We start from the raw sequence: 144179 nt of genomic DNA, 5'->3' as shown, positions 1-144179 counted from the left end.
GAGGCAACAGGCTAAACTTTTCTGCAGTCGCTCTCACGCCGCAAAAAATACGCGCCAATTGTTTTTAACTGTAATATTGCTTGTGACAACATTTAGTTCGTTAATAGATATATATGTTTAAAAAAAAATAACACTAAGAGATGGTAGATCTACAAGTGGTTTCCTAAACATCATTTACAAAAAGTACTGTAATGTCCAAAACACAACGTTATCACAACGTTAATTTGCAACGTTGTTGTAACGTTGTCACAGATATACGCAATTACGTTCTCGAAATATTAGTATTAAGAGATAAAAAATTCAAATGCCGAATATATAGAAAGGTAATGCATTACTAACTTGGTTTTCTGACAAATTCATGTTGATTTTGATAAAGCAGTTCTATTCCTTCTATTCTATTCTATCGAGAAGCAAACTCAATAACGTTTCACCGACGTTTCAGAAACGTAGTTACAAAACGTTGTGTGATGTCCAATGCACAACGTTTTCACAACGTGAATGTGCAACGTTGTTATTACGTTGTGAAATAACGTTGCAGGTCGACGTTAAAATAACGTTGTTACAACGTTATATCACGACGTTACCAATCCACAACCTTTCAACAACGATGGAAGTGCGAATCATGCATGTATGGCGAAAATGTTATTGTCATTGTTTGTTGTTTAATTGCCTCTTACGACAAGCACGGGTTGCTGAAAAGTGAAAACCAAATCTAACATTATTGTAATTTTCTGCCAAAATGTAGTTTATTTCGAGTAAACACCTTTGTTTTTACGCTTTTCGCGATGAAGACTATTTGACGTCGCACCAACGTATGAGAAACGTTGTCATCATAACGTTGCATGGCGCCCGATGCACAACGTTTCCACAACGTAATTTTGCTACGTTGTGATTACGTTGTCACATAACGTTGGAGTGACGTGATAATAAGGTGTTTACACAGACTTTAGTTTATTTACGAGATGGAAATCCTGATTCCGAAGATATAGGTAAATAATGAATTACTGCCTTGTTTTTGGCAGAAATTGTGTCGATTAGTATGTAAAACTTTTGTTCATACAATTTTCGTTAAGGCGACAGTTGACGTCGCACCAACGTTTCAGGAACGATGTAACAAGACGTTGGGAAATATTCGATGAACAACGTTTTCACAACGTAAAAATGTAACGTTGTTATTACGTTGTGAAACGACGTTGCACAGTGACGTAATAATAACGTTGTGACAACGTTGTATCACTACGTTACCAATTCACAACTTTACCACAACGTTGTGAAAACGTAGTGTGTTAGCTGGGAAGGCACATTAGATCCTGATATAGGTAAATTACGTAAGCCATGACATTTTGTTTCTGGCTAAGGTTTCAGGGCTACAGGTGAAAGATGAAGTTATTATCCATAAAAAGGTGTGATGTATTCCTGTTCTTGCAACTTCTAAATGCCTCTGAAACACTTGTGCTTGCTGTACTTGACACAGGGCATGATTGACATATGGAAGACCATGGACATGTTAGAAAGCTGCTGTTTGTCCAAGGACTTGGAGAACAGGTGAGATAATCAAAGATCATTAATAATAATCGCAAGAATTCTAATGCTCTCAGGTGAAGGAATATAATCGGCTTGACAAGGAAAATAGATTACATAATACATATTGTTTGTCGTATTTTGGTTTCTAAGGTACCTTTGACAGATCTTGATGGATCTTAACAAAACTTTCTGTACTGTATGGTTAGTCCCTAGTTAGACACTGATCAAGTGTGATCACCATCCAACTTGGTTAATATTTAGAATGTCAAACGTTACATGATATGTCTAGAATTCATGTGTTACCAGTTTCCGGATGAAAACATGTTCAGGTTGTTACCAGAATCAATAACACTGTATACATTAAGATTGATGGCAATCAAAGTTGGTCAGTATTTAGATGGTCAGATGCTATGTCTGGAAGCATCTCTGTGAGAGTTGGGAAGATGGTGTGGACACATCCTTACAATTAGGCCTAGCTGGTTCTAACACTGTCACGAATATGGAATAAAGCTTTGCTCGTCCAGTGACTATTTGGAAGCATTGCTGGAAATAGTATGGTTTTGGAGAAGTTGTGGAAGCATCTTAAAAAATGTAATTATATTTTCAAGACCCTTTTGAGATGGTATATTCTGTTTGTAGAGACATTTCAATGCATCTTTTCGAGACGTTTTTGTTTGTAAGGGTGTAAATACTCACTGACAAAAGAAACGCGATTACGATACATGTTGGTTAATATATGAAGAATTACTCATATTCAAGAGATATTAGATTGGTTGGACGCACAAACAAACAAACAAACATCATGAACACATCACATGTGACGTCATGGATCCATGACTCGAGACCATTTGTCTCGTGCAGGATTAGCGTGCAAAGTTTGGAAATCATGTGCAGCATATTGTGATAAGAATAGAGACACTGTGGTAACACCTGACTGATTTTTTGTTTTGTCATTAATTGGTATACATTGAAACAAATGTACATACTTCTCTCTATGTTTCTATGGTTTGCGTTTCTTTGGCGGCGAGTATATTCACAAATTATGAGCACAAATGAGAAGAGATTCCTGGTTTATCTGAAACGATGTTGCCCTGTGACTGCTGTAGATCCGGATGTCTGCTGGGTGTGGGTCTGGCTGTGAGTGGGTTGTGTGAGGAGGGGAAGACCGAGTCAAGGGCCCACGTGTCTGCAGTGCACGACAAGCTGACCATGTTGATGGAGGAAACGCCATCCACAGACTCCTCATATCAGGTGACATTTGATTTATAGGAGGATCATAAAACAATTGTTTTACCACTTTGAGTAAATCTGGAGAGTCTTGTGTGACACACTATACCTGGAACTGAGGCAGGGTCATGAAAAACATGACACAAATTATGGGAATGGGAAGTCATGATGAAGTCATTTTGCTGTCAGCATATTGTGATTTTCATTTGGATAAAATAGTCCAGTAATTTAATGTCAGGGAGAGTAATAAAAACTGACAATCAATGGACTGAGGATAATGTTTTTATTGTAATCATGGATCAAATTCTTGTCTTCCCCTGATGATGTTGCATGGTTTCGGGTTGCTGACAATGTCTGTATTTCAGGCCGTCTGTGTCGCAGTCTCCTGCATCAGTGGCCGAGCATTCTCCGCCAACATCCTCCAGATTGAGAGAGTCGGTGCTGTGGTGGACAGTCTCACTCGGGCACATGCACAGAACCCAGAGGTAAAGATATGTCTCGTATACCACAACATGTCTATATGTAACATTTTCACAATGAATATGAGTTATGCATGGTCTATGTAACGTGGATGATTTCCTCCACAATAATAACCAGTTCTGTCCGCAGGTAACAAAGTGATGTGGTATACATGGTCTATATATCCTGGATGATTTCCTCCACAATAATAACCAGTACTGTCTGCAGGTAACAAAGTGCTGTGGTATACATGGTCTATATACCCTGGATGATTTCATCCACAATAATAACCAACACTGTCTGCAGGTAACAAAGTGCTGTGGTATACATGGTCTATATACCCTGGATGATTTCCTCCACAATAATAACCAGTACTGTCTGCAGGTAACAAAGTGATGTGGTTTTCATGGTCTATATATCCTGGATGATTTCCTCCACAATAATAACCAACACTGTCTGCAGGTAACAAAGTGATGTGGTATACATGGTCTATATACCTTGGATGATTTCCTCCACAATAATAACCAACACTGTCTGCAGGTAACAAAGTGATGTGGTATACATGGTCTATATACCCTGGATGATTTCCTCCACAATAATAACTAATACTGTCTGCAGGTAACAAAGTGATGTGGTATACATGGTCTATATACCTTGGATGATTTCCTCCACAATAATAACCAGTACTGTCTGCAGGTAACAAAGTGATGTGGTTTTCATGGTCTATATATCCTGGATGATTTCCTCCACAATAATAACCAACACTGTCTGCAGGTAACAAAGTGATGTGGTATACATGGTCTATATACCTTGGATGATTTCCTCCACAATAATAACCAACACTGTCTGCAGGTAACAAAGTGATGTGGTATACATGGTCTATATACCCTGGATGATTTCCTCCACAATAATAACTAATACTGTCTGCAGGTAACAAAGTGATGTGGTATACATGGTCTATATACCTTGGATGATTTCCTCCACAATAATAACTAATACTGTCTGCAGGTAACAAAGTGATGTGGTATACATGGTCTATATACCCTGGATGATTTCCTCCTCAATAATAACCAGTACTGTCTGCAGGTAACAGGTGTCTGTCTGGCACTGGGGGCCTTGTGTTACAACCTCAGTAAAGTGGGACATCCAACTATTGGTCAGCTGCGGACAAAGCTGGTTCATGATTGGCTGAAAGGTCTTGCATCAGAGGTAGGGTGAAGTGTTCATTGTTTCTACTACTTGGTGGCTGGTTAACAGTTTTTAGAGGAAGATGTGGATGTTTGAATTTCTTTGGATGTATTTTGCAATGACTTTGGTGAATTAGAGGATTCAACTCAAAATAATTTTTAAATGTGAAGTTTTACCCGATACATGTTGGACACATGAATGCGAAAACTGACGTTCATAAGTGTATGAACGTCATATTTGACGTAATGCATTTTTCATGAGACTGTATTCTTGAGATGTGGTAAACACTGATGGACAACTTCCACATTCCTGGGGAAACCCCTGGGAATTCCCTAGCACAAATAGATACAGAAGGCTATTTTCCAATCATTTTGACCTTATTATCTTGAACTTAGTGGTTTAGCATGGGATAAGTCAGAGGGCTTGACTGAAAGCCCGTTCAAGAATATCCTCACTTCAACCCATCCTAATGAACAAAATGAAGAAATGATCAAGTCAAACTATGCACTTGATCTGTGTCTGACACACAAGTGACAGCCCACAACAAAATCTATAAAGTTACCTAAGTACTTATTTGACACATTTTTATAATTACCTTTTAATGATCAGCCAATTAATCAATGATGTCTTACACTTGTAATCGCCACAGGTTAAGGAACAACTTCAGAAATATCTCCCGTCATGTTTATCATGTCCCCCATACTAACGTCCCATACTTCATCTAGATGTATTACTACCTGCTGTCACTGTGACTGACTTACTGAGGTAGTTCTTGAGAGATTTTTCTCACCTAATGATGATATATTTTTTTTCCCATACTACAAAAGATGTTCCTGTAGAGCAAGTTGAGCATACATATGCTCATGTTGCCTCTCCTTTCGATGAACTATTTTATTCTGTGTTACGGCTGGTTATAGTAAAGCTGTCAGTGTAAACATGAAGTCACATATGCTAAATGAAATTGTGTAATACATACCTCGATGTGTAGAATAGTGATATAAAAATAATAAGAATTGAACTTCACTTTGTGTGAGTTCATTGTGTTGCAAGCCCCGACGTTCATACGGTTTGGCCCTCACTCTGTGAAGGTTCATATTTCACTAAACTCACACAAAGTGAAAGTCAATTCTTGAATAATATGCATCTAATTCAAGTTATTGCATCACAACAGAAATATTTCTTTTCAATCCTGATTTCTTCTGGCATTAAATATTATAGGTCACAAAATGTAGACTCCACAAAGCCATCTTAGCGCTAAGGTGATGGTAACTCCCATACTTTAACACTGGCTTACGATAGTCGCAGCTCTAAGATCACTTTGTGGAACGGTGCCAAGGTTGTAGAATGTTCATTGTGTGACAACTTTTGATGCAGAAAACATATTTTAGAGTGTTTTATGAACACATACAAGATGGTTTGAAATTGAACACGTCTCTATCATGGACTATGATGTCAGATGTTAGTAGTAGATTTGATGGTGCTAAAATTAACATTTGAAACCTCAGTCAAGCTCTGTATTTTCCACCAATAACAATAAAGTTCTGTTGTGTACAGGAAACCCCGCCAAGACAGAAGGTGTCCACACTGAATGGTTTGATGGCTCTGATTGGCTCCGAGAGGACATTGGTGTCAGTAAGTATATAGAGAGGACATTGGTGTCAGTAATTATATACAGAGGACATTGGTGTCAGTAAGTATATACAGAGGACATTGGTGTCAGTAAGTATATACAGCCACTGTGGTATCTAAGTTCTCCGAGAGGACATTGGTGTCAGTGAGTATATACAGCCACTGTGGTATCTAAGTTCTCCGAGAGGACATTGGTGTCAGTGAGTATATACAGAGGACATTGGTGTCAGTAAGTATATAGAGAGGACATTGGTGTCAGTAAGTATACACAGCCACTGCGGTATCTAAGTGCAGTGATTCCTTGATATGCTGCTGTCATTGGGATCCGACAATTTAATCGGTAAATCATGTCTTGTGATGTTTTACTTCAAATTTCACATTTGTATTGACTAAGTTCATTTATTATCAACTGTTCGTTTACCTGAATTTACTGAAGGGGTGCGACTGGGAATTAAATCTCAACAGTTTACTTGTCACTTTATCTGCATTAACACGCATTTTAGGGAAATTCTTCATGAAGTTTGGGGAGCCAAGGTTTACCCCGCGAACCCTGTCTTCAGTACATTGATCAATCGGAAGGGTTGAAGGATTGTTCACTAGCCAATATATAGCAGCAAATATTGCCGTGGGCGCTTATTAGAACAGGGCGCTTATTACGTCAAATACAGTTGTTTAGTTCTTGCTTTTCCAAGACAACAAGGTTTGTTTCTGGAAACATAACTCATAGACTTTTCTGAATATTCTTGGTGAAACTGTGTATGTTAGGAGGCAATGAAGTAATAGTGCACATTAAAAACAATGTTAATTTTTATTTAATCAGTGGTTTGAAACTTCACAGTCCTGTTTTTTAAGACAGTTAAGGTATTCCATGATCATGTCGCTCTCTCATCTGAGGTCCATCAAAATTAAGAATGGGACAGTTGAACAAACGTCGCCCCCTGAGTGTATGCTCATTATCAGCCCTCATCTCAGTGACTGATGGTGAATGACTGGTTATACCGCTTCAGACAGCATTCCAGCAATACAGGCTACTGGTGGACACAGAGGATGGGCTTCAATAAGGGTCAAGTTTGAAGCATGAAGGGCCAGGGTTTTAACACCCCATCTTCCCAAGGCAAGAGAGTGAACTGATTCTAAAAGTCAAGTTTCCACCCTTGCTGAACTAGGCTCGAATTTCTGGGCTTGATTCTAGCACCACCAGTGGATGTTTAGCATTATTTCCCTTCTACGTCCCTCCTATTGACCAATCAGATTCCACTTCTCACTTGCATTTTCTTCAAACAATAGTCACCAGTCACAACATTCTCATCAATAATAAATATCCTATTGTAATTAAAAAAGTAAGTTTACCATGCGAAGAACTTCAAATCAGTCGAGCACTTTGATAAAAAACGTGAAAAGATTTGGAAAATATCTGTCAATGTCCTGTTGACAGTACACATGCTCTTCAAATCCTGCAATCAAATTTGGCACGGCAGTTGTCATGTTGTTTGTGAACATGATGTCGATTTCATTACGGGATTTTGATTGGACTATGCAAAGACTTGTTAGTCCAGCCAAAATATAACTCAATAATTCCAACCTAGTTCGGCAAGGGTGGAAACTGGACTTCTACAGTCAGTTAACTCCATTGCCTCGGAAAAAAGTAACCCCTAGATTTTCCCCGTCAAGATGGACCAGCACAGCCAATCCTGGTGTTAATATCAACTGTCATGCACAGGTTCAGGGCAGTGGGACATCTCTCCTTGGAACTGATGTTGATGCAGATAGTGTCATCAAGATGGCTACTTCAGTCGTTGCTAAGTCCAGTGACCTTGGCATTCAGAGTAACAGTGCTTGGATGCTGGGACATCTCTATCTGTCTGCGTGTGCCATCACGGAGACCCGAGCTAGCGGTAGGTCAACCTGCAAATACACACTGACTATTGAGTGGGAGGTTTAATATCACGCAAATACATACTGAATATTGAGTGGGAGGTTTAATATCACAAAAATACACACTGACTATTGAGTTGGAGGTTTAATATCACGCAAATACATACTGAATATTGCTACAGGGAGGTTATTAGGCAAATATACTTTTGTAGTTTGTTTCATATTGTCAAGCTCACCTGTCTGAAAGTCGAGTGCCAATAGGCCTTGTGCATTGCTGCATTGTTACTTAATGAACATGCTGTAAGGATTCTGTTTAGTAGATACTTCTGTCACATATTTTGCTAATCCTCTTTCACCTTTTCCTTTCTGATATATTATAGTACAGAGCCCTGTGGCTCTATTCTTCTGGCTCATTAGATGTATGACTCTGATCAATACCTTTCATCATCATTGTGCACAGTATACAGAAAAGGAAAAATATTAAACTAAAGAAAATAAACGTTTACAGATGTTCAAAATAGATTCATGACTAAATATGTGTGTGAGTTGTAAGAAGTGACAGTGCTGTATCATGTCCACTGTGCATGTATTTCTGGACAGTCCCACCGAGCTATGCTTACCTGCCCGAGAGCAGCATCCTGCGGGCCCTGGTGGATCTCCTCATCGAGGCTGGGAAGAGAGGTAACCTCCAGGCCTTGCTCCATAACGCTGCATTATTAATTGGGTTTTAGTTTTAAGGTAGGATAATAACACGTCCCAGGTACAGACTACAGCAAGAATTTCCATTACTTTCAGAACATATGATTTTTCATGTACTGTTTCAAATTGATCAAATATAATTGAATGATCATTTAGTTTCATGATCAACTAAACTTAAAGTTTAAGAAGTGTATCAGTCTTGCAATTAACAATTCCATCAATACAAAGTGGCAATTCCTCCGTTTCATACCAACGACTCTCTTGATTATGATCATATGATGTCATGACCTTAAGTTTGAACATGGGATCTTATTACTGAATCTAGCATAGTAATACATTACCGTATATCAGTGCATGGGTGAGTGAGTTACGTCGCTTTGTACAGTATTCTAGTTATATCACAGCTTAATGTGGAGGACAGATTGAACTGATGCAGGTCTTTGCGTTTACCGCTTTAGTGAAACCTGTGAGCACGGGTATGGTGCTGACAACCTAGAAACATAAACAGGGCAAATTTTGGGTTCAAACTAGAAATCATGGGTTTCTGGCATGCCAAAAGGGATGCAACTCTGCACGGCATATTGTGGTACCTGGGACAACCATTCCCCTATATTTTCTATGTTATGAACACTGTATACTGTCTACTAAACATAATTGCAGGACCTGAGGTTATCCCACCAGAATATGTCAAGGTGGCTTTGACTGCCGTCCAGGAGGATGTCAAACAAGTGCTGCCACCTGTAAACTGGGCAGGAGTTCTCTCCCCTTTCATGAGAGTCAACTTTGGTATGTAAAATTTGTATCATTTAACATTTGTGAAAACATTTTGAATTTTGCAAAATGTTTGTTTTCATGTTATACCGTGTATACTGGCTCTAATACCTTAGTTTTGTTCAGGGACAAGTGTGAGGTGTCTGTGTTTCAAGATGGCCGTCTCTCAGAGTCTGTCAGCTCCAACAGCAGCCATGTTCATCTCATCGTGGCTTACACCGCCACTTTTCAACTCTCTGGAGGTGGGTATCCTTGTCATGATCACACTGACAAATTGTACTCACTGAGCTTTGGCAGCCTTCATTGTTTATAGTCACCAGTTGTAGTCTCTATAGTCACCAGTGTATAATCTCTATAGTCACCAGTGTATAATGACTATAATCTCTATAGTCACCAGTGTATAATCTCTATAGTCACCAGTGTATAATCTCTATAGTCACCAGTGTATAATCTCTATAGTCACCAGTGTATAATCTCTATAGTCACCAGTGCATAATCTCTATAGTCACCAGTGTATAATCTCTATAGTCACCAGTGTATAATCTCTATAGTCACCAGTGTATAATCTCTATAGTCACCAGTGTATAATCTCTATAGTCACCAGTGTATAATGACTATAATCTCTATAGTCACCAGTGTATAATCTCTATAGTCACCAGTGTATAATCTCTATAGTCACCAGTGTATAATCTCTATAGTCACCAGTGTATAATGACTATAATCTCTATAGTCACCAGTGTATAATCTCTATAGTCACCAGTGTATAATCTCTAAAGTCACCAGTGTATAATGACTATAATCTCTATAGTCACAAGTGTATAATCTCTATAGTCACCCGTGTATAATGACTATAATCTCTATAGTCACCAGTGTATAATCTCTATAGTCACCAGTGTATAATCTCTATAGTCACCCGTGTATAATCTCTATAGTCACCAGTGTATAATGACTATAATCTCTATAGTCACCAGTGTATAATCTCTATAGTCACCAGTGTATAATGACTATAATCTCTATAGTCACCAGTGTATAATCTCTATAGTCACCAGTGTATAATCTCTATAGTCACCAGTGTATAATGACTATAATCTCTATAGTCACCAGTGTATAATCTCTATAGTCACCAGTGTATAATCTCTATAGTCACCAGTGTATAATCTCTATAGTCACCAGTGTATAATGACTATAATCTCTATAGTCACCAGTGTATAATCTCTATAGTCACCAGTGTATATATAATCTCTATAGTCACCAGTGTATAATCTCTTTAGTCACCAGTGTATAATCTCTATAGTCACCAGTGTATAATGACTATAATCTCTTTAGTCACCAGTGTATAAGTTTTATAGTCACCAGTGTATATATAATCTCTATAGTCACCAGTGTATAATCTCTTTAGTCACCAGTGTATAAGTTTTATAGTCACCAGTGTATATATAATCTATATAGTCACCAGTGTATAATGACTATAATCTCTATAGTCACCAGTGTATAATCTCTTTAGTCACCAGTGTATAAGTTTTATAGTCACCAGTGTATATATAATCTCTATAACAGATGGAATGCAAGGAGTTCCTGTACCAGTCCCTGCCCTACCTCATCAAGTCTGTGGGCCCTGCTATACTGCAGACATTCCTGGAGCGCGGATGTATGGATCCTTTCACTGACAACGACATGCCAATGTGTGTGTGTGTACTTCGAGGCTTGAACCTTGCCCTGCAGGTCCAGGACCCACCTGAATCTGTCACCAAGATCCTCTACTCTGCCACCCAAGTCATCTACAAGGCTATGACGCCTACCCTGCAGGTACTGTGTATATTTACAGGACTGGGAAAGGAATGTCGCTTTTGTGTATTACATTAGACCAAATTCAGAGTCCATTTTGTATCATCTTGCAGAGTGAGACATGGCTGCCCAGGGGTTTAAGGGGCCACAATTCACTGTGCAGATTTGCATGACAGGGTCAGCAAACATTTGTTCAAATCCCTGATCATTGGTTTGTCTGTACCTAATCCCTACTTTTGGTTTTTTATCGTTGTTGTAAACAGCTAAAACTTGTATTGAATTGGGCCTTCCTCCCTCATTAAGGTGCAATGCTCTGACATGACTGAAATTTCAATTCAGTTGACTTAGTCATCTTGCACAATCAATGCTAAATGTAGTAACATTGTGTCTGAAATTGTGTGAGTCATAGTTTGGAACAACCGTTGTTGATTATCTTTACTTCTGTTTTTGTTCTGTAAGCAACAATGCAAGTATGTATGTTACGAGTAATCTTGTTAGTTCGAACGTGAACTCTTACTTTCTCGCCCTACTTCCCTTTCAACACTAGAAACATCACATAATTTTGAGTTATTTCCAGTGAATATTATGTTTTCAAATCCTTTCTCAAACTTAAGGAAAACAGTGATTATACGTATTCAGTAAATGCCGTGTTGTCACCAGGTGGCGCTGTACTGCCAGATGTCGGAGTGTTTGTCCAACCTCCCGGATGAGATCCTGGATGAGGTAACACTGGAGGATTTCAGTGAAGTCCGGACATTCGTGAAAGGCACTTTTGTCAGATGTTACCTCATTGCAAATGGCCGCCAGCCTGTAGCGCTACTGAACAGTTGCATCGACGCAATCATTCACAGTCAACACTCGTGAGTTCAACCTTTTATAGAATTTCTTGAACACTTTTCTCACTGCACTCAAAGTCTATGTGGGACCCCATGTGCACTTGATTCATCAGATGTATGACCCCATGTCGATGTGCACTTGATTCATCAGATGTAGGACCCCATGTCGATGTGCACTTGATCCATCAGATGTAGGACCCGATGTCGATGTGTACTTACGGTAATCCATCAGATGTGGGCATATATGGGGGCCCCAATTGTCTAAATTTGTAAATTCACTGCAGGATTGTGTAATTTAGCTACCACGACCTGCTGGACGTGAGTTTGAATGCCTGATTCTGTGTCTAGGGAGAAGACAGTGTTGCTGCACCTGCTGGCTCACTGCTTCCAGCAGATGGCGGGCTGTTCCACCGACTACACCAGACCCGTCAACCGCACACAGTGGCTTCTGGAACTGCTTGGTCACATTCGCAACATCGCCATTGGCAACACAACCTTGCCAGACCAGGCACCCCCACACATAGAGGTCAGATCCTAATCTGGCATTCCTTCTACAAATCTTAGAACTGTGCCTTTTGTATGGCCATCTTAAAAATATGGGACTAACAACACACAAAGGACAAAGATCAGTCGATGGAATAAGGCCCAAAGGAAATAATTTGTAAATTAGTGTCCCACATTCAATCTGAAACACTGATAGTGATACTGCTATGATGCAACCACGTTTATTGTATATTTCACCTCTTGGTTATGGTCTCCGTCATGAAATAGGAAGGGTATATAAGAATAGGTAGTGTCTGTCCATGCGTGCGTCTATCACTTTTCGTTTTCGGAGCATGACTCGGAAACCATTTAATATTTTATTAAGAAACTTTGCATATGTATCAAACACATGCTGATCTTGTGCCTTTTGGTGTTTTGGTATTTCTAAGAAATTATGTTTGTTGTTTCCATGGCAACAAACTGGAATAGACTCAAATATGTGTAACGTTTGTTACTGGAGCATAACTAGGAAACCGTTTACTATTTTATTATGAAACTTTTGATATGTGCCGAACACATGCTGAACTGGTGCTTTTTGATGTTTTGGTATTTCTAAAAATAATACTTTTTTCTGTTTTCTTGGCAATAAAGTGGACTCAAATACAAGTAGCATTTGATTCCAGAGCATAACTCAGAAACAGTTTAATTTTTTATTATGAAACTTTGCATATGTATGAAACACATGCTGAACTAGTGCCTTTTTCCTTGGCAACAAGTTAGACTAAACCCAAATACAGGTTACTTTCATTCCCAGAGAGTAACTTAAGAACTAGATGGTTTGTAGTGTTCTTTTCTGGATCATATTTCCATATTATCCATAACAGAGTACTGAAATTGCTATTTCTTGGATTTTCTACAAAAAGATCTATGTAGGGTTGTCTGAGAACCATAATTACATAATTGAGATGTATAACACTTGGCAAAGGAACTTGTACTAGGTATATTGTGAAAAATAACACAAACCACAATTTACAAGTGGCACCTGAACCAGCCTACTTCACAGTGGATTTTATCATTTTTTTAGTGCTTGCAATTAAGCCATTCACAAGGCGTTCCAGTGAACTTCGACTGATGCCGTAATGTTTTTGTTCTGGAGTTTCTGTCCTTTCTCCATGTATCTTCTACTATATGAACAAACAAAATTCTCATTTGCCATGTGGTGGGGGATAATAATAATAATGCTGTTTTCTTGTTTGTGGATTATTTCTGTATTCTGTTGGTCAAACAAAACGGAGCCTCAATACAATACTTGACAACTCTGACCTTGTTGACCTGTTTGTCCAGGTCATGCAGTGTGCTGTGGAAGTGGTTGCCAGGGCGATATGTCTGTGGACAAACTCCGCAGCAGGAGCCATCTCTGGTGTGGAGCCATCACTTTTCAGACTCACCACTGGGGATGAAACACTAGGGGGAGACAACTGGGTGGCTGACTATGCAAAAATGTTGCCAGACTGTCTTGATTTTTTGCCTGGATGCATAGCTAGGCTGGAGCGAGAGCCCTGGGATCAAATCATGTCCAAGGTATGTAATTGTTAGTCCGACATCATAATGTCTGATCACAGATGTTGCATTCAACAGTATTCCAGCTCTGTCATGGCAGGCAGTAAATATATTAATCTAAGCAATGCAAACTTATGGTTGATAGTAGTGAAACAATCCAGGCAGGTTGGTGTATGATGACACCATCAGGTTACACTTTGTAACAACTTGATCTTCTTTCTGGACAGCCCAGTGTGTGTGCGTGTGTGTGTGTGTGTGTGTGTGTGTGTGTGCGTGTGTGTGTGTGTGTGATCTGTACCCATTCTATCTAGAAAATGAGTGAGTGAGTGATTTTTGTTTTTCGCTTTTAGCAATATTCCAGCTATATCAAGGCAGGGGTCACCAGAAATGGGCTTCACACATTGTACCCATGTTGGGAACTCGGTCTTCGGCGTGACGAGCCAATTTTTTAACCACAAGGCTTACCCTACCTAGACAGAATTAAACATGTATTGTTATGGTCAAAATATATAGACAGCCATTTACTGTTTATCGTCAATGCTCATGTCGACCGAAAATAGCTGATGGGACAGTTAGCAGCCTTTCATTCATTCTCGATCCAACTCACATTTCATCTAATCAAAGATGATTGAAATAAAAATTTAGAAATATAATGTGAATTGTCTTTTAATTATTGCACTGTACAGACCACTGTCTTTGAACATGTATTTTCTTTGCCCTACTGACAATGAATAATGTCTTCAACCTTAAGGCAATTGACTGGTTGCTGACGCTGTCTGAGAGCTCCACAGAAGTTGTCTCCCCTGTCTCCAGGAAACAAACCAGAGGTCAGTACTGTGATTACATTAGTTTGGTTGAGATCATGAAGAAGTATTGCCACAAAAAGATTCAAAGTGTCGATGAAGCAATATTTGAAGCAATGAAACAATAATTAGCAATACTAATAACAAACTACTTTATGAGTTTCACAGATCGAGTCATGTCATTCACATCCTTCATGACAAGAGATTTGATAATGACACTGAAAAAAATAACTTTTCATTTATGTCTGAATTATATTTAGTTAATTCATTACTTTCAGGTCTTTTTTGCTGATGAAAGTGTAAGTTTGGTTAAGTTTACTTTGGGCAATATTCCGATAATATGATTGACCAGAAATGAGATTTGTATATACATGTGGATCTTTGGTAGATTCGACACATGGCCACCCCATCTTCATCACATTGATGCAAGAGGCTCTGTTTCCATGGTACCGTATTTTGCCCTTATAAAATTGAGTAACCTCCATTTCAGAGTCGCTGTATATGCTCCGACACTGCAAGGACTTCAGGAAGGCGGTGGTGTGGTCACGAGTCTTCAGCCCAGACGTCAGTGCTAGTGGCTGATAAGTCTTGCAAAGCCTGGAACTGTGTTCATTAGACATCTTCCCTTGTAGTCTTATGGCAGACTGCGTTATGATGAACAACATATCCATTCACAGTAATGCACTATTTCCAAGCAGTAATGTTTCATGTTCCAAGCCTTAGAATCTACATCTTTTAGAGCATTGTTCAAGACATTTCTCATTTTAACCAAATGACTAAATTTTATCAGACTTTCAAATGTAGTGAAATGAAATAATATGTTAATGTGATAATGAATTATTGTTGTATACTACAGTTTACCTGTTTAATGGGTTGTAGATGATGTAAATCATGCAACTCTCATCATCAGGATAAAATGTAATAAAATACTATTTTGCCTATATGCATATCTTGTAGAATTCATCATATTCATATGTGGATATGATGTTCTATCGTAATAACATGCTACAAATTACAGCATTTGTCTAACTCGAATGTCCAACCCTAGACAGAAGGTGCCAACCCCCTTTTGGTACAACGGATGCCGAGCCCTGTAAGTGATATTCTGGATGCTGCAGTACATGTGGCAATAGAGCTGGGACGAGTCAAAATTTACTGCCCGGGTACCCACCCCCCTATTAGCTGACCCTACCTGGGTACCCGACCCCTTACCATCTGACCCTACGGGCTACCCACTGTAGGTCTCAAGAGATGGGTACAAACTGTCCGATTGGGAATAGTTTGACTAGCCCTGGCGAAATGTATTTAGATACACAGATAAAAGGATCTGGTCATGCATACACTGAAGTTGACTGAAGTTTAATCTTTATTCAAAACAAAACGTCAGAAGGAATGGGTGTAAGAAAGAAATGCTAACATTAAGGACTTGTTGTGTTTCCATAGAGTTTCAGATCATTTTTGTCATTAAACAATATATCATGTGACTAACCATGGGTCTGGGTAGTCCTGTGGGTACACAGCTGCTACTCAGGACCCACCTGACCAGAGTACCAGAGTATCAGAGTACCCAAGTCAATCATCCCAGCTCTAGGTGCCAATATTTCAGTGTTGAATACAGAGTGGCAGATCAATAAGAGAGTTAACCTTAGCTTTAAGCATACATGGTCCTGCACTCTATGTGAAAATCCAAGGCTAATTCTTATGTACCAGCTGTTTACACTGTTATGACTCAAGAGTTCTTAAATTGGATGCCAAAACAAATTAAGTGGTGAGAGAGATGGGAGGGAGGGTTGGCACTCTCTAGACAGTGTCCTGGTTTTTGAAGTGTTCCCTTTGACTACTGTGGTGTACGTATGACATCCACTACAGTGCCAAGCTTTGTTGTCAGCCCTGCACTAGTTGAGAATAAACAACATGAAACCCAGTACATGTTAAGTTTTATTATGATCCGGTGGAGACGACTTAATCCGAGAGATTATTCAACAGATGACCCTGAATATCCTGGGTATTATAAACCTCTGGCTGGCTTGAAGCATGGGGCTTGACAGTGAGTTTGTATTCATAGCAAGAGAAGAATGAACTGCTGGGCAAAAGAAAGTATACACCCATATCATTGTTGTGTTGTGGACCTTACATTTTCAGCCTTTTCATAACATTTATAATTTTTTTTGTCAAATCCAATTTTCAAGTCTATACCTTCTTTTGTCCAGCAGTTTATATATAGTAAATACAAAATTTGAAACAGAATATTGATCAGTGCTGAGAAAAATGTGAAGTTTAGATTTCATTGAGTTTTAATATGGAGGGTGAATGTTAACTAATTAAATAATTATTTTTTAAGTCGTTTCATTTTAAAATCCATCTGAATTAAGATTGTAGTACATCTGTTCTCTAGGAAAAAAGGTGTTCAGGTAATTACCATAGCGATAGGGTGAGGCAGACATTCAGTATCCCATAATTCTTAATGTCTATCATGTAAACAACCTGCTGTGTCCCTGTTCCTATTAATCTCGATAAGGTATGTCGTTTTCATGCATATCTCAAGTAATTTGACTTACATATCACTCTTAAACTACAGTGATCCCTCGCTACCTTCGGGGTCCAAACAATTGCTGAGCGTTATAGATGATCAGCGGTTTAACCAAGGTGGAGTTGTAGAGGGTAGATGACCAGTGTTACATGCTCTAGGTGATCAGTTGATAATGGTTTTTGAGATGGGGAAAAACATTGTCAGTGTTAAACTTGACTTCACTAAAAAATGTAAGTAAATTTTGGGAGCCATGCGGTCCCGCACGCTATAACCGAGTTACCCCTGAAGTCACAATACTGAGGGAACACTGTACTATGACTCTCGACAGAAACTAAGGAAACAGCACATTTTATTGTTTTCTTCATTTCCCAAGTTTCTGATTATTTGGGCAGTCAATCCTATCTCGATACCATGTACCGTATTCGACGTAATAAGCGCCCCGCTCTAATAAGCGCCCACGGCGATATTTGCTAATATATTGGCAAGTGAACAATCCCAATCAGCACCCCTTCCGATTGATCAATGTACACAAGACTTATTTATTCGTGTATAATACGCACTCGTGTTTTATATCACCCTTCAATATGGGCAATTAAATTCTTGAAAAATATATCTGTCGTATGTAAACATTTCAGGCTGTTAGCATAAACCACGAAATTTACGATCTTTCAACTCAAAATAATATTCTAATAAGCGCCCCCTATTTCTAATTTTGAGAGCGCCCTGGGCGCTTATTACGTTGAATACAGTATTTGTTTCTTACATCTGTCTTATAGTGAGGGATTATGCAGTGGTTAGGACATTACCTACCCTTTCACTTTCCCTCATGTCTTATCTTCATGATGAAGTGATATTCAAACTCTTCCATAAATGATAATAAAGTTCCCATCTCCTTGCAGTGTGTTTACAAGGACCAGTTCCCAAGCACACTGAGTGAGTGAGTTGGGTTTAACATTGCCTTGAGCAGTATCTCACCAATATCACGGCATCCCTGTCAGTTTGATGTTGAAAGGAAGCACCTAGTATGCAGGTCTTGGATATTTATATCACTTGGCTGAAACCCATGAGCAGCGATAGAAACTAACAGTTTTAGCCCACTAGTCCTCATAATGATAACATAAAGCAAAACCCTTAAAAAGGGCAAATTGCTGCTTGTCCTTGATAACTTAACTATTGGGCAGTTTGGCAAGGACCATAGGACTAGTGCCAATTTCTAACACTGATGGGCATGGTGCTCACACCATGGACAATAATCAGGTCAATCTGGGATTTGAACAAACAAATAGGATTCTGGTATGCGCCAAGAGATGCGACTCAGCGAATTGTGTGATCACATTATGACAAATGTACTCCATGTGTACTCATGATGTGCATCAATATGCATGTGTCAATAACACATGGAGGATTATCACCCAACCAGAACATTCACAGCCAGAAGCATGCCCTTACTTTCTGTGAGTAGTCTCACACTGCCAGCCAGGGGGAAGCACATTTGCCATCACTAAAGGGTGAATTGCTGTTTAACAAGCTTAAACAACAAAATTCAACAATGAAAGAATCACAGTAATAACTTTGATTATAAATATATACTGACCTCTAAAGAAAACCTGACTCGCATTAAAACCACATCCATCATGCAGACATGAAGATTTTCATCACAATCACGAAAACCCAAAACAAGATCAAGCATCATTATTACAGTTGCTCTACAATCTGTACACAATGAGAGATATCATGTGATACCTGCAACTTGTCTTCACTCGATAATCAGAGCAAGACATACGCATATCCATTACAGCTTCCAAGAGTGAGTGAGTGAGTTGGGTTTAACACAGTACAGTACTTCTCTCACTGTGTAGCAGCCAATTCGAGAGGTAAGACAAACTTGATCCTGGTTGTAGACATTTACCAAGGATCATGATCAGCTAATCTGGGATTTGATTCAATGGCCAACAGATCCTAGCTCAGGTAAGGGACACAACTCTGCACAGTCAAGCACAAAGACTTTCTGACTATCATATACATTGTAAATGGTATCGTCACATCAGTATGAGTATGTACATAATACCATAGCAACAAGTTGTAATCTCCTAATCTTAATTTTTTTGATCAAAGTACAAGATCTGTTCCTGTGGCCTGTTTTTCCTTACATATTTTGATAGATAAATATTTTGCCTACATAGTCGACCTCAAAGTGTACAATTTATTCCAGTCAAGAAGGGATATCCCTCTTATTAGTGTGAGATAATCTTCTCACTGTTCTGAATGAGCACTATTTTACATTTATTTCCCACATTCATGATGTTGAACAGAACTTGGATCATAACATGTTCAAATACAAACTCTAAAAAATGACCTTGAACCACATAGCATGAGTATCAAGACAAGTATAGAAGATCAAGCAACAAGCTTGAAACACAAAGAAACAATATGTCCTGAGGGTTCTGGGGCTGGGTCCCCACGACCTAGATAAGGTCACATGGTCACATACCGTCACAATGGTACAGAGTATGAACAGGAGAGGGATGTTCACAATATCGACCACTGATAAGTCTGCTGCTGACTCACAGGTACCCACAGGCTTCCAGGACAACGCTACAATGTGCTATTACTCATAATAATTGCAAATTCATTATTTTTTATTTAGAAAGTCTTTCAATGGTTATCAGTCCACGAACATCACACAACCTTCAATCTGTCTGACTAGTTGCAAACCAATATCGGCTATATGTAGACATCAAGGGGATGAGAGGAGAAGCAATGTTGAAATCATATGCAAGATGTCCTATAACAATTTAAAGATCATAGATATAAAATAATTATGTTGTTTCATACACATAACATGTTGATATTCTCATGTTCCTATCACATGCATACATTTAGGTCTTGAAAAAACAATCATGTTCAACCTGATTTATTGATGAAATTTAGAATGTAAGCAGATACCGATGCATATTTTATGAGACATTTTCAAGCCCCAAAAGAATATAGATGATTACAGACTACACATCACCGACATTAAAAATATGAGTAGAAATAATTCCAACATTGCAAAATTTAGTAAATACATGGAAAATAAATTAAACAGCATACAAGAGAAAGACATTCATCATCTGCATACTCCGTCATCTATCCAAAGATTGTGCATTTTCTATGACTTGCTTTAATCTGTTTCTTGATCGCCAAATCTTGATGGTGTGGTCATCACTCACAGTCACAAAGTATTCCTCATCTCGAGGACTAAATCCAACAGAGTTGACAACACCTGGCCCATGTCCAAACACACCAAGACAACACTGATAATGGCGGTCCCAGAGGTAAGCTTGTGTGTCCTCACTCCCGCTGTTGACAGAAACAAAAAATACCATGTCATCTCTTTCTTAAACTATGTTAAATTTTGCTTTGTTTGTTTGTTTGTTGTTTAATACAGCACTCAGCAATATTCCAACTAAATGATGGCGGTTTGAAAATAATCGAGTCTGGACCAGAAAATCCAGTGATTTCCATCATGAGCATCGATCTATGCAATAGACATATGATGACATGCATCAACCAAGTCAGCGAGCCTGACCACCCGATCCCGTTAGTGGCCTCTTTCGACAAGCATAGTCGCCTTTTACGGCAAGCATGGGTTGCTGAAGACCTATTCTACCCCGGATATTCACTGATCCACTATGACTAGCCTCAATCAAATTTTCAAAACATCCAATACTACATTTACAGTAAATAAATAATACCACAATAATTCCCTATCACGCCTAACATACAGCAGTTTGATAGGCATTACTTAGCAGTATACATGTTTGATAGGCATTACTTGGCAGTATACATCTTTGATAGACATTACTTAGCAGTATACATGTTTGATAGGCATTACTAAGCAGTATACATGTTTGATAGGCATTACTTGGCAGTATACATCTTTGATAGGCATTACTAAGCAGTATACATGTTTGATAGGCATTATGTGGCAGTATACATCTTTGATAGGCATTACTTAGCAGTATACATGTTTGATAGGCATTACTTGGCAGTATACATGTTTGATAGGCATTACTAAGCAGTATACATGTTTGATAGGCATTACTTGGCAGTATACATCTTTGATAGGCATTACTAAGCAGTATACATCTTTGATAGACATTACTTGGCAGTATACATCTTTGATAGACATTACTAAGCAGTATACATGTTTGATAGGCATTACTTGGCAGTATACATGTTTGATAGGCATTACTAAGCAGTATACATGTTTGATAGGCATTACTTGGCAGTATACATGTTTGATAGGCATTACTAAGCAGTATACATGTTTGATAGGCATTACTTGGCAGTATACATCTTTGATAGACATTACTAAGCAGTATACATGTTTGATAGGCATTACTTGGCAGTATACATCTTTGATAGGCATTACTTGGCAGTATACATCTTTGATAGACATTACTAAGCAGTATACATGTTTGATAGGCATTACTTGGCAGTATACATGTTTGATAGGCATTACTTAGCAGTATACATGTTTGATAGGCATTACTAAGCAGTATACATGTTTGATAGGCATTACTTAGCAGTATACATGTTTGATAGGCATTACTAAGCAGTATACATGTTTGCTAGGCATTACTTAGCAGTATACATGTTTTACATTTTTTTATTTGGGTACATTAGTTGTAAGATAAAGAATCTCTGAAAACTCCAACCCTTTTATTTTATTTTTTAATGAGTGTATTGTGCCATTCTATGCTATCCGAAATATGTTTTTGGCGGAATACTGTATTAATCTCCAACTCTCCAACTCTCCAACTCTGTGAACAATAAAAAAAAACTGAAATTTACCAACCCAATGTTGTCATACAAAACCACTTTTACAGTAATTACATAAAACTACAGCAAGGACGCTATCATGCCAACTGTGCAGCAGAATAAATGGCAAGATAAGGCTAAAAGAAAAATGTTCTTGGTTCTCAGGCACCGCCTGCATCATAATAAAGTTTGCCGCATGATTTGTTTTTATTTCCATTTAAAAAAAACAACCAAAAAAATCCTCACGTGTTCCAAGTCCAACCGTAGTCAAGTACTGTATTCCATTTATGTAGTCTATTTGGTTACACAACTGTTTATTTGGTTACATACTAGTTTGAACAACCCCCTGAAGAAAGACACCACCCACACACACATTTTCAAAAACCATTGCCTGAGAACTAATTCTTTTACCCATCTTTGATCATCCAGTGTTTCCTATTCTAAATCCCATGGACTCATCAGCTACCATAATGAGCCTAGTTCAAATGTTAAAGAACCAAAAACATGAATAATAACTGTCCAATGAAATAATACTTATGTGCGAGAGAAGTCAAGAATATAAGTTGTAGCAGGATCACGAGGGGTACATTCAAAATTGATAGAAAACAGCTGTAAGATGGAGCTTAGGTCAGCTTGTGCTGTGTCACATAACTTCCATTGACTCGGGAAAAGACCTTCGACTTTTTGCTTTGAAGCAGGGTATAGGGGATGTATCCTGCCTCTCAGAAACCCAGAAATTTATTCCCCTCCAAGGCATGACACACAGTATTTTATCAATATCACGTGGACCAATCAGATCTCATCATTTTGATATGGAGGTATGATAATACTATTTATACAATATGAGTCTCTCTCAAATGTAGCTAGTTAATATGTCTACACACCTGCCGATGTAGTGTTCACTGGAGTCCAGGAACACAAAGCAGCACATCGTGGACTGGGAGTAGCCCTTGTGACCTCTGTACCTGACCCCTGTGTCACTCAGGTCCTGAAGGTCAATCACCCGCACTTCTATCTCCGGGGAAAGTTCTGGTGTTGCCCATGGGTCACTGCGATCGATCTTCCCCACCCACGGTCGACAGTTTACAAAGAGATACCTGCAAAACACCAGCACTGTCAGTATCCCTAAGTATACTACTCCACTTGTGATAGGGATGTTTTTATCTTTCCACGATACACAAAAACTGATTCTCATAAAATGTCAAGTGTATATTTAAATAGAAAGACATATCTTATCCCTATTAAATGTTGAGAAGTGTCACCAAACAACTGTTACATTCATACGTCATGTGAATCACACCCATAAACTTATCATGATTATACGCCTTCAATTGTGTGTTTAAAAAATACATCTAAAAATAAAATGCCTCCTGTCTTACATTTTTTATAAATGTTTGATTTATTGCCTTATTGTGCCCTTATACAGAAAATGTAATTTTGGTCTGATGCCCAATTTTGCCAAAGTTTTTTTAACAAAAATGTATTACTATTATTGTGACACTTTCAACAGTACTTCAGTCATAACACTAATCAAGGTCTGAGGTGAGGTGAGGTGAGGTGAGGTGAGGTGAGGTGAGGTGAGGTGAGGTTTTAACGTCACGTCCAAGATTATTGCACTTATATAGCAACGTGCATGCATGTATGTGTGTGAAGCTGCTTGTGATAGTCCAGACCAATGCCAATATAAAGGCCCACTGGCCCACTGAAATACCATGCCGCAGTTTAACATGAATACCCCACTCAAAGACAGTACATGTATACTGACTCCGAGCCGACCAGTCCTTGTTTTAGCCCCTTAATGCCGAGCACAAAGCAGGGTTACAATGAGTACCATCTTTTAACGTCTTTTAGTATGGCGCGCCAGTGGATCGAACCCAGACCTTCCGCACTCTGGGAGGACGCTCTACCACTAGGCCATGGAGGCAGTCCCAATGTCTATGATATAACCATCATCAGTCAAACAAATCCCCATATATTATACTGGTATCAGTATGATACAGGATCACATAGACGTATTTTATTTGCTGTTGGCACAATGGTCGTAATGCCTGGGACCGAAATCAATTGTTACCAAGATTCCCTTTGATATTAAATATACAACTCAAAGAACACACAATGTTTTTTATATGACTGTAGTTAATCTGTCATGTCTGGTTGTAGTTAGCAAGGTGTAGCATTGATGTAGTTAGCAAGGAAAGCATAGAAATTAGAAGATAAAGAATGCCATTCTTACCGATTGTCCTGAGAGAGACACAGACCGGTCACATGACCATTCAGATCAATCATGTGATCGGACATGTCAGGTTTGCGAATCCGCCTCATCTCGATGTCCTGGTTGCTATAGTTCACCACCATGTGGCTCTGAATACTGTCAAGGTCAGTCACAACTGACTCCATCGTCCGCTCAACCACAATGTCAGAAATTGTGTTTGGTGAAATATCTTTGAACCCAAGTTGGTGCAGAGCCACTGCAAATTCCCCTGTCACATATATCAAGTTCCTCAGTTTTAAGTGATGCATTGATGTTACAGTCCTCTTCGGGTGAGTGTTCGTGTTTCGCTTTGTAACATACTTTTCTTCCGGTTCCTCCTCCATTTCTGAATCATCCAAATAATCCATATGCAGTGGGTGTCCGTTTTCTTGTATCACAATATTACTACAGAACTGCTCCCCTTTGCTGGAGTTTCCTGATGAGGTGGCAACAGAAGGATACACGTCTTCTTTCGTACATTCATCATGTTCATGGTTAATCACTGAACACCCAGATTCATCAATATTTTCAAGTTCGGTTTCCTGAATAGGAGAAATACCTTTGCATGGCACATTAACGACAGTGAGAAACTTGATGAGACTGGCTGTCTCACTACAGAATGTAAACAGAGCAAGGCCTGAGTGGGTCTCAACCGATGCAGATGCTGGAAGCAGCTGTGGGACATCCTTAACCTGGAACATGACAAATATGCTACTTGTCACAACTGACTCTGGTATCAGTGACTAAACATTATGATTCAAGTACAGATAAAATATGCTACTTGTCACAACTAACTCTGATGGCAGTTCCTAAACATTATGATTCAAGTACAGATAAAATATGCTACTTGTCACAACTAACTAATATCAGTTCCTAAACATTATGATTCAAGTACAGATAAAATATGCTACTTGTCACAACTAACTCTGATAGCAGTTCCTAAACATTATGATTCAAGTACAGATAAAATATGCTACTTGAAACACACAGGGATGAGAATGGATATTTTCCTTTTCAGCTGAAACTTCTTTTCAATGGAGCATGATCCATAATTTGGGGTGTTGGGAAGCTTGGCCCCCTGAAGCCATCAGATTTTAACAAATTTGTGGTCACTAAAACTCGCAGAAATTCACAGATCTGTGGAAGCTTCTCAGTCTTAAATATGTCATGTCCAATTGTTTCTGAGGTAAAGAGATTGGTGCAAGTAAACTGTGTGTGTGGCTACTTGTACTAGTCCGGACTAATGCTGATTTTATAGTGCTAGCCCACTGAGATACCATGCTGCAGTTTAACATGAATACCCCACTCGGACACAGTATACAGACTCTGAGCCGACCAGTCCTTGCTTTAGCCCATTAATGCCAAGCAGGGTTACAACAAGTACCATCTTTTAACATCTTTTGGTATGAAGTGGCCGGGGATCGAACCCACAACCTTCCGCTCTCCGGGCATCTACCACGGAGATCGTCCTGACCAAAATCAGGGTTATGTGATTTGATACTCTGTATTGACCAATCAGAATAGTGTCTTCTTAAAACTACTTCTTACCTCAAATGCTTGTATCTGGACAGTAGTAGCAAATCTGTCTAGACTAATCTCAAGGGACCCTCCCAAGAAGGTGCAGCCATTCAGCCATGTTCCAAACAACTGGGACGGGTCCATGGATACCACTCGGAGTAGCTGGAAATCTGAAAGTATTATGAAACATGATATATTGCTATTTATGTGTAGTTCTCACTCTGAAACTAGAACAAATTACATACACTCATACAACTTGGGTCATGTCCAGTGTTTCGGTGGGTCATTATTCTTTGTATTGACCCCGAGCTTGGACGATTTGATTCATACAGGAGTGAGCCTTGGTTCGCGGTTTTGTATCGTCATATAAAAGACAGCTACTTGATAAATTGCAGGACAATTAAGAATAAAGTTTATTTTACAACAAAACATTGTTCCATCATGAAGTCATTTCTGCAAATTCGAACAAGAGCTCGCAACTTGATGACATTATAAATTGGATAATGTTATTTTTTAGAGGGAAATGTCTAGTTTGTTGTTCCTCGTAGATCTATCTGTACAGTGCAGATGAAGGCAATGGCCGAGCGGTCACACCCAAAAGTGGGAGAAATATGACAATTGGTTTTGGAAGAAAAGGTGCAGATAATCGACGTAAAAATTGTGAGAATACCAAACTTAACCCCCCTGTACATAAAATGGAGTTGCCGACATTGCCAAGCTTGGGTTGTTTCGGGGAGTCATCATTATTTAAATATGGGTAAATGTTTTTAAAGCTTGTACAACTTATTAACAACATTAAGAAAGGTGTACAAAATCTTGATATCTCCTGGTTTATTCTCCTTGCAGTGTTTTCTTGTACAACAAACAACTTCACTCATGATTTATTTCTTAAGTAAAGAGCATCATGTTCGTGGCACAAGTGGAAGAGTGAGTGAGTAAGCTCCCCACCCTCACCCCTCTGCAAGTGATATGGACTTCAAGTTCACGCTTGAAGTGGGCACTAACCATGTAGCTTTAACATTCACAAAACTTGATTTGAAATGCTATACAGTTGTATTGTGTGTCCATAAACATATTATTAGAAAATGCATGGCCGATATGACAGAAAGTATTTCAAAATAATGAATGGTCAAGGGTTTCTTGTCATAATTGATTAATCCTTATGCAGCAAATATCAAGACCTCAATCATTTCGAATACACTGCAGTATGTCCACTGGAATCTTACACAGCTGAGTTTGTTCAAGACAAAGAGAGAACTATGACTGACTGTGTTGGACAGACAAGACTGCCACAAATCCCCTTCTGTCCATTTCTGTGCTCTTGACGCTGGAGACTAGGAGCATGGTGTCTGCCTCGTTGAAGCAGGAGAACTGAGTGAAGTCCCACTTGTACCCAGCACGGAAGTCATAGCTGTACTTCAGCCTTGTAGGGTACCCAACTTGCCAGACCTGACAACCAACAAGAAGATGAATGGATCCTTTTAACTTCAACTGAGTTGAATATCTACAGAACAAATACACAAGACTAGTTGGGTAGTTCCTAACTCTGACATTACAAACTAAGCTCTCTCTGATAATCATTCCAGTTGCAGTTATCAGTTTATATATAGCATGGCTGTCTCTTGGGCTGTGTTTGCATGTAGATGATTTGGCATGTAGAACAAAAGGTAGATTTGGAATGTAGAACAAAAGGAAGAAGATTTGGCATGTAGAACAAAATGTAGAAGTTTTGGCATGTAGAGCAAATGGTAGAAGATTTGGCATGTAGAACAAATGGTAGAAGATTTGGCATGTAGAACAAATGGTAGAAGATTTGGCATACAGAACAAATGGTAGATGTTTTAGCTTGATGAACAAATGGTAGACGTTTTGGCTTGTAGAACAAATGGTAGACGTTTTGGCTTGTAGAACAAATGGTAGATGTTTTGGCATGATGAACAAATGGTAGATGTTTTGGAATGATGAACAAATGGTAGATGTTTTGGCATGATGAACAAATGGTAGAAGTTTTGGCATGTATAGTAAATGGTAGAAGTTTTGGCATGAAGAACGAATGGTAGAAGTTTTGGCATGATGAACAAATGGTAGAAGTTTTGGCATGAAGAACAAATGGTAGACGTTTTGGCATGAAGAACAAAAGGTAGACGTTTTGGCATGTACAGTAAGCGAGTCAATGGATCAGTGTGCACTCAACAATCATTCTCAGCTCCCTGGGGAGTACACAACCCACGCTGCCTGTCAGGCGCTCGAAGGTTAACAAACACATTGCCATCTCCTCCTACCGGGTACCCATTCACTGCTGGGTGAACAGAGGCACAATTCAAACAAAGTCACCTCCCCAAGGAGACACCACCTGTGCTGCATGTGCTTTAGCTGCTGAACGCGGTCACCCATCCAAGAACTCTCCGCGATTGATGTTGCTTAACTTCACCTGATTGTGACCTGTGCACTGTGCATAGGACCATGTGCCACCACCAGTCAGTAGATGTAACATGACAAAAATAACATAGTCTTTACACACCATGACATACATACCTTCACCGAGCAATCCTTTGATGTGGTAGCAAACAGAGAGCCATTGTGTGCAAAGCTAACATGTAGAACTTCATCTGAGTGTTCAGTGAGTGTTTCACTCCAGACGAGAGGCGCGTAGTAATACAGCCGCTTGTACTCATTCCTCCAGGAGCAGTACCCAGGAGCGATCTTGCCACTGATGTTCCACTTCCTGTACACTAGCTGTCGCCACAGGCTCTCATCGTATGCTACTGCTCGCCACCGACTGCACACCTGAGAAGCTTTCAAGACATCTTTCGCAACCAGGTTACTGAAGATACTGAGGAGGAGAGAATCTGGAATGCTGGCCATTGAACACAATCTCATAGGTATTTCACTTTCACCGTCATCAGATGGAGCATCGGTTTCCATTGCTGTAACTGAAAAAAATCACTTGGGTGAAAAACAATTGCTTAAATGAGGTATTAAAATATTATTTTGATGGAATCAACATGTTTGAAACTATTTCACCATGTTCACAATGTTAAAATATCATTCTGGCATGATAACGTTTTTATTATTGATATTCTGCCAGAATATCATCACTATTCAGGCTAGTGCTTAGAAAATTGAGTTGGTTTCCCTGAAATAACCTCCTAGGTGCCAGAGGTGGGTGTCATGATTTTGTGTAATAACCTCCTAGGTGCCAGAGGTGAGTGTCATGATTTTGTGTAATAACCTCCTAGGTGCCAGAGGTGAGTGTCATGATTTTGTGTAATAACCTCCTAGGTGCCAGAGGTGAGTGTCATGATTTAGTGTAATAACCTCCTAGGCGCCAGAGGTGAGTGTCATGATTTAGTGTAATAACCTCCTAGGCGCCAGAGGTGAGTGTCATGATTTAGTGTAATAACCTCCTAGGCGCCAGAGGTGAGTATCATGATTTAGTGTAATAACCTCCTAGGCACCAGAGGTGGGTGTCATGCTTTAACATCTGGATCACTCATGTTATATCAATCATCAATAACAAAGTTTTCGAATGATCATGACAATAACCTTTATTGACAAACCTTTCCTACTTTCAGCATTATTGAAAGTTGAATTCTTTCTAAAGAAAAATCACTGTCTAGTTCTGCGGCATATTTACTATAAAAAATACTCAAAATGTTCTTTTGAACTAAGAGAAAAATAATCAGAAAAAGTTTTTGTAAATCTTGGAATAAAAATGATTCCCATCATGATTTCAGCCTCACAAAATGCACTAATGTGACTATATTAGTAATTACAATGTATAACCAAAATCAAATAATATCAGGGTGATATCTGGCCTTACATAGTCTGTTCTAGAGGGTAACAATCTTTCTTGCGAGTAGAATATTTACAATGAAAGGGTGACGCCACACTCATTGTAATAGGGTGAATAATCGCAATAAACATGGCTGTCCAAAAACATATGATGTAAAAAAAACATATAATGTGATGATATAGCTGGAACCAATAATAGTACCATAAAGCTACATGCAGTATACAACTGTCTTGCCCATCTGAGAATGCAATCAACATATACCTGGTATCCAAGCATGACACTTCAAAAGAAAAATCCATTACTGAGTTTTAAGGCAGTCATTCGACCTTCTGATAAGCAGGTCTATACAAAAATTAGGTTGACAGATGAAGTCTAGGATGTTGAGCCATACTCGCTTAGTTGCAAATTCTATCGATTTCAAGGGTTCCTTATTACCACATACACTGTTTGTTTGTCTATCTTGCGTAGTCGGAAGAATGCATCCATAAAAGTGAATTGGTTGAGACTTCACGTGAGGGCATAAGTCACATCTGGAGGCGAGCTACGGTACTTTGACTGCAATTTCGCTTTTTCAAAAGTATTTGTTTAATCAATAAATCATGACAATCAGCAGGAAGGGCAATATGTTTACATAAATGACTAAAATGAGACTACCTCGCTCTTCCTAACCGGAAATATGTAAGAGTTGCCTGCCCCTATAACATAAAAATTGTGTAAACATTTTCGAATAATGATTTTCAAACTTAGAACATCACAAAGTAGATTGCTATTTCTGTCATTAGTTTCACCTTTTTGGATAATTACAAAATCGTTATCATGCCTATATAAGACGCCCACACATAAAGGGGCCGAAATAAACTCTAAATCACTGTTCAGACGTTTATAAAGTCAAGCGCATGCGCATGGTTCAACTTCCTTTTTACAGTGTCAGCGTGTTGTTTTTGGTGTATTTCACAACTGTGTTGTGAATAACTTGCACCACACATTCAACACTTGTTGAATTCATAAGCAACTAACACACAGTCAATATGGTAAGACTTAGAACCTACACGTGATATACATGACCGCAGATGGTCGATATATAATTATGTTGGTATGGAAATATGTCCAGCAAGGCCCCAGCGGAGACCGGGAGAGCTGCGATGAGGTCCTACAGTCAAGACATGCCCCTACATCTCGGGTAGCAAGGCCCCAGCGGAGACCGGGAGAGCTGCGATGAGGTCCTACAGTCAAGACATGCCCCTACATCTCGGGTAGCAAGGCCCCAGCGGAGACCGGGAGAGCTGCGATGAGGTCCTACAGTCAAGACATGCCCCTACATCTCGGGTAGCAAGGCCCCAGCGGAGACCGGGAGAGCTGCGATGAGGTCCTACAGTCAAGACATGCCCCTACATCTCGGGTAGCAAGGCCCCAGCGGAGACCGGGAGAGCTGCGATGAGGTCCTACAGTCAAGACATGCCCCTACATCTCGGGTAGCAAGGCCCCAGCGGAGACCGGGAGAGCTGCGATGAGGTCCTACAGTCAAGACATGCCCCTACATCTCGGGTAGCAAGGCCCCAGCGGAGACCGGGAGAGCTGCGATGAGGTCCTACAGTCAAGACATGCCCCTACATCTCGGGTAGCAAGGCCCCAGCGGAGACCGGGAGAGCGCGATGAGGTCCTACAGTCAAGACATGCCCCTACATCTCGGGTAGCAAGGCCCCAGCGGAGACCGGGAGAGCTGCGATGAGGTCCTACAGTCAAGACATGCCCCTACATCTCGGGTAGCAAGGCCCCAGCGGAGACCGGGAGAGCTGCGATGAGGTCCTACAGTCAAGACATGCCCCTACATCTCGGGTAGCAAGGCCCCAGCGGAGACCGGGAGAGCTGCGATGAGGTCCTACAGTCAAGACATGCCCCTACATCTCGGGTAGCAAGGCCCCAGCGGAGACCGGGAGAGCTGCGATGAGGTCCTACAGTCAAGACATGCCCCTACATCTCGGGTAGCAAGGCCCCAGCGGAGACCGGGAGAGCTGCGATGAGGTCCTACAGTCAAGACATGCCCCTACATCTCGGGTAGCAAGGCCCCAGCGGAGACCGGGAGAGCTGCGATGAGGTCCTACAGTCAAGACATGCCCCTACATCTCGGGTAGCAAGGCCCCAGCGGAGACCGGGAGAGCTGCGATGAGGTCCTACAGTCAAGACATGCCCCTACATCTCGGGTAGCAAGGCCCCAGCGGAGACCGGGAGAGCTGCGATGAGGTCCTACAGTCAAGACATGCCCCTACATCTCGGGTAGCAAGGCCCCAGCGGAGACCGGGAGAGCTGCGATGAGGTCCTACAGTCAAGACATGCCCCTACATCTCGGGTAGCAAGGCCCCAGCGGAGACCGGGAGAGCTGCGATGAGGTCCTACAGTCAAGACATGCCCCTACATCTCGGGTAGCAAGGCCCCAGCGGAGACCGGGAGAGCTGCGATGAGGTCCTACAGTCAAGACATGCCCCTACATCTCGGGTAGCAAGGCCCCAGCGGAGACCGGGAGAGCTGCGATGAGGTCCTACAGTCAAGACATGCCCCTACATCTCGGGTAGCAAGGCCCCAGCGGAGACCGGGAGAGCTGCGATGAGGTCCTACAGTCAAGACATGCCCCTACATCTCGGGTAGCAAGGCCCCAGCGGAGACCGGGAGAGCTGCGATGAGGTCCTACAGTCAAGACATGCCCCTACATCTCGGGTAGCAAGGCCCCAGCGGAGACCGGGAGAGCTGCGATGAGGTCCTACAGTCAAGACATGCCCCTACATCTCGGGTAGCAAGGCCCCAGCGGAGACCGGGAGAGCTGCGATGAGGTCCTACAGTCAAGACATGCCCCTACATCTCGGGTAGCAAGGCCCCAGCGGAGACCGGGAGAGCTGCGATGAGGTCCTACAGTCAAGACATGCCCCTACATCTCGGGTAGCAAGGCCCCAGCGGAGACCGGGAGAGCTGCGATGAGGTCCTACAGTCAAGACATGCCCCTACATCTCGGGTAGCAAGGCCCCAGCGGAGACCGGGAGAGCTGCGATGAGGTCCTACAGTCAAGACATGCCCCTACATCTCGGGTAGCAAGGCCCCAGCGGAGACCGGGAGAGCTGCGATGAGGTCCTACAGTCAAGACATGCCCCTACATCTCGGGTAGCAAGGCCCCAGCGGAGACCGGGAGAGCTGCGATGAGGTCCTACAGTCAAGACATGCCCCTACATCTCGGGTAGCAAGGCCCCAGCGGAGACAGGGAGAGCTGCGATGAGGTCCTACAGTCAAGACATGCCCCTAAATCTCGGGTAGCAAGGCCCCAGCGGAGACCGGGAGAGCTGCGATGAGGTCCTACAGTCAAGACATGCCCCTACATCTCGGGTAGCAAGGCCCCAGCGGAGACCGGGAGAGCTGCGATGAGGTCCTACAGTCAAGACATGCCCCTACATCTCGGGTAGCAAGGCCCCAGCGGAGACCGGGAGAGCTGCGATGAGGTCCTACAGTCAAGACATGCCCCTACATCTCGGGTAGCATCTCCCAGCTCAAAAACAGCAAATATTCCGAATGGTACATAGTTGTAAGCCTTAGTGTGTATCCCCAGCCAAGATAGAAGTCGGAAAGAGTGCAAGATCCTTGGGGTTAGGGCACGATGTGACAATCAAACGCGCCCTTTACAAAGATCTTCAGAGTCAAGCACCCCTTTAGGGATCCTAGGGTTAGTTGTGAGGAAGGGTAATGGTTAGCTATACCTTTTAACCAATAATCAAATAATCAAATGTAATTTGAGGAAAAGCTGTAAAAGTTTTCTCGTGTTCCGATCTCTGGACACATAATAGATACTGGCAGTGCTCATCAAGATGAAGGTAAACAATTGGTTGTTGATCACTTGGTCATGTTGGTAATGGAGCACTAATTATTTATGATCGCGCAATTTGTAGAGTGTTGGGCAATAATGCAGTTTACCAGGCGCATCCCAAGCACTACCATCCGCTCAATTACCGCGCTATAGTGCAACCGATGTCTCGCTATACCGTAACTGACACACCTTTACAATCCAACAGCCCTTATTGATTCTTAGGGTTAGCCTGCTTAGAGCAAGGGTGAGCCATAAATTCTTACCTTTTCAATGCGTTAATCCTGGTAGTCTTTGACTAATCATGAGAGTGATTGCATCAAACGTGATGCGAAACACATCATTATACACCATAGCGTTGTTTGATTGGTTCGTCATGTTGATATAAACCATGGCGGGTGTGGCTTCAAGGTGAAATGACCCGTTAAACAAGCACTGATTACATGTGATAGCGCTCGTGGTAGAGTGTCAGCTAATTAACACATTAATTAGTTCAACCGGGGAGCCAGGGAAGCACTTTCAAGCCCCCACAGCACTAGTTGGATCTGAAAAAGTGCGCCCTGTAAAGTGCATTACTCCTGAGTGTTGTCTAATTACATTAAATCATTAGCTTAGCTTCAAAGCCCTGTAAAGTGCAAACTTGTTGTTTAGATGACCATGAACTATTTCATGTTGTCAGAATTTTCTTTTAACTTGGTAATCATGATGAATTATTTTTGAGGTTGGAAGTTAAAAACTTTGACAACTATCTGACAGCTTTTGATTTTTGTTTTGTTTACAGCCACAGAACGAGCATATAGAACTTCACCAAAAGAGACATGGACGTAGACTCAACTATGAAGAAAGAAAGTAAGTTGATGTGATATTTTTTGGCAATAATTTCAATAACAAATTTTAGATGTCAGATATTGAAATACACAAATATCCTCTATCAATCATGTCAATTGCCAGCAAATGTAACAATTCAAATTCTAATATGATTTGAAACCTTTCAGGAGGAAAAAGGAGGGTCGTCTACCCCATGAGTTGGCAGAGAAAGCGAAGAAGCTGAGGGGTATAAAGTGAGTACAGCTTGGACTACATGTGAGAGAAATGAGTGAGTAGGGTTTAACACCGCTTGTAACAGTATTCCAGTTATATCGCGGCGTGTCAGCTTAATGTGGGAGGAAAGCCCGAAGTGATGCAGGTCTCAGACGTTTACCACTTCGGTGAAACCCACGAGCACGGGTATGGTGCTGACAAACCTAGAAACACAATCGGGGCGAACAGGGATTCGAACCCACAATCATAGGTTTCTGGCGTGCCCAAGGGATGCAACTCTGCACAGCGAATCGCGGCGCCTTAGACGACTGGGCCACCCGTGACCCCGGACTACATGTGAATTGACTGAACATGCTGAAAAATTACAAAGATTTTTGGAGACTTAAGTTTGTGTTCAAACCTTAAAATCTGGTTTCTTATTGTTTATTATGCAAGAAGTGTTAAGCTTGAGTTAAGATAACCATTTGTTTAGATTGACTTGAACATTTCTGTTTTCCTTTCAGAGCCAAATTATACAACAAGAAGAGGCACTCAGAAAAAATACAGATGAAGAAGACGTAAGTCCCATTTGAACTCTTGACCGTGTTGACAGTTTAACTATCCACTTGTTCCCCCAAGTACAAAACTGTTTTGCCAAATACGTGTAAAAAATGCAAGACAATAGGATACAGTAGGTAATAGGTACATGCTAAACGATCCCATCACAACGCAAATGGCATCATACAGAGCTCCAGATAAGCTTTTGGTGTTATGGGTATTTTACCCATGCATTTTAAAATCATTGGGTATCAGTAGTTCTATCTGGGTATTCAAATTTCTGTTACCCACTAGTTTTTACACATGTGGGTATTTAAGTTAAATATTTAAAAACACTATTCATCTAGTCCCTGCAAACTGGTGTCGTGTGGGTTCGAGAGCTTTATAGGACTAAAAAATACCACGATACTTCCACAAGAAAGTGTGATGGCAAATGATCATGATGTAACTGTCATCGTGGAGTTTGGCAAGGTTGACGGAATGTCCGTTTATAATTTCAAAATAAGTTGCTGATTTGCTAATCGAATACGCAGGGTTACTTCACAATATTTTGATGATACGCACAAGTTTTTTTTTTGTAGCGAATCTGTAATGTTCGTTGCGTATTTGATACGCTTGGATTTTATTTTACTACGTATTTCTGCATTTTTGATGCATATTTTGCGCAGATACGCAGCTTATCTGGAGCTCTGATCATATTCAGAAAACCTACCGAAGAACAAAAAATTGGCTGAAAAGCCTTTTGCATTCTTATCACCAGCTACCAACGAACATGGAGCAGTGTCCACCACCTATATAATTAAACTGCTGTCCTACTCACTCACTTGCTAGTAAAGACTGCTAGCATAGATGCCACTTTGAAAGAGTAATATGACAATGTCAATAACAGGACATTTCATTATGGCTATATCGATGGCACTAGACTTCAGCCAACACATGACACGGTGTCATAAAACTGAAATAATGTTGAAAGCAGTGTTAAACCAAATTCACTCCCTCACTCAGCCAACCATTGACATTGTTCTAGCATCAAGATGCACGAGGAAAGAAAGACGAAGCAGAAGAAGAGTGATGAGGTTCCTCAGGGAGCAGTGCCGGCCTATTTGCTGGACAGAGAAGGCCAGTCCAGGGCCAAGGTCCTGTCTAACATGATTAAACAGAAGAGGAAGGAAAAAGCTGTAAGTATTTTAATAGGCACTTTTTTGTCCTGTAATTTTTCTTTTGTTTCAACTATGGGTCCTTCAGTATTGTCTTTTGAATCTTTCTGATGCTTGTATTGGCTATTATATCAATATCTAATTGATTGTTCCAATGATCATTTTAGTTTTTGATACCATTAAGAACTATTTTATGATATTCGTATTTAATTTTCAGTGAAAACTAATAAGCGGATTAGTTTAGGATCATTTATCATGATGTGATATTAATGTAACATTTTCTCTCAGGGCAAGTGGGATGTTCCTCTTCCTAAAGTTAAAGGAATGAGTGAATCAGAAGTTTTCAAAGTAATCAAGACTGGAAAAACTAAACGTAAGTATAAACTAATTGAAGCATAAGCATGATAAGTGTTGTGGACATTGTTGAAGCAGCGTATATTTATTTGTAAGAACCTTTCTCTGGATGATGAATCTTCATCTGCACTTGAAACTCTCCAGTTGTATGTTTAGAGTTACAGAAATCATATATGCTGGTCTGAATGCTTTTTGGGGACGTGGGTGGGCCAGTCATCTAAGGTGCCACAATTCACTGTGCAAAGTTGCGTCCCTTGTGCACACCAGAAACCTTATGTCTGTTGGTTTGAATCCTGGATCTCTACGGTTATGTTAGGTTTTCAGCATCTTAAAATACATCAACACTCGCCATACCAAAGAGTTTCAAACTTTTATCAACGAGTGTTGATATCAAAAGACAGTAGGGTGAGATGGTATTTATCATCCAAAGTCAATCATACAACTTTAATAACCAGTGTCTTGCATGTAGAAAGTGGAGCTAACCAGCTTCAGTGGCTGAGAGATCAGTGATGTCCTTTGATTGGTAACTGATGTCATCACAATATCTTCCAGGAGATATCAAGCCGAAGCGATTTATCCTGGGGAAGCGTTTTTGTTTTGAATGCTTTTGCTGCTCATCTCAGTCTGCTGTCCTTATATGCCTAAAATGCATGTAAAATGACCATTATGCCTTATATGCCTAAAATGCATGTAAAATGCCCATTATGTCTTCATACTGTTATCTTCTTCCAGGGAAAGCATGGAAGAGAATGGTCACCAAGGTTACATTTGTGGGAGAAGGCTTCACAAGAAAACCTCCCAAGTTTGAAAGATTCATTCGACCTATGGTGTGCATACTTTTACTCGTTCAATCCATGTCCTTTTGCGGGCTTTGCAATGGCAGTTGAAAATAATGACTTGTCTTTATGACATAATTCTGCACCTACTGTATGTGGAGGGAATTGTTTTGTTCTTGACGCTGACAGGTATTAAATATGTGTACTTTTACCATGATGAACCTTTAGTCTATTAGACACATGACTGTGGACAGAGCGTCTGCCTAGTGTGTGGAAGGTCGGTTGTTCAATCTCTGGCTGTGTCATACTAAACAATGTTAAAAGAAGATAGTCTGCTGGCATTAGGAGATAAAACACGGACATGTTTATAGAGGCCTTCCCAACTGATTATCAGAAGGTTATCAGGAACATTTACACATGCAACTGAGTGAGTGAGTGACTTTACATTTACACATGCGAGTGAGTGAGTGAGTGAGTGACTATACGTTTACACATGCGACTGAGTGAGTGAGTGACTATACGTTTACACATGCGACTGAGTGAGTGAGTGAGTGACTATACGTTTACACATGCGACTGAGTGAGTGAGTGACTATACGTTTACACATGCGACTGAGTGAGTGAGTGACTATACATTTACACATGCGACTGAGTGTCTATACATTTACACATGCAAGTGAGTGAGTGACTATACGTTTACACATGTGACTGAGTGAGTGAGTGACTATACATTTACACATGCGACTGAGTGAGTGAGTGACTATACGTTTACACATGCGACTGAGTGAGTGAGTGACTATACATTTACACATGCGACTGAGTGTCTATACATTTACACATGCAACTGAGTGAGTGAGTGACTATACATTTACACGCGACTGAGTGAGTGACTATACATTTACACATGCGACTGAGTGAGTGAGTGACTATACGTTTACACATGCGACTGAGTGAGTGAGTGAGTGAGTGACTATACGTTTACACATGCGACTGAGTGAGTGAGTGACTATACATTTACACATGCGACTGAGTGAGTGAGTGACTATACGTTTACACATGCGACTGAGTGAGTGAGTGACTATACGTTTACACATGCGACTGAGTGAGTGAGTGACTATAAATTTACACATGCGACTGAGTGTCTATACATTTACACATGCAACTGAGTGAGTGAGTGACTATACGTTTACACATGCGACTGAGTGAGTGACTATACGTTTACACATGCGACTGAGTGAGTGAGTGACTATACATTTACACATGCGACTGAGTGAGTGAGTGACTATACGTTTACACATGCGACTGAGTGAGTGAGTGACTGTACATTTACACATGCGACTGAGTGAGTGAGTGACTATACATTTACATCATAATTGCTGTATCAGGAGTGACATCAAGTTTTTTTGTTTCAGGGTCTCCGATTCCGAAAGGCACATGTCACACATCCTGAGCTGAAAGCCACATTCTGTCTTCCCATAATTGGTGTTAAGAAGAACCCAAGTTCTACAATGTACACATCACTAGGCGTTATTACAAAGGGAACAATTGTAGAGGTATTAAAGCAGGATTCATTTCTTCTTATAATGTCTGTATCTAAATACTGGATTTACCCATGTGACAGTACGAGTCTTCAGCAATCAATGCTTGACGAAAGGTGCATCTAACCAGGTCAGTGGGTCAGGCTTGGTGATCTGGTTGGTGCATTGTCTGGTCCTTACTCAATTAGACAGTCCGAGTCTTCAGCAATCAATGCTTGTAGTCAGGCTCGCTGATCTGGTTGGTGCATTGTCTGGTCCTTACTCAATTAGACAGTCCGAGTCTTCAGCAATCAATGCTTGTAGTCAGGCTCGCTGATCTGGTTGGTGCATTGTCTGGTCCTTACTCAATTAGACAGTCCGAGTCTTCAGCAATCAATGCTTGTAGTCAGGCTCGCTGATCTGGTTGGTGCATTGTCTGGTCCTTACTCAATTATTAGAGACTGTCGTCGTATAGTTGGAATATTGCTGAGCGAGGCACTAAATAACAATTAAACAAATACTGGATTTTCTGCTCCATTGATGACATGACACAGGACACAGTAAGCATACTTGAAGGACAAAATGGCTACTGTCAAACTCCTCAAGTAAATTATGGTGACATCTAGATAAGTGTACCGAGTCTGCATGCCCAAATTGCCAGCTGGTCACTGACAGAATGGCAGTCGAACAGTGTGCAAACAGGTTGCAATTTTGTAAGGATAGCATTCATTGTGTCATGTTATTAGTAACAGGACTGCATGAGATCTCAGAGACCAGAATAGACCCGTGAAGATCGGGGGTAGAATACCAGTAGGTCTTCAGCAACCCATGCTTCCCGTAAATGGTGACTATGCTTGTCGTAAGAGGCGACTAACAGGATCGGGTGGTCAGGCTTGCTGACGTGGTTGATGCTTGTCAGCATATCCCAATTGCGTGGATCGATGCTCATGATGTTAATCACTGGATTGTCTGGTCCAGGCTTTATTATTTACAGACCGCCGTCATGTAACTGGAATATTTCTGAGTTAAGCCGTTAAACAACAAACAAACAAACTAACAGGAAGGCGACTAACAGGATCGGATGGTCAGACTCGCTGACTTGGTTGATGAATGTCATCATATCCAAATTGCGTGGATCGATGCTCATGTCAATCACTGGATTGTCTGTCCAGACTTGATTATTTACAGATCGCCGTCATATAGCTGGTATATTTCTGAGTTAAGCCGTTAAACAACAAACAAACAGACCAGATTACAGACTATTAAAATAACATCTGTACACAGGACATTGACTTTACCCTTACATGTTACATATGTGTAAAGTAACGCCTTAAATATCAAGAAGCATGAACACGATAAGAGTACTCAAATTTCAGACAGTGTTTGACATGGTTGTTTACTGTTTTTTATGTATTTAACACAAATACTGACATTATCCTATCCTTGCAGGTTAACATCAGTGAGCTTGGTCTAGTGACGCAGGGAGGAAAGGTGGTATGGGGTATGTACAGCATAGCCTTCATAGATATAGTGTGCAGGCTATTTGGAATAGATTGGTTTTGCCAAGACCAGTTTAATTCATGTTTTATAAATTTTCTTGTTGGTGCTCTACATGTCAGGATTGCATCACTTGGGTCTTTCATGCCACCTAAGACCGCCTCCGTGGTCTAGTGGTAGAGCATCAGCTCAGAGAGCGGAAGGTCCGGGATTCCAGGCTGCGTCATACCAAAAGACGATAAAAGATGGTACTTGTTGTTTTCCTGTCATTAAGGGGCTAAAACAAGGACTGGTCGGCTCGGAGTCAGTATACTGTGTCTGAGAGGGGTATTCATGTTAAATTGCGGCATGGTATCTCAGTGGGCTAGCACTATAAATTGGCATCAGTCCGGACTAGTACAAGTACACACGCACACGCACACGCACACGCACACGCACACGCACACACACACACACTTGGATGCGACATTAAACCCAATCTCACCTCCTGACACATAAAGCTGACTCACCGTTGTATAACTTAGATACTGTTCAAAGTGATGTTAAGCCCAACTCACTCACATGCCAAGGGAGTGGAGGCAGAAAATGGTCATCAAGGTTTATACAATCTCATCATTAAGATCATTTCATGAAACAGCCCCTGACCTCAACAATAGTGTGGGATGTATTTCAGGATAGCTGCCTGTGACATGATGTGTCTGTGTATGTTGCTGATCACCTAATCATCACCATGGTAACATGTTCATTGCCAACAAGAATAGATATTAATCTTTTCTTGTGTCTTCTTCCAGGGAAATATGCACAAGTTACCAACAACCCTGAGAATGATGGCTGCATCAATGCGGTGTTGTTAGTGTGAGAGGGGATCTATTTGTGTTTCGAAGACTCAACATCCAGGACTACATTTTGAAACAACACTCTGAGATCAGTGTCTGTGTTCTGCCATGGTGACAATAAGGAATTCAGGGATACATTTACAGAGCTAACTTTGTAAAAAGATATTGCCAGCAAATTTAGATCTGAAAGACCATTGTTGGAGAAGGACTTGCTTCAAATAAGCTGGCAGCTGACATCTGTATTATCACAGCTAGTGTTTCATGACTTGAAATAAAATAAGTCTGTGATCTATATCCAAGTATTGCTGTTCTTTGTTGTGCGGATTCTATACAGCCCCTTTGTATAACGTAGATGCTAGCAGTATTCAAGCCGACAAGGTCTGGGATAGGTTCTGAGTACTACCCGGACCCATGGTTAGTCACATGATATATTGTTTAATGACAAGAACTCACTACAGGTCAGTGGTTACACAATCTAATTAAAAGCAGATCTTAGTTCTCGCTATCGCTAAACAAAGATCTGAGGACATCCCATTACGGGTCACGTCAGAACGACATTTCATCCGACCAATCAAAGCGTCACTTAACAGATCATGAAAGTGACAGTCGGAATGTGTTTTCTAATTATGCAACCTCGAAAACGTTAACACCGGTACGACTGCTCTTTCTCTCGCTTCCGAGGGATAAACATTGGAACGGAGGAGGCGTTGCCATACAATCTCAACCATATATTAGACATTCCGGACTGTTCGTTTGTTCAGTTTTCAAAATTTTAATCGAGAACTGTTCCAACATATATTTCAAGCAAAGTCTGAAATGGAAGTCGCCAGGTTGAAACGAGTGCCCCAGAAAGCTGATTTCTATTTGGCTGATGTCGACTTCTTGTTAGTCATTTCAGTGGTCGGTCAAAGTTCGCGAAAGGTCGTTCTGACATAACCCAAAATGAGATGTCCTCAGATCTTTGTTTAGTGGCAGCGAGAACTTAGATCTGATTTTAATGAGATTGAGTGGTTACGTACACTACAAGTGGCTAATGGTCACATTTCTTTCTGATGATGCACTCATTCGTTTTGACTTGTATATGTTTGAGTGAAGATAAAACATCAGTCAACTTCAGTGTAGGCATGATCTCATCATTTAATACATGTAAACATACCTGGTTTGAATTCCAACTTCACCCTGCAAATTACGATTCCTTGTTTGCACGATGCTATGCTCTTGGGTTTACCAAAATGGTAGAATTCCAAAACAAAATGTTAAAAGTATCTCTGTACGTCAACTGTGGATGAATGCGATTCACATAAAGCATGGCTCAGGATTAAATTGGTCTTCACCAACCTTTGTCATACAGCTGAAATATTTCTGAGAACAACAATCAATCAATCACATAAAGTATGAATGTTTGTATATGATGTATTACCTAAGTAAAGAAGGAAGAACACATATAGCGATTTCCTTCACGTGAAGGTACCAGGGGACAAGACGTGAGGTGGGTAGTCGGTTATTGAGGAAAAGGGATGTAAGTCTAATAATTTATGTACTCTGCAAAAAAACAACGCAAAAATAGTAAAATCGTGTTGCCAACATCCAGGCGTCGCGGGGAACGTTATGCACGAAACTGCATAAAGGAAGTGGACAGATTTGGTGGTGGCAGTGTGATGAGTGAGTAAGTGAGTTGGGTTTAACGCCGCTTTTAACAGTATTCCAGTTATATCACGGCGTGTCAGCTTAATGTGGGAGGAAAGCCTGAAGGGATGCAGGTCTGAGACGTTTACCACTTCGATAAAACCCACGAGCACGGGTATGGTGCTGACAAACCTAGAAACATAATCGGGACGATCCGGGATTCGAACACACAATCATAGGTTTCTGGCGTGCCCAAGGGACGCAACTCTGCACAGCGAATCGCGGCGTCTTAGACGACTGGGCCACCCGTGCCCCCGGTAGTGTGATGATGTGGGCGGCCATCTCCTACACCAGTAGAACAGACTTGAAGCAAGTTCTGGGGAATTTAACGTTTGTTTGTTTGTTTTTTAACACCTCCCTCAGCAGCCATATGACGGCGGTGTACAAATAATCAAATCTTGACAGGACAATCCAGTGATTGACATCATTAGCATCGATCTATGCAATTAGGGTACGATGACATGCACCAACCAAGTCAGCGAGCCTGACCACCCGATCCCGTTAGTCGCCTCTTACAACAAACATGTATTGCTGAAGACCAATTATAACCCAGATCTTCACGGGGACTTTGTCGGCAACACCGATGAGACGTCATTTTCCAACTAGACAATGCCCGACCTCACACAGCAAGACTAACAACAGGCTTTTTCAGGAATCACAACATCCAGGTCCTGCCATGGCCCTCTTAGTCTCCAGATTTAAACCCAATTTATTGGATGCACTGGATGGACGACAACCAGCACCTCAGCAAGAACCACAGAACCCCCGACAGTTGGCACAAGCTCTGCACGCAGAGTGGGTGAACATTCCCCAGGCCAACAATTCAGGATCTGATTGCTTCCAAGGGACCACGATGCCAGTCAGTTTTGGACTCTAGTGGTGACCATACATGATATTGAGAACAGATGACCTTCACCTTGAAAATCTACTGATCCATGTGTGCCATATGGAAACTGGGTCAATGACAATGGTGTGTGCCTATTTTGAACAATCGATCACCATCTGTTGATTATTTATATGATATATAAATTATACATCTAAATCACTTATGCGTTTCTATTTTTTTGGGGGGGAAGAATATGTATCAGGGCTAACCAAAGGCCCTGAAAGTAGAATCAACATTATGTGTGCAATTTCCCATCTTTGAAATCCCTATCAGCAAGATGAAGTGTGCAATATCTCATCTTTGCAAAGCCATGAGGTATTTAGTTTCACATTCTCAGATTTAGAACAAGTTTTACTTCGGGCTTTGACTTGCAAACTTTCACTTTAATTGAAAAACCGGGATAACTCACTGAACCCGATCTCGCCCTAGGGCCATCGTTTTACGTGCCACTGTACTATGGCTTGAATATTGCTGACCATTGTATAATACCTTGACATTATGAAAATGAAGTCAGTGTCCACCATACTATGCATCACGGAGAGGGGTAACGCCTTTACCATCTCCCACGTCGATATCTGCACTCTTGTCGAACTTCCACATCTACCTCATTGCCATGGATTACCATTCATTCAGTGTCCTGTTTATTTTGGAAATTGGGACACTTCAAAAGAGAGTACTTGATAACTGTCCTGATAAACAGTTATCAGTACTCTTTCCGAATTCATTCAAAAAGGGATTCGTAATTAAGCAACACAGTCTTTATTTAAAAAATTGTTATGCACAACAGTTACAAGAGTTCAATTAAAGGTTTATCATATTTAATGGTCATGAAAGAACCAGCTTCAGGCAAAGAATCCTGTTTTGTAAACTTACAGGCTTCAAATGTGAATTCTTTATCCTCTGGCCGTTTCACTTCGCACTTTTTAAACTCAGTCTGTTTCTTTTCGTTGCCCAGGGGTGGCTTCAATATATCAGAAATCTCTTTCTGAAGTACGTCGCACGCTCAGCACTGCTTCTGTCTCCAGATCTCTCCATCATTAGTTGCTTATCAACTTTCTCGTTTAATAAGGTAGTAACAAAGTAACCTGAACGAATATTAGAAATTAAGTTATGAAATGAAATAGATAATGCGTGTGTCTGTAAGATCACTTTCACAACTGATACTTGATGAACTACACTTTATTTTCTATGTCTGTATAATATGGTATTAAACTGCTCAAGTTACTGGTGGGGCGGGTGAATGGACTTGAACGTAGCTTTCAACAATCCTACAGTTCTATCCCGACGGCAGGTGGAGGGCAAGCACCACCGAGGTGAGACCGGGAAACTGCAGAAATGAGGTAAATTACCTCAATCAAGGTATAATACCTCAATCCGGGAAACTGCAGAAATGAGGTAAATTACCTCAATCACGATTTAATACCTCAATCCGGGAAACTGCAGAAATGAGGTAAATTACCTCAATCACGATTTAATACCTCAATCCGGGAAACTGCAGAAATGAGGTAAATTACCTCAATCAAGGTATAATACCTCAATCCGGGGAACTGCAGAAATGAGGTAAATTACCTCAATCAAGGTATAATACCTCAATCCGGGAAACTGCAGAAATGAGGTAAATTACCTCAATCAAGATTTAATACCTCAATCCGGGAAACTGCAGAAATGAGTTATATTACCTCAATCAAGATTTAATACCTCAATCCGGGAAACTGCAGAAATGAGGTATATTACCTCAATCAAGGTATAATACCTCAATCCGTGAAATTGCAGAAATGAGGTATAATACCTAAATCAAGGTATAATACCTCAATCCGGGGAACTGCAGAAATGAGGTAAATTACCTCAATCAAGATTTAATACCTCAATCCGGGAAACTGCAGAAATGAGTTATATTACCTCAATCAAGATTTAATACCTCAATCCGGGAAACTGCAGAAACGAGGTATATTACCTCAATCAAGGTATAATACCTCAATCCGTGAAATTGCAGAAATGAGGTATAATACCTAAATCAAGGTATAATACCTCAATCCGGGAAACTGCAGAAATAAGGTGTAATATCTCAATCCAGGTTGGTGCCTTGGTGACTAAGGTGCCGCGATTCGCGGAGCAGAGTTGCGTCCCTTGGGCACGCCAGAAGCCTATGATTGTGGGTTCGAATCCCGGTTCGCCCCGATTATGTTTCTAGGTATGTCAGCACCATACCATGCTCATGGGTTTCACCGAAGTGGTAAACGTCTGATATCTGCCTCACTTCGGGCTTTCCTCCCACATCAACTAACACGCCGTGATATGACTGGAATACTGTTAAAAGCGGCCTTAAACCCAATTCACTCACTCACTTGGTATCATTTGGTCACCGGCTCCGGTAGCTACTCAGTGGGACCTGGCTGACCGTTCTCCCTGACCCGTGAAGATCCAGGTTAGAACTGGTCTTCAGCAACCTATGCTTGTCTAAGAGGCAACTAGCGGGATCGGGTGGTCAGGCTCAATGATTAGCTTGATGCATCCTAATTGCGTGGATCGACGCTGATGATAGCAATCACTGGACTGTTTGGTCCAGACTCGATTATTTACAGACCGCCGTCATATAGCTGCAATAGTCCGGCGTTAAACACCAAACATGCACAAGTCTCACTCGGCCACATTCAGTTCTGAAACTCCCCGTTTGGTTACAATTTGTCAAATGACTTGCTTATAAGTCGATGCAGTACACGTGCCAAAACACCGAGTTAGGTTTAAAAGGCTCGTGAAATATGACAAAATACATACATCTATAAAACATGTATCTTGATTTCCACCGCACCTTTACTGTACACTACTCAACCTGTGAAAGGGATAATCAAATATTGTCATTCTACTTAAATATACACTTGACTTGTGTAGAAACCGTTCTGTGTATCATGTAAAAGATAACAAATATCCCCATGACAAGTTGAGCAGTATGTATGTATGGAAAAAGGCAGAGTGCAATTTTGGCAGTTCGTGTTGGGTAATCTTGTAATTGGTTTGTAACAATATCACCAAACGAGAAAGTTCTAATTTTGAAAAACGTAACATAGTTGACCATACCACCTAAACACTTGCGGATGTATTAAATGTTGTTAGTTAGCTTCATAAAGGTGAAGTGCACACCTTTGCACCCTCTCAGGGTCCGTATGTGGTACATTTGGAACTATAATAATACTGTAACAAACCAGTGACGTATAGATGTCTATCATTGCTTATCATCAATCTGGTCCACCATGAGAGCACCTGTGTCGGGGATGGACAACTGTTGATCTTTATACATCTATATATTATCTCACACTACCACTACTACTACTACTACTACCACTACTACTACTACTACTACTACTACTACTGCTACTGCTGCTGCTGCTGCTGCTGCTGCAAATACTACTACTACTACTACTACTACTACTGCTACTGCTGCTGCTGCAAATACTACTACTACTACTACTACTACTACTCCTACTACTACTACTACTACTACTACTACTACGGTAAACCGTACTTAGCAAAATTGCATCAGTATCGCGGTGGACTCATAGGGAATTGAACCCCGACCTCTGACGTATGGAGCTAACACCTTAACTACAGGTATACCTATGCGGACCAGGTGCCAATGCACCTGTACTGAAATAGAATTAACTCCCCTCACAAGTGAAACCCATCTCTTATTAAATTATTCATCTGCTTATACTATGCACACATAAAATATCAGACTTCGTCCTGATAAAGTGACCTTGGTGGGTGGGACGGTTTGGGGTGGCATGGTATGGTTGTTTGGTGGGGGTAGGTTGCAGTGACACAGGGTGGGTGTGTAGGGGCGGAGTGGGAAATGACATGGGGGTGGTTGACTGTGTGGTTGGAGTGATATGGGTGGTTGGTTGTGTGGTTGGAGTGCTATGGGGTGGTTGATTGTGCAGGGACGGAGTGGGAGTGACACAGGGTGGTTGGATGTGTGGTTGGAGTGACATGGGGTTGTTGGTTGTGTATTATCGGGTTAGAGTGACATGGGGGTGGTTGGTTGTGTGGTTGGAGTGATGTGGGGTGGTTGGATGTATGGTTGGAGTAATGTGGGGTGGTTGGTTGTGTGGTTAGAGTGACATGGGGTTGTTGGTTGTGTGTGATCGGGTTAGAGTGACATGGGGGTTGTTGGTTGTGTGTCAACGGGTTGGAGTGATATGGGGTTGTTGGTTGTGTGTGAACGGGTTGGAGTGACATGGGGGTGGTTGGTTGTGTGTGAACGGGTTGGAGTGACATGGGGGTGGTTGTGTGTGAACGGGTTGGAGTGACATGGGGGTGGTTGGTTGTGTGTTAACGGGTTGGAGTGACATGGGGGTGGTTGGTTGTGCGTGAACGGGTTAGAGTGACATGGGGTGGTTGGTTGTGAGGTTGGAGTGATATGGGGTGGTTGGTTGTGTGTGAACGGGTTGGAGTGACATGGGGGTGGTTGAGTGTGAACGGGTTGGAGTGACATGGGGTGGTTGGTTGAGTGTGAACGGGTTAGAGTGACATGGGGTGGTTGGTTGTGAGGTTGGAGTGACATGGGATGGTTGGTTGTGTGTGAACGGGTTGGAGTGACATGGGGGTGGTTGAGTGTGAACGGGTTGGAGTGACATGGGGGTGGTTGGTTGTGTGTGAACGGGTTGGAGTGGCATGGGGTGGTTGGTTGTGTGTGAACGGGTTGGAGTGACATGGGGGTTGTTGGTTGAGTGTGAACGGGTTAGAGTGACATGGGGGTGGTTGGTTGTGTGGTTGGAGTGATGTGGGGTGGTTGGATGTGTGGTTGGAGTGATGTGGGGTGGTTGGTTGTGTGGTTAGAGTGACATGGGGTTGTTGGTTGTGTGTGAACGGGTTGGAGTGACATGGGGGTGGTTGGTTGTGTGTGAACGGGTTGGAGTGACATGGGGTGGTTGGTTGAGTGTGAACGGGTTGGAGTGACATGGGGTTGTTGGTTGTGTGTGAACGGGTTGGAGTGACATGGGGTGGTTGGTTGTGTGTGAACGGGTTGGAGTGACATGGGGTGGTTGGTTGTGTGTGATCGGGTTGGAGTGACATGGGGTGGTTGGTTGTGTGTGAACGGGTTTGAGTGACATGGGGTTGTTGGTTGTGTGTGAACGGGTTGGAGTGATATGGGGGTGGTTGGTTGTGTGTGATCGGGTTGGAGTGACATGGGGTGGTTGGTTGTGTGTGAACGGGTTGGAGTGACATGGGGGGTGGTTGGTTGTGTGTGAACGGGTTGGAGTGATATGGGGGTTGTTGGTTGTGTGTGAACGGGTTGGAGTGACATGGGGTGGTTGGTTGTGTGTGATCGGGTTGGAGTGACATGGGGTGGTTGGTTGTGTGTGAACGGGTTGGAGTGACATGGGGGGTGGTTGGTTGTGTGTGAACGGGTTGGAGTGATATGGGGGTTGTTGGTTGTGTGTGAACAGGTTGGAGTGACATGGGGTGGTTGGGTTGTGTGTGAACAGGTTGGAGTGACATGGGGTGGTTGGTTGTGTGTGAACGGGTTGGAGTGTCATGGGGGTGGTTGGGTTGTGTGTGATCGGGTTGGAGTGACATGGTCAGGCTGGTCAGGATAGATCAACACAACTCTGAAAAATTATGTCATTTGTTCATATGCTTGAGCGAGTCAATGACCAAGATCAACACACACCGAACACTCAATATACAAAACGTCATTAACTGTCCCTTTTCATACATACAGCCACTTAAGCCACTCAACTTGATAAGGGGACAAATAATCTGAAAATATATATATGTAAAGACACACACCCAATAATATGTATCGAAACAGTATGATGTAAAGACGCGCGCGCGCGCACGCACGCACACACGCACGCACGCACACACACACACACACACACACATAGATATAGCAAATACTGTATGATGTTACGGACCCCGACTCTGAGAAAAGAAAAGCACCGAAGGGCCTGTATATTCCTGTTTTACCACGGATACTGGGGCTTACTATTTGAAGCCTGTCTGATTTTAAAGGCGCTTCCAGCAGGACACCATCATGAATATGGTGTAAATACATTGGCATTCAGCTTAAGCTCCTCGCATCGACAGAGAGCCCATTTGGAGATATCACGCGCTGGGGCAGAGCTTCCAGTTAATGTTGTTGTTGTTGAATTAATGATATTTACCTGACAACTAATTTCAGTGATTTATGCCGAACAATGCATCTCGCCTGGACATGTAAGTCCATTACATCATCAGATGTTAACAGGCGCATTAAGAACACGCTACGTTGTGTCTTATGTACACTCAAACAGTGACATCGGCGTTTACCCACGAAAAACGTCTGTATTAAATCAGTGCTTTAATTGACTGACTTTTCACTCAACGGAAGATAGTAGTGTTCCATATGTAGTCTCTAGTAAATCGTTGTACGGCAAAGAACATGAAGGGTCTCAAGATGGCGTGTGCTATGTGTTGTTGTGGCAGCGGCGATCGAGTCCGTTTTGACGATCAAGAATACGGTAATACATTTCGGTCATTTTGTACGCGGGCATAGCAACAATGGTACTAATATTAATAGCAGACGCATTAAAATGTGTTGATATTGATGATATTAATAACAAATAAACGGTTAATCATTATTAAGCTTAATGAATGAATATATAACTATTTGTATACTTGTTTTGGTATTTGTGTGTCATCCAATCCGAATGTGGTGTACTGTATGAAATACCCTACATGTCAATCAAAGCATGACGAAATGGCTTGCATACTTCTACTTAAAACAGAGATATCTGTATTCATTCGTCCGATGTCAAACAATTCATTTTAAAGCCTCAATTAAGAGGTGATATGCATTCCAATATGTGAAGGGGCAAGTTGTTTGCAAGTAATTGTCTGCATGTAGACAATGCAGTGACTTATTATATTAACTAAACACTTTTGTGTCAATTTTAAGTTGCCCAATACCTTTTCAAAGATACAGGCAGGGTCCTATTATTGCTCGGAAATGGAGGGTCAAGTGTCCATTTATGGGTCAGCGACTATAGACCTGGGTGAGCTCAAACACGTGACTGAGCTGGAGGATTGTCACGCTTCACCAGAATGTGCGTGTAAAAAATTCTAACAGTGGAGAATATATGTCGTTGACCCTGTAATAGGAACTGGCATCATCCAAAGACGGCGACAACAGACGGAGCGGATAGAATGCCCTAAACACAGTCAGTTTGACATACCGTACACATACTGTCATATACGGACCCATCGATGAGGCCCTTGTCACATGTCCCCTCTCAATGAGGCCGTATTGCGACATACTTTTGAATACCAGTATTATACCTGGGAACAAGCGAGAGAGCAGGAGGTTGTTTGTCCGTTGCTATGGACGTAAACATTATTGAATGAACCATTGCAAATAGGTCAATAGTGACGGTAGCTGTCAGTGTACCACATATCGTTCTCTACGCAGGCCGAGGGAGAAGCGTGTAGTCTGTGTGACCTCGACACTGTGTGCACCCGACCATCTTATAAAGCATATTAAAAATTTGGACTTGTTATAGGTGATCTGGTATACAAGATGCAAAAGCATTACAGCACTACAACTTACTAGTTTAACAAAGCTCATCACGACTAACAAACACACATCCTGCACCTCCTATTGTAAAAAGCTGTATCCGCGCTTGTGGTAATGGGTTCGAATCTCAGGTTCTCCCTGATTATTTACCACACCAGTGCTGGCGGGTTTCACCAAAGTGGTAACCATCAGTGACCTAGATCACGCCCGTCTGTCCTCCCTCAGTTTACCTGAAACACGGTAATAGTTGGTTGGTTGGTTGGTTGATGCCTTTAGTCGCCTCTTGGGACAAGCATATGAAACACAGAGTATTGCTCAAAGCGGCGTAAAACACAACTCACTTTCTCACACTCATCTTCAAAGAGCCAACACGTCTTTGAAATCTACACACCCGTTTCTACTTCACCATTGAGTGAGTGCGAGAATGAGTGAGTCAGTGAGTGAGAGTGCGTGCGTGCGTGCGTGCGTGCGTGCGTGCGTGCGTGCGTGCGTGCGTGCGTGCGTGCGTGAGTGAGTGAGTGAGTGAGTGAGTGAGTGAGAGTGCGTGAGTGAGTGAGTGAGTGAGTATGTTGGTCTACTCCACAGTCAGCAATAGTACTCGGGGACAGTCTAGTCTGGGGTATAATGAAACACAATCTGACACATCACATCATGTCACCAACACTCATTTCTTTGCGTCTACGACAAACTGAGATTTCCTTTTTACACAATACGTTTTCCATAAGGATGAAAATGCTTTCTTAGACATTTTCGAGAAGTATCAGTCGGGATGTTTCATCGGGAATGGTGTTCAGTTTAAAAAATTATAGATACGATTGCTTAAAAAGTCGGTTACAGCCGAAAACATTTATTGAATATTTTATCAGAAAGCCTTCTAAAATGGTTTGATAAGATTTAGGCAAGGGTTAAAAGATTGTATGGTGCATGAAGGACAAAAATGGCAACGGAAAGACCAGCTAAAATATGCTAAGATATACGGAAAATGATCCATCTAAGAGATGATACCATTTCTATTGCTTTGTTCCCACAATGTCGTAATAGGTAAATAATTACAAGATCGTACATTGAGGAAGAAAATATGTCATTGAATAGAGCAACAATGGAATGCATCGGCGGATACAGCTTTTATGAAAAGGTGTGTGTGTGTGTGTGTGTGTGTGTGTGTGTGTGTGTGTGTGTGCACAATTAAGATCTATTTAGTTGTAATTTATACAGAAATAAAGATTTTTTCTAAATAAAAATCTATTTGGTGGTAATTTATACAGAAATAAAGACTTTTTCTAAATAAAAAGGGGGGGGGGGAGCCCCCCCCCCCCCCCCCTGTATCCGCCCATGGTATGCTTGATATGTCCCCAAAAAGGATTTGAAGACAAATACCAGTTTGTTTTTGTTACTTTACCCTCAATACAATGACATGGGATCAACTCATACCATAACTCATAAGAGATACCACCGCACACGACCAACCCACTCAACAACACAGTATCTGAGTGAGTGAGGTCGTACAGCAAAACACGGAGCTCGACACCAGAAATAGGCTGCACAATATTGTTCCCACGAGGGGAATCGAACACGAGCCTTCGGCGTGACGAGCGAACGCTGTAACCACTAGGCTATCCCACCGCCCCTAGTACCTGGGAGTATCAGCAGGAGTGTACTTGTCACCCACAGTGATTCACGTTTATAGTCAGTGTACAGTGTACGGAAAAGAACATACGATGAACATGTCATCAGTGACATACTGTTAAAGCGGCCTTTGACACGACTCACTCACTAGTGTGTCTCTGGTATGATTTCCAAGCTCTATATTCAGTACAAATCTGTTTAGGTTATGTTAGGTTTAGGATAAATGATTTTCTCCCTGGAGTGAGTGAGTGAGTGAGTGAGTGAGAGACAAATACATCAGAAAGACAAAACTCAGTCACGTAGAATGATAATCAAATAGTGATGATACCAGGTGCACGCGAAGAGGTGAGCACATCCTGCCCCGGCGGTGGCAGCCGTCACAAACACATGCAAAGAGAAGTCAACTGTTCATCTAAAAATACGGGAACATTTGGTACAAGTGAAAACAGGGAACTGCATCATGACATCATGTCCACCACATGTCTGCCGTAAAACGTTTTGAGAGCTTTACTGAGGCCTTGAATGTCGTAACCCTGATCAAACAGTTTTGTTTTAGCGAGAATCATATTTGTAGTTAGTTAAAACAAAAATGCAGCTTGGTGTGTATACCTAAAACTTTTGATCGTTGAACAGTTTCACTGGAGTTCCTATTAGAAAAATACGACATGTTGGCAATTGGCAATGATGAGCGGCAAGAGTTAAGAAGCGAGTTGGAACGACACACAAGCAAGTATGAGGCTGAGGCAGGCGAGGAGGATGTGCTTGCGGCGTTCAGTTTGCTGAGGAAGGGGGTGTGTCGACCAGACTTCCCTGGACAGTACACGACACAGTTCTTCGTCGTACAGGACGTCCTGGCCTACCTTATGACCTTGTCCAAGTAAGTATACAGCTTCCATAAACTACTTAAATCCCTCTCAATAACGCACAGGATACACTTCCCTGTAATTTGTTGTTGTTTGTTGATTAACGCCGCACTCTGCAATATCTTCCCTGTAATGATATGAGAAGACATTCATGTTGTAATAGGCTTGTCGTTAAAGGCGACTAGTTGGATCTCGTGGTCAGGGTCGGTTGGTCAGGGGCAGGCTTAAGTGTGGCGTAAAATACCATACACTCGCTCACTCACTAACTGTCTGATCAATACGGGCGGTCGGGTAGCCTAGTGGTTGAAGCGTTCACTCGACATGGGTACAATGTGTGAAGCCCATTTCTGGTGTCCCCCGCCGTGATATTGCTGGAATATTGCTAAAAGCGGCGTAAAGCCAAAACTCACTCACTCACTCTGATCAATACTCACCCGAACGACTGCTGATATTGAGGACAACCGCCGCTTCCCCGCATTATTACCTTGGGACGTGGATGTTCTCGCTCACCTGGGATGCCATGGTCCTAAGTCAGGTCTACCTTTACAGAAATTTGAGGGATTCCGGGAAGATAACTTCTTTGTCCCGCATCCACGACTTTTGCTTCGACTTCCTCCACGACCTGATCCAGCAGGGGCCGGGGACGACACACATGCAGCTGTGGACAAAAATGCTTAGTGACAGAGACTTCGGTTTCAAGGTCTACTATTGGGTAAGTCTTAATCGTGTTCCCCTACCCGAAATGTATCACTCACTCACTCACTCTCCCACGGCTCACACACTGTGATATTACTGAACTGCTGGTTCTATCACCATAAGAACTATAGTGTCGTTACCGTTCAAATCGAAATTTCAACTCGACGATTCAGAAAGTATGAATCACAGTTTTGAAAGTGCCACACGAAAGGACTACAACACACTTAAAGATTTAAAGTTGGCAGCGTGTCAACAGTGCATCTTATCAAGCATCTCGAGAAGCAATTACAGTCCTCCCAGGTTAGAATGCCACCTTTCGTGTAACGGGAAATGGGGCATTATACTCAGGGTGGTGAAAACCAGACCTTACTGACATGACATGATATATAGGAGGCATGTGGACGACAATTGGTGGCACTTTATTGTCAATACAGCCTATCGAATGAATAAGCTGGAGTTTACGGTATTGGGACTTCAATGATTGGGTGCAACCAGCATCAAGGGGCTGGAGGCTTGTTGCAGGTGCCTGACATGAATCTTAACTTGTGACAGCTGCTGAGAGGTTAGATGGGGGGCAATACAAGCATATCATTATCAAACTATTTTGTTTGTTATTTTAACAAAGTGAATAATTCTCTGTGTGAGGATCAGTTGTGAACACAAAAATATAACCAGGGAATTAGAACGTTTGTTCCGAAAAAATCCCATTGGCATTTTAACCAGGGACTTTTCCACTGCGGAACACAGTTCTGAGAAAAAACATGATATTATAACCAGGATGGCACTATAACCAGGGTGGCACTGTAACCAGGGTGGCACTGTAACCAGGATGGCACTATAACCAGGGTGGCACTATAACCAGGATGGCACTATAACCAAGGAGGCGCTATAACCAGGGTGGCACTTTAACCTGGGTGGCACTATAACCAGGATGGCACTATAACTAAGGTGGCATTATAACCAGGATGGTACTATAACCAGGATGGCGCTATGGCAAAGGTGACGCTATAACCAGGGTGGCACTATAACCAGGGAGGACTGTGTCAGCTCACCTGAGCAGTTTTTTTACTTGAATATTGCCGAGTGCGGCGTTAAACAACAAAAAAACAAATAAAAACAGTTTGTGACCGCAGTAAACCATCAAATGAATCCACACGGCGTAACGAAGTTTTCAGCCTCCCATGAATAGTCTTTTCTGTAGTGTCTTCAAAAATAATTATGTGTGTAGGGCCCAGAGCTGATCGTTTTTCATTTGTCTGTGGCATTGGTGATATGCCACTACCACGGTCTGATAAAATCTGTAGGATGTTACGCTAGGTTTTATTTCCAGGAGAAAGCACTTTTCATCCACAAACTCGTCTGACATTCTATTTCAAATGATATTATGATTCGCAACCCCGTTTCATATTAATGTTCTATAATGTTCTAAAATTATTTCTCCATTTGCAAGGTTTTACTCTGAGGTTTTACTTTTAAGTAAATCTTCATAGCAGGGTTTCCTGTGTTTACTATGGTAAACATCCGCAATAGATTTATGATACTTCAGAGCCTCACGGGATCCAAGCTGAAGAAACACATCCTGTTCCTGAAGAGGGAATACAGAAGTCAGGAACAGGGGACAGGCTGGGACGGCTTTAAATCCACTTTCGATGCTTGTATGAAACAACTCATTGACAAACAGAATCTGAGGTAAACCATCTTTTCAGTTCCGATAAGTTAAACTAATTTAGGGTAACATCGGGTACTGAAGACAATCCTACACGCTTGTGGTTCGAAGTAGCGTCCTATGTGAGCCGTGGGATGATAATATACTTGAGACATGCTGTCTTACTGTCCTCTGAGAAGAATACGCCCTTACTGGTGGACACATTTGTGCACCTCGCTACATAAGGGAAAGATTCTGGAACGCCTTTTTATCTCAACTCGCATATTTGTGGACGTGTTGATCCAGTATGTGAACTCCAGGTACCTTATTCACAGCGGTGATTTTATGTTCTGTGTTAAATATACCGTGTTCATTACTTGTATGTTCAGCTTGTGCAAGCATACCGAGTTTGTTCAAACGCCTCTTAGACCAGTGGGCTGTACCACGGAGTGTCTGGTTAGAAACCACGGTTGACAAACTAAGAGTAATAAAACAAGCATTTTGTCAAAATTCTTAACTTATGTTTGATGTATAGGAAACGCATTTTGAACAGTCGGTGTATCTGTTTAAGTATAAATGTTCACACACATGATGGCCTACGTATGTGTCACTTCAGCGGGAGAGCGTTCGCGGAGGCCCAGGCTGAGTTCATAGAGCTGTACCTCCACGCCCATCTCGGGTTTACCTCCCGGGAGAAGGAAGTCAGGGAGGTCCATGATCAGCTGGCATTGCTCATCTGTAACAACTACGACTACAGGAACGTATATGTGGTGACTATCGTCTTCCAAAACACAATATGGCAGTATGGACATTTCTAAGGCTCAATCTGTTCCGACACGTCATGCAGTCTAGTTACTGAGGCAGAATCTATTTAGCATCCTAATACTATAGACACTTACAATGCAGGCTGATTCTGTTCAGACACGCCATGTAGCTAAGACACTTATGCAGAGTCTATTCAACATTCAAGTAATTAGGCTGAATCTATTTAACATTCAAGCAGTATAGATACAATGTCGGCTGAATCTATTCGTTTGTTTGTTTGTTTGTTGTTTAACGCCGCACTCGGCAATATCCCAGCTATATGACAATGGGGCGATGTTATTAAAAGTAGTTAAACTCCCTTGGCCCATACACATAGATATTAATGCTTGGTCGTCAAATGCAAAATAAATGTCCCCAGTGTATACAGTACGAAGGCTGATAAAATAGTTCTAAGCCTGATTAACTTTCAACTATATATGGGCCATAACAAAGTGAACTAGTCAATCACGTGATTTGCACCTGTTTCCCAAACCTAAAGAACACCTTCGTGGGAAGCGCTATAACGACAACGATTACCTCAAAACTGTCGTGAATGGGTTTACAGGCTGTCTTCAGAATACTTCTTCCTGACTGGAATTGAAAAGCTTCACTATCGATTTGAGGAATGTATCGAAAATCAGGGAGATTATGTTGAAAAATAAAATTAAAAACACTTTCAAAATAGTTGGTTTTGTTTGTTAGACTTAGAACTTTTTGACCTTCTCTCTTATGTAGGTGAATGTGACTCCATGAATATCAGTCTGTATGTATCTTACTAAAGGGCTTGAAGGATCCCGAACAGCTGAAACACTTCTTAAAACAGATTGAGGACATCATTTGTCAAACGAATCTGACAACTGAAGACTGTGAAGCCGTCGTTAAGAGGCTGCACGATGTTGTGAAGATGTTGCTGACAGTTATAAAGTAAGTGACAACTGTAAAACTTTTATAACTGACACGAATCTGTATTTAACCCTGCATCTGTAGAGGCCCTCTGAAGTCCATATGCAGCACCCCATGTAACGACTGAAATGGGAATCGGGTGGTCAGGCTATGTGACTTGGCAGACTGAGTGTCATTGCACCTTATTGCAGTGGATCAGTGCTCTAATTGTTTGTCATTGTACCTAAAAGGCGTGGATCAGTGCTCTGATTGTTTGTCATTGTACCTTGTAGGCGTGGATCAGTGCTCTGATTGTTTGTCATTGTACCTTGTAGGCGTGGATCAGTGCTCTGATTGTTTGTCATTGTACCTTGATTGCGTGGATCAGTGCTCTGATAATTTGTTATTTTACCTTGATTGCGTGGATCAGTGCTCTGATTGTTTGCCATTGTACCTTGAAGGTGTGGGTCAGTGCTCTGATTATTTGTCATTGTACCGTGATTGCGTGGATCAGTGCTCTGATTGTTTGTCATTGTACCTTGAAGGTGTGGATCAGTGCTCTGATTGTTTGTCATTGTACTTTGAAGGTGTGGATCAGTGCTCTGATTATTTGTCATTGTACCTTGATTGCGTGGATCAGTGCTTTGATTGTTTGTCATTGTACCTTGATTGCGTGGATCAGTGCTCTGATTGTTTGTCATTGTACCTTGTAGGCGTGGATCAGTGCTCTGATTGTTTGTCATTGTACCTTGAAGGTGTGTATCAGTGCTCTGATTGTTTGTCATCGTACCTTGATTGCGTGGATCAGTGCTCTGATTGTTTGTCATTGTACCTTGACGGCGTGGGTGAGTGCTCTGATTGTTTGTCATTGTACCTTGATTGCGTGGATCAGTGCTCTGATAATTTGTTATTTTACCTTGATTGCGTGGATCAGTGCTCTGATTGTTTGTCATTGTACCTTGACGGCGTGGATCAGTGCTCTGATTGTTTGTCATTGTACCTTGATTGCGTGGATGATTAAATAACGTTAAGCAACACTAAGTCCCAATCCATAGGATATACTAAAACGTAAACTAATTTGTCTTTCAAATTTTGTTTTTAACACAGTTTATGTATCGTAACCAAAATATATCTGCCTCTCACAAGAAGAGTGTTTACTACGCAGATATATATTAAAAATGTTACAAATGATTCATTCCTAGTAATATGATTGTTCAGCTGTTATGATTTCAAGCGTCTCCCTGATAACGATTGGACTGATTGAGTGAGCATGGTTTCAAGTCTTTAGCAATATTCCACGGCGGTGAAAACCAGAAATGGGCTTCACACAATTTGCCTATATGGGGAATCGAACGCTTTAACAACTATGCTACCAAACGAACAGAACAGAACACCAAACGATTGGATATGATTCCACTGCAGGCATGGCCACATTGACCTCAGTGTGTACCGGGACATCCTGGATTTCGTGGCTGTGATCTGTGACACCAAGGCAGGAAGTCCAATCCACTCCATCGTAGAAGCAGTGGGAAGGTTCTACTACAGCGTCCGTCCCTTACAGGTAATCAGAAGGGTTTTTCGAATCTGCTTGTTTTTAACGCAGCACAATCAATAACTTGAACTTCGAAATGCCATGAGCTGTGTCCATTATTATAATGTTATACATAAACCTGTGGCACGGCACACCTGCACTTTGTTTCACTGATGAGTCGCAGCATACACCCCACACGAGGTCATACGTCATAAATTTACCAGATATATAGCACCAGATTACATCATTTTGAAAAGAGAGTTTGCAAGCCACATGTTTTGTGATCTGCCTTTTCTAGGGCAACTCTGAGATGTTCACCGTGATGACGACGAAGCTGATCGACTTTCTGACCAACCTGGAAGACCACACCCTGATGAGGGTCCATTATGTGGATTATGCCATCCATCCAGTCCTTAGCAATGCCATGGGCGAGACACTGTAAGCCATGACACTTTCTTCGACCAATTAATGCTATGGATGAAACACTGTAAGCCGTGACACTTTCTTCGACCAATCCATGCTATGGATGAAACACTGTAAGCCATGACACTTTCTTCGACCAATCCATGCCATGGGCGAGACACTGTAAGCCTTGACACTTTCTTCGACCATTCCATGCTATGGATGAAACACTGTAAGCCGTGACACTTTCTTCGACCAATCCATGCTATGGATGAAACACTGTAAGCCATGGCATGGGCGAGACACTGTGAACTGTCTTCGATCAATCATACCGCCATGGCATTGGCGAGACATTGTAAACTGTCTTCGATCAATCATACCGCCATGGCATGGGCGAGACACTGTGAACTGTCTTCGATCAATAACATCGCCGCTATCCGTGGCATGGGCGAGACACCGTAAACTGTCTTCGATCAATCATACTACCGCTATCCGTGGCATGGGCGAGACATTGTAAACCGTCTTCGATCAATCATATCGCCTCTATCCATGGTTTGGGCTAGACATTGTAAACCTTCTTCGAGCAATCATATCGCCGCTATCCATGGTTTGGGCTAGACTCTATTACCTAACTTCGATCAATTATAAAAACAAAAACATACGGATGATACACTCGGAATCGTGAAATGAAATCCTTATGATAACGGAAACAGTGTTGTCGCTTTTATTTACGAACGATATAAATCAGTAGATAGGTTTTATATACACAAATTGTAACTGAAATTCAAACAATTATTTTCTGTTTAGTTGCATATACAAATGGAAGCATGCATCAACTATTCGGAACAGGGTACTTTCCTCTTATTGGACGTAGGTCTATCCATAAATATCATCCACTTTTGCGATGCGGGTATGGTATTGGTTTAAATCTGTGAAAGCTAATGGCTGTTGGCATAAAAATCTTTCAGGACTCCTGCACATTGCCGGTTAACTATAGACCTGATCAAGGCGTGTATACGAATATATCAACCAAGAACAATCGAAGCAGCTAAGAAGATGATGTATGAATCGCAAGACAAGATGCAATGGAAGGTAAGATGTTTTAGAAGTCACAAGATCATTGTCTTGATCGTTGTCTTTCGCCTTGTCTTTTCGCGGAAACGTCTACCCATGATCAATATGTTTTAAAACGGTGTAACTTTCAGGCCAAGAAAATGGAGTCGTCACTTTATGCTCCAGAGCCTGCTCGATGGCCATTTTCGTCCATGAAACTGGTCGTGATGCAGACATCGGATGTCTGGGCTGTACTTTTCGCCTGTGAAGCTGATCTTGCACAGTGATTACATCCTGTTTGTAATAGTGGAAAAAAACATCCATGGCTGTTTCAGCCTCACCACGATCAAACCGTTTCCTGTACAACATTACTGTGGCGTCATATACAGTATGAGGTGTTCTCCAGATACTGAAGACCGCCTCTGTGGTCTTGTGGTAGAGCGTCCGCCCGGAGAGCGGAAGGTCCAGGGTTCGATCCCGGGCCGCGTCATACAAAAAGACGTTAAAAGATTGTACTTGTTGTTACCCTGTCTGGCGCTCGCCATTAAGGGGCTAAAACAAGGACTGGTCGGCTCGGAGTCAGTATACTGTGTCTGAGTGGAGTATTCATGTTAAACTGCGGCATGGTATCTCAGTGAGCTAGCACTATAAATCGGCATCAGTCCGGACTAGTACAAGCAGCGACAAACACACATACACGTGCATGCACGTCGCTATATAAGTGCAATAATCTTGGACGCGACGTAAAACCCAATTTCACCTCACCTCACCAGATACTGAACCTGCCTTCAGTAGCATTCAGAGCAAAATCAGACAAGTGAATTCATCTCCAGGTCGAAGGACATTGACGATGTTGTGCCACACATCACATCGGCCTTGTTGTTGTTAGTCTGTACAGGACAGTCAGTTATCTAGATATCCAGCAGCCTTGGAGCGATTCCTCACTGGCCTGCAGACAACCGACTTGTCGGATTCCGATCCGGTGTGGGAGAAGAGAGGCACATTTCGTGCAAATTCACTTGCCGACGAAGACGTCAGGTGTTGAATAAATAATACATAAAGTAGTTTGTGTTTTACCACTTAAGCCACCTCCGTGTAATTTAGGATCACTTGAAGGATGCGTGTGACCTGTTTGACCTCCTGACACAAGTCCAAGTGATTGGGGATGATAAGCAGACAAGGGAGTATTGCAGTAACTTCAGCGAGCTCACGGACCATTTCGGGTATTTGTTGGAGTGAGTACACAATCATTAATTCAAAATGTTAAACAAGTGAGTGAGTATGGTTTTATGCCGCTTTTAGCAATATTCCAGCAATATCACGGCGGGGACACCAGAAATGTGCTTCACACATTGTACCCATGTCGGGAATATAACTCGGGTCATCGGCGTGACGAGCGAACGTTTTCACCACTAGGCTACCCGACCGCCCAAATAATAAACTAACATCAGGTTCTATGATCGAAAATTTGAATCACATTTTCGCCCTGATTAATATTCTTAATTTGTGAGCACCACGTCCGTGCCCGTGGTTTTCACCAAAGTGAGAAAAAATCGACAACACACCTGGCTAAAGCTGACACATAAAGCTGACACGCCGAGACATAACTGAAATACTGTTTAACGCGGCATAAAACACTCACTCCCTTACACACTCCATCACTATGTGGTACCAGTCTATTGTTATGTGACATATGACTTTTAATCCTTCTGTAAAGCCTAGAACTCATGGATTGGATGTCTTATTTTATAGACGAATATGTGTAACGACTGAGTGAGAGGTCGCCGTCATGTGTTAGAGAGGTGAAGCCGTTACTTTGTCTGCATGTTCCGAACAATGATGATTCATACAGATTCCGGGTCCGAAAAGGACCTCGGCGCCCAATGGCTGTGAAACCAGATTAAAATGAGGATCTGGTGGCCACAATGTGTGACCTGGTTGATGGTGTTTCAGCTTACCGCCACGACGTACACCTTGCTTTCATATCACGGCCATACACGGCCAAGGCTGAAATGTCTACAGGCCGTTGTGTTGTAGCTGACATAGTGATGATTGCGACGCTCCCTCCCTCCCTCACCTCACCTCACCTCACCTCATCTCATCTCACCTCACCTCACCTCACCTCACCTACTCACTCACTCACTCTGTGCCGTGGCATTGTTTTGTAATCTTTTGTTGTCCAGTATATTTATTGACTATGCAATGAATGACATCGAATTCGTTTCAGACGGGAGCAGGTTCTGCCGAAAATGATTGCAAAAATGGCGGATTTTTCTTTGACACTACTTGAAAAGAGGGAGCCGAAATTATTCAAAGCAGCAAGCGACACAGCACACCGAATCGAATTTAAAGGGAGGGTAGGTAAATGGGTCATGTGATCTCAGGCAATTAGAAAGGTACGCCCTTGCGCCCTCTCTCTACACGTTTTGTGCGTGTTTAAAACAAGAATGTTAAACTCGGTTTCCTTTGGCAATGCGTGATCAAGCTGCTTTGATACAGCTGTATAGTTGCATTGTATGTTGGCAGTGCTTCACGAGGTGCACGCTATCTTCATCTAATGACGTCAGACAAAGCAGCTCAAGTACACACACTGTCAACCATAGGACACAGTTCAGGCCCAACCCTTAAACTTTGCTAAACAAGGGGCGGTGGGGTGGCCTAGTGCTTATAGCGTTGGCTCGCCAATCCGAATGCCCCGGTTCGAATCTCCATAAGGTTCTCCACATGGTTGAAATGTGGTTCATTGCAAAACGCCCATTACTGGTGTCCCCTGTGATGTTACTAGAACGTCGCTAAAAGCGGCGTTAAACTCCCGAATACTCACTCCCTGAACAGCTGAAAAAGGTACATGGGAAACATTGAACGGATCCGACGTGTATACCTTGTACGTCATGAAGCATGATGACACTCAACTTCACGTAACGTAGAAACGTCAGCACGGAAACATCCTGATTGCCTACACTATCCTTAGGACAATGAAAACTTTCCAGTCGACTTTTAGATACACTGACACTTCGTTGTTACTTGATATCGTTTTGCTGATATGCGTTCATTTTCCATCAGAACCACTGTGGTCTTTTTGAATTACCCTACTACATGTTCATGGCCCACAGAGCTATGAATAAACGGATTGCACTGTGTATGTCAAACGTGTGTTGATCCATGTCATGCCATGTAACCTATACAGTAAACTACGGTTATAACGAACTCGAAGGGACCACTTAATTTAGTTTGTTATAACCGTAGTTCGTTATAAGCATATATACAGTATAACTATAGCAAATAGTCGGGACAAAAAAAATCAGTTCGTTATATACGTCAGTTCGTTATAAGCATGTTCGTTATAAACGTACTTTACTGTATGTCAAACGTGTGTTGATGCCATGTAACCTATATTTGCGTTGCGTATGTTTCCAGTATCACAAAGGCGTGATCATATCGACTATGGCACGGGTACTCCCACTGCTTGAAGACCCCAGGTTCGACTGGAATGACGATGCCTCCAGTACCGTGAAAGACCTAGCAGGGGTCGGGATGGACACCTTGTAAGTACGGTTTCACAAAGCGATCTTAGCACTTAGATGATCGTTAGGCCCTCCCTCCCTGTGTGATACAAAGACACAGATAGAGTGGTACCTCGTTCCCCAAGATATCGCCTGTATTCAGCAATCAGGCACACAGAGTATTGTCCTGCGAATAGTTTAGGTATTCCACACAGTATCATTTGTATAGTGGGGTTTCCGGGCAAACGGAGTTCCACTGGACAGACACAAGGAGTCACCACATGTAACGAAACACGCACTGACCCCCAATTATGTGTAATTGGAAAATGTAACCTCAATCACATGAACGTATTGCCAGACACATACTGGTGCTCGTATGTTTCACCCAAAGGTTGCACGTCTCACAGCGGCGATATACAGATGTCACACGGAGACAAAGACAGTGGCACCAGACATGACCATTCAGAGACAAAGACAGTGGCACCAGACATGACCATTCAGAGACAAAGACAGTGGCACCAGACATGACCATTCAGAGACAAAGACAGTGGCACCAGACATGACCATTCAGACACAAAGACAGTGGCACCAGACATGACCATTCAGAGACAAAGACAGTGGCACCAGACATGACCATTCAGAGACAAAGACAGTGGCACCAGACATGACCATTCAGAGACAAAGACAGTGGAACCAGACATGACCATTCAGACACAAAGACAGTGGCACCAGACATGACCATTCAGACACAAAGACAGTTGTACCAGACTAGATTGAATAGACACTGACTTGCGGGTTGTCATTAGCAAGTGAATAAATGTACCTATTTGCCAGCTTCGAATACTAATAGCCGACTTAGGTAAACTTTCCACCAACGTTTTTTTTGCAATAAGAGACATTAATCGACAGCCATGTTAAGATATTTGTCACTTCCTGCTGCTGAGCTCTGTGTGGGATCTGGGTAAGAGCAGGTCCCCAGCTACATTTAGAGGCCATCAAATGGACAGGGTGGCCAAGCTCTGTGACTTAGTTGATGTGTGTAATCGTACCCCGACGGCGTGGGACGTTGCCCATGATATCGATCATTAGTTTGGTCCATGTAGCAGTGACGCAGCTGTAATGTTGCGGTGTGCAGCGATAAGAAGCACACAAACAAAATCATACAGTAGATGGAATAATAGCAATGTGGTTGTCTTCATTACTGAGTAAAGCTTTTATTATAGAGCGTCCAAGTCGCCGGACGAGAAAGAGTTCATTGTTCTGATCAAGTTCTTCCGAGCAGTGTTGAAAGACGGTTTGGTGGGTGAAAACCCTAAAGAGAAAGAATCAATGCGCTATCACCTTTTCTACGAGCAGGGATCCACGTTCGTCCGACTTGTACGTTACATGTAAAAGTACCTCAAATAAACTCTTCATCATAGCATCACGCTCAACTTCTGTCATGCATGTACATCCATTGGCTTTTCATCTAAATGGTTCATCTGATTATATTGCACACAAAGTCCTATTCAACCACGCTCATAATAGCAAATCATTAATAAGAATGTCTTCTTTCTGTAGCTTTCTTGCGACGACGCTTCGGTGCAGTTACTTACTACCAAGTCTAACATGTTCTGTCACTTTGCCAGTTGGACGATCCTCGGAAAATACAGAGAGCTATGCCGGTGGTGAGACAATTGATCAGCTTGATGTCTCACGAGAGCCCCAGCATCGCAGATCAGGCTATGTGGCAGGTCCAGAATCTAGTGAACCATGGGACCAAGGTCATGACACAATTCTTCCCACAAATCCTTACTGCCTGCATTAACACAGACAATTATTCCTTAATTGGTAGGTGAAACTATGTTATCATTTACATGTTGGAGGCCACAGTTAAACACATGTGCTACAACAAACTCAGGACACAGTCTTTAGTGCTTTTGGGATTGTTTACTATCAATACACAAGGCAAGTTCCAAGTTGCGTCTTACGTTTAAGCTTTTCGTGGCAGTATATGAGTGAGTGAGTGAGTGAGTGAGTTGGGTTTAACGCCGCTTTTAACAGTATTCCAGTTATATCATGGCGTGTCAGCTTAATGTGGGAGGAAAGACCGAATTGATGCAGGTCTCAGATGTTAACCGCTTTGGTGAAACCCACGAGCATGGGTATGGTGCAGACAAACCTAGAAACATAATCGGGGCGAACCGGGATTCGAACCCACAATCATAGGTTTCTGGCGTGCCCAAGAGACGCAACTCTGCACAGCGAATCGCGCCGCCTTAGACGACTGGGCCACCCGGTAGTATGTGAGTTTTCTAAGAAGCAATTCATATATTTGTCTTTAAATATGACTTTCAGGCATCATCTGGTAAAAAGGTTTTCTTCTTTAATATATATTGTTGGTCTTTTCAAAGGGAGTAAGCATAAGATGTATGGAAGAACAACTTCTTTACTCCACTTACTACAACTTCAAAATGTTTCTCAAAGACGTTTTTCAAAGCTAGTTTCCTTTTTCTAGATCCCCTCGCATCACTCTATCCACACAGTCCCAACCTTCTGGAGTCACAGTTTGAGGCCGTGTTCTCGTTCATTGACACCAACTATCGACACCAAGCTTTACTGTGGTTGCACAAAATCGCCAAGAAACAGTCAATTGTAAGTATTATACGCCATCCAAGCAAAGCATTTGGATGATTATGAAATGAGCCAACTTGATCTTATTTAACAACTAAATATTGCTTATTAATGAAAACCAAAGGACATATTATATTTGGACCTCAAGTCTGATCTTGATCTGTAGGGAAAAAGTAATTTTAAAACCCTGACTGTACAACTCTCCACCATGAGCCAACTTCCCCTTTAGGTCGTGCAAAACTTTCAATAGGTTTTATGATAGACACGTGGATAACATTTCCAAATTTGAATATGGTGTCCGATGCTATTCCCTATTTTGACTTGTGTTCCCGTCTTTGCTCATGTTAACACTTGCTTTTGCTTAGGCATGTGTTTGTTTGCCACTGGCGGAGCAGGATACGGTATCAGTACTGTTTGACAGTGATTCATAAGCACATGATTTTGGTACAGACGGAATCGTACTATGGACTCTGCTTTGAGTAGAGAATTCATAAGGTTATGGAAAGGGTTGTGTCACTTATTTACATATGGAGACAACGTAGCCTTTATCTGATTTGCAAAAGAAAGAGAAACACGTGTACCTTTTACTGCATCTGTTAGTTGACCAGAGGCTACGCTGTAAGAAGAGTATGAATGTATAAAGAATAAACATATTAATATAGCATTATGTTGGAAATAGTCACATGCAGAAACACTTGTACATATTGTTTGGGGATTTGCTCTTTACAGCTGTTCAAGGAGAGGCACTTTGAAAGACTGATTGATGATTTGTTGCAAGCCGACGACGACAATCAGAATTCGTATTTGCATATCATGGATCCTCTGTCTACCGAGATGCCTCTCAGATTCATTCCCTACTTGAAAACCTTGATGGATATGGAACCAGACAGCGCAACTGGAGCCTGGTACTCACTCCTCCAGGTCTTAACGAATGTGGCCGTCAGCAGCAAAGATGAGGTACTTCCTCATTCATTACAGGCAGACTGTTATTAAACACGGGTCACCCGTGCACCCTTTGGAATCAAGAGGCATTGGTTGAAGTCATGACCTCGTGACTTACAATTTATATTCAAAATATTTGATATATGATACAGAATAACACTCAGCAAATAATCTCTATTCATTCACTGTAATGTACAAACCTTTCTTGGTAATACCAGGCCCTGTGTGAGAGAATGATGGCATTTCTAGAGAAGAAGATCCGGGGCCCCGAAGTACATGGCGTGACAGTTTGTTATCTTTTGGGGATGCGTAATGTAGGCCAAGTACATCGACATGTCCTGGAGAGCCGCAAGCCTGCCTTAGAGGACCTGAGGGAGAGATCTACTGTTGTGACAACAAAGGATCACTGTACTTATATAATTGATGTCTTGGAGGGAAAAGCGTGAGTGTCATTGCAACTTTCTAACGTCATGTACCACATACAACGGCTAAATTACACCTGAACGATGCAAGCATTTATCTTTTTGTCATTCATTTGCTCAACATTCCATATGTTCAACTTGATCTGCCTTGTACCTACGTCGTCTTATGTGCTGACCCCTTGGACCTTCCATAATATAAATCCCAAGTGTTCCGTCCCTGAGATAAGATGTAGGAATCATACCATGGACATTTAGAACGGATTTCTTACAATTATGGAAAGGTTTTTTTCACTTTCATTTTATTGAAAACAATTACAGTATTCCAAATTATCCTTTTCAAGTAATATCCAGTGGTGATGTAAGTAAATGATTTTTCTCTCATTTTGAAATCTATAGTCCTTCGGATTATGATAGATGATGGAATTGCTGTTGTAGAACATTCTGACTACGATTTTAGTGCTATGACGGATTATCTAATTCTCTCAGTGAAAGCCTGGCCGAGGACATCAAGGAGGTGAAGGAAGATGTGGAAAAACTGGATGTACGAGTGACGAACACTGAAGAGGGTCTGGTGCAGGTCAACCAGGAACTGGGGCAACAGAAGGGGGAACTGGACGAAGTCAAACATGAAGTAAAAGAACAGGTGGAGAAGATGGGTCAACTGGAGGAGACGGTGGATGACACCAAGGCTAAAGTGGAGGAACTCGACGAAAAGGTCTGTCATGTTGGTTGGACCATGTCTAGCCATCATTTATCCTCATGCAAAAATAATAATAATAGTAATAATAACAGTTGGGGTTGCAAGGATCAACTGCTGGTTAAAAAATTATCCTTGAAGAGCCAAAACGTACCAGAAAACCTCTCAATGTGTTAGACTGACTACAGAAGAGCTTATAATTCTGTACCTCATGAATGGATTCTGAAGTCACCGGAATGCATTGACCTCCGTGAGCGACTTCTTGTTTTCAAGTCTTTAATGTATTGTGGGCCAACTGTACTTGAGATGTATTCGCAAGGTCAGGTGGTGACTTTGGAACCCATTTCTGTTAAAAGAGGAATATTTCAGGGCGATTCTTTTAGTCCTTTGCTTTTCTGTTTGTCACTGAATCCTTTAAGGTTTTTGTTGGTAGTACATTGTCTAGTCATTGTTTATCCTCATTTGGGTCATCATTAATATTATTGTTGCTGTTGCTGCTGTTGTTGTTTGCAATATTATATAAATGAAATAATGCTCAAAGGGGCATTATACATTTGTAACTTTTATCACATACCTCGTTTACAACCATACCCAGACATTGAGTCATGCTCCCATCTGGTCAAGAGACGTGGCCAGACTACTCAATCCTGAAGGCTTTCTGGATTGGACAAATCTATCAAGTCGTCTTGGCTACACCAATGATGACATCAGGAGCTGGGCTCAGATGCACGACCCATGTATGGCTATGCTGAATGAATGGTACGCCACTCGGAAGACGAGGGAAGCCACATTTGCTGTGCTGACAGCACTGCAAGAGATTGACAGAATGGATGCTGCTGTGATCGTGGAGAATGCAATGAAGATGTCAGGTATGTGATCTGTTAAAGTTGATCAAGGTTAATCTGCTTCATTTTATATATGATGACAGTGATGGGTGAGTGAGTGAGTTTATGTTGCTTTTAGTAATATTCCAGTAATATCATGGCGACACCAGAAATGAGCTTCACACATTGTATCCATGTGGGCAATCGAACCCGTGTCTTCAGTGTGACGAGCAAACATTTTAACCACTAGGCTACCCCACATGTTCCTATTGTCAAATATTGTCTCCGACTTGTATCTAAAAAAACTAATATAATCCTTAGCCATGCCTATTCATATCAATACAATCTGGGAGAAAAAGGAATAAATTGCTGGGCACTGAAAGTAAAACAACTTCTTTATTCATTTGGTTTTGGCCATGTTTGGAATAGTCAAGGAGTAAATCATATTGGTTTTATTGATAACTTTAAAACAAGATGTATTGATATAGATTACCAACAGTGGTCTAGCAGTTTAAGAACTTACTCAAAACTTTCTTTTTATTCTTGTATTAAGCAATATAATGTATTTGAAAATTATCTAGATTGTATTCCAGTAAGTGCCTATTGCTTTGAGTAAATTTAGATGTTCTGGTCATACTTTGCTAATTGAAAATGGAAGGAAGTACAATATACTTTGAGCTTATAGACTATGTCCATTTTGTGTAAGACCTGAAGTGGAATCTGAATATAATTTTAGTTTACAATGTCCATACTATGACAGTTTGAGACGTAAGGTTCTACCACATCAGTTTTACACAAATGTAACTTTTGATAAATTTGTAACACTCTGTACATCTAAAACCCCATGCATAAAATGCTTTAGCTAAATTTATATTTCTTGCTTTTAAAAAGCATAATAACTTTCTCATTGGCGCTGAAATTGTCTAACTCTGATATCATGTATTGTATAATGGGCCGGTGGCCCCTTTACTGAAATAAAGCTCTCTCTCCCACTAGGCTACCCCACTGCCCTGATGAAGTGATGAAGGTGTTAGATTCTTAGTGGCGGACCATTTCATATTTTTTCATGGCACTTTTCAAATTCAAATTGGAAGGAATGTTAACATTTTCTCACTGTTCACTGAAACATAATAACTACAGATGTAGGTGATTTTGAAACAGAACAATGACAATAGCCGTATAATAATGCATTTTTATATAATAAAATACCATATGTAAGATCAGGCGATGTAAGGAAGTGTTAATTAACATTTATAGATAGCACTGGGGATTAAAGGTCCTGCCAGGAGGGGTCTTTTGATAAGAGGGGATATGCTGAAAGTTTGCTGTATACATTAAACAGAAAAAGGAGATAGAATTTCTGGGCACTTTGGAATCATGTTGAAACAATTAGGGATTTAGGAGTGGTTTGCTATTCATAATACCCCTCATCATAGTGGAGCTTTTGTCACCAAAAGCGTTTTTAAAATAGTGACAATATTGATAGTATTCAGTAAAATGCATTTCTCCAATCACAAAGATAATTTTTTGACCCAGATTGGTCAGGACATACTCACTCATACTTACATAATAGAAACAGGTGACGCCAGACCCATTAGACTCCCTTTTTATAAGCAAAATGCGGCCATTAGGAAAGAATGTACCAGGCAGGAGCAAGAAATGTTAGAAGCCAATATCATTCAGCTTAGTTATTCTGAATGGCATTCTCCTGTTGTCATGGTTTAAAAGGGGTAGTTCTCACCGCTTTGCAGTAGATTATAGATGCCTCAATGCAGTTACCAAGCCTATATATTCCCTCTACCACGTATTGAAGATGTCGTTGATGCCACATATAGGTGACAGCCATGTCAACATTTTTAGTGTCCTTGATTGTACTAGTGGCTTTGCAAATACCACTCCATTCAGATACAAAACACAAGTCGACCTTCTTTACCCTCGATGGTGTTTTTGAATGTAATCGCCTCAATTTCAACCTAATATATTCTCCTGTTGCATTTCAGCAAACCATTTCAGACACTAAAAGAAAGGAATTGAGGTTACATATTAATATATGTAGATGACATCAAAATATTTTCTAAAACGTTTTCAGAACATTTGAATCCCCTCAAGGCAGTATTCCAAAAGATCAAAGAAGCAGGACTCACTCAAATGCAAATGCAAATTAGTGACAAAACAAGTCACCTTTTTAGGGCATATCTTCATCAAAGATGGCATCCATGTAGATCCTTCAAAAATAGATTCATAGATTCAGTCACATAGATCCCACCCACTAACAATGTCCATGACATGCATCATTTCTTAGGTTTGGCCTTGTGTTATCTCAATTTTGTTGCAAACCTTCTGGCATCGACCCTTTATACAACCTTCTGAAAAACGATGCGTCTTTCGAATGGTCTAACAATTGCCAACAGGCAGTCGAAAAAGCTAAAGCAGTGCTTTCAACAGCCTCCGTCCTTGCATATCCCAACCAAAACAAACCCTTCTATCTCACAACTGATGCATCTCAAACTGCAGTAGGGTACATTTTAGGCCAACTTGATTCTTATGACATAACTATTAATGATGTTGTTAATTCATGTCTTTTGACAAAGTATCTTTCTTGACATTCTGTTTTTAGGAACGTTTCTTTTGCTTAGTTTAGGTTATTGCAATTAACTATTTTTATATATATGTTGTATTATCATTACACCTTGCAGTCAACAGCTGTTTCAGTCATATCAAAGTGGGTCAGTAACCTTGTCCAATGTTACAACACAGTGACCTGCATATGGCCTTTTAGAATGGAAGATTTGATATGATTTGAAAAGGGTTACAGCAACAGTAACTGAAACAATCAGTCTCGTTTCATATATCATTGAAACCTCTATTAAGATGTATTATTTATGATGATAAATGTTACCTTATTTTTTGGTAATTGTTTTGCATTCTTTGCTGTTATAAAAATATTAACTTCTCTCCCCAGAAGCTGTAGTCGAGGACGAAGAGTTTGAGTACCCGGAGCCTCCAGAGGTGTTCCTCAGCTACCAGTGGGGAATCCAGAACGAGGTGAAGCTTCTGAAGCTGCACCTGGAGAAGGCGGGCTTCACCTGCTGGATGGACATTGGTCAGATGGGAGGCGGAGACAAGCTGTTCGAGAAGATTGACAAGGGAATCAGGGCAGCCAAGATCATCATCTGTTGTGTCACTGAGAAATACACAAAGTCTCCCAATGGCATTAGAGAGGCAAGGATGTGGTTGCACAAGTCAAAAATATGATAAGACATAATCTTAATCTGTCCCACCACTCATCTTTGTATAATTGAAGTGGCAGCTTGAGATTTCAAGTTTGTAAGGGTGGGAAACATAACATTCATCGTGCATATAAAATGGGTATGGTTGACCCCCTTTCTGCAATTAAAGCAAATGCACAGATAATTTCTGGTGATTTGTGGATGGAGTCTAATGTTTGTGGTTGGTTGTGGATTATAACTAATGGGTCATCGATATCAGGAAGGAAGAAGTGTCAACAGCCATTATGATAAGCTTTGCAGCCTAAGCATCATGAAGATGTTACATAAATGCGTCCCTGTCCTAAATGTAATGCTCACATCCGTTCTGGGAAACAAGAATTTCCATTTTGTAACACACATTTACTTATATCAGTACAGCTTCCTACCAATGAGAAATGATAAACACGTTCTGTATCTTGATATTTCCTCACTATATGCAGTGGCACAACTTCTTAAAAATTGATATAGTTCCTTGTTGTGGTTTGAAACCAATGACAGAATTGTAATTGGTTACCTACACTGGGTACTACAATTACACTTTTGTTTAACTTTCTCCATTTCCACACCTTTACGAATATATATATTCAATATGGATTCAGGTGAACCTCTCAGTAAGCCTGGGTAAGCCCATCATTCCTCTGTTGATGGAGAAACTATCATGGCCACCACCAGGCTCAATGGGGCCAATCTTCAGTGAGTATCTGTTCATCCGATTCTTCACCCGGCCTGGGGAGGAGACTGGTGACGTCAGGTACTGGTCAGCAGCTAAGTTCCAGGAACTCCTGATGCAGGTCAACTACAACAACGTCAAGCAGGATGAAAAGAAGGTGGGAAAAGGTAAGTTTGTTGTGCTTTGGTGTCGATTGTGATATGGTGGAAGGTGACAGTGTGAACTGTGAGTGTTGAACGTTTAATGACACTGAGGGGTAAATAATACCCACCAAAACAATTATGTTAAGACTTAATTATTATTGGGGTTTTGTTGTGGGATGTTTTGCTCAGAAATGTGGAACAAAATTCACAAAGTAATGAAATGAATATATACAACTCTGAAGAAGGTACAGAACACCCAATTTTATATTTCATATGACTAAAGTTCATTGCTTGTGGGTATTGCCACACACAGCCTTCTAACTGTGGTCGTTCTTTAACCTGTTTTCATAAGTACTCCTGGATCTCATTAATGGATTATAACACAAACAAAGGTCATGAGTTGTGCGTTTAACAGGTATTGAACTGGGAAGATATTACATGGGAAGTGAATGTTTATTGAGTCCAAGTTTACCTTCCTGTACATAGAATACAAGAACTGGTGGTGTCCTGTGGCTGAAGTCATCAAGATAGAAAAGAAGGACGTGAAGGCGATGACGGCTGCCAGTCAGAAGACACAGCAGAACGTGGAGGTAGGTGGAGCTGGCTGACATGAAACAGCAATACCCAATATGTATGATTCGTTCATATATGTAAATGACAGTTTTATTGTGCATCTTGTTACATTATTACACAGAAATATTTTCTCTTACAGTCTGGAGCAGCCTCTCCTGATGTATTCATCTCCTACCAGTGGGGAAAACAGAAGCAGATTCAACTCTTGTACAAGCGCCTGACTGAGATGGGCTTCACCGTCTGGATGGACATCTACCAAATGGGAGGTGGGGACTCCCTCTATGACAAAATTGACAAGGGCGTGCGAGGGGCAAAGGTCGTTCTCTCATGTGTCACTTCGAAGTATTCTTTGTCGGCCAACTGCAGGAGGGAAATCAGTCTCGCTGATGCCCTCAAGAAACCAATAGTGCCTCTGTTGCTGGAGAAGATGACATGGCCACCATCTGGCCCAATGAGCATGGTGTTCACTCAACTTTTGTATATCAACTTTACAAAGGATAAATCCGTTCAGGACCTTTGGAGTGGAAAGAAGTTTAATGAATTATTAATTAAATTGAATCAATACGTGCCTGATATTATACTTTTTGGTAAGGAGGACGAAGAGACAGAAGTGAATGCTTCTCCAAATCCAGAAGAAACTCCAGCAGTCGGCGACACACTGGACACAACACCCCAGTCACAAGACAACACCACGACCATGGCTGAACAGATGCCTGATGTCTCTGATTGAACCTCCTCGACAACCACCGCCATAACAGCATTAACCTCTGCAGAACCCCAAACATAGTCAACCTTCTCAAGGACATTAAACAATTGCTCAAGGGAGACAGGAGCCCGATCAGTCGTTTTCATATATAATTTTGTAGTTTATTATAAGTTGTTCATTGCAGGCCTGTGATATTTTTATTCTTGTGATATATCTATCCAATGTTTGTTGTCCTCTTCAGTGGCGAGTGAAGTGAGACATGACCAACGATTTCCTACATCCCTCATCGGCTCCCGTTAGCCCTCATTCAAGTTGTGACCAGGAAGTCAGTAGGACAGTGGTTTAGCCTCGTGGGGCAAGCTTTCACTCGTGCTGCCAACGACACGGGTTCTATTCCTGATATGAATAAAACACGTGACCTTCGTGATGTGGACAGGCTAAGTTACCCATGCTGTATAGAACTTCATAAAGTTGATATTATTTGCCTTTGAAAATCTATTGAAGATTCTGTAAATGTCGAGGTATCAATGATTAGATGGATATCAGCGTACAGGCAGGATGCATGTGTATTAGTGTAAATGACAATCAACCCTCGTTATTTTCTCGTATGGTTGTCTTGTTGAAGCAATTGAGTGACCATGCATCAGGAAACACATTCTGGTCCAATCACTGAGGTTTGCAGTGTATGATTATCATTGTACCCAACACATTTTAAGCTCATCTGTGATATTATTATTATTATTGTTTAAACTGCTGATAGCATCGGTTTGTTTACATTGAATGTATTGTTCTGTTTGTTTTTCCTTGCTCAGGTGTTTTCTCTATGTTATACTACTCAACTTTTGATAGGGATAATCAAATATGCCAGATATATTTAAATATATTCTTGACATATTATGAATATATGTTTGTGTATCATAGAATGATAAAACAATATTCCTATAAACAAATGGAGTAGTATATTTTCAATTCATATAGAATTTGGAAAAATTGATATGTTAGATAAATAAACAATCATTTTTTGTACTCCCGTTTCCTTGTTAACATGAAAATATGATAATCGAGAAAGGGTTACAAATAACGGTAATATTATGTAAGCGATATTTTCAAATCACACACATATATGTTGTGACCTTTCTATCTGGAAGACCTATGCAGTAACTGCCCACATTGTTTCTACCAGTAGTGGGCTTTTTTCTTTGATTCGATGATTTGCCTGCTGCGTTCATTTTATAGATTCTAAACTCTGAACTAACACGTGTAAAATGACACCCTTACTCAAAAATGGCCAATCACTTTCAACAAAAATCGGCATTACATTTTATATATGTACACTGCATAAAAGCAATGTCAGCTATTGCAGTGTATACGTACCTTCCGTTATACACATGCTGGAAATTGGGAACTACTTTTTATCACCAATGACCAAGATCCTAATTGCACAGATCGATTATCATGATATCAATCACTGGATTGTCTGGTCCAGACTGGATTATTTTCAGACCACCGTGATAACGGAATATTGCTGTAGGCGACGTTAAACACCAAACAAACAAAACAAGTCGCAAATATCCTTTCATACACGAGGTTGGCTTCTGTATTTCGAAATAAGTTTGTCACCCTGTTAACATTGACCCAGGGTAGGATTTCAAATATTGCTATTTTGTTTGAAACGTCAGGGTAAGCTATGTTTTTCCAGGTGAATGTTTAAACTGATATGTTGACTTCTGACCGTCTCACTATGTCTCATAATCAGTACGAATCTGGGATTCGAACCCAAGCTCATTACATAAACATATACTCGTACCACTACCCGATTCGTTCATATTACTATAGTTAATGTCTTTTTACTTCAGTGCGGTTTTACTTATCTTGCAGGGCGTCTACTGTCCTTAATGAGAATGAATTCAATGCCATTTGCTATTTCCTAAAGCCGGCGATGAAGGGAGAATTCATTGACGTAGAGAGGGACACGCCGACCACTGTCTACTAACTGCTCTGCAACAGTGTTGGGGTGTATCGATTTAGTAATCCTGTGAGCTATGGAACTCGGAAGCTATGCATTTCTATTGTCAACACAGTCTCCTTTATACTTCAATACTCGACACCATCGCTTCATACTTCGATACTCGTCATATTATGCTTCTATACTCGATATCATACTTCAATACTCGACACCATCACGTCATACTTCATACTAGATGAGACAACATGTTTCAAAATAGGACCTTACTGCTTCAATACTCGCGTACATTGTGTTCCTTATACATTATTCCATGAACTACCACACTGAGACCTATCTTACTCCTCTACCAGCCACGTGTGGTCATCGTGGATACATATCATTGATACAGGAAATCTAAACTAGTAGATTATATTGTCTTAAAATTCACGAAAATACTTCATGGTTCACAAAAGATGAAACATGAAAAGAAATCCTATATGGTTTGTTTACCTGTTGCATCCCGTGAGTAAGCGTGTGTGTCTTATCATAAAACTATGAACGAGGACCACACAGAATGTTCATATTACCTTATACTTGCCAACGATGTATACAATGGTTTATCATTTTTTTTAACATTACTTGAGATTGTGTTGGGTTTGAACCCGAAGCAGATAGACATCCATTTAGAAAGGGCTCTATGTTGTAGATGGTGTAAATCGTAGACAGAAAGAACACAAGGGCATGTCTATCAATATTTAGAAGCATGTCAATCAATATTTAGAAGCATGTCAATCAATATTTAGAAGCATGTCAATCAATATTTAGAAGCATGTCAATCAATCCACGTCCAGGAGCATGTCAATCCACGTCCAGGAGCATGTCAATCCACCTTCAGGAGGATGTCAATCCACCTTCAGGAGCATGTCAATCCACGTTCATGAACATGTCAATCCACGTTCATGAGCATGCCAATCCACGTTCATGAGCATGTCAATGCACGTCAAGGAGCATGTCAATCCACCTCCGGAGCATGTCAATCAATCTACGTTCAGCAGTATGTCAATAAATCCACGTTTAGGAGCATATCAATCAATCCACGTTCAGCATGTCAATCCACGTTCAGTAGCGTGGCACATAGAGTGTCGGTTATAGGAACACATACATGACAATACTATGGAATACTATACTGAAAGTGATGAGTTGGTTTAAGTGATAAGAAACTGGTTTTTGCCTGTACATTGTTATAAATGGCTTATATTATTGTCTCCGTGGCAACTATGAGGCAACTGACAAAACACATACTTAAAAACATCAGTGAATACATAGATGCATCAATATACATTACGATGTAAAGACACACACACACACACACACACACACACACACACACACACACACACACACACACACACACACACACACACACACACATATATATATATAAAGATGTATCTTAATACAGTACGATGTAAAGACACACACACACATATATAAAGATGCATCTAAACAGTATGATGTGAAGACACACACATATATAAAGATGTATCTTAATACAGTACGATGTAAAGACACACACACACAAACACACACACACACATATAAAGATGCATCTAAACAGTATGATGTGAAGACATTCACACACACACACACACATAAAGATGCATCTTAACAGTATGATGTGAAGACACACACATATATAAAGATGTATCTTAATACAGTACGATGTAAAGGCACACACACACACACACACACACATATAAAGATGCATCTAAACAGTATGATGTGAAGACACACACATATATAAAGATGTATCTTAATACATTACGATGTAAAGGCACACACACACACACACATATAAAGATGCATCTAAACAGTATGATGTGAAGACATTCACACACATATATAAAGATGCATCTAAACAGTATGATGTGAAGACACACACATATATAAAGATGTATCTTAATACAGTACGATGTAAAGACACACACACACACACACACACACACATATTAAGATGCATCTAAACAGTATGATGTGAAGACATTCACACATATATATATATATATATATATAAAGATGTATCTTAATACAGTATGATGTGCAGACACACACATATATAAAGATGTATCTTAATACAGTACGATGTAAAGACACACACACACACACACACACATATATATATGTGTGTGTGTGTCTTTACATCGTACTGTATTAAGATACATCTTTATATATATATATATGTGTGTGAATGTCTTCACATCATACTGTTTAGATGCATCTTTATATGTGTGTGTGTGTGTGTGTGTGTGTGTGTGTGTGTGTGTGTGTGTGTGTGTGTGTGTGTGTGTGTTTACATCGTACTGTATTAAGATACATCTTTATATATGTGTGTGTCTTCACATCATACTGTATTAAGATACATCTTTATATATATATATATGTGTGTGAATGTCTTCACATCATACTGTTTAGATGCATCTTTATATGTGTGTGTGTGTGTGTGTGTGTGTGTGTGTGTGTGTGTGTGTGTGTCTTTACATCGTACTGTATTAAGATACATCTTTATATATGTGTGTGTCTTCACATCATACTGTTTAGATGCATCTTTATATATGTGTGTGAATGTGTAAAGATGCATCTAAACAGTATGATGTGAAGACATTCACACACACACACGCACACACACATAAAGATGCATCTTAACAGTATGATGTGAAGACACACACATATATAAAGATGTATCTTAATACAGTACGATGTAAAGGCACACACACACACATACACACACATATAAAGATGCATCTAAACAGTATGATGTGAAGACACACACATATATAAAGATGTATCTTAATACAGTACGATGTAAAGGCACACACACACACACACACACACACACACATATAAAGATGCATCTAAACAGTATGATGTAAAGACACACACACACACACACACACACATATATATATATATATATAAAGATGCATCTAAACAGTATGATGTAAAGACACACACACACACACACACACACACACACACATATATATATATATAAAGATGCATCTAAACAGTATGATGTGAAGACACTCACATACAGATGCACCAAAACACAATATGATGAAAAGAGACACATATAGATGTATGTAAATACACTTAACAAAAATAGGTGAAGTCAGCAGTGTGAACATAAAGGCTCTCACTGACCCCTTAATTTGGCACTTCAATAAGCCCAAAAGGATCCTAACAATACAGCGTCACTTTGAACATAGCTCGATCAGCATTGTTACTCCCAAGTCATGCATACAGGGCAGATGATGTTTACTTCAAGCAGCTAAGAGACGGGAATAAACAACCCCCCATCGACTTATTGAAGACATGTACTGTTAGGTAGGCTTGTTAATGATTGCAAACATAGGATAAACACGAACCAGGTTATGAAAATCAAACATTACTCAATAGTGCCGTTTTTATAGAACCCGCCAGAGTATAATGCATTGGCAGTTCTACAAAGGCTGCGACTGAAATCATTCAGCAGCGACAGGAGCCGAGTCAAGGTCGGGTATTTGTAGGTATCGTAGTACACATTCTGTGTCAATGAAGCGCACCATACAACGCCGCTCTATTCAGTAATCCAATACTCTATTAACAGACGCGTGTGTGGCGTGAAGTGTTTACATGTTGCCTTGGTAGCAAACAGCTTGAACGCATCACCGAACTCCTGCTATAATAATACATAGGTATCTGTAGGAGGAAATCACGTGTTTCCATAGCCAATATGGCGACCACGACAGGGACTAGCCGACACGCAAGTCGGGGTAGTTCTGTACAGCGACAGTCGCTGTGAGGTACATACACAGGCGACATACGACATCGCGCACACGAGCTGTACGCCAAACAGCAAAGTATTCACGCACCAGGACATAGATTGGAAACGCGGCTAATCGGATAATGGTGTATGCGATCAAGTTTTAACTGTTTTACGCAACGATATCGGACCCTCAAAGGTAAATAATTTGCTCATGGATATCGTGTTAATAGACACATTTCACGGTAGGTGTGACATCTGTACAATCCCTGCACGCATTGAACCTGAGGCAACATGAAAAGCGCTATATCAGAACTAAATAAATCGATAGTCTGAAAGAATTGTCGATGCCACATCGCACAATAACCCAACCTCGTGTCTCTATAGTACCCCTCCGTGAACCTGCCGTGCATCCGCTATGGTTATTGTAAACTCCAGTTACTAGAAATGTTGCCACATAGTTTGTATAGAGCACCACGCATCATGAGCAGCATGTGAAGTGAACAAAAATAATATCCAAATAGTCGGTACACTGTGGCACCAGGGTAGGTTAAATATGATAAAATGTGCATGTTTGATCATACTATTTATGCAGACATAGTGAGTTATGAATATTGGAATGTAAGTTCATTATTGTCACGCAGTATGCCTCTCTCTAAAACTTCTTAGACGCCATGCAACGACAAGTCACGTGTGCTCAGGACACGATATTTAACAATACCTGTACAGAATAATTGCCTAAATTGCGAACCTTGTTTATCTGAACGACTAATATGGTATCTTTACGCTTGAGCATTCATTTTATCTGAACGTCTTCAAACCCAACCTCAGCTATTAATAAATCCCACTTCATCGACTAACAATACCATTTTGATCATCAACAAACCCCACTTCAACCACCCTCAAACCACACCCACCACATCCACAACCAACTCCTCCCAAGCAGTAACCATCAATACACCAACCCGTTCACCCACTAACCCCTCTCTGCATCCAGTGATCAGTGACCATCAACACACCCATCCGTTCCCCTCACTCACCCCCTCTCTGCATCCAGTGATCAGTAACCATCAACACACCCACCCGTTCCCCTCACTCACCCCCTCTCTGCATCCAGTGATCAGTGACCATCAACACACCCACCCGTTCACCCACTCACCCCCTCTCTGCATCCAGTGATCAGTGGCTATCAACACACCCATCCGTTCACCCACTTACCCCCTCCCCCCCCCCCCCCTCTGCATCCAGTGATCAGTGACCATGAACACACCCACCCGTTCCCCTCACTCACCCCCTCTCTGCATCCAGTGATCAGTGACCATCAACACACCCACCCGTTCACCCACTTACCCCCTCCCCCCCCTCTGCATCCAGTGATCAGTGACCATCAACACACCCACCCGTTCACCCTCCCCCCCCCTCCCCCCCCCCCCTCTGCATCCAGTGATCAGTGACAATGAACACACCCACCCGTTCACCCACTCACCCCCTCTCTGCATCCAGTGATCAGTAACCATCAACACACCAACCCGTTCCCCTCACTCACCCCCTCTCTGCATCCAGTGATCAGTGACCATCAACACACCCAATCGTTCACCCACTCACCCCCTCTCTGCATCTAGTGATCAGTGACCAACAACACACCAACCCGTTCCCCTCACTCACCCCCTCTCTGCATCCAGTGATCAGTGACCATGAACACACCAACCCGTTCACCCACTCACCCCCTCTCTTCATCCAGTGATCAGTAACCATCAACACACCCACCCGTTCCCCTCACCCCCTCTCTGCATCCAGTGATCAGTGACCACCAACACACCCACCCGTTCACCCACTCAACCCCTCTCTGCATCCAGTGATCAGTGACCAACAACACACCAACCCGTTCCCCTCACTCACCCCCTCTCTGCATCCAGTGATCAGTGACCATGAACACACCCACCCGTTCACCCACTCACCCCCTCTCTTCATCCAGTGATCAGTAACCATCAACACACCCACCCGTTCCCCTCACTCACCCCCTCTCTGCATCCAGTGATCAGTGACCACCAACACACCCAATCGTTCACCCACTCACTCCCTCTCTGCATCCAGTGATCAGTGACCATCAACACACCCACCCGTTCACCCACTCAACCCCTCTCTGCATCCAGTGATCAGTGACCATGAACACACCCACCCGTTCAACCACTCACCCCCTCTCTGCACCCAGTGATCAGTGACCATCAACACACCCACCCACGGCCGTTCACCCATCCACCCCTCTATGCATCCACAGTGATCATGGAAGCCCTGGTGAGGAGGTACGACTTCATGACGGCGGACTACAACGCCCGCTGCGATTTCGGCAAACGCCTGGAGGAGATCTCCCGTGACTTCCAGGCTATGCCAAACGAGCAGGATATGCTGGGTGCGTTCAGGGTGCTGAGGGCAGGGGTGTGTCGGCCAGACTTTCCCGGGCAGTTCACTGAGCAGTGTGATTTCGCAAAACTTGTCTTGCACTCCCTGATGACGTGGTCACAGTAAGTCGCAAACTTTTGCATTTTGAATTTTGTTTTTAAACGTTTGTTTGTTTGTTTGTTGTTTAACTCCACACTCATCAATATTCTAGCTATATGACGACGGTCATTAAATAATCGGGACCAGATAACCCAGTGATTGATATCATGAGCATCGATACACGCATTTGGGATACAATGACTTGCATCAACTAAGTCAGCGAGACTGACCACCCGATCCCGTTCACACATTGTACCCATGTCGGGATTCGAACCCGGGTCTTCGGCGTGACGAGCGAACACTTTAACCACTAGGCTACCCGACCGCCCCACATCAAGTTAGAAGTGTCATTTGAAAAAATTAACGTTCATGATGAGTACCAAATATCAAAATATGTATTTCCAATTTCTTTACCGCAAATGCAATTGTGCATAATCAGATTGCCAGCCTTTTTATTCACTCTTTTTTCTTTTTATCCGAGTCACGTTTTGTGTGTAATTCTATTTCAAAATACCACATGATATTTTATTGGGCATGACACTAAACGCCAGTTCCAAGAGGGTCGTTTAAATAAATAAGTTCTCCGAAACCGACTTAACCTTAATTGTGTCTTGCACCTTTTAGTTTGTTTAGATGAATAATTCCTAGGTGAGCTTTAAAAGTGATGTTGGATATAGTCGCAGTATAACATGGGTTTAAGTTCACACAAATAACGGGGGCTGAACACAATGTAATTATTGATATTTATAAAGTAGACACAATTTATGGAAACTTCTTTCATACTGTATCCATAACACGTGTCTACTTTGTCATCCATCAACTTCAAAGTAATGCCTTTCAAACAATTGATTTTTATAAACCAAACAACTTTTCAGGAATTTTGCTGGGGCGGGAATGACGACGTCAATGACCAAAATCCACGACTTCATCCTCGACTTCCTCCATGACATGCTCCAGCAGGGGCCGGGGACGACACACATGGAACTGTGGACCCGGTTGATGAACATCACCACATTCGGATTTAGTGATTACTATTATGTACGTTCACCTTAACCTGTGACTGTGCGTTATTTGAAGAGAGTATTTGTTCCGCCAGTTCATATCCACATACAGCCTAGGTCTAGACTTTGGCGTGAATTGTCGTGAGATTATGAATCAGTTAATATACAGTATATTTTTTTTTATATACAATTTGAAACTTCGTTAGCTAGAATCCGTTTTCTTCAACATATTCTTTTAGACTATGTAAAGACATACACATACAATTATTTTCCTTGTCATATTATTTTTATCACCTAACCATCCCTAGAAATCAAATGGTCGGTCCCTTAAGCCCACAATCCCTACAGGATCTTAGTAGGCGCGAAGATGGTACTCCTCTTCGACTTTTCAATTTTTCCTTAATAATAATGATTATCCGATTGGGTGTTCTCGGTGGTCGAGATAAGCATGAACTACATGGATGCAAAACATGTAGATTTGGGTTCCTGTTGCAGAACTTGACGGGAGACAAACTCAAGAGTCACATACGAATGTTCATGAGAGAATTCTGGAACTCGGAATCCAATTTTGAGACAACGTTTATATCAGCTATCAGATGTCTGATCAGCAAAGAGTGCTTCAGGTAAGTTTGTTGGTTGGTTGGTTTGTTGTTTAGCGCCGTACTCAGCAATATTACAGCTATATGACGGCGGTCTGTAAATAATCGAGTCTGGACCAGACAATCCAGTGATTAATATCATGAGCATCGATCAACGCAATTGGGATCGATGACATGCATCAACCAAATCAGTGAGCCTGACCACCCGATCCTGTTAGTCGCCTTTTACGACAAGCATAGTCCCCTTTTACGGCAAGTATGGGTTGCTGAAGACCTATACCCGGATCTTCACGGGTAGCTTCGGAAGAGTGTACATCACATCATACTCCACGACTCAACTACTTTACTCCGAGCCATTCTAACACAAATAACCGTTGATCTCTGTTAAGTCTCTGTTTCCCTGGTCAGCATTCAAAGCTGTTCGGTCCCAGATTCGTCCTCTGTGTGATTGGTGCTTTGGCAGCACCATCCCTGTGTTGGTGTGTTTCATCAGAATGGTAAACGTCTTCAATATAACAACTCACAGATTCATCCCGTACTCAGCTGACGTGCCGTGATGTTTGTTATAAGGGTAACGCTATTTTTCAGGGCATTATCATTTGCAGAAGCCCGAGGTCTTCCATTAACTGCCCAACGAAGGAGGGCAGTTGAAAAGACCGAGGGCTTCTGCAAATGATAATGCCCTGAAAAAGAGCGTTACCGTTATTATAGCTAAAATGGATGGAATTTGTTATCAAATAAAAAGAAACAACATCGGTTTTGAAACATTTACTGCAATCAGCACGAATGTCACTGACCACATTTTACAAATATGGAAACGCCATAGAACAAACCAGATGACGTCACTATAATACGTGACGTCATTTTCTATACCCTATGACGTCACCTAACAACGGGCTTGATAATGGCCCGTCGTCAAGCAATACGAGGGCATTATCAAGTTACAGTGGCCCGCTCATTTCTGATAACATTCGGGCGTTTTAATGATAATTCTATCCGTTTTAGCTATAATTGTTGTTTAACGTCGCATTCAGCAGTATTCCAGCTATATGACAGCGGTCTGTAAATAATCGTTCAAAGACACAACACTGGCTGATGCTTACAAGATATGCTTAGTAAAAAATGGAAAAGGTATTAAAATCAATCTACGAAAAAGATACGAAGTGGTGACAATTATTCAACACGCATATGTTTGGTTTTCCGGTGGGAGTACGGCAAGGATGTGTACTCAAACCTTCTTGTCTACCCTTTCATCAAATGAATAAGTTCATATAATTCTTTCGAGGTGCAAACGTGAAATTCAGCTATATTCAGATATTACTGAATTGGTTATCATACTAGTTGCTGATGTTTGTCGTGCCTCTCAATGATACGGCTACTGGACTGCGATTAATTTGAAGAAATAAAACATTCTTGGAGGACATTTATCGAAATTGAGAAATGGACAGGTTACAGGTTACATGTTATTTCGTATATCTGTCTTGGACTAAACTTGCACATGCAGTTCTTTTGCTCGTGAATATTATAACTAGTTAGTCGACAATGAGTGTTGTTATGAGTGAGTGAGTTTGGTTTAACGCCGCTTTTAGCAATATTCCAGCAATATCACGGCGACACCAGAAATGGGCTTCACACATTGTACCCATGTCGGGATTCGAACCCGGGTATTCGGCTTGACGAGCGAACGCTTTAACCACTAGGCTACCCGACCGCCCCGTGGTGTTATGAACCAACCCATATCGTTCATGCAGCCTGGTGCAACGTTTGCTTGAACCGGATATAAAGACGATAATTGATAGTGATTCGTTAACACATGCTTGATACACTCCGAACCGTACTATAGATTTGGAGATTCCTCGTGCTCATGTAAAGGATTTGTCGCTTTTATTGCCAGACCGTTTAGTGTTGTCTGGCATCAAATGACATCGGAAGGATGTGGCAACCACTAAATTGTAACTTTATTTATGTTACATTCGCTTATAATTATGATGTGACACGTTCAGTCGATTCTGTTGACTGGGCACTTATTCTGCCCTGAACTCCACACGAGGTCGATAGGCTGGACGATGACAAACAGTTAAAGCTTCATTAGTTATGAAAATGTGTGAAACTTGAATTATATGTCCTTATTTGCAGAGAGCAGGCTTTCAAGGAGGCCCAGGCTGAGTTCGTAGAGCTGTACACATATACAACCGTGACTAACTTGAACCTTCCCGAGCATATACGGAACGTTCACAAGTACATTTCAGACGCAATTTCGTACATATACGACGGTGATGTACTCAAGGTGGGACATTTTGTTTTTTTATGTTAATCATAATAAGACAGCGAAGTTTGAAGAATATATAAAAGAAACTGAAAGCGGCATGTCTGAGTGTCAACAAACATATGAATCTGAGCGTACCTGGCAACGCATTGTTGATGGTCCTACCATTCTTCCTCTGACGGGTGGCTTTGAAAAACGTCTTTTTAGAAGAATTTTGAAGTTGTAGTAAGTGGAGTAAAGAAGTTGTTCTTCTAATATATTATGCTCACTCCCTTTGTAAAGACCAACAATATATATTAAAGAAGAAAACCTTTTTACCAGATGATGCATGAAAGTCATATTTAAAGACATATATGAATTACTTCTCAGAAAACCGGCCGGCCAAGTCGTCTAAGGCGCCGCGATTCACTGTGCAGAGTTGCGTCCCTTGGGCACGCCAGAAACCTATGATTGTGGGTTCGAATCCCGGTTCGCCCCGATTATGTTTCTAGGTTTGTCAGCACCATACCCGTGCTCGTGGGTTTTACCGAAGTGTTAAACGTCTGAGACCTGCATCGGGCTTTCCTCCGACATTAAGCTGACACGCCGCGATATAACTGGAATACTGTTAAAAGCGGCGTTTAAACCCAACTCACTCACTCACTCACTCTTCCTCAGGGCATGGATGACTCTGAGATGATGAAACAGTCACTGAAGCGTCATGAAAGGGACATCCTCCGTCTCAGTCTCACCACGAAGGACTCCAAAAAGGTCGTGGAGAAAATTTCGAGTGGTCTCTATGTGGTGTTGAATGGTATCAAGTGAGTTGACCCTGTTTCTTCAGTCCGTCCGACACATGGTTTCCACTGACCACATCATGCGAAGCCAGTTTTATAGTGTTACTTGTCAAACCAGTACTCAATTGACCAAGAACCTCTCGTCAAATACTATTCATGAATTCTATAGCTCAACAGCTCCACAGAAAATCTTCATCACCTAAAATGACTTCATGCCTATTCCATGCTGTTTCTTGTTCATAGTTGTTATCCCATTAAATAAAGCATTTACTTCACTTTGAACAAGAAACAGTCAGTTTACATTCCACGGGAGTTTGGCATTAACGAAAATAATGTATACAAAAATATACATTTACTGTCAAATGTTTGTACGAGTACTTGTTAACGAGGGTCGGCCTTTTTCTTATTCTGGCTGCTCGACAGATATGCTGTTTCATATCTGAAACCTCGCTATCTATGAGTTGTTTATCTATGTAATGTACATACTCCAGCTACTCATACACCTACCCTTCAGGTACTGATTGTCTATCTAGTGAGCGCCTCCTAACTAAACACCCGCTCCATGGTGTAGTGGAAAGAGCCTTCCCGGGGAGGAAACGCCGGTAATTCGATCCCATCGCCGCGTCCCACCAGAATGCATTAGAATATAGTACATGTACCTGTAATTACCCTTCCTGACGCTCGGCATTATGGGTATATAACGATGACTTGCCAGATAATGTGTCTGCGTTGGGTATGACATCTCCGTGGGCTGGCACTATAAAACCAAAGGGGCCGCAATACTATAAGGGTAACGCTATTTTTCAGGGCATTATCATTTGCAGAAGCCCGAGGTCTTCCATTAACTGCCCGACGAAGGAGGGCAGTTGAATAGACCGAGGGCTTCTGCAAATGATAATGCCCTGAAAAAGAGCGTTACCGTTATTATAGCTAAAATGGATGGAATTTGTTATCAAATAAAAAGAAACAACATCGGTTTTGAAACATTTACTGCAATCAGCATGAATGTCACTGACCACATTTTACAAATATGGAAACGCCATAGAACAAACCAGATGACGTCACTATAATACGTGACGTCATTTTCTATACCCTATGACGTCACCTAACAACGGGCTTGATAATGGCCCGTCGTCAAGCAATACGAGGGCATTATCAAGTTACAGTGGCCCGCTCATTTCTGATAACATTCGGGCGTTTTAATGATAATTCTATCCGTTTTAGCTATAAAGAGTGTTATCCCCTCTGCCATCAGTGTCTTCAACCCCACCTAATCCTCTGACCATTCTCCTTCCAGCAATGCGTTCCTGTTTCACAAGGTGTACGTGGAGATCATGGACTTCGTGACTGTGATCTGCTACAAGAAGGCAGGCAGCCCTATCCATCCTATTGTAAAGGCTGTAGGCGATTTCCTCTATCACGTCGAAGAGAAGGAGGGGACTCAGACCATCACGGTAATGATACAACCGGTTATTTGTTATGTATCTCGATACTGTAAGAAAAAAGAATCATGTTCTGTAGTACATGCCTGTACAGCGAGACAAGGTTTCTCCAATAAAACCCTGCTTTGGCCGAAAAGCATCATCTGTTGGCCCCGCTATAACGGTTTATTGAAATAACCGATATTTTAACATTAAATTTTTAACAATTTTTCTGAGTAATTCAATATACTTAACAAAATGTCATACTCTTAAAGGGCAACTCCGAGCTGTTCACTGGGATGACGAAGAAGTTGATTGCCTTTTTGAACAACCTGGAGGACCACACCCTGATGAGGGTTACATTTGTTGATGCAGCTGTAGGCAATGTGCTCACGAAGAGCATGAACAAGTAGGTGACTACACTCCGTGAACTTGTACCATCATGTACCATCTTGTACCATCATGTACTATCTTGTACAATCGTGTACCATCTTGTACCACCATGTCTCGTCATGTACCATCATGTACTATCTTATACCATATTGTACCACCACGTACCCTCATGTACCATCTTGTACCATCATGTACCATCTTGTACCACCACGTACCCTCATGTACCATCTTGTACCATCATGTACCATCTTTCACCATCTTGTACCACCATGTACCATCATATTTAGTGGATGCCATTCACAGGTTTGGGAAGACGATTCTTGACGATTCTTGAAAGCCGAGTCATAGGTGTAGATGCGATTTTGTGAACGTCTTCAGTAAACAGTGAAGAAAGGGAGCGGTTTGGTTTTAGGTGTGGTAAGGTTGGTTTGGATGGAAGATGGGGTAAGTGGGGTATGTGAAGTGATTGGTTGCTATGTGTGGTTGACGTGGAAGACGGATTGGGTTAGAGTGGGGTAGATTTGGGAGGTGAGTGCTTGGTGTGGCCTGAGATGTTCAGTTGGGTTGGGGGAGATTGGGAGTTGAGTGCTTGGTGAGGCCTGAGATGTTCAGTTGGGTTGGGGGAGATTGGGAAGGTGAGTGCTTGGTGAGGCCTGAGATGTTCAGTTGGGTTGGGGGAGATTGGGGAGTTGAGTGCTTGGTGAGGCCTGAGATGTTCAGTTGGGTTGGGGGAGATTGGGAGTTGAGTGCTTGGTGAGGCCTGAGATGTTCAGTTGGGTTTGGGGAGATTGGGAAGGTGAGTGCTTGGTGTGGCCTGAGATGTTCAGTTGGGTTGGGGGAGATTGGGGAGTTGAGTGCTTGGTGTGGCCTGAGATGTTCAGTTGGGTTGGGGGAGATTGGGAAGGTGAGTGCTTGATGTGGCCTGAGATGTTTAGTTGGGTTGGGGGAGATTGGGGAGTTGAGTGCTTGGTGTGGCCTGAGATGTTCAGTTGGGTTGGGGGAGATTGGGGAGTTGAGTGCTTGGTGTGGCCTGAGATGTTTAGTTGGGTTGGGGGAGATTGGGAGTTGAGTGCTTGGTGTGGCCTGAGATGTTCAGTTGGGTTGGGGGAGATTGGGGAGTTGAGTGCTTGGTGTGGCCTGAGATGTTCAGTTGGGTTGGGGGAGATTGGGGAGTTGAGTGCTTGGTGAGGCCTGAGATGTTAAGTTGGGTTGGGGGAGATTGGGGAGTTGAGTGCTTGGTGTGGCCTGAGATGTTCAGTTGGGTTGGGGGAGATTGGGGAGTTGAGTGCTTGGTGTGGCCTGAGATGTTTAGTTGGGTTGGGGGAGATTGGGAGTTGAGTGCTTGGTGAGGCCTGAGATGTTTAGTTGGGTTGGGGGAGATTGGGGAGTTGAGTGCTTGGTGTGGCCTGAGATGTTCAGTTGGGTTGGGGGAGATTGGGAGTTGAGTGCTTGGTGAGGCCTGAGATGTTCAGTTGGGTTGGGGGAGATTGGGAAGGTGAGTGCTAGATTTGGGAGGTGATTAGTTGGTGTGGCTAGTGGTGTTGAGTAGGGTTGAGGTAGAATTGGGAGGTGAGTGCTTGATGTGGCTATGGTTCAGATGGGTTACGGTAGGTGGAGCCGGTGGGGTAGGTGAGATGCACCTGTCTCTGTTACAGTCCAGGTTGCCGATGTACAAAGCGATCTTAGCGATAAGGTGATCGTAACCATATCTTAAAAACAGACTGAGGACAGTCGTAGCGCTCAGGTTGTATTGTTCAATGTCACCCTGATAATCAACTCCGTGGACCGGTTTTGCAAAGTCTGTTAATGGCACGGCTGCTCCTAACCTCGACCTGACCTTGTTCCAGAAGCCCTGAACACTGCCAGCTGATGATGGACCTGATCAAAGCCTGTCTGAGGATCCACCAGCTCGAGACGGCCAGGGCGATCTACAGTGCCGCCAAGGGGATAGGGAAGCTGCTAAAGTGGAAGGTACACCCTTAACCATGACAAAATCAGAAGTTGTTTTTTCTGCGGCAATGATTGGACTTATACTCATATGTTGACGATTATCGTTTATCTGAACGATAAAACCACCGAACAGTAATTGAATGAACAGGGAAACCTCGTCCGATATTCGCTTTCGACAATATAACTTTATGACCCCGGAACGTCTTTATTGCACTATGATTCCCGTTTGCACAAAACGACAGATTTTCGATTTTCCAAAGACGTTGCGCTAAAGAGGAAACATTATTTTAATGAAGTTTGGTATGACAATGCTACACACAGGCTTATGTTAACAAGCTTTCACCATATGTGGATGTTTAATCCTATTTTATCTTTTTGTCAGGAGCACGTGAAAGATGCACGTGAGATACTAGACCTCTTGATGAAAGTGCGATTATTTGGGAGTAAAGAACAGACCAGACAACCGGCTGCTTTTTACATCAACTTCGCCTCGGATTTCGCTAATCAAATGCAGTAAGGCCCATATTGCTTCTAGGGGACTGTCAGCAGTCTCTCAAGAACACACGACCAGTGAAGATCCGGGTTAGAATAGGTCTTCAGCAACCCATACTTGTCATAAGAAGCGACTATGCTTGTCGTCAGAGGCGACCAACGGGATCTGGTGGTCAGGCTCACTGACTGGGTTTATGAATATCATCGTTTCCCGATTGCGTAGATCGATGCTCATGCTCATATCATAAACTGGATTGTCTGGTTCAGACTGGTTTATTTACAGACCGCCGTCATACAGCTGGAATATTGCTGAGTGCGGTGTTAAATAACTTCACACATAAACACCCAAACAAAATGGGAGTTCATCAATGCAAAAACACCTGTAATGTTATGAGAATCAGTAACAAAATCGTGTACCTGTCTAGTATTATCGTAATGAATTCCCCTTCTTTTCAAGACGGGACCGCATTCTTCCTGATATGGTTGAAAAAATGGTAGAATGTTCCTTGACAATTCTCGAGAGAAGAGAAACAGCGCTGTTTCGGGTCTCGTATGCAATGGCGACGTTTGTATGCTTTAATGGAAAAGTAAGTGTTCGAGCCTGAAAGAATTGTTCCTTAAGTTCCTTGTAGTTCAACTACAACAAACATAAATCATTGTCAGTGTCAATAATGTAATATAAGGTCATAAAGATAATATCATCATGAAATATAGATTGAGTGTACCAAAATAATGTATTGTGAAATTACAAAATGTGTTATTGGTCGGATGTTATACATTAGACTAAAGTATTTAAAGTATCTTACCAATCAGCGTACTATACTGAAGCAATAACCGGAACCACATCAGCTTTTTGTTTACCATGACCGTATATGTATCTGGTATTTACCTCTAGAATTGTATGTTACCAGAAACACAAGGGGCTGATCATGTCGACATTGTCCACCATACTGATGTTCCTCAAGGATTCCGCATTTCCCTGGGACAAGGGCACTTCCGGGAGCTCGAACGTGGCCGTTTGCAGACTGGCAGAGCTGGGAATGGATGCTTTGTGAGTAGACTGACAGATTCACAGACACACAAAGACAATTACAACAGACGTTGTAGGTATCTGTATACAAGACATGCAGAGACATACACATTCAAATACACATGTAACTCGGACTTGCACGCAGGTAGACACAGTCAAAGACCCCGACAACACCCAACACAGATAAAATAGACTGGCAGACAACCAACACAGATTCAAGACACTGACGGACAACCACCATAAATTAAACATACTCTAGAAAAAAAGAAACGCAATACGGATATTTTTAGCCATAAAAGCAAAATTAGCGGACCAAGAGGTTTTATGGTGTCAATGGCAAATTTCCCGGATCAAAATGATCACAACATGGACATGCAATCCATCAGTCGCGAAACACGTACGATTCGGAAAAAAACCTAAACCCCGTGCATTAACAAAGGGATCATTGAGCTACACGCACTGCACGTGCAGCAGCACTATGAAAGGTATAACAGTACAGGCATCTGAGTGCCTGGCATCTACGTCAATCAAACAGTGACAGTTCAACAATAAGCCAAGATTAACAGAAGTGCAAAGAAACAACGTCATAGGCCGGTTGCAGGCAGGGGAATCAGCTGTAGCCAGGGTTTTCAATGTAGAGCCCAGCACAATCACAAAGCTATGGGATCGGTTTCAACAGCATGGGTCAATGATCGGCCAAGATCGGGGCGACCAAGAGTAAACGACCCCGCCCAAGATCGCTACATCCGATTGTGCCACCTGCCTGAAAAGACGACCACAACCATATCAACCGCATCCCAAATACCCAGACTGTGCACAATCTCCGACCAGACCGTACGAAACCGTTTAAGAGCAACAGGTCTACGAGCAAGACGTCCTGTTCGACGCGTCATATTGAATCGACAACATCGTCAACAACGGCTACATTGGCGTCGTCAACACAGGGAATGGCATCAACTGCGATGGAGAGATGTCTGATTCAGCGACGAATCAAGACTTCACCTCCGTCGAGGGGATGGAAGAGCACGGGTCCACAGACGTCGGGGAGAACATTATGCCGGAAATTGCGTACAGGAAGTGGACAGTTTTGGTAGGGGTAGCGTTATGATGTGGGCGGATATCTCTCAACATGGCAGGACAGGTTTGGTCCATATCCCGGGCAATCTTACGGCTCAGTTTACATCAACGAAATTCTCCTACCACACTTCCTCCCAATTGCAGACAACGGCAACGCTGTATTCCACCAGGACAGCGCTCGACCGCTCACAACACGGATCCCCAGAACCTGTATACACAACAACAACGTTAGGATGAATTGGATAGACGGCTGCGCCGACGTCAACTACACTATCAGACGTTGCAGCAGTTGGCTTTTGCGTTGCAGCGTGGGCTACCATTCCCCAGGAAGTGATTTGCATACTCGTCTCTTCCATGGTCAGGAGATCTCATACCATTCTGGCTCAATACCTTGGACTGTTCCTCGTATAAATGTATTTTCCTTCCTCACACAAATCTGGTATCCACTGAGAGACACCCAGATTAAAGACAATGTTGGAGGACCAGCATAGAGTAAAGACACTGACAGGCAACCAACATAGATAAGACACACTAACAGACAACCAACACAGATAAAACACTGACAGACAACCAACACAGATAAAACACACTGACGGACAACCAACACAGATAAAAAAAACACTGACAGACAACCAACACAGATAAAACACACTGACAGACAACCAACACAGATAAAACACACTGACAGACAACCAACACAGATAAAAAACACTGACAGACAACCAACACAGATAAAACACACTGACAGACAACCAACACAGATAAAACACACTGACAGACAACCTACACAGATAAAACACACTGACAGACAACCAACACAGATAAAACACACTGACAGACAACCAACACAGATAAAAAAACACTGACAGACAACCAACACAGATAAAACACACTGACAGACAACCAACACAGATAAAAAACACTGAAGGACAACCAACGGATTAAAGACATGAACAGACGAGCAACACAGATAAAAACACTGACAGACAACCAACAGTTTTGATCATGATCTGAACGTTTGATACAGGTATTTTAATAGTTTTGGCCAGGGCCAGGGCGGCTGACATTTTGTTCCCAACTCTTCAGACCTGCAGTGGGTACCCGGGTAGGGTCGGGTAATAGGGGGACAGGTACCCGGGTAGTAAAGATGGACTCGTCCCAGCACTAGTTTAACGTCGCATTCAAGATTATTCCTCTCAGCGACGGGCATTCATGCATGTTAGACTGCTTGCACTGGTGCCAGCCTACTGAGATACCATGCCCCAGTGGATGGATAGCCTACCACTCAGACACGGTATACTGACTCCGAGCCGACCAGTCATTGCATTATCGCCTTAATGGCGAGGGCCAGGCAGGGTAACAACAAATCACCATGCCTCCAGTGGTCAGCACCCCTCTACGGACAGACGCTCTTCCACACATGATTTATAAGATATGGACATATTTTAATAAACAGATAACTGTTAACTGATACCATCACGCCAAAGTAGTTCTATCCCGTTCTACCCGGTTCTAAAAGAAATACTAGAACGGGCTGTGATCACGGTGGAACACGTAATTGGCGTAAAATACGATGCTAGTTCGTTTATAAGCAGTCCTCAATACGTCTATCGCGTCCTTTTCTCGTTCTTGGCCAGTCTGCAGTCCGTTTGTGTCCAGTTCAGATCGTGTAAAAGTGCCCGTTCACCTAATGCCGACAACGTTTCGAAGCAGTTCGAGCACGTCCATAGCCGTTCTCCACCCGTTCTTAACCAGTTCAACTTCGTTCTACCTCGTTCACAATACGTCCAAGCCAGTTATAACTAATTCTTAACCCGACCAACTCGTTCGCACTACGTCTTCATCTTGTCAATAGTGCGTGTGTATTCGCGTCCTGACCCGTCCTGTCCTATGGATACCGAGCGCGTTGTGGTCAGTCTTCATTTAAGTTCAGGGCTCCGAGCTGTATACATCATGACTCCAAAGAGAAGTCGACTCGGTCGGTGTGCAAACACATACTGAAACTTATGTCCGACTGCACCACGTCGAAACACGTCCCTAGTAGGTTCGACGTACTGCAATTCCGTTCGTAATACGTCTTTCTCGTTTTAAGTATGTTGTCAATCCGACTAATTGCAGAACGGCATAAAATTGTGAGCAGACTCATAGTTCTTGAGCACCCTCCCCGTCCGAGCCCGTCCATGAAGTTCGTAAAAAGACTGTCAATAGTTGCTACTACGTCCACTACGTTCATACACAGCATTCAGAGCTCCAGATAAGCTTTTGGTGTTGTGGGTATTTTACCCATGCATTTTAAAATCACTGGGTATCAGTAATTCTATCTGGGTATTCAAGTTTCTATTACCCACTAGTTTTTACACAATTGTGGGTATTTAAGTTAAATATTTAAAAACACTATTCATCTAGTCCCTGCAAACTGGTGTTGTGTGGGTTCGAGAGCTTTATAGGACTCAAAAATACCACGATATTTCCACAAGAAAGTGTGATGGCAAATGATCATGATGTAACTGTCACCGTGGAGTTTGGCAAGGTTGACGGAATGCCCGTTTATAATTTCAAAATAAGTTGCTGATTTGCCAATCGAATACGCAGGGTTACTTGACAATATTTTGATGATACGCACAAGTTTTATTTTTGTAGCGTATCTGTAATGTTCGTTGCGTATTTAATACGCTGGGATATTATTTTACTGCGTATTTCTGCATTTCTGATGCGTATTTTACGCAGATTCGCAGCTTATCTGGAGCTCTGCAACATTTCACGAACATATTGAGAACTGGTTTGGTGTGATGGGGGGTATAACTGATAAATGCCGCTGCTGCAGGGACGCCAAGACTATTACCGAAAAGGACCTAAGCGCTCTGTCCTACTTCATGAAGACAGTGATGAAGGGAGACTTTGTCCTGGACGAGGAGGAATCTAACAAGCCTGACACGGTCTTCTTTGCACTGTACGGAAGCTTGGGGACAAGGTTTCTCCGACTTGTAAGTAGTTCGAGGCGTTATTGTTATTGGGGGGACGCCCTGTTGGAGGATGAACCTCTAGTCAACCTGCAGCTGTAACTCTTCTCTGTAGGGTTCCCTCGGGACAGTTGAGGTATAGAAGACCACGAATGGTGTCCACGCTGATGGAGCTGGATTGTTGCAAAAAGTAACGTAAAACCCAACCGTTTGTCTGTTGTGGTTTCGAGCAGTAAATTCCAGCTGTATGTAGAAGGTCTGTACATAACCGAGTCTGGACAAGACAATTCAGCGATTGATGTTACGATCACTGATCTGGGATACGATGACATGCATCGACCAAGTCAGCGAACCTGACCACCTGATCCCGGCGGTCGACTCTTACGACAAGCATAGGTTGCTGAAGATCAGTTCTCATCGTCACGGGACCAACCCTTTTGGTCCTTAGGTATTCAATGCTTCCTAATTCGTTCCTACTTCAGGGATACAATGTGCACAATGCTGATGTCTGTATATTTATATATTCATTTGCCTTCTTAACACTTAGCTGTCAGTTTGTAACTCATCGTTACATGTGTTGTAGAAACTAGAATAACATTAATTATTCCTTTACTTTCTCCAGCTGGACGACCAGGAAAAGACACAGAGAGTTATCCTGGTGGTGAGGGAAAGTGTCAACCTACTGTCCAGCCAGCATACAGGGGTCTCAGAGCTCGCACTGTCACAAGTTTCAACACTGATCCTGAATGGAGCAAGGGTCATGACACCATTCTTCCCCCAAATCATGGATTTGTACATGTACACAGAAAGCCCAAGATTACTGCGTAAGTCTTAACCATAATATAAACTTGTTATGCCAACAAAACAATAAACTCTAAAGGCAACAACTTCTCCAGTAGTGAGTGAATGAGTTCGCGCGTCGTTCAGTAATATTGGGCTTAAGTTAATGTCATAATTCCGGGCATTTTACGATGAGGAACATCAGAACTAGGCTTCACGCAATGTAATCACTTTGGGAATCGAATCTCTGATGTGTCAAGCGAACACTTCAGCCACTAGGCTACCACCACAACGTCTCAAGGATAAGCTGGATTATAAACAATGTCTAGACAAAATAATGCATCATTGCGTATTCACATAGTGGTCTTCAGTGGATATGCTATAACCGTCAGGTATTACAATGCATACTGAAGTAGGGGCGGTTAGGTAGTTTAGTGGTTAAAGCGTTAGAAAGTCAAGTCAAGTTCCGGGTTCGATTCCCCACATTGGTACAGTCTATAAAGTATATTATCGGTGTCTTCCGCTAGGATATGATGGCAGTAATACTAAAAGAGGCATTAACATTGACTCACTCACTAACTCACTTCATGGGAGGATATCGGCACAGATTAGTTTTCACACGACAAGCCCTGGCAAACAGCCTTCATGGTATGGAGGATAAATCTTTTTTGAGTGCTACCCCTTTCGAGAACACCTGGTGTCATCATTGATTTTCAGTGATCCATTCGCATAATTTTCAACGCTACTTTGCCGTTTAAACCCAACTTGATATGTTTCGTCTGATAATCGAGACTAGTTATTTCCTGGCGTTGACGTTTTATATTTGCCTGTTCAGTGGTTCCATGTCTGTCTGGAACCTTGACTCTGAGACGACCCATGCTCTTTTCTACAGCCATCGTCAGTGCAATCTACCCATACTACCCAGAGCTTGAGGAGAAACAGTTCCAGGCTCTCTTTGAGTTGATAGAAACACACGATCGATCGTATGTTTTACCATGGTTTACACAGATTGCCAAGAATCAACCATCTGTAAGTTACACCCTTGCACTCATGAATCGTGGATCATTAATTACTGTTAGACGCATGTAATATTAATCGTAAAGTTTACGAGAAATACTTATCAGATTAAGATGCAGTTGCTTTTTCCCAGGAGTTCAGGATGCAAGAGTGAACATCTTTTGTTTTTGTTTACAGTAAACTACGCTTATAACGAACACGCTTATAACGAACTGATCGATATAACGAACTTACTTTCTAGTCCAAGCCATTGGTGGTGTATATGCTGTATATATGCTTATAACGAACTACGGTTATTACGAACTACAATTAGTGATCCCTTTGAGTTCGTTATAACCGTAGTTTACTGTATTATGTTCCCAACAGGGAAGTTAGTGCTTCATGGTTTAGCCGATTGAAAAACAATTTTGACAGGTACATTGAAGATAAAGGTGGTTCTATAGTCATACATACCTTGATGATATGGGCAATTATTCACCAATGCATAGAAACAATTGACCTGTTAAACTGTCTTATCAAAATACACTGAGAACTGTTTATCACTTTCAGCTGTTCACTGAGAGAAACCTTAAGAAGCTGATTGCAGAGATGTTCGAAGGCGATGACAAACTTTACATTATGTATCTGACGATCATGGACCAACTCTCCAAGACGATGCCCAAGTCGTTTATACCTCACCTGCAAACCATGATGCAAGATGACATGGAAACTCAGCCTCATGCCAAGATCCAGCTGTTCACACTCCTGAAGAACGTAGCCACCAGGAGCGAAGATCAGGTACCGTTGTTCTTACCTTTGAACATTGCAATTCACTTTATAACTAAACTCTGAGGCGTCAGTGAATACTCTTTTCATACTGTTATTGTCACATACTTGAAACAACATATCAATATTCATGTTAATGCGTAAAATATGCATTCTCGCTGACAAAACTGGACGGAAGTTTTAAAACACAAAATGGCTTATTGTTATGTAATGTGTAGGCAAGGCAAATTGAAATAGTTCGATATTTATATCAGCGTAGTGTACATCTAGTGGGATAAATCAAATCACGATCATCATGCTTGTAACACAGGCTGCCGCAGAGGAAGTGATGGCATACCTAGAAAAGGTCCTTCGAGGTCCTGAAGATGAGCTTGTGACTCCATTCTGTCTTGGCGCCATGCGTGCTATAGGAGGTGTATACCGACCAGTGTTGGAGCGTCGTAAGCCCGCCATAGAGGACTTGAGGAAACGATCTACTGTCCAGACAACAAAGGATCATTGTATCTTTATTGTGGATGTGCTAGAAGGCAGAAGGTGAGAATATTATGGCACTGACCATGCCTATGTGCGTTAAGGTAGTGTCGAAACCCCTTACGTTAATGATTAAATTCATTGTCCAGAACCCTTGTGTTAGTGCTTAAACTTACTGTCTACCAAAATATATTCTTCATACGTGTGTTAAAATCTCATATTGCACAAAACAATATCCATGAAACCACAAACTTCCTATTCACCCTCGTAGTTGTATGACTTGATTCGATGATTTGAGAGTTTAAGCTGTTGTCGTGGTGAGATTTAAGCACCACTATGAATTCTACTACCATAATAACGATAAGGTTATTTATGTTACCAATACATGTCTCACCAGCATGAAATCCCTGATCGACGATATTAAGGAGATGAAGGGGGACATAGCCAAACTGGACACACGAGTGACCAGAACCGAGGTGGGCCTGGTGCTGCTGCACCAAGATGTGGATGAACAGAGGATGGAGCTGGATGGCGTCAAGGTTGATGTGAAGAAACAGGGGAATAAGATGGTCAACCTGGAGAAGACGGTGAAAAAGACCAAGGCTAAAGTGGAGGAACTTGACGGAAAGGTAGTCTGTTGTTTTGCTTGTCTCTGGGAAACAAAGGGTGGTGGTACTGGGCGAGAGGTTGAGCAATAAATCAATCCTGATTGACAAGAAATAATGGGTCATGTCTTACATGACGTTACTGAATATGATTTGTTTAGATTATTAATCTGGATTTTGATTATATCTTGACATAAATGCAAATAATATATTCAATATCATTAATTTCTTAACTTTTATTCATACTCATCATTCGCACAGACATTGAGTCATGCTCCCTTCTGGGCAAGAGACGTGGCCAAACTACTCAACCCTGAAGACCTTCTGGACTGGACGCTTCTCTCTAGTCGACTTGGCTACACCAATGATGACATCAGGAGCTGGGCTCAGATGCACGACCCATGTATGGCCATGCTGAATGAATGGTACGCCACTCGGAAGACGAGGGAAGCCACATATGCTGTGCTGACAGCACTGCAAGAGATTGACAGAATGGATGCTGCTGTCATTGTGGAGAATGCGATGAAAAGGACAGGTACATACATGTATATATGTCACCACATGTACATATATATTTATCATCTGACAAGCGTAATTAATTATGATTGATTCTTTTAATATTGACAACTTGATTTATGAAGAGATCTCTCAAATGGCTCTAGTTTATGGAAGGAGTTGTTCCTTTGCTTATTTAAATATTTTCAGGAAAGACATTATTTGTATACATGTGTATAACACATTATCTGATTATTAACGTTAATGTTACGAAAAAATAATTTTCCATAGTCTGATAAAGGTATTGTCTGTTTTTTTTCAGAAGCTGTAGTCGAGGATGAAGAGTTTGAGTACCCGGAGCCTCCAGAGGTGTTCATCAGCTACCAGTGGGGAATCCAGAACGAGGTGAAGCTTCTGAAGCAGCACCTGGAGAAGGCGGGCTTCACGTGCTGGATGGACATTGGTCAGATGGGAGGTGGAGACAAGCTGTTCGAGAAGATTGACAAGGGAATCAGAGCAGCAAAGATCGTCATCTGTTGTGTCACTGGCAAATATGCCAAGTCTCCAAACTGCAATAGAGAGGTAAACACTGAAACAGTTTAACCTTGTACAAGTGTCAACGTTTCTATGAGGACAATAACTATGTCATTCCTGTGTGTACAGGTTCCAAGTGTATGGGTTTCGATATTGAAAGTAAGTAATGTAAACTAATACCCTGCAATACCTGTATTGACCCTTCCTAAGATGCAATAGGACTGAGTAGGACTGAGAAGGAGCAATGGTGATATTGAGACAAAAATTGACATATCCGTTCTGAATACGGTTTCAACTGTATCGCCAGGGAGAAATGGTTCAAATGAAACTTACTTTAGAACATACTCAGAGTTGCGTAATGTTTCACATTGCAAATATATTTGTCTGAACACAAGAATTGCAAATAATGAGTCATGTTTAGTTGGGGACTTGTATATGTTTACGATTTCAGGTGAACCTCTCAGTAAGCCTGGGTAAGCCCATCATCCCTCTGTTGATGGAGAAACTGTCTTGGCCACCACAAGGCTCAATGGGGCCAATCTTCAGTGAGTATCTGTTCATCCGCTTCTTCACCCGGCCTGGGGAGGAGACTGGTGACATAAGGTACTGGTCAGCAGCCAAGTTCCAGGAACTTCTGATGCAGGTCAACTACAACAACGTCAAGCCGGAGGAACAGAAGGTGGAAAAAGGTATATAACTCAAATATGCAATTTCCAAGTGTAGAGAAATCATGAGTAATATGCCACTTGCCAAGAAATGGTGATGCCAGAAGGGCAGGTCATGTTTATTATAATAGCGTACGTCTGGTGTCATCACTGATTTTCAGTGATCCATTCATATAATTTTCACATCTGTTTTGCCTTTGAGGCGCAATGGAATCTGATTCGGAGGTTAATCGAGACTGGTTATTATCTGTCGTATATTTCCAAAGTGGTTGATATGTTTCAGAACAGTTTCGTATGTTATTTTAAAACTTAATTGATTATGTTTATCCTAATCCAATAGACTTGGTATCACATACTTTCGTGTACATAGAATACAAGAACTGGTGGTGTCCTGTGGCTGAAGTCATCAAGATAGAGAAGAAGGACGTGAAGGCGATGACGGCCGCCAGTCAGCAGAAGCAGGCTGAGGTTGAGGTAGGTTATCTGCACCAACCCAGAAAAACCAGACATGAAAGATGTACTCATAATTAAAGTGACAATTGATGAGATAAATCTACCTGCGATGTGTGAACATTTATAAACAAAAATATGTTTGTTACAGCGGGGATCAGCCTCTCCTGATATATTCATCTCCTACCAGTGGGGAAAACAGAAGCAGATTCAACTCATGTACAAGCGTCTTACTGAGATGGGCTTCACCGTCTGGATGGACATCTACCAAATGGGAGGTGGGGACTCCCTCTATGACAAAATTGACAAGGGTGTGCGAGGGGCAAAGATCGTGCTCACGTGTGTCACCTCAAAATATTCCCTGTCGGCCAACTGCAGGAGGGAAGTCAGTCTCGCTGATGCCCTCAAGAAACCAATAGTGCCTCTGTTGCTGGAGAAGATGACATGGCCGCCATCTGGTCCGATGAGCATGGTCTTCACTCAGCTTTTGTACATCAACTTTGGGAAGGATGAAGCTGTTCAGGAAAGATGGGATGGAGAAAAGTTTGATGAATTGTTGACCTCAATAGATCAATATGTGCCGAATATTATAATATTGGGAAAGGAAAATACTGGTTCCCAATCGATATCTCAACCGCCACAACCACAAAGGCATCAGCAACAACCTCAACAGCAGCAACCATATCAACAACCCTATCAGCACCAGCAAGTACAACCTCAACGATACCCCCAATACAATCAACCTCAAAAAAGTTCGTCCTGTATAATTTTGTAGAATCTACTACACTCATGCGAAGCAACTGTGATACTGTGATGGTAATGATTTTGCCTTGGACTTATTTGTAAGGATAATTTTATATATTTCAGAGTAGATTTCCACACCTATGCTGTGTAGGATATGTCATGCAATGTTCTGTGTATTGTCTCAGATTTAGTATGAAATGATAACTGAAGGCTAATGGTAACTGTTTTACACTGGCGTTATTTTTGGTTGGCTGATGTTAATGTTCTGGCTTTTTTGTATGATGATCTTGACAATTTAATTTGTAGGGATACTTTAAAAGCATCTATGTTATTTAAATGCACCTGGGTTACGTGCTTTAAACGAGTGATCAAACCATTTACCTCTGCACATGAGAAAGACATTCAAAGACACACTGGACTATCAAACGCTGAACTATTATGTAAGGGAAAATATTGGATGAATGACAATGTCAGATGTATAATCGCAATTTGATTTTAGCCTTCGTAATATAGTGTGAAAGACTGTATAGAAGTGTCCCTACCGTTCCCAAGGACTGTGACAATCACGCGGGTCTTACTGCTGGTGAGATGTACTGATGGCCTTAAATGTTGACACAATCGTCATCGTTTACCACTTTCATATAGGTAGAACTTATATATTTATGTTCATTTCTCTTTTGGTTCTTGTGAGGGTTGACCCCAACCTATGATGGCTTGGAATAAGCATCTTGGCTGAGCTTGGTGAAGAACTGCCTCACCGATCTGATTGATTGATCTATTGGTCGAAAATATTTAGTGCTCATGATAACTGCTTTTGACAATGTGGTAGCGTAATGTTCCAGGACTCATTAGGATGAAGAGACAGAGGAACACAGTCGTTATTTGCTGCTGGCGAGGGCTGTGCCAGATGGTGACGTGTTAGGGAAACTGTGCAGTCGGCAGTATCGTAGAGGAGTTGTTTGCTCATTGAGATCTGTATGTGCTGGATACCATTGTTTTTAAGGATAATTTCCCGATCACATTTATCTCATCCGCTTAACACCAATAATAAAACCCCATCGCCCTTCAGTGTAGCCAAGCTCCACAGGAATATGATGCCAAAGGGCAACCCGATGTATGAAATATGTTTTTCATGTTGTCGTCAACCATTTTTATGTATATTTTATAAAGCAAACTGTGATGGATTTGAAATGTTATGATCTGCAACATTCTTGCAATTTCTGTTTTCCAGTGCTCGTGTTATTGTTATTGCCGTGATCACGTGTTCATGTTTGTATTTACTTGTGTTGAGTAGGTGAAATGCACAAGTAAGAAGTCTTTCTTATATCTGTATGGTGTTTAATAGTGCATGATACACACTTTCTGAAGGAAGATCATATAAAGTACTCGTGCTCTGAGCACACAGAATGATTTGTTGAGTCCTATACTGTCTATTTGTTAAAAAAAAATAAATCAATTTTTAAAAACTCAATACTTAATTTTGAATGAATAATGCTACAAATGAAGTTTATTTAAATTCTTTTCCTGGAAGGAGAGCCTGTAATTGTGTCATCTGTGTGTACTATATTGTATATTGTATGTAGTTTATAATGAAATGAAAAGCAGAAATGCAAAAAAATGTATATATTACATGAGTGACCTGGCTGAAATGATGCCGATGCGACATACATTTTAACTCACTCACTCACTCACTCACTCACTCACTCACAAGTGACCTGTTGTCCATAAATCTACATATATACATGTATGTTACATTGCTTTTAAACTGATTATTTTAAATGACTTGAAATAACCTTTAACACCGAAGATTGCTTATTTACTTATTTTTTAACCTTTATAGAAAATAAAAGTTGTATGTCTATATATTACATATCTTTAAAAGTGTTTCATTTTAACTGAGATGTCACTGTCACGAAAACAGATTCGAAGACAGACATTCAACTCACACACACAGACAATGACACGCGCGCACGCACGCACGCACGCACACACACACACACACGCACGCACACACACGTACTTCCACCCACACAGACATTCAGCAACACACTCACACCGAGACACACAGACATGTATGACAGTGACACACACACGCTCGCACGCACACACAGAGGCATACTATGTCTGCACCGTATGGGAAACTGCTGACAACACTAAACTAAGTCCCAGTCGTGATGCAGGCCATGTTAAGTCTGTACCAAGTATGACAGCGTTTGTTTTGAATAAATACAGAATTGAGGCAAACCTGGTTTATATCTCTCACATGTGTTGACTGTCGTACAACGAACTGGTTTGTTTCTGTGGAAAAGCTAATTCTATGTTGCTGAAGAAACTGAATATGACATTTATGAGCATACCCGCTGTACCTGGGGATGGTGATCACATGAAGTGTTTTTCAGAAAGAGGTCAATTGTGTTTAAAATATTATAAAAGACAAAAATTCATGACTACCAGATGTTGCGCGTGAATTAAATGCACCCAGGGCCTATAAATGGGACACATCGTTGGTCAGTTGTCAAACATATGCCATGATCCTCCAAACGGGTGATGGCGTTACGTCAACATCACAATCGATCTTTTGCATTTACAAAACGGTTTCCATACTGGATTTATAATTTATAATTTTCTGTTGTTATGCCGAGATGGTTGCAGACATGCACCAGGGCCCATGATGGACACCCACGTCATGAGGCAAAGGCACCAATGACGTCATTGACAACCAGATCCACGATTGTAAAATGTCGCATCATGTTTCTCATGTACTCTGTGGACTGAAGGTTGTGTGCCACAAGTGTAAATGAATACAACTTGGTCTGAACCTCATGCTTTCTTGTTGAATGCCTTATGTATATTTGCAATATGTTAATGTGGACGTTCATTTTCTTAACAAGTGACCATTTAAAAGTCAATACATAGAATTCGTATCCGACTTAATAAAATCAGTGTTGTGGTATCACGGCAGCCACATACGACCTAAGTCACATTCCTCACACCGTGATGCGCGATGGAGGCTGGTCAGTTTTTGTTTGTTTGTTGTTTAACGCCGCACTCAGCAATATTCCAGCTTTATGACGGCGGTCCGTAAATAATCGAGTCTGGATCAGACAATCCAGCATCATGACCATCGATCCACGCAACACGATGATATGCATCAACCAAGTCAGCGAGCCTGACCACCCGATCCCGTTTGTCGCCTTTTACGACAATCATAGTCGCCTTTTACGGCAAGCATGGGTTGCTGAATACCTATTCTACCCCGGATCTTCACGGGTGTACACTGTATGAAGCCTTTGGTGTCCCCGTCATTATATATTGATAAGAGCGGCGCAAACCACATTTTTTCAACTCAGAAAGAATGCTTGGTTTAAGTTACACGCGTCGCAGTTCTGTTCAGTGCACAACATTGATCAGTCAGGCCCCCGCTAGCGTGGAGGAATACGCTTACACGTAACTACGGTACCAGTCATTAGTTGCATGACATAGACAGCAATCACGCGATAGGTTTATCCCCAGTATGGCGTTCAGCTAAATTGTAAGGGAAGCCGACCGGTTTCAGTTCATACGCTGGAAGACAGCGTGGATCACAGTGTTGAGCTACAGATAGGGAGGTAGCAGACTGTACGAGGTGATTGTAAGTCCCATACTTTAACATAGGGTTTAACCCTTACCTTTTCGAAAACACCTGGTATCATCACACATACTAATGATATAGTCGGAATCATACACTGTTTTTTAGCAGAGTTTTCTTTTACCATTATGGAAAGGGTTGTGTCCGTTTTGCCTCAATTCATCTTCTGCTAGCTGCCTCCTCTTTGTTGTCATCACGCTTCTGATCCGTGAAGATCCGGGTGCTTGCCGTAAAATACGACTATGATTGTCGTAAAAGGCGACTAACGGGGTCGGATGGTCAGGTTCGCTGACTTGGTTGATGCACATTTCATCATATCCCAATTGCGTGTATCGATGCTCATGATGCCAATCACTGAATTGTCTGCTCCAGACTCGATTATTTACAGACCGCCGTCATATAGCTAGCATATTGCTGAATGTGGTGTTAAACAACAAACAAACAACAAAAACATCTGGCATCTTCACAATATATTTTACAATTTGCGACGGTTTGATGGGACCCAGCTCAATTAACTTGGACAAACGAATGTCCGGTAGGGCAGGACATGCTGACACCCGGTGTCATCACTGGTTTTTAGTGATCCATTCATGTAATGTTGACCACTAGTTTGCTTTGTTCGCCCAATTGAACCTGTTTCGGCGGATAATCGATAGTTTTTTATTTATATATATTTGAGAAAGAAGGAAAGGCTAATGAGAAATATCACGAAACCTCGACTATACCGCATCCAAGTAGTGATCTTATTATTCTGTGAATTACGGGATCGGATTTAATGAAATGATTGTCTACAGGAGTTTGTTATACGCGGGGTTGACTGTAACGTGAATAGTGTTCATTGTTGTGAAGAATGCACATCCCATATGGTTGATAATTGTTCATATTTAAGACATACATGAGTTGTTAATACTTCGTTCATGTCTCGTTTAATACTGATATTGATTGTTTGACAACTATACACTAATAGACACAGTGTCACATTCTATTACCCAGAACTGTGATCTATCAGCTCATATGCACAACTACAGCTGACATTCGAAATCGTCTTCCTGATCTCAGTACTGTTAACTTCTGTCCATCGCCATTCTCTATCTGTTCTTCAGTAAACGATCACATTCTCCTGTGTTGGAGCTCGAACTGCTGAATGAAAACCGCAGCATGGGTGTTTCTTTGTTTACCCTTCACACCTGTCCAGCTGACCAAAAGCCAAACATGGAACAATGCCTCATCTATTGCCTTCACACACACGCACGCACGCACGCACGCACGCACACACACACACACTTTAGAATTAATCATGTGATATCATTTACTCTGCATTCGTTGAAACGAAGGTTACACTTCCCAACTTTTTATCATTATATCAAATATACGTGAATCATTACGCAACGAGTTGACAATTCTTTAAGCTATGCCCGTTTGTTTTTACACGGAGCCCAGTCGCAAACAGGGCGGTCGGGTAGCCTAGTGGTTAAAGCGTTAGTTCGTCATGCCGAAAACCCGGGTTCGATTCCTGACATGAGTACAATGTGTGAAGCCCATTTCTGGTGTCCCCCGCCGTGATATTGCTGGAATATTGCTAAAAGCGGCGTAAACACATACTCACTCACTCACTCACTCACTCACTCAGTCGCAAACAGGGGCACGAGTCGCTATTCGGCTTGTTCCTGAATAACACGAGTTTGTCACGAATGTGTCCAGATTACATCATACCCTAGTCATGCACCTCCAAACACGAAATGTCGATAACTACCCTATAAGGACATATAGCCTGTGACTATACAGACTCGTTATCTTATCAGTAGGTGACTCACGGAACATTATCAACTGTTATCATGCTAGCATATGACGTAGTTATTACTTCATGGAAAAGGCATACCTTGTGTGGTCCCCATATTCTGTAGGCAGTGCAGACATCTTGCTGGGACGTGAACGTGAGTATGTCTATCTTGGTAAATGAATGATGGTAACATTGTTTTACAGCAATATTTTAAACATTTGCAATTATACTTTTTTTCTGTAAAACGACGTTCTATCATGACAGAACCTTTTGTTTCCAAACTAAAACAAATACTGACTGTATTTGACCCTCTGTACCATACATGTACAAATCCACCATTTGTAGATTTGTGTCCTCTACAATATGGTTTACAATGTATCAACGGGTATATATATATGACCCATGAACGCCCTGACTCATTTTTCCTGGAATCCATTGTTGTCCCTATATGGCATCGCTAAGGCCTTATTACTTGACTACAGATACCCTGTCACGTACACAGTTCAGTCAATAGCTGTAGGGAGCACATGTGAGTATGGAGATCTTTAGATATTAACTTGTTTACCAGATTAGATGTGGTGTTATTAGGCTTTGCAGAACAAGAAATATGTCTGTCTAAACCGACACCATGATAAAAATATCATGTTCAGCTGGAAGTGCAAGTCCCAAGCATGTTGCTATGGTGACGCAATATATACGCAGCACCAGGCGTGTCAAACTGACATTGATGTAGCAACGTCAAGTTGGCTCATTGTCAGGTACCGTTGACAATATGTTTTGCATACACAATTTTAAGGTATCGTCTAATACAGATTCGGCACAAGTTGACAACTAGCTAGTCCTTCTCCTTAGGCTTACATATTTCAACAACATCGATAACCACAGGCCTAGAAATTGCAATTATAAGATTTCTGATATATTACATACTTCAGCGTCAAAACATTTTCTGAAGTTGAGAAAAGTGATATTTATACTGCAGTAAACCAGAGACGTATATACGTCCGTCCGTGTTGTTAATTAGACGTTTCAAAACCCATGGGGAATAGCCTGCCACTTGCTTGGAAGGTGCTGTCCTAATTCCCGTATATTTGCTGGTGGTCCATGGCTGTTTCTCCCTACCTCGTCCCATGCATGTTCAATCGCAGCCGAATCAGGAACTCGGTCACCACTATAACACGATGTGGTGTGGCGTTACCATCCTGTAATATGGACTTTGATCAAGCTGGCAAAGTGCAGGAAGGACTCAGGGTTGAGTAATCTCTTTTAGATAACAGTGACAAATTTAAAACAGTAACCCAATACAGTAGATTAATCCTAGGTTAAGCTTGAGCGCTACCGTATGCAGACTGTTACTTGTGTGGATCAACTTGTTTTAAGAGTTGTGTTTCCTACTGAGGAGTCATCAGGAGTTGCACCCGAGTATAGACTGCATACTTTGGAGGGTATGCTTAGCCCAGGTCAAGATGAATTATCTGATCCTTTGTCATCTGAACCTAATCGATTTCTGTTACTGTTTCAGGTTGCCACTGGACATTGTTCGGCATAAAACTTTGGTGACACTCAGCTCAAGATGGACCAAGATACACAGTCAGCTGGTGAGTTACAATCAGTTGAAGCAAATTAAAAGATTCAAAAACATCAATGTATTCAAATCGTCTACTTGTTTAAAATATAAAGTATGCATAATAACCATCAACCATCAATATACATAATTCAACTTGGCTAAAGAAAAGAAAAAGAAAGTACTCAGTAGCATGTATACTGAACTGCAAAAGAAACGTCACCCCAAGTAAATTTGCATGAAAAGTTGTCATTTAAATATGTGGGTACTTTTTGTCAAAGTTTCTAAAATTTAACATTACCATGTCCGGAAAAATGAAATTTGATGATAAAAAACAAAGCAGATGACAATAAAACCAATCGCCTAAACGCATCACGGCAATGGCCATGGTAAGCCGATACACGTGAGTTCTGTGCAAATTGAAATGCACATGCGTTCCCCCATTTCTTGCCCTATAAAAATGCACCCAGATCGGTTAACATTCGTTCGTTATTGAATTTCTACCACATGCCAAGATTGACAAAAAATCAGTGACACCAAGCTCTTGGCCGATTGCAAGCTGGACAAAGTCTTGAGACCACACGCCATACCTCATTTGGCACGTCGCCGCAGCCACGAGATTCAGCATGATAACGCCCATGTCCATAGTGTGAGAGCAACAAGAGACTTCCCCCAGCAGAATGGCATCAGAACCATGCAGTGGCCGCCTCATCCATTCCATGTATCGACGTTGCACGGCAGTCATCAATGCACATGGCGGACACACGAGATACTGACTTGTGATGCCATTTTCTGAGAGACTAGTGTTGTGTTTCACTTTAAGAACATTTGACACTTTAATTTCAACCTTGATGATCAGTTTTGTCAGGTTTAATCTTTTTAATATGTCTCCAAGTATGTTTTCAGTGTTTGGACAAATTGGGCTTCTCATATATCTATCCATGGTGACGTTTCTTTTATGGTTCAGTATATATACGAACACTCGAATGATCGAAACGGGGAAGGGTAACATATGTATTTTATTAAGAAGACGTTCTTTTACAAAGAATCAGACGATGATGGCTACACATGTATGGAGCTGCCTACCCTTGTCAAGCAATTGCAGGTCGTTCTGGACCAGTACCCTGATGATGGCCAGATACTCAAGGTAGGTCAGCGTTGGACCAGTACCCTGATGATTGACAGATACTCAAGGTAAGTCAGCGTTGGACCAGTGACAAGATGATGGACAGATACTCAAGGTAAGTCAGCGTTGGACCAGTGACAAGATGATGGCCAGATACTCAAGGTAAGTCAGCGTTGGACCAGTACCCAAGTGTTAGATCAGTATCCAACTGTTGGAGTATCTAGATATGCAATGTTAGTCTATGTTGGACAAGTACCAGCGTGTTGGATCAGTACCCAATTGTTGGGGAGATACTTATTGTGAGTCTACGTTGGACGAGTAGCCACGCGTTTGATCAGTACCTAATTGATGGGAGAAATCCCATGGGAGTCTATATTGGACCAGTACCAGCGTCCTGGATCAGTACCCATTTTGTTTTAGATACTCAATGTGAGTCTACGTTGGACCAGAACCTACTTGTTGGATCTGTACCAAATTGATGGGGAGATACTCAATGTGAGTCTATGTAGACCAGTACCCACGTTTTTGATCAGTACCCAATTGTTTGGAAGACACTCAATGTGAGTCTATGTTGGACCAGTACCAGCGTGTTGGATCAGTACCCAATTGTTGGGGAGATACTCAATATGAGTCTATGTTGGACCATAACCCATGCGTTGGATCAGTACGCAATTGTTGTGGAGATACTCAATGTGAGTCTATGTTGGACCATAACCCATGCGTTGGATCAGTACGCAATTGTTGTGGAGATACTCAATGTGAGTCTGTGTGGGACCATAACCCATGCGTTGGATTAGTCCCCAATTGTTGGGGAGATACTCAATATGAGTCTATGTTGGACCATAACCCATGCGTTGGATCAGTACGCAATTGTTGTGGAGATACTCAATGTGAGTCTATGTTGGACCATAACCCATGCGTTGGATTAGTCCCCAATTGTTGGGGAGATACTCAATGTGAGTCTATGTTGGTCCATAAGCCATGCGTTGGATCAGTACGCAATTGTTGTGGAGATACTCAATGTGAGTCTATGTTGGACCATAACCCATGCGTTGGATTAGTCCCCAATTGTTGGGGAGATACTCAATGTGAGTCTATGTTGGGCCATAACCCATGCGTTTGATCAGTACCCAATTGTTGTGGAGATACTCAATGCGAGACTATGTTGGACCAGTACCCACTTGCTGAATCAGAACCCACTTATTGGGTAGATATTCAATATGAGTGTATGTGGGACCAGTACCAGCGTGTTGGATCAGTACGCAATTGTTGTGGAGATACTCAATGTGAGTCTATGTTGGACCATAACCCATGCGTTGGATTAGTCCCCAATTGTTGGGGAGATACTCAATGTGAGTCTATGTTGGCCCATAACCCATGCGTTTGATCAGTACCCAATTGTTGTGGAGATACTCAATGCGAGACTATGTTGGACCAGTACCCACTTGCTGAATCAGAACCCACTTATTGGGTAGATATTCAATATGAGTGTATGTGGGACCAGTACCAGCGTGTTGGATCAGTACGCAATTGTTGTGGAGATACTCAATGTGAGTCTATGTTGGACCATAACCCATGCGTTGGATTAGTCCCCAATTGTTGGGGAGATACTCAATGTGAGTCTATGTTGGACCATAACCCATGCGTTGGATCAGTACCCAATTGTTTGGAAGACACTCAATTTGAGTCTATGTTGGACCAATACCCACTTGCTGGATCAGAACCCACCTATTGGGGAGATACTCAATATGAGTGTATGTGGGACCAGTATAAGCGTGTTGGATCAGTACCCAATTGTTGGGGAGATACTCAATATGAGTCTATGTTGGACCATAACCCACGTGTTGGATCAGTTTCCAATTGTTGTGGAGATACTTAATGTGAGGCTATGTTGGTCCAGTAGCCACTTGCTGGATCAGAAGCCACCTATTGGTGAGATACTCAATATGAGTGTATGTGGGACCAGTACCAGCGTGTTGGATTAGTACCCAATTGTTGTGGAGATACTCATTGTGAGTCTATATTTGTCCAGTGCTCACGTGCTAGATCAGTACCCAATTGATGGGGAGATACACAATGTGAGTCAATGTTCGACACAACCCACGAGTTGGATCGGTAGCCAATTGTTGGAGATACTCAATGTGAGTCTATTTTTGACCAGTACTCAAGTGTTGGATCAGTACCTAATTGTTTGGGAGATACTCAATGCGAGTCTATGTTGGACCAGCACCCACTTGCTGGATCAGAACCCTTGTGTTGGATCAGTACCCAATTGTTGTGGAGATACTTAATGTGAGGCTATGATGGACCAGCACCCACTTGCTGGATCAGAACCCACCTATTTGGGAGATACTCAATATGAGTGTATGTGGGACCAGTACCAGCGTGTTGGATCAGTACCAAATTGTTGGGGATAAACTCAATGTGAGTCTATATTTTGACCATAACCCACGTGTTGGATCAGTACCCAATTGTTTGTAAAACACTCAATGTGTGTCTATTTTGGACCAGTACTCAAGTGTTGGATCAGTACCTAATTGTTGGGGAGATACTCCATGTGAGTCTGTGTTGGACCAGTACCCACTTGCTGGATCAGAACACACCTGTTGGGGAGATACTCAATATGAGGGTATGTGGGACCAGTACCAGCGTGTTGGATCAGTTCCCAATTGTTGTTGAGATACTAAAAGCGAGTCTATGTTGGACCAGTATCCACTTGCTGGATCAGTACCCAATTGTTGGTGAGATACTCAATGTGAGTCTATGTTGGACAAGCACCCACGTGTTGGATCAGTACCCAGTTCATGGGGAGAAACTCAATGTGAGTCTATGTTGGACCAGTACCCACGTGTTTGATCAGTACTTTGTTGTTGGGAAGATATTCAATGTGAGTCTTTGTTAGACTAGTACCCACATGTTGTATCAGTACCAAATTATTGGTGAGATACTCAATGTGAGTCTATGTTGGACCAGTATGCACGTGCTTGACCAGTGCCCACCTATTGGTGAGATACTCAATATGAGTGTATGTGGGACCAGTACCAGCGTGTTGGATCAGTACCCAATTGTTGTGGAGATACTGAATGTGAGTCTATGTTGGACTATTACTCCGGTGTTGGATCAGTTCCCAATTGTTGGGGAGATACTCAATGCGAGTCCATCTTAGACCAGTACCCACTTGTTGGATCAGAAGCCACCTATTGTAGAGATACTCAATATGAGAGTATGTGAGACTAGTGCTATCGTGTTTGATCAGTTCCCAATTGTTGGGGAGATACTCAATGCGAGTCTATCTTAGACCAGTACCCACTTGTTGGATCAGAAGCCACCTATTGTAGAGATACTCAATATGAGTGTATGTGAGACCAGTGCTATCGTGTTTGATCAGTACCCAATTGTTATGGAGATACTCAATATTAGTCTATGTTGGACCACTACCAAAGTGCTAGATCAGTACCCAATTGTTGGGTAGATACACAATGTGAGTCAATGTTCGACCACTACCCACGAGTTAGATCGGTACCCAACTGTTGGGGAGATACTCAATGTGAGTCTATGTTGGACCATATCCCATTCGTTTGATCAGTACCCAATTGTTTGAAAGACACTCAATGTGAGTCTATTATGGACCAGTACCCAGTTGTTGGGTAGATACTCAATGCGAGTCTATGTTAGACCAGTACCCACTTGCTGGATCAGAACCCACCTATTGGGGAGATACTTAATATGAGTGTATGTGGGACCAGTACCAGCGTGTTGGATCAGTACCCAATTGTTGGGGAGATACTGAATGTGAGTCTATGTTGGACCAGTACCCACGTGTTGTATTGGTACAAGATTGTTGGTGAGATACGCAATGTGAGTCTATGTTGGACCAGCACCCACGTGTTGGATCAGTACCCAGTTGATGGGGAGAAACTCAATGTGAGTCTATGTTGGACGAGAACCCATGTGTTGGATAAGTATCCAATTGATGGGAAGACACTCAATGTGAATCTATGTTGGACCAGTACCCACGTCTTTGATCAGTACTGAATTGTTGGGAAGATACTCAATGTGAATCTATGTTGGACCAGTACCGACGTGTTGGATCAGTACCCAGTTGATGTGGAGAAACTCATAGTGAGGCTATATTGGACCAGTACCCACGTCTTTGATCATTACTTAATTGTTGGGAAGATACTCAATGTGGGTCTGTGTTGGACCAGTAGCCACGGCTTGGATCAGTACCCAATTGATGGGGGGATACTCAATATTAGTCTATGTTGGACCACTACCAAAGTGCTGGATCAGTAGTTAATTGATGGGGAGATACTCATTGTGAGTCTATATTTGTCCAGTGCTCACGTGCTAGATCAGTACCCAATTGAAGGGGAGATACACAATGTGAGTCAATGTTCGACCACTACCGACGAGTTGGATCGGTAAGCAATTGTTGGTGAGATACTCAATGTGAGTCTATGTTGGACCATAACCCATTCGTTTGATCAGTAACCAATTGTTTGAAAGACACTCAATGTTGGTCTTTTTTTGACCAGTATTCAAGTGTTGGATCAGTACCCAATTGTTGGGTAGATACTCAATGCGAGTCTATGTTTGACCAGTATCCACTTGCTGGATCAGAACCCACCTATTGGGGAGATACTCAATATGAGTGTATGTGGGACCAGTACCAGCGTGTTGGATCAGTACCCAATTGATGGGGAGATACTGAATGTGAGTCTATGTTGGACCAGTACCCACGTGTTGTATTAGTACAAGATTGTTGGTGAGATACTCAATGTGAGTCTATGTTGGACCAGCACCCACGTGTTGGATCAGTACCCAGTTGATGGGGAGAAACTCAATGTGAGTCTATGTTGGACCAGTACCCACGTGTTTGATCAGTACTTAGTTGTTGGGAAGATATTCAATGTGAGTCTTTGTTAGACTAGTACCCACATGTTGTATCAGTACCAAATTATTGGTGAGATGCTCAATGTTGGTCCAGTACCAGCGTTTTGGATCAGTACCCAATTGATGGGGAGATACACAATGTGAGTCAATGTTCGACCACTACCCACGAGTTAGATCGGTACCCAACTGTTGGTGAGATACTCAATGTGAGTCTATTATGGACCAGTACCCAATTGCTGGATCAGAACCCACCTATTGGGGAGATACTCAATATGAGTGTATGTGGGACCAGTACCAGCGTGTTGGATCAGTACCCAATTGTTGGGGAGATACTGAATGTGAGTCTATGTTGGACCAGCACCCACGTGTTGGATCAGTACCCAGTTGATAGGGAGAAACTCAATGTGAGTCTATGTTGGACGAGAACTTATGTGTTGGATAAGTACCCAATTGATGGAAAGACACTCAATGTGAATCTATGTTGGACCAGTACCCACGTGTTGTATTAGTACCTAATTGTTGGTGAGATACTCAAGGTGAGTCTATTTTGGACCAGTACCCACGTCTTTGATCAGTACTGAATTGTTGGAAGATACTCAATGTGAATCTATGTTGGACCAGTACCCACGTGTTGGATCAGTACCCAGTTGATGGGGAGAAACTCATAGTGAGGCTACATTGGACCAGTTCCCATGTCTTTGATCATTACTTAATTGTTGGAAAGACACTCAATGTGAATCTATGTTGGACCAGTACCCACGTGTAGTATTAGTACCCAATTGTTGGTGAGATACTCAAGGTGAGTCTATTTTGGACCAGTACCCACGTCTTTGATCAGTACTGAATTGTTGGGAAGATACTCAATGTGAATCTATGTTGGACCAGTACCGACGTGTTGGATCAGTACCCAGTTGATGGGGAGAAACTCATAGTGAGGCTACATTGGACCAGTACCCACGTCTTTGATCATTACTTAATTGTTGGGAAGATACTCAATGTGGGTCTGTGTTGGACCAGTAGCCCCGGTTTGGATCAGTACCCAATTGTTGGGGAGATACTCAATATGAGTCTATTTTGGACCACTACCAAAGTACTGGATCAGTAGTTAATTGATGGGGAGATACTCATTGTGAGTCTTCATTTGTCCAGTGCTCACTTGCTAGACCAGTACCCAACTGTTGGGGAGATACTCAATGTGATTCTATGTTGGAGCATAACCCATTCGTTTGATCAGTACCCAATTGTTTGAAAGACACTCAATGTGAGTCTATGTTGGACCAGTACCCAATTGCTGGATCAGAACCCACTTATTGGGGAGTTACTCAATATGAGTGTAAGCTGGACCAGTACCAGCGTGTTGGATCAGTACCCAATTGTTGGGGAGATACTGAATGTGAGTCTATGTTGGACCAGTACCCACGTGTTGTATTAGTACAAGATTGTTGGTGAGATACTCAATGTGAGTCTATGTTGGACCAGCACCCACGTGTTGGATCAGTACCCAGTTGATGGGGAGAAACTCAATGTGAGTCTATGTTGGACCAGTACCCACGTGTTGTATTAGTACGAAATTGTTGGTGAGATACTCAAGGTGAGTCTATTTTGGACCAGTACCCACGTCTTTGATCAGTACTGAATTGTTGGGGAGATGCTCAATGTGAGTCTATGTTGATCCAGTACCAGCGTTTTGGATCAGTACCCAATTGATGGGGAGATACACAATGTGAGTCAATGTTCGATCACTATCCACGAGTTAGATCGGTACCCAACTGTTGGTGAGATACTTAAGGTGAGTCTATGTTGGACCATAACCCATTCGTTTGATCAGTACCCAATTGTTTGAAAGACACTCAATGTGAGTCTATTATGGACCAGTACCCAACTGTTGGGTAGATACTCAATGTGAGTCTATGTTGGACCAGTACCCACTTGCTGGATCAGAACCCACCTATTTGGGAGATACTGAATGTGAGTCTATGTTGGACCAGTACCCACGTGTTGTATTAGTACAAGATTGTTGGTGAGATACTCAATGTGAGTCTATGTTGGACCAGCACCCACGTGTTGGATCAGTACCCAGTTGATGGGGAGAAACTCAATGTGAGTCTATGTTGGACCAGTACCCACGTGTTTGATCAGTACTTAGTTGTTGGGGAGATATTCAATGTGAGTCTTTGTTAGACTAGTACCCACATGTTGTATCAGTACCAAATTATTGGTGAGATGCTCAATGTGAGTCTATGTTGGTCCAGTACCAGCATTTTGGATCAGTACCCAATTGATGGGGAGATACACAATGTGAGTCAATGTTCGACCACTACCCACGAGTTAGATCGGTGCCCAACTGTTGGTGAGATACTCAATGTGAGTCTATGTTGGACCATAACCCATTCGTTTGATCAGTACCCAATTGTTTGAAAGACACTCAATGTGAGTCTATTATGGACCAGTACCCAATTGCTGGATCAGAACCCACCTATTGGGGAGATACTCAATATGAGTGTATGTGGGACCAGTACCAGCGTGTTGGATCAGTACCCAATTGTTGTGGAGATACTTAATGTGAGTCTATGTTGGACCAGTACCCACGTGTTGTATTAGTACAAGATTGTTGTTGAGATACGCAATGTGAGTCTATGTTGGACCAGCACCCACGTGTTGGATCAGTACCCAGTTGATAGGGAGAAACTCAATGTGAGTCTATGTTGGACGAGAACTTATGTGTTGGATAAGTACCCAATTGATGGAAAGACACTCAATGTGAATCTATGTTGGACCAGTACCCACGTGTTGTATTAGTACCCAATTGTTGGTGAGATACTCAAGGTGAGTCTATTTTGGACCAGTACCCACGTCTTTGATCAGTACTGAATTGTTGGGAAGATACTCAATGTGAATCTATGTTGGACCAGTACCGACGTGTTGGATCAGTACCCAGTTGATGGGGAGAAACTCATAGTGAGGCTACATTGGACCAGTTCCCACGTCTTTGATCATTACTTAATTGTTGGGAAGATACTCAATGTGGGTCTGTGTTGGACCAGTAGCCCCGGTTTGGATCAGTACCCAATTGTTGGGGAGATACTCAATATGAGTCTATGTTGGACCACTACCAAAGTGTTGGATCAGTAGTTAATTGATGGGGAGATACTCATTGTGAGTCTATATTTGTCCAGTGCTCACGTGCTAGACCAGTACCCAACTGTTGGGGAGATACTCAATGTGAGTCTATGTTGGACCATAACCCATTCGTTTGATCAGTACCCAATTGTTTGAAAGACACTCAATGTGAGTCTATGTTGGACCAGTACCCACTTACTGGATCAGAACCAACTTATTGGGGAGTTACTCAATATGAGTGTATGTGGGACCAGTACCAGCGTGTTGGATCAGTACCCAATTGTTGGGGAGATACTGAATGTGAGTCTATGTTGGACCAGTAGCCACGTGTTGTATTAGTACAAGATTGTTGGTGAGATACTCAATGTGAGTCTATGTTGGACCAGCACCCACGTGTTGGATCAGTACCCAGTTGATGGGGAGAAACTCAATGTCAGTCTATGTTGGACCAGTACCCACGTATTTGATCAGTACTTAGTTGTTGGGAAGATATTCAATGTGAGTCTTTGTTAGACTAGTACCCACATGTTGTATCAGTACCAAATTATTGGTGAGATACTCAATGTGAGTCTATGTTGGACCATAACCCACTTGCTGGATCAGTACCTAATTGTTGGGGAGATGCTCAATGTGAGTCTATGTTGGTCCAGTACCAGCGTTTTGGATCAGTACCCAATTGATGGGGAGATACACAATGTGAGTCAATGTTCGACCACTACCCACGAGTTAGATCGGTACCCAACTGTTGGTGAGATACTCAATGTGAGTCTATGTTGGACCATAACCCATACGTTTGATCAGTACCCAATTGTTTGAAAGACACTCAATGTGAGTCTATTATGGACCAGTACCCAATTGTTGGGTAGATACTCAATGCGAGTCTATGTTGGACCAGTGCCCACTTGCTGGATCAGAACCCACCTATTTGGGAGATACTCAATATGAGTGTATGTGGGACCAGTACCAGCGTGTTGGATCAGTACCCAATTGTTGGGGAGATACTGAATGTGAGTCTATGTTGGACCAGTACCCACGTGTTGTATTAGTACAAGATTGTTGTTGAGATACGCAATGTGAGTCTATGTTGGACCAGCACCCACGTGTTGGATCAGTACCCAGTTGATAGGGAGAAACTCAATGTGAGTCTATGTTGGACGAGAACTTATGTGTTGGATAAGTACCCAATTGATGGAAAGACACTCAATGTGAATCTATGTTGGACCAGTACCCACGTGTTGTATTAGTACCTAATTGCTGGTGAGATACTCAATGTGAGTCTATTTTGGACCAGTACCCACGTCTTTGATCAGTACTGAATTGTTGGGAAGATACTCAATGTGAATCTATGTTGGACCAGTACCCACGTGTTGGATCAGTACCCAGTTGATGGGGAGAAACTCATAGTGAGGCTACATTGGACCAGTTCCCATGTCTTTGATCATTACTTAATTGTTGGAAAGACACTCAATGTGAATCTATGTTGGACCAGTACCCACGTGTAGTATTAGTACCCAATTGTTGGTGAGATACTCAAGCTGAGTCTATTTTGGACCAGTACCCACGTCTTTGATCAGTACTGAATTGTTGGGAAGATACTCAATGTGAATCTATGTTGGACCAGTACCGACGTGTTGGATCAGTACCCAGTTGATGGGGAGAAACTCATAGTGAGGCTACATTGGACCAGTACCCACGTCTTTGATTATTACATAATTGTTGGGAAGATACTCAATGTGGGTCTGTGTTGGACCAGTAGCCCCGGTTTGGATCAGTACCCAATTGTTGGGGAGATACTCAATATGAGTCTATTTTGGACCACTACCAAAGTACTGGATCAGTAGTTAATTGATGGGGAGATACTCATTGTGAGTCTACATTTGTCCAGTGCTCACGTGCTAGACCAGTACCCAACTGTTGGGGAGATACTCAATGTGATTCTATGTTGGACCATAACCCATTCGTTTGATCAGTACCCAATTGTTTGAAAGACACTCAATGTGAGTCTATGTTGGACCAGTACCCACTTACTGGATCAGAACCAACTTATTGGGGAGTTACTCAATATGAGTGTATGTGGGACCAGTACCAGCGTGTTGGATCAGTACCCAATTGTTGGGGAGATACTGAATGTGAGTCTATGTTGGACCAGTACCCACGTGTTGTATTAGTACAAGATTGTTGGTGAGATACTCAATGTGAGTCTATGTTGGACCAGCACCCACGTGTTGGATCAGTACCCAGTTGATGGGGAGAAACTCAATGTGAGTCTATGTTGGACCAGTACCCACGTGTTTGATCAGTACTTAGTTGTTGGGAAGATATTCAATGTGAGTCTTTGTTAGACTAGTACCCACATGTTGTATCAGTACCAAATTATTGGTGAGATACTCAATGTGAGTCTATGTTGGACCATAACCCACTTGCTGGATCAGTACCTAATTGTTGGGGAGATGCTCAATGTGAGTCTATGTTGGTCCAGTACCAGCGTTTTGGATCAGTACCCAATTGATTTGGAGATACACAATGTGAGTCAATGTTCGACCACTACCCACGAGTTAGATCGGTACCCAACTGTTGGTGAGATACTCAATGTGAGTCTATGTTGGACCATAACCCATTCGTTTGATCAGTACCCAATTGTTTGAAAGACACTCAATGTGAGTCTATTATGGACCAGTACCCAATTGTTGGGTAGATACTCAATGCGAGTCTATGTTGGACCAGTGCCCAATTGCTGGATCAGAACCCACCTATTTGGGAGATACTCAATATGAGTGTATGTGGGACCAGTACCAGCGTGTTGGATCAGTACCCAATTGTTGGGGAGATACTGAATGTGAGTCTATGTTGGACCAGTACCCACGTGTTGTATTAGTACAAGATTGTTGTTGAGATACGCAATGTGAGTCTATGTTGGACCAGCACCCACGTGTTGGATCAGTACCCAGTTGATAGGGAGAAACTCAATGTGAGTCTATGTTGGACGAGAACTTATGTGTTGGATAAGTACCCAATTGATGGAAAGACACTCAATGTGAATCTATGTTGGACCAGTACCCACGTGTAGTATTAGTACCCAATTGTTGGTGAGATACTCAAGGTGAGTCTATTTTGGACCAGTACCCACGTCTTTGATCAGTACTGAATTGTTGGAAGATACTCAATGTGAATCTATGTTGGACCAGTACCGACGTGTTGGATCAGTACCCAGTTGATGGGGAGAAACTCATAGTGAGGCTACATTGGACCAGTACCCACGTCTTTGATCATTACTTAATTGTTGGGAAGATACTCAATGTGGGTCTGTGTTGGACCAGTAGCCCCGGTTTGGATCAGTACCCAATTGTTGGGGAGATACTCAATATTAGTCTATATTGGACCACTACCAAAGTGCTGGATCAGTGGTTCATTGATGGGGAGATACTCATTGTGAGTCTATATTTGTCCAGTGCTCACGTGCTAGACCAGTACCCAACTGTTGGGGAGATACTCAATGTGAGTCTATGTTGGACCATAACCCATTCGTTTGATCAGTACCCAATTGTTTGAAAGACACTCAATGTGAGTCTATGTTGGACCAGTACCCAATTGCTGGATCAGAACCCACTTATTGGGGAGTTACTCAATATGAGTGTAAGCTGGACCAGTACCAGCGTGTTGGATCAGTACCCAATTGTTGGGGAGATACTGAATGTGAGTCTATGTTGGACCAGTACCCACGTGTTGTATTAGTACAAGATTGTTAGTGAGATACTCAATGTGAGTCTATGTTGGACCAGCACCCACGTGTTGGATCAGTACCCAGTTGATGGGGAGAAACTCAATGTGAGTCTATGTTGGACCAGTACCCACGTGTTGTATTAGTACCAAATTGTTGGTGAGATACTCAAGGTGAGTCTATTTTGGACCAGTACCCACGTCTTTGATCAGTACTGAATTGTTGGTGAGATGCTCAATGTGAGTCTATGTTGGTCCAGTACCAGCGTGTTGGATCAGTACCCAATTGATGGGGAGATACACAATGTGAGTCAATGTTCGATCACTATCCACGAGTTAGATCGGTACCCAACTGTTACTGAGATACTTAATGTGAGTCTATGTTGGACCATAACCCATTCGTTTGATCAGTACCCAATTGTTTGAAAGACACTCAATGTGAGTCTATTATGGACCAGTACCCAACTGTTGGGTAGATACTCAATGTGAGTCTATGTTGGACCAGTACCCACTTGCTGGATCAGAACCCACTTATTGGGGAGATACTGAATGTGAGTCTATGTTGGACCAGTACCCACGTGTTGTATTAGTACAAGATTGTTGGTGAGATACTCAATGTGAGTCTATGTTGGACCAGCACCCACGTGTTGGATCAGTACCCAGTTGATGGGGAGATACACAATGTGAGTCAATGTTCGACCACTACCCACGAGTTAGATCGGTACCCAACTGTTGGTGAGATACTCAATGTGAGTCTATGTTGGACCATAACCCATTCGTTTGATCAGTACCCAATTGTTTGAAAGACACTCAGTGTGAGTCTATTATGGACCAGTACCCAATTGCTGGATCAGAACCCACCTATTGGGGAGATACTCAATATGAGTGTATGTTGGACCAGTACCAGCGTGTTGGATCAGTACCCAATTGTTGGGGAGATACGCAATGTGAGTCTATGTTGGACCAGCACCCACGTGTTGGATCAGTACCCAGTTGATAGGGAGAAACGCAATGTGAGTCTATGTTGGACGAGAACTTATGTGTTGGATAAGTACCCAATTGATGGAAAGACACTCAATGTGAGTCTATGTTGGACCAGTACCCACGTGTTGTATTAGTACCCAATTGTTGGTGAGATACTCAAGGTGAGTCTATTTTGGACCAGTACCCACGTCTTTGATCAGTACTGAATTGGCGGGAAGATACTCAATGTGAATCTATGTTGGACCAGTACCGACGTGTTGGATCAGTACCCGGTTGATGGGGAGAAACTCATAGTGAGGCTACATTGGAGCAGTACCCACGTCTTTGATCATTACTTAATTGTTGGGAAGATACTCAATGTGGGTCTGTGTTGGACCAGTAGCCCCGGTTTGGATCAGTACCCAATTGTTGGGGAGATACTCAATATGAGTCTATGTTGGACCTCTACCAAAGTGCTATATCAGTAGTTAATTGATGGGGAGATACTCATTGTGAGTCTATATTTGTCCAGTGTTCACGTGCTAGACCAGTACCCAACTGTTGGGGAGATACTCAATGTGAGTCTATGTTGGACCATAACCCATTCGTTTGATCAGTACCCAATTGTTTGAAAGACACTCAATGTGAGTCTATGTTGGACCAGTACCCACTTGCTGGATCAGAACCCACTTATTGGGGAGATACTCAATATGAGTGTATGTGGGACCAGTACCAGCGTGTTGGATCAGTACCCAATTGTTGGGGAGATACTGAATGTGAGTCTATGTTGGACCAGTACCCACGTGTTGTATTAGTACAAGATTGTTGGTGAGATACTCAATGTGAGTCTATGTTGGACCAGCACCCACGTGTTGGATCAGTACCCAGTTGATGGGGAGAAACTCAATGTGAGTCTATGTTGGACCCGTACCCACGTGTTGTATTAGTACCAAATTGTTGGTGAGATACTCAAGGTGAGTCTTTTTTGGACCAGTACCCACGTTTTTGATCAGTACTGAATTGTTGGGGAAATGCTCAATGTGAGTCTATGTTGGTCCAGTACCAGCGTGTTGGATCAGTACCCAACTGATGGGGAGATACACAATGTGAGTCAATGTTCGATCACTACCCACGAGTTAGATGGGTACCCAACTGTTGGTGAGATACTCAATGTGAGTCTATGTTGGACCATAACCCATTCGTTTGATCAGTACCCAATTGTTTGAAAGACACTCAATGTGAGTCTATTATGGACCAGTACCCAACTGTTGGGTAGATACTCAATGTGAGTCTATGTTGGACCAGTACCCACTTGCTGGATCAGAACCCACCTTTTGGGGAGTTACTCAATATGAGTGTATGTGGGACCAGTACCAGCGTGTTGGATCAGTACCCAATTGTTGGGGAGATACTGAATGTGAGTCTATGTTGGACCAGTACCCACGTGTTGTATTGGTACAAGATTGTTGGTGAGATACTCAATGTGAGTCTATGTTGGACCAGCACCCACGTGTTGGATCAGTACCCAGTTGATGGGGAGAAACTCAATGTGAGTCTATGTTGGACCAGTACCCACGTGTTTGATCAGTACCCAATTGTTTGAAAGACACTCAATGTGAGTCTATTATGGACCAGTACCCAACTGTTGGGTAGATATTCAATGTGAGTCTTTGTTAGACTAGAACCCACATGTTGTATCAGTACCAAAAATATTGGTGAGATACTCAATGTGAGTCTATGTTGGACCATAACCCACTTGCTGGATCAGTACCTAATTGTTGGGGAGATGTTCAATGTGAGTCTATGTTGGTCCAGTACCAGCGTTTTGGATCAGTACCCAATTGTTTGGGAGATACACAATGTGAGTCAATGTTCGACCACTACCCACGAGTTAGATCGGTACCCAACTGTTGGTGAGATACTCAATGTGAGTCTATGTTGGACCATAACCCATTCGTTTGATCAGTACCCAATTGTTTGAAAGACACTCAATGTGAGTCTATTATGGACCAGTACCCAATTGCTGGATCAGAACCCACCTATTGGGGAGATACTCAATATGAGTGTATGTGGGACCAGTACCAGCGTGTTGGATCAGTACCCAATTGTTGGGGAGATACTGAATGTGAGTCTATGTTGGACCAGTACCCACACGTTGTATTAGTACAAGATTGTTGTTGAGATACGCAATGTGAGTCTATGTTGGACCAGCACCCACGTGTTGGATCAGTACCCAGTTGATAGGGAGAAACGCAATGTGAGTCTATGTTGGACGAGAACTTATGTGTTGGATCAGTACCCAATTGATGGAAAGACACTCAATGTGAATCTATGTTGGACCAGTACCCACGTGTTGTATTAGTACCCAATTGTTGGTGAGATACTCAAGGTGAGTCTATTTTGGACCAGTACCCACGTCTTTGATCAGTACTGAATTGTTGGGAAGATACTCAATGTGAATCTATGTTGGACCAGTACCGACGTGTTGGATCAGTACCCAGTTGATGGGGAGAAACTCATAGTGAGGCTACATTGGACCAGTACCCACGTCTTTGATCATTACTTAATTGTTGGGAAGATACTCAATGTGGGTCTGTGTTGGACCAGTAGCCCCGGTTTGGATCAGTACCCAATTGTTGGGGAGATACTCAATATGAGTCTATATTGGACCACTACCAAAGTGCTGGGTCAGTAGTTAATTGATGGGGAGATACTCATTGTGAGTCTATATTTGTCCAGTGCTCACGTGCTAGACCAGTACCCAACTGTTGGGGAGATACTCAATGTGAGTCTATGTTGGACCATAACCCATTCGTTTGATCTGTACCTAATTGTTTGAAAGACACTCAATGTGAGTCTATGTTGGACCAGTACCCACTTGCTGGATCAGAACCCACGTATTGTTTGAAAGACACTCAATGTGGGTCTTTTTTGGACCAGTACGCAAGTGTTGGATCAGTACCCAATTGTTGGGTAGATACTCAATGCGAGTCTATGTTGGACCAGTACCCACTTGCTGGATCAGAACCCACCTATTGGGGAGATACTCAATATGAGTGTATGTTGGACCTGTACCAGCGTATTGGATCAGTACCCAATTGTTGGGGAGATACTGAATGTGAGTCTATGTTGGACCAGCACCCAGGTTTTGGATCAGTACCCAATTGTAGTGGAGATACTCAATGTGAATCTATGTTGGACCATAACCCACGTGTTGTATTAGTACCAGATTGTTGTTGAGATACTCAATGTGAGTCTATGTTGGACCAGTACCGACGTATTTGATCAGTACTTAGTTGTTGGGAAGATATTCAGTGTGAGTCTAAGTTGGTCCAGTACCAGCGTGTTGGATCAGTACCCATTTGTTGGGGATATACTCAATGTGAGTCTATGTTGGACCATAACCCACTTGCTGGATCAGTACCTAAGTGTTGGGGAGATGCTCAATGTGAGTCAATGTTGGTCCAGTACCAGCGTGTTGGAACAGTACCCATTTGTTGGGGAGATACTCAATGTGAGACTATGTTGGAGCAGTACCCACATGTTGGATCAGTACCCAATTGTTGGGGAGATATTCAATGTGAGTCTTTGTTGTACCAGTATCCACGTGTTGTATCAGTACCAAATTGTTGATGAGATGCTCAATGTGAGTCTAGGTTGGACCATAACCCACGTGTTTGATGAGTACTTAATTGTTGGGAAGATACTCAATGTGAGTCTATGTTGGAGCAGTACCCACATGTTGGATCGGTACCCAGTTGATTGGGAGAAACTCAATGTGAGTCCTTGTTGGACCAGTACCCATGTGTTTGATCAGTACCCAATTGTTTGGGAGATATTCAATGTGAGTCTATGTTGGTCCAGTACCAGCGTGTTGGATCAGTTCCCATTTGTTGGGGAGATACTCAATGTGAGAATATGTTGGAGCAGTACCCACATGTTGGATAAGTACCCAGTTGTTGGGAAGATACTCAGTGTGAGGCTATATTGATATCAACGAGTTAGATCAGTACCCAATTGTTTGGGAGATATTCAATGTGAGTCTATGTTGGACCAGTATCCACGTGTTGTATCAGTACCAAATTGTTGATGAGATACTCAATGTGAGTCTATGTTGGTCCAGTACCCACGCGTTTGATCAGTACTCAAGTGTTGGGAAGATACTCAATGTGAGTCTTTGTTGGAGCAGTACCCACGTTTTGGATCAATACCCAATTGTTGAGGAGATACTCAATGTGAGTCTATGTTGGACCTGTACCCAAGTCTTGGATCAGTATCTAATTGCTAGGGAGATGCACAATGTGAAGCTATGTTGGACGAAACGCACATGTTGGATGAGTACCTAATTGATGGGGAGCTATTCAATGTGAGTCTTTGTTGGAGCAGTACGCACATGTTGGATCAGTACCCAATTGTTGGGGAGATACTCAATGTGAGTCTATGTTGGGAGCAGTACCCACATGTTGGATCAGTACCCAATAGTTGGAGAGACACTCAATGTGAGTCTTTGTTGGACCAGTACCCACGTTTTGGATCAATACCCAATTGTTGGGGAGACACTCAATGTGAGCCTATGTTGGACCAGTACTCAAGTCTTGGATCAGTATCTAATTGCTAGGGAGATGCACAATGTGTAGCTATGTTGGACAAACGCACATGTTGGTTGAGTACCCAATTGCTGGGGAGCTACTCCATGTGAGTCTTTGTTGGAGCAGTACCCACATGTTGGATCAGTACGGAATTGTTGGGAAGATACTCAATGTGAGTCTATGTTGGGAGCAGTACCCACATGTTGGATCAGTACCCAATAGTTGGGGAGATACTCAATGTGAGTCTTTGTTGGAGCAGTACGCACATGTTGGATCAGTACCCAATTGGTAGGGAGATACTCAATGTGAGTCTTTGTTGGACCATTACCAACATGTTGGATCAGTACCTAATTGTTGGGGAGATACTCAATGTGAGTCTATGTTGGACCAGTACCCACATGTTCGATCAGTACCCAATTGTTGGGGAGATATTCAGCGAGAGTCGATGTTGGACCAGTACTCACCTGTTGGACACATTATCATGATATTGTGTTCGACCTTGGTGATGGGGAAATACTCAAGGTAAATCTATTATAAATCAGGTAAGGATACTCTAGGTGAGTCTATGTTGGACCTGTACCTAGGTGATGGGCAGAAAACCCATGTTGTACCAGGTCCCAAATGTTGGACACATTATCTTGAGTTAGTGTTAGACCATTACCCAGGTGATGGGGAGACACTCAAGGTGAGTGTTGGACCTGTACCTAGGTGATGGGCAGATAACCCATGTTGTACCAGTTCCCAAATGTTGGACACATTATCATGCATTAGTGTTAGACCATTACCCAGGTGATGGGGAGACACTCAAGGTGAGTCAGTGTTGGACCTGTGCCTAGGTGATGTGCAGATACTCACAGTAAGTCTTTGTTAAACCAGAACCAAGACGATCGCAGATACTTAAGGCGTGTGATCGGAAAGTACTCAAAAAAAGTCTGTGTAAGACAGATACCTAACATAAGTCTTGATAATCTTAGACATTTAATTAGTTTCAGGGGAAAATGGAGACATTAGCTGGCAGTGCTCATCAGTTCTTATAATGAGATATATATTGCTGCTGTAGCTATGATAATATTATATAACTATGATAACATAATAACGGTATAATATAACTCTTTGCAGGAGCTGATACAGAATGCTGAAGATGCTGGAGCCGAAGTTGTCAACATCATGTTTGATGGAAGGAATATTCGTCCTGAAATAGATCCCCAGGAATTGAAACAGAACACTTTTCTTAAATCTTTGCAGGTACATATGCTTATATCACATTGGCAGGCAATGTTCTCAGTTAGTGTTTAAATCGGGTTTGAGGTAGAAATGTGTAAATAGCAACAACCAGAATAAAATTGCTTATGTAAATATCTCTTCTTGCCAGTCTTGGTTTTACCATGTCAATTGTAATGTTGGATTTTAGTCTTTAACCATAACTAAATACAATGGGAGAAATGGTCTAATTAAGGGTTGTGTGTTCTTATTTATTTGTGTGTCCCGAGGACAACATGTTCAGTGTTACCAATAGGTGTAAATGACTTCATCAAACTTTCAAATAAATTGATCCATTCTTTGGCAGGGTCCTGCGTTGTGTGTCTTCAATGATGCTTTATTCAGGAAGAAGGATTGGGCAGGTATCAGAATGTTGCATACTAGCCTCAAGAATGAGTCACAGAATATAGGACAATTCGGACTTGGTTTCAAATCTGTATTCCATATTACAGGTTAGTACTAAACTTGCAAATCGCAAATGCACATTTCCAAAGCAGCCTGTTTATAATATTTCTATTCCCTAGTTTAGAAATTCCTTTCTAGGAGTTACAACCCAGAAACATATTCACATGAATAGAATTACAATACATAATGTGGTGAAAAGTGATGTCCCCCATTTGTAGAGATATTTCGAGAGTATTAACGTTCATTCCTTCAACATATTGAAGGTTAGATGGTCAATATGTCCACCAAGGATAAAGGACAATTCGACATCGTCATCATTTGTTGACCCCAAATAGTGCACTTGGTAGTAACACTCTTTCCGGACACAGTCAGCTGCTAGTGGGATCAATCCTCCATCATAAAGGCCATAGCCATGCATGATTAATACAAATGAATCATCCTTTTAAACATTTTGCTATATATTTCAGATTATCCATGTATCATCAGCGGTGACCACATCCTTTTCTTCAATCCAGAAGAAGTAGCACATAAAGTGTGTTTCGCCAAAAAGTTAAGGAATCTAACAGATAGAGTGAAAGATATTTTAAGTCAGGTCCTGAGTGGTACATTTGGGTTCTCAGACGAGTGTTTGACAGCTGGTTATGACGGAACTCTATTTTGGTTTCCTCTGAGGGTTCAAACATCACAACTTTCTGGAAATATATATACAGAAGAGAGTGTAATGGACCTATTTCAGGCGTTGAGATCGGAGGCGCCAGTTACACTACTTTTTCTCAATTCCATACACAAAGTTCAATTATTCCAGAAGCATGCAGCTACGGAAGAGGTGATTTTCTGTGTACAGCTTTCCAAAAGCTGTTTAGCATCTGTTAAACGTCAAAGGATGGATTTTGCCTCAAAAGTGAAACGCATTGACTGTGAATTGACATGCCCTTCCATTGAAAACAGACTTAATGTTGAGATAGAAACTGAAGATTTCATAAAGTCACAAAAATTAAGCCAGGAATGGGTAATTCTCAATGTGTTCAAAGCCAGAGATATGTCTGAAAGACTACAAAGACTCTGCAAGGAAATGTCACGGTGTCCGCGTGTGGGCCTGGCTGTTCCTCTTGGTAAGAAATGTGAAGGTCATGTGTTCTGTTTCCTCCCTCTTCCCATGGAGAGTCACAGTCCCACAGGTCTGCAGGTTCATGTAAATGGCTGCTTTGCCTTAAGTCAGAATCGAAGGCATATCAAATGGCCAACAGCAGATCAGCTACAGAATCAGTCTCATACAGACAAGGATATTGAGTGGAACAAGTGTCTTGTGAGTGAAGTGCTACCAGAGGTTTATTGTAATATTCTAAACGAGCTGATTCAGCATTCTCAACAGGAACAGAATCCAGATGACCTGATACAGCAGGTGTATTCCTTGGTTCCAAGTCAAGAAAATGTCAGTGTACATTGGAAACCAATGGTGGATGGAGTTTTAAGAGAACTGCAAAACATTCCAATCTTTTTCACAGAAAATGCTGGTGGATGTTGGATAACAGCCGAATGTGCCACTGTGCTTGATTCCAGCCTGGCTACTGATGTCAAAGCAGTTGTCAAGGATATTTATCTTTGGTGTAATCAAAACATTGTTGATTTGCCTGGATATGTTTTGGCATTGTTGGAAGAAATATTGAACACATCCTTAACAATGGTTTCTAGTGAACATGTCTGCTCACTTCTGACATCAAATGACTGTTACATAAGATGTCTATCTCCGCCCAAAAAGAGGATTTTGCTGAAGTATTTATTATCCGGTGGATGTGTAGCCTTCTTACGTGGATTACACCTTTTGCCTACAATGGATGGATGTTTCACAGAAATTGGAAAGGGACATGTATACATTTGGACGGATGTTATTGATTCAGAGGTTTTGTTTCCTGGCCTTGAATCCATCCTAGTGGACACTGTGGCATCACCTGAACTTGGCCAAGTCTTACAAAGTGAACAGAATCGAGGTAGATAATGCAAATATTCTAATGTTAAATCAAAACTTATTAAAGAGAATCATAGAAAAACTCAGATGACAGCACCATATGAACAATAATAATGTATCATAATCGGTGCATGAACAGAGAATATTCAGGCAAGCCTCTGAATGATGTTATACAAATTTCACATTACCCTCGGGGCAGTTCAATGTTCATGACCAAGTTCAAACTACTTATAACACACAGAGAGAACGTTTTAATGCCATACATGACATCTATAAAATTGTGTCGGCCTGAAATAAATACAAACTCAAGGCCTTTATGAACTAAACAATTCTGAACCGATCAGTGTTTGAATTATCACAACTAAACATAACAGATTCAGAATCAACTTTTGACTTTGCACAATTGTTCAATGTGTTTGCTAGATTCGAATTAGTTTGAATTTCAGTGAAATACTTTTTCATGTGCCCATTTGGTAATATTGGAGTATTTAATTGCATTTCATATTGATTTCCAGATCTTCTCAAGGTGGGCCTGATAACCAGTGACGTATTTCCAAGTCTTCTGCAGAGATGTGTTGCACAACATTTCGGTGAAAACAACCCCAAATATCTACATCTACCTGTTGATGACACTTGGTTGAGGACAATGTGGACTTACATCGACAAGAGCTATTCCTGTGATCAGCTTGGTGGTATGTTTGGGTCACTGCCTCTTATTCCAGAATTACAAGAGCAAGGAAAAACACGTCTACATGAACTACAAAAGCCACTTATTGTTGAGATGGTAGATGGCGTGAGTTCACTCCCTAAGCACATGGCTGATTGTCTGAGGAGGCTTGGTGTTGTAGTGTTAAAAAGCATTTCAGACATTACACCCAAGAATATTCTTGGAGTGATAATACAGTACCCAACCCATAGTGGTGTCATGAAAGTACTAGATGCTGTGTCAGAGAATGACAATATACAGACAAAGATCAATCAATTCAACACAGAGGCAACACATGAGGAAAGAAACAGCTTAACTTGTTTTTTGGGAGAAAGTACAACAGACTTCACAAAGTCAAAGGGTATTTTAAGGAGTCTTCAAATGTTCATGGCAACTGATGGGTCGTCAAAGTGTTTAGAAGATGTGGGCATTCTGGCACCTGTTTTGGAACCCCCATTTCCAATCCCTTACTCTGAGGTCTATCTAGTGTCTACCCCCAAAGCTGTAAGGTCGCTAGCTGTGTCTCTAGGGGCATCGCAAATAAAACTGGATGCAGCAGTCATACTCACTTTACAAAGCATCATTGAAGGAAATCCCATTGGAATGGCTGATAGGGATCTTCTTATGCTCATGGAGTTCTTGGTATTGTCTTGCCCTTATCTGCTTGAAAATGATGAAGTTGCAAACCTAGCATGTGGAGTGAAATTTCTTTCATCTGAGAAAGGATCAACAACGTTCCAAGCATGCCAGCTGTTTGACCCTGCATCATCTCTTTTGACACAGCTATTCATAGGTGAGGACAAATTCCCCCACTCAAGACATGTCAGAACCAGGCAGCTGAAGGAAGGTCTGACGCTGTTGGGGTTACGAAGGGAAGAAGAGGTGACAGCTGCAGAACTTGTAACAACAGCAAACATTATACAAAGTTTGAATGCTTCCAGTAAAGAGGACGCATTGTTGAAAGCAAGGGGTCTTGTTTTGTTTCTCACTCATCATGAAAAGAACTTTGACCCAGATTCTCTAACTAACATACAGGGTCTTCAGTGCATCCCATGTATTTCACAGAAGCCAGATTTCTATCCAGGTCGACTTCAGTTTCCGGGAGAAATGACAATGCTTGGAACATCAAACATTGTTTGTAGTTCTAAATACCTGCACGTAGTCGGATCTACCATGAGTGTAGCTGAAGAAATGCCAGAACCATTGGAAGTATTATTTGGGTTGGATGTTCCTCCTCCAGTTACCTCTGTCATTAAACATTTACGGAATCTCTCAGCATCATACTATAGTCAGGCACACCACCTGTACATGACCCTGCTGAACAATGTCTACAAGCATTTGTCATCAGTGAGCTTGTCCAAGGAACACATCCAACTGCTTAGTGAATTCCCCTCTGTATGGGTAGGAATAGATGAAAGGTTTCAGCATCCGTCATCTGTATTCATAGATCAGATGACTAAAGACATGGATTTAAAACCTTACCTATTTGCTCTTCCATCTGTATTTCATCATTGGGGCAGTTTGATGTTGACACTTGGGTGTCACCAGGAACTTGCACCTCAGTTACTTGCAGGGGTGCTTGAAACAATCAAATCGAAACATGACACATACAGAGAAGGGAGTGCTTTTAGAAAAGACAATTCCTCCAGACAATCAGAAGTTCAGAAAGATTCACAACTTGTTCTACAAATTGTCAACAGGTTGTCAGAAGAACAAGAGAAGCCCGCAACTATTTTTCTTCCAATCCAACAAGGGGACAACTCGTGTCTGACTCTATTGCATGTTGAAGAATGTACATACAGTGACTGGCTGAATGAGGAGACAGAGTCAGAGGATGAAGGGGCTGGTGTTCACTTTCTTCATAAATCTATTTCCAAAAATACTGCACAAATGCTTGGAGTAAATATCTTGGATGATAGAGATTATGATTATCATCAGTCAGAATCATTAACTAGACGACTGAACTCTTTACTTCATGCATATGTTGATGGGTTGTCCATTCCAAAAGAAATGATTCAAAACGCAGATGATGCTGGTGCCACTGAAGTATGTTTTCTGTATGATGAGCGACAAAATTGGGATGCAAGATCGTCTCTGATCAAAAGTGAAATGGCTTAATAATAAGGGCCTGCACTCTGGTCTTTTAACAATGCTACCTTTAAGGACACAGACTTTAAGAACTTGATAAAGTTAGGTGGAGCCACAAAACATGCAGATACTTCCACGATAGGAAAATTTGGGTTAGGGTTTACCTCTGTCTACAATCTGACAGATGTTCCAAGTATCATCAGTGGAAATACAATGGTTATTCTTGACCCAAGTGGCTCTTACTTGGAAAAACCAGGATTGAAAGCAAATCTGAAAAGTGCTAGAAACAAAGCTACAATGAGGAATCAATTTAAACCATTCGAGGGTGTGTTTGGTTGTGACTTCAATAGAGAGGTAATCTGCAATGGCACTTTATTCCGATTTCCACTTAGGACAGAAGAGCAGGCACGTAAAAGTGACATTAGTAATACTTGTTACACGAGGACAGAGGTAGAGTCTCTCTTCAAAGAGTTTGTTGATGCCTGTGGAAACCTCCTTCTGTTCACACAGAATGTGAAATCTTTGAAGTTTTTGTTTGTGCCCTCTGAAGGAGATCCTCGAGTACCACAGCTGTTGGTAGACGTAGTAAAGCATGTTAAAATACCACCTGCTATCCTACCACAAGGTGACAAACTAAAAAGTGAAAACATTTTGGTTTATGCGTCAAACAAATGGCAAAGACTAGCACAGCAAAACGAGAGCTTATCAGTAGCTCAAAGGGCTGACATTGAGATAGATCTTTCCAACAACATAAAAGAGTTGAACCTGGTACACAGTGGGGGGCGAGCAAAGGTGGAGTGGGTTATTGTATGGAACACAGGAGGAAAGGAGTCCTACACTTTTGCATTATCTGGAGTACTGAAAGATTTGCTCCCCCTGGCTGCAGTTGCCATACCGATGACAAAACTGAGCATGTGTCCCTTTGGGTTCTACAGAAAGGGACATTTCTTCACTTTCCTTCCACTACCAATAGAAAATTCATTTCCATTTCATATCAATGCAACATTTGCACTCAATGAAAACAGAAGAGAGCTACTTAAAAGGATGGAGGATGACAAGACCATACATGGAGTTGTATGGAATGACATCTTACTTCGTGATGTTGTGCCCAGAGCATTCATTGCTGCATTGAAATACATAGACTTGAACTCAGTATCAACAGCAGAGTATTACCAGCTGTGGCCCACCAGTAGAGACTGTTTTGGGTCGAGTTTCTACAAAATGATTGTTGATGAGAAACATGAAGTCTTTGTTGAAGAAAGTACAAAACAAAGATTGCCTCTCAATACCATCTGGTATCTGGATACATCCATAAGAAACCAACCAAACATAGGAGACATTGCTTTGAAAGCTTTGGTAAACTTTTGGAAACATAAAAGTGAAGTTGTTGTAGACATTCCAAACAATGTCATTGCGTGTCTCATCAAGGAGAGAGGTGCCAAGAATCGCTGTGTGGCAAGTCAAACATTCTACTGTGATGTGTTTTTCCCAAATATTGAGGATGAATATTTGTTACCAAGAGACAGGGACTCTCTGACCATCTCTGCTATAAAGTGCAATGACATTGCAACCAATCAGCAAGTGAAGGCTACGAAATGCATCCCAACATCTAATAAGGGCACGTTAAGACGACCTCAGGATTGCATTTGTCCATCTGGAGCATGTGCTAGCCTGTTCTCAGAAGAAGATGACATGTTCCCAGACAAACGTTTTAGGAAGGGGACAGTTCTTGGTGGTCTTTGTAGAGCTGGAATGATAGAAGATAATTTGCCCTGGAATGTATATGTAGAAAGGGCGAGTACAGTGTCTGAATTGTACTTTACAGATTATCAAAAGGCAACTCAAAGGTGTCATAATCTATTAGAGTATCTGGGAGGCGACACAACGTGCCCACCAGTTATTCTTCAAAAACTTTTAAAAATCAGGTTTTTGCCAGTGCTTCAACGTCCCAAGACATGGAAGTTCGTTTGGAAGGCTGATGAAGCAGACTCTGGTCTGTCAGCCCCAAATGAAATGTTCAGAGAGGACACAGTGAATTTGGTTGGATGTACTCATCTGATTTTGGATGAATCTGAACTGGATTTCGTCAAAAAGAACAAGATAATCCCTGCTGCTCTTCAGTTGCTACAAGTGAAGAACAGTTGTGAAGTTACCCTTGAAAGTGTTACAGCGCAACTCCTTTCTGTTTCGGAGTCAATACAAGAAGGTCTAAGACCACCCGATTGGCAACTGTGCAAAATATGTAGAGACATTTACAGTCACATGAACGAACTATATGAAAATAGTTCCATCAATGGGAAGGAGGAGTTCAAAAGATATGTGGAGGAACACTTGCATGGAAAACAGACAATCTTGGTGGGGAACAAACTGGTGAAACCTGAACAGGTAGTCCTCCACAGGCAAAGTAGTGTGGAGCCAGGCATGTATACACTGGAGCACACGTTCGAGGAGTTTCTGCCACTGTTTGAACTATTTGGCATGAATACAAGAATTCAGCATAATTGTTTGCCACCCAAACGCCCTTCGTCTTTGCTACCGAAATGCCCCTGGAAAAGAATAGGAATGTTAATACTGGCAGGGATTGTGGGTCTTGTGTTGCCATTTTGTACAAAGCAGTATGAAATATGCACATCACATGCAAAGGAATACACATAGGTTTAGATATATATGTACAAGATCCTCTGCCATCAATGTACGTGATCAGGAACACAGTAACGGTGCTGCAAATAACGTTTAATAGAAATCTTTCATGGGATATGTTAACATATCATCCCTGTGGTGTGTGTCATGGACGTATAAGAAACGGTGTTTCATGTTGATTAATGTTGATCCATGCTGAAGCCATACTTGTTTGCCAAGTGGCAGGCTACTACTTCCAACTGTAACAACCTTCCATCAACGGCCTGCAAACTCCCTGGGAGTACAGATGACAACCATGCAACCACAGGCCAGTGTATGATGTGTTTAACTATGATGTCTTTAGAGACCCCTCTGCTCCCTGGCTTTATTTCCGTAACTGCTCGGCAAAGTCCGGCGGTCATCGTTGTATGGTGTCATTACATTCTGTGTTAAGGGATTAGTGGCCCAACTATTTCATTCTCTTGTGATCTAATGGCACTCTCAAATCATGTATTCATGTATTGAAAATGTTTTTGTAACTATGATGTTCAAACATTAGGGGTATTTATATGTACTCTCAGATATTTCTCATGTATTTATGTAATTTTTGCCTTATCAATAATTGTATATAGCTTGTTGTAAATCTGTAATGATATTGTTGGAAAGCTTATATTCAGCGCTTTATTTTGATATTTACATTTCAATATGGATATAGTAGTTGGTTTGCTTTTCGTGTTTTCAACATGTTTAGAAACACAGTTTGGCTAAGTGCCCCAGTCTGTGGTTTTCCTCGGTTGCGCAGCATATTCATACTTCTGTCGGGTTCTTGTGTCTTTACCCACCAGGATAAAGACACAGAACTTGTTCTGATTTTTCTGGTTGTACTGAACTAAGAACTTAGAAGCTAGAGTTTCCAATGCTCCATTTTGCTAGTAATCCATGGATAACCAACCTTCCCGTGATTGTCTAGCTATTTTGGAATTTTAGTATTACCTCGTTCAGTCAAAGTGATCAGTTGATTAGACTAGCTTGATTTTCAGACGTACTCGTCAATGTTATAGTTATAGGAGGCTTTAAGCAAAACTGTTCACTTCAAGGTCGACAGATATCGTTAACAACGTTTGCTTTTGTCAGACAGTTTATACTTTCCAAAGAAATTATTTCAATACAATTATCAAGCTTCTGGCTTAAATCAGGCATTTTGTTTAAAACTTCGTGTCATGGCAGATAGTTATAGTAATACCACTGATGGGTATACTGACATCATTTTTTGTCCTCGTAGGCCCTTTTCAACCATGGATCCTACTGTTTACAACCTCTGGATGATAGTCAACCTCCCACAATACAATACTTGTCGATCTCCCTGATTACTTTGCTATCTCATCTGCTAGAGATACATATTGTTATATGTGAGCATTATGTATATTGACCATGTATTGTAACCAAAGAGGTTATTGAGGATATAGTATAGGTGGACCCAAGGTTGACCTGTGATTGATTAGCTTTGCCACTGTGAAGGATTGGTACGCTCGCCACATTGAGTAGCAAGGTATGGTGTATTGTTTTAGAGGCTTGTAGACATGTTACTGAGCTAGCAGGGGCCAGAATATGTATAGCTACCTCAAGGCATGAGAGAGAGTTTTCCATCAATGGGAAGGAGGAGTTCAAAAGATATGTGGAGGAACACTTGCATGGAAAACAGACAATCTTGGTGGGGAACAAACTGGTGAAACCTGAACAGGTAGTCCTCCACAGGCAAAGTAGTGGGGAGCCAGGCATGTATACACTGGAGCACACGTTCGAGGAGTTTCTGCCGCTGTTTGAACTATTTGGCATGAATACAAGAATTCATGGTAAACGCACCTTGATTATAATAGGAATACTGGCAGGGATTGTGCATCCTGTGGTGGCATTTTGTACAAAGTAGTATGAAATATGCAGGTAACGTGCAAAGGAATACACATACGTTTAGATATATATGTACAAGATCCTCTGCCATCAACGTCCGTGATCAGGAACATAGTAACGCTGCTGCAAATAATGTTTAATAGAAATCTTTCATGGGATATGTTAACATATCATCCCTGTGGTGTGTGTCATGGACGTATAAGAAACGGTGTTTCATGTTGATTAATGTTGATCCATGCTGAAGCCATACTTGTTTGCCAAGTGGCAGGTTACTACTTCCAACTATAACAACCTTCCATCAACGGCCTGCAAACTCCCTGGGAGTACAGATGACAACCATGCAACCACAGGCCAGTGTATGATGTGTTTAACTATGATGTCTTTAGAGACCCCTCTGCTCCCTGGCTTTAATTCCGTAACTGCTCGGCAAAGTCCGGCGGTCATCGTTGTATGGTGTCATTACATTCTGTGTTAAGGGATTAGTGGCCCAACTATTTCATTCTCTTGTGATCTAATGGCACTCTCAAATCATGTATTCATGTATTGAAAATGTTTTTGTAACTATGATGTTCAAACATTAGGGGTATTTATATGTACTCTCAGATATTTCTCATGTATTTATGTAATTTTTGCCTCATCAATAATTGTATATAGCTTGTTGTAAATCTGTAATGATATTGTTGGATGGCTTATATTCAGCACTTTATTTTGATACTTTCATTTCAATATGGATGTAGTAGTTGGTTTGCTTTTCGTGTTTTCAACATGTTTAGAAACACAGAATGGCTAAGTACCCCAGTCTGTGGTTTTCCTCGGTTGCGCAGCATATTCATACTTCTGTCGGGTTCTTGTGTCTTTACCCACCAGGATAAAGACACAGAACTTGTTCTGATTTTTTTCTGGTTGTACTGAACTAAGAACTTAGAAGCTAGAGTTTCGAAAGCTCAATTTTTCTAGTAATCCATGGATAATCAACATTGCCGTGATTGTCTAGCTATTTTGGAATTTTAGTATTACCTCATTCAGTCAAAGTGATCAGTTGATCATACTAGCTTGATTTTCAGACGTACTCGACAATGTTATAGTTATAGGAGGCTATAAGCAAAATTGTTCACTTAAAGGTCGACAGATATCGTTAACATCGTTTGCTTTTGTCAGACAGTTTATACTTTCCAAAGAAATTATTTCGATACAATTATCAAGCTTCTGGCTTAAATCAGGCATTTTGTTTAAAACTTTTTGTCATGGCAGATAGTTATAGTAATACCACTGATGGGTATACTGACATCATTTTTTGTCCTTTTCAACCATGGATCCTACTGTTTACAACCTCTGGATGATTGTCAACCTCCCACAATACAATACTCGTCTATCTCCATGATTACTTTGCTATCTCATCTGCTAGAAATACATATTGTTTTATGTGAGCATTATGTATATTGACCATGTATTGTAACCAAAGAGGTTATTGGGGATATAGTATAGGTGGACCAAAGGTGGACCTGTGATTGATTAGCTTTGCCACTGTGAAGGATTGGTACGCTCGCCACATTGAGTAGCAAGGTATGGTGTATTGTTTTAGAGGCTTGTAGACATGTTACTGAGCTAGCAGGGGCCAGATTGTGTATAGCTACCTCAAGGCATGAGAGAGAGTTTTGTTTTTGCGAGCTGAGACGGGTCCAAGATGTTCACACTTACTAGGTCTCTGTATTGACCATGTCGGTCTGTGACATTCCTGCCAGTGAATCCTGTGATGTATTCGACCATGTCGGTCATTTGTGAGAGACAGGAAAGTGGATCACTGTTAGTCGACACAGACTGAGTCTGTGCACAATCTGTCGTTGGCTAATGGTAACTGATCAGAATATGTTTGTTACCAGGATCCGGATTGTGTCCGATTGGTAGAGTTTCTGTATCACGATGAGTTTTCACCTATTTTGCTTTGCAATATATATGTTAGTTTGCCAGATTGTAATCGAAATTGTGTTAATATTGAATAATTGTAGGTTTTGGTAATAATAAAATATTCTTAATAGTGAAACTCAGTTGGGTCCTTCCTTTTATTACTTGAGACGTCACTCGTAAAAATATTTTCCCCAAAGTGAAACGCAATTTAGTCGTTGCCTTGGTGTTTGTTTAAAACATTATCCTACGTGAACGGCACAAACTTCAGTCAGTAACTCCTCAGGTATTTCGTCCTTGTTTCTTAGCAACGTCCACACTACACATGAAATGTGCAAGTTCAGATATCGACTGACTCAAAAAAAACCATTTGTGATGGAAGTAGACCATGGAACAGTACTTATGTCCAACGTAACTTCAATCCTTTATACTCACAGTCAACAGTTCCCCAAGACTGATGCTTGTGTTACATGTATAGTACACTTATCTTGTAGCAATGGGCTCATGGCTGACCATTTTAATATCCCCTCTCGAATTAATCATTGCAAAGAACTTACACCCATCACGAAATTATATCCAATCAATTTGTCTGTGTTGCGGCACTTTTTTGAAGCAGAAAAGTTAGCAGCTTTTACTGCTGAAACATTTTCCCAGAAAGAACACTGTTACGTGCCGATTCCCAAATTTAAACAATATGGTAACCCAGACATCTGTAGTAAAAGAGCATAGTGTCAAACCAACAAATGGTTTACAATCAACAAATGTATTACAAAATTCACTAAGTTTACAAATAAACACAAATTACTGCACAGCAATTATAATGGCAGTAAACAATAGTGTAGTAGTACAGTATTCAATGACAATAAATAATATCATGGTAGTGGTCAGTATCAAATACACAAATACAGTGGTGATAGCAAAAGTCAGTGATAATAATATATATTCACCTAGCGGCGACAGTGGTCAAGCTTCCGAGATGGGCTAGGCAGGGAATCAGGGATGATGAGCGATCCTCACACGCAAGCGGATTCCAAAGCCATGAAAATGAGTTCCGTAAACACGCTATTGCCCCCCAACATACAACCTACCTAAGTTCAAGATGTTTCTATAACATATACTGAACAACAAAAGGTGAAGTGACGTTGAATAAGATCTAATGCAAAGTTATCTTTTTTACCAAATCTGAAACAATTTCGGTTTGCAACAGAAAAAAGACTCTTGTAAGTGTTCAAAATGTTTAATTTGCCATACTGACTTCAGAAAATGCGTGATTTCATAAAGAACATGAACATGCCAAATTGTCAATTTACAAATGAATAGCGTGTGTGTCCACCTCTGGTTGCGATGCAAGCAATACATCTTCGTGGAATGGACCAGGCGTCCCCCAAAGTCCTGTGATATCTGTCCATATCTGCTGGAGCATGTTTTAAATTTCCTGGAGTGTCTGTGGAACACGTGGTTGACGTCGAAGGTGCCGATCCATCTCACCCCACGTGTGCTAGATTAGTGAGAGATCTGGGGAGCGAGCCAGCCAGGGGATGACATTCACATTGTTTTGTTGAAGAGAATCCTGAACAAGTCGAGCAATATGAGGCCGCCCCCGAACCGATCTTCTTCCATGACACAATGATTGACATAACGTTCACCTCGGTACACTCGAATCCGTCCATCACTGTGGCTGAGGTGAACCTCTCCGTAAGCCTGGGTAAGCCCATCATCCCTCTGCTGATGGAGAAACTATCATGGCCACCACAAGGCTCAATGGGGCCAATCTTCAGTGAGTATCTGTTCATTCGAAACTTCACCCAGCCTGGGGAGGAGACTGGTGACGTCAGGTACTAGTCAGCAGCCAAGTTCCAGGAACTCCTGATGCAGGTCAACTACAACAACGTCAAGCCGGAGGAACAGAAGGTTGAAAAATATGC

The 144179-nt window shown here is 41.8% G+C and overlaps 7 protein-coding genes and 1 long non-coding RNA gene across 11 annotated transcripts in view; 6 read left to right on the top strand and 2 right to left on the bottom strand.

Moving 5' to 3' along the window:
- LOC125381538 overlaps positions 1-128 on the bottom strand; it is a 2343-nt gene extending 2215 nt beyond the window's left edge. Inside the window, exon 1 of the long non-coding RNA XR_007221869.1 lies at positions 1-128. This exon is cut by the window's left edge and continues 150 nt beyond it. This is a non-coding gene — a long non-coding RNA (uncharacterized LOC125381538).
- LOC124150101 (focadhesin-like) overlaps positions 1-16927 on the top strand; it is a 586265-nt gene extending 569338 nt beyond the window's left edge. The window contains exons 26-40 of the mRNA XM_048398021.1: positions 1475-1545; positions 2631-2775; positions 3117-3236; positions 4297-4419; positions 5953-6030; positions 7748-7922; positions 8503-8583; positions 9262-9387; positions 9499-9614; positions 10930-11178; positions 11818-12017; positions 12342-12519; positions 13821-14057; positions 14788-14863; positions 15330-16927. Coding sequence (XP_048253978.1) covers positions 1475-1545; positions 2631-2775; positions 3117-3236; positions 4297-4419; positions 5953-6030; positions 7748-7922; positions 8503-8583; positions 9262-9387; positions 9499-9614; positions 10930-11178; positions 11818-12017; positions 12342-12519; positions 13821-14057; positions 14788-14863; positions 15330-15421 — 2067 coding nt within the window. The 3' untranslated portion in view covers positions 15422-16927. The remainder of the gene's footprint in view (positions 1-1474; positions 1546-2630; positions 2776-3116; positions 3237-4296; positions 4420-5952; positions 6031-7747; positions 7923-8502; positions 8584-9261; positions 9388-9498; positions 9615-10929; positions 11179-11817; positions 12018-12341; positions 12520-13820; positions 14058-14787; positions 14864-15329) is intronic.
- A 2587-nt stretch (positions 16928-19514) lies between these two features.
- Positions 19515-30430, bottom strand: LOC124150103 (F-box/WD repeat-containing protein 5-like). 2 transcript variants are annotated; one of them, XM_046522023.2, is made up of 7 exons: positions 30395-30430; positions 28480-28877; positions 27213-27393; positions 25975-26114; positions 24409-25118; positions 23060-23272; positions 19515-20711 (listed from the first exon to the last, which is right to left on the bottom strand). In XM_046522023.2, exons 2-7 carry the CDS (start codon positions 28867-28869, stop codon positions 20495-20497), a joined length of 1851 nt encoding a protein of 616 aa, XP_046377979.1. In that variant the 5' UTR covers positions 28870-28877; positions 30395-30430; the 3' UTR covers positions 19515-20494. The 2 variants fall into 2 exon arrangements, with proteins under 2 accessions (XP_046377979.1, XP_046377978.1); XM_046522022.2 differs by having other exon boundaries at positions 30183-30423.
- Positions 30431-30623: 193 nt separating this feature from the next.
- Positions 30624-41589, top strand: LOC124150104 (ribosome biogenesis protein NSA2 homolog). The gene is made up of 10 exons (XM_046522025.2): positions 30624-30771; positions 34363-34430; positions 34577-34642; positions 35126-35179; positions 36187-36337; positions 36605-36689; positions 37403-37497; positions 38858-38998; positions 40412-40463; positions 41251-41589. Exons 1-10 carry the CDS (start codon positions 30769-30771, stop codon positions 41316-41318), a joined length of 783 nt encoding a protein of 260 aa, XP_046377981.1. The 5' UTR covers positions 30624-30768; the 3' UTR covers positions 41319-41589.
- An 8669-nt stretch (positions 41590-50258) lies between these two features.
- LOC124150105 lies at positions 50259-76282 on the top strand. Its single transcript, XM_046522026.2, has 23 exons — positions 50259-50367; positions 53679-53922; positions 54458-54620; positions 56151-56293; positions 56866-57019; positions 57835-57977; positions 59358-59496; positions 59765-59904; positions 60837-60960; positions 62026-62156; positions 63149-63278; positions 64339-64466; positions 65648-65801; positions 66053-66254; positions 66922-67058; positions 67767-67994; positions 68198-68421; positions 68888-69116; positions 69694-69967; positions 72885-73144; positions 73791-74028; positions 74491-74594; positions 74717-76282. The coding sequence occupies exons 1-23, from the start codon at positions 50289-50291 to the stop codon at positions 75305-75307; spliced, it is 4359 nt and encodes a 1452-aa protein (XP_046377982.2). The 5' UTR covers positions 50259-50288; the 3' UTR covers positions 75308-76282.
- Positions 76283-80968: 4686 nt separating this feature from the next.
- On the top strand, positions 80969-105885 carry LOC124150107. Its single transcript, XM_046522030.2, has 23 exons — positions 80969-81229; positions 83309-83552; positions 84405-84567; positions 85026-85153; positions 87266-87416; positions 88053-88195; positions 89469-89625; positions 89868-90001; positions 91833-91956; positions 92318-92448; positions 92885-93014; positions 93339-93478; positions 97359-97518; positions 98117-98318; positions 99167-99303; positions 99841-100068; positions 100367-100590; positions 100925-101156; positions 101394-101667; positions 101950-102209; positions 102613-102850; positions 103197-103300; positions 103428-105885. Exons 1-23 carry the CDS (start codon positions 81181-81183, stop codon positions 104049-104051), a joined length of 4377 nt encoding a protein of 1458 aa, XP_046377986.2. The 5' UTR covers positions 80969-81180; the 3' UTR covers positions 104052-105885.
- A 3618-nt stretch (positions 105886-109503) lies between these two features.
- Positions 109504-135866, top strand: LOC124150109 (sacsin-like). 3 transcript variants are annotated; one of them, XM_048397762.1, is made up of 7 exons: positions 109504-109582; positions 110948-111023; positions 112036-112136; positions 130520-130645; positions 130968-131112; positions 131533-133053; positions 133547-135866. In XM_048397762.1, exons 2-7 carry the CDS (start codon positions 110999-111001, stop codon positions 135853-135855), a joined length of 4227 nt encoding a protein of 1408 aa, XP_048253719.1. In that variant the 5' UTR covers positions 109504-109582; positions 110948-110998; the 3' UTR covers positions 135856-135866. The 3 variants fall into 3 exon arrangements, with proteins under 3 accessions (XP_048253719.1, XP_048253758.1, XP_048253779.1); XM_048397801.1 differs by lacking the exon at positions 109504-109582 and adding an exon at positions 109737-109957; XM_048397822.1 differs by lacking the exons at positions 109504-109582; positions 110948-111023; positions 112036-112136 and adding an exon at positions 112156-112277.
- Positions 135867-135924: 58 nt separating this feature from the next.
- Positions 135925-142389, top strand: LOC125381210 (sacsin-like). Its single transcript, XM_048397870.1, has 2 exons — positions 135925-138298; positions 140274-142389. Exons 1-2 carry the CDS (start codon positions 136039-136041, stop codon positions 140369-140371), a joined length of 2358 nt encoding a protein of 785 aa, XP_048253827.1. The 5' UTR covers positions 135925-136038; the 3' UTR covers positions 140372-142389.
- The last annotated feature ends 1790 nt before the right edge of the window (positions 142390-144179 follow it).

This window comes from Haliotis rufescens, unplaced genomic scaffold (assembly GCF_023055435.1).
Source record: "Haliotis rufescens isolate VD_foot unplaced genomic scaffold, xgHalRufe1.0.p SCAF_1, whole genome shotgun sequence".
NCBI classification, from domain to species: Eukaryota; Metazoa; Mollusca; class Gastropoda; order Lepetellida; family Haliotidae; genus Haliotis; species Haliotis rufescens.
The sequence above is the reverse complement of the archived record's forward strand: the minus strand, read 5'-3'. Positions and strand labels throughout refer to the sequence as shown.

Excerpts from the sequence above, each read along its gene's own strand:
- LOC125381210 (XM_048397870.1), top strand. The coding sequence starts at position 136,039 with ATGGTTATTCTTGACCCAAGTGGCTCTTACTTGGAAAAACCAGGATTG. Across the intron at positions 138,299-140,273 it reads TCTGCCACTGTTTGAACTAT|TTGGCATGAATACAAGAATT; the intron begins TTGGCATGAATA and ends TGTTTGAACTAT.
- LOC124150105 (XM_046522026.2), top strand. The coding sequence starts at position 50,289 with ATGAAGGGTCTCAAGATGGCGTGTGCTATGTGTTGTTGTGGCAGCGGC. Across the intron at positions 54,621-56,150 it reads GTTTCAAGGTCTACTATTGG|AGCCTCACGGGATCCAAGCT; the intron begins GTAAGTCTTAAT and ends ATGATACTTCAG. Across the intron at positions 73,145-73,790 it reads CTCCCAATGGCATTAGAGAG|GTGAACCTCTCAGTAAGCCT; the intron begins GCAAGGATGTGG and ends ATATGGATTCAG.
- LOC124150104 (XM_046522025.2), top strand. Across the intron at positions 36,690-37,402 it reads CAAGACTGGAAAAACTAAAC|GGAAAGCATGGAAGAGAATG; the intron begins GTAAGTATAAAC and ends ATCTTCTTCCAG. Across the intron at positions 37,498-38,857 it reads AAAGATTCATTCGACCTATG|GGTCTCCGATTCCGAAAGGC; the intron begins GTGTGCATACTT and ends TTTTTGTTTCAG.
- LOC124150109 (XM_048397762.1), top strand. The coding sequence starts at position 110,999 with ATGGACCAAGATACACAGTCAGCTG. Across the intron at positions 130,646-130,967 it reads CTTTTCTTAAATCTTTGCAG|GGTCCTGCGTTGTGTGTCTT; the intron begins GTACATATGCTT and ends ATTCTTTGGCAG. Across the intron at positions 133,054-133,546 it reads ACAAAGTGAACAGAATCGAG|ATCTTCTCAAGGTGGGCCTG; the intron begins GTAGATAATGCA and ends ATTGATTTCCAG.
- LOC124150107 (XM_046522030.2), top strand. The coding sequence starts at position 81,181 with ATGCGATCAAGTTTTAACTGTTTTACGCAACGATATCGGACCCTCAAA. Across the intron at positions 93,479-97,358 it reads GAGCTGGGAATGGATGCTTT|GGACGCCAAGACTATTACCG; the intron begins GTGAGTAGACTG and ends CCGCTGCTGCAG. Across the intron at positions 98,319-99,166 it reads AGAAAGCCCAAGATTACTGC|CCATCGTCAGTGCAATCTAC; the intron begins GTAAGTCTTAAC and ends TCTTTTCTACAG.
- LOC124150103 (XM_046522023.2), bottom strand. The coding sequence starts at position 28,869 with ATGGAAACCGATGCTCCATCTGATGACGGTGAAAGTGAAATACCTATG. Across the intron at positions 26,115-27,212 it reads AGTCTTGTCTGTCCAACACA|ATTTCCAGCTACTCCGAGTG; the intron begins GTCAGTCATAGT and ends TAATACTTTCAG. Across the intron at positions 20,712-23,059 it reads AGTGAACACTACATCGGCAG|CGGGAGTGAGGACACACAAG; the intron begins GTGTGTAGACAT and ends TTCTGTCAACAG.